General features: G+C 55.8%; 4 protein-coding genes and 1 non-coding gene across 7 annotated transcripts; 1 reads left to right on the forward strand and 4 right to left on the reverse strand.

Moving 5' to 3' along the window:
- Positions 1-13,596: 13,596 nt before the first annotated feature.
- On the reverse strand, positions 13,597-18,472 carry ELF3 (E74 like ETS transcription factor 3). The gene is made up of 9 exons (XM_071578864.1): positions 18,379-18,472; positions 17,483-17,651; positions 16,636-16,857; positions 16,325-16,408; positions 16,114-16,233; positions 15,893-15,982; positions 15,171-15,287; positions 14,797-14,992; positions 13,597-14,683 (listed from the first exon to the last, which is right to left on the reverse strand). Exons 2-9 carry the CDS (start codon positions 17,643-17,645, stop codon positions 14,563-14,565), a joined length of 1,113 nt encoding a protein of 370 aa, XP_071434965.1. The 5' UTR covers positions 17,646-17,651; positions 18,379-18,472; the 3' UTR covers positions 13,597-14,562.
- Positions 18,473-22,859: 4,387 nt separating this feature from the next.
- Positions 22,860-66,798, reverse strand: KIF21B (kinesin family member 21B). Of its 3 annotated transcripts, none has more exons than XM_071578861.1 (35): positions 66,715-66,798; positions 54,373-54,595; positions 53,832-54,014; positions 49,913-50,062; positions 49,565-49,699; positions 49,031-49,198; positions 48,410-48,525; positions 47,463-47,658; positions 46,347-46,536; positions 46,170-46,233; positions 45,139-45,363; positions 44,803-44,884; positions 44,189-44,306; positions 43,762-43,953; positions 42,943-43,142; positions 42,676-42,783; positions 42,215-42,283; positions 41,604-41,833; positions 41,054-41,201; positions 40,761-40,955; positions 39,910-40,011; positions 39,619-39,784; positions 39,278-39,338; positions 38,913-38,970; positions 38,248-38,453; positions 37,705-37,779; positions 37,438-37,551; positions 36,772-36,810; positions 34,515-34,651; positions 34,086-34,266; positions 32,352-32,516; positions 31,674-31,791; positions 30,833-31,003; positions 30,165-30,364; positions 22,860-28,925 (listed from the first exon to the last, which is right to left on the reverse strand). In XM_071578861.1, exons 1-35 carry the CDS (start codon positions 66,750-66,752, stop codon positions 28,871-28,873), a joined length of 4,878 nt encoding a protein of 1,625 aa, XP_071434962.1. In that variant the 5' UTR covers positions 66,753-66,798; the 3' UTR covers positions 22,860-28,870. The 3 variants fall into 3 exon arrangements, with proteins under 3 accessions (XP_071434962.1, XP_071434963.1, XP_071434960.1); XM_071578859.1 differs by lacking the exon at positions 22,860-28,925 and adding an exon at positions 29,359-29,755; XM_071578862.1 differs by lacking the exon at positions 36,772-36,810.
- Positions 53,335-53,407, forward strand: TRNAK-UUU (transfer RNA lysine (anticodon UUU)). Its single transcript has one exon. It is a non-coding gene; the product is annotated as a tRNA-Lys (tRNA).
- Positions 66,799-68,639: 1,841 nt separating the features above from the next.
- CACNA1S (calcium voltage-gated channel subunit alpha1 S) lies at positions 68,640-106,425 on the reverse strand. Its single transcript, XM_071578858.1, has 44 exons — positions 106,246-106,425; positions 102,497-102,602; positions 99,557-99,696; positions 98,955-99,088; positions 97,718-97,870; positions 96,665-96,870; positions 95,993-96,096; positions 94,233-94,381; positions 93,379-93,460; positions 92,743-92,903; positions 90,953-91,178; positions 89,971-90,178; positions 89,562-89,682; positions 89,052-89,166; positions 88,831-88,924; positions 87,999-88,068; positions 87,642-87,774; positions 87,226-87,355; positions 86,371-86,430; positions 85,656-85,762; positions 85,175-85,262; positions 84,843-84,950; positions 84,004-84,056; positions 83,609-83,755; positions 83,199-83,400; positions 81,707-81,865; positions 81,298-81,408; positions 80,720-80,803; positions 79,573-79,629; positions 78,343-78,471; positions 77,451-77,516; positions 76,826-76,917; positions 76,206-76,365; positions 75,636-75,763; positions 75,102-75,198; positions 74,116-74,218; positions 73,256-73,357; positions 73,013-73,137; positions 71,944-72,072; positions 71,082-71,281; positions 70,540-70,604; positions 69,990-70,087; positions 69,314-69,430; positions 68,640-69,093 (listed from the first exon to the last, which is right to left on the reverse strand). The coding sequence occupies exons 1-44, from the start codon at positions 106,404-106,406 to the stop codon at positions 68,833-68,835; spliced, it is 5,541 nt and encodes a 1,846-aa protein (XP_071434959.1). The 5' UTR covers positions 106,407-106,425; the 3' UTR covers positions 68,640-68,832.
- A 3,755-nt stretch (positions 106,426-110,180) lies between these two features.
- LYZ (lysozyme) lies at positions 110,181-112,453 on the reverse strand. Its single transcript, XM_071578901.1, has 4 exons — positions 112,244-112,453; positions 111,745-111,903; positions 111,428-111,506; positions 110,181-111,049 (listed from the first exon to the last, which is right to left on the reverse strand). The coding sequence occupies exons 1-4, from the start codon at positions 112,398-112,400 to the stop codon at positions 110,989-110,991; spliced, it is 456 nt and encodes a 151-aa protein (XP_071435002.1). The 5' UTR covers positions 112,401-112,453; the 3' UTR covers positions 110,181-110,988.
- Positions 112,454-131,722: the final 19,269 nt, after the last annotated feature.

The following is a 131,722-nucleotide window of genomic DNA, read 5'->3' on the forward strand; positions in this document are numbered from 1 at the left end:
GCCCAGGCTTGGCTGTGGGGAGGCACCGCTGCCCGCAGGGCCCCGAGGTGCATGTTTTCTTTTCAAACAAGCTGTTAGCATTCACCTCCATAAACAAATAAATCCCAGGAGCCTGGCACCCGCCTGCTCCCGGCCATGACAAAGAGGCCACTGTTCGCAGCCAGCTCCTCCTCCAGCGCTGTCAGGGCTTGCTCATCCCGGCGTTTTGCAAAGTCAGGACACGGGCTGTGCTCCAGGCACGAGGGAGCGCGGACCGCCCTCGGGAGAGCCCTTGGGCTGCCCGGGCACCGAGGCGGAGCAGGTCCCGCGGGTGGCAGGGAAATGGGGAATTTCCACGACCAGGGAGGTCAGCGACTGAGCAGAGCCCGCTCCTCGGGATGCCCAATGGCACGGGGAGATGTGGTGGGCAGCCCAAGGTCGGGCAGCGAGGCAGCAGCGCAGGCAGCAAAGGTGCAGGGCTGGGGACAAGCCTACACTCTCCATGGCAGCATCAGGCAGTGCTGCAGGGCTCCTGCCCAGGGGTGCCACATGAACTGCCCCATTCCCAGGCAGACAGGAGTGGAGTTCAGAGGGTCCTACAGTTGTTCCCCTTCCTTTCTTGAGGAAGTGGGGGCAAGGTGCTGCCTTCACCTGGGTGGATGTATCATCCAGTCCTGTGTTAAAAGGAGTAAGAGCTCTGCCACACTTGCTAAGCCCCTGGTCTGCTGTCCCGGGGCTGCACAGCTCTGAGCCAAAGCAGAGGTGAGAACCTTCGAGAGTGGGACTTCAAAATGGGCCTTGATTTGGGGTCTCCACTGTCACTCTCAGTGTTGTATTTCTGTGAGCAGCAGATTTGAAGGACCAGCACATGTCTGAAAAGACACAGAGCTCCCCAGAACCCGCAGCCCCAAAGGGTCCCATCCTCTGCACCCTAAATGCCCTCTGCAGCTGAAAGACCCCCTGAGCTGCAGGAGCAGGGCTGTGGCAGTGCCAGGGCAGGCAGAGGCACCTCAGCCAGGACATCCAGCCCTGGCTTTGGCTGCTGCACCAAGGAACAGGTGAGTGGTGCTGAGGTCATTGTAACTAAGCTGTACTAAAAGCCTCGTCAGGATCAGCAGCCCAGGGAGACCCAGCAGGATTGGGAGATTCCCGGCTGCCCTGGAGATGTGGGTGGGTGCTGGGAACCTCCCTGGCTTCCCACGTCTCCACCAGCAGTCTGGCCAGCTGGTCATGAACCTTGGACCCACGTGCCCAGTGCAGGGGCAGGCGTGCAGGAATGCAGCCCCAGCTGTTACAGACCCACCAGGCACTTGGCTGGGGGAATCCTCAGTCCCAAAACATCCTGGGTTGGCATGAATTGACGCTGTGCTTTATTTGTCCCAGGGCAAAGGGCTGCCCTGCGTCCTCCATCCACTCCCTGTGCCCCACTGTGGCTCTGCTTTCCCGGGCTGGCACGGTTCAGCATGGCTGCTGGCACAGTTCAGCATGGCTGCTGGCACAGTTCAGCATGGCTGCTGGCACGGTTCAGCATGGCTGCTGGCACCACCCACACCTGCCCTTTGTGTAGCTCATGACCCCACCGTTTGCAAAATGAATGTATGGGTGGTGCCACAGCTCGGCTGACATGGCACCCTCGCTCAGCTCATGCTGGGGTGCCCTGCCCACACCCACATGCACCTCCCACAGCACAAGCAGTGCTTGGCTTATACCAGAATCAGTGGCAGGAGGGGTGGGGGGGTTGCTGCAAGCAGGTCCCTCCACCCACCAGGTCAGGGTCCTGCTCTGGCACTGCCGTGCCTGGCTGTGCCCTGGGAGGGTGCCAGGTTTGCAGCTCTCCCAAACCCCTATTCTTTGCACTGCTGATATGCCCTCTGCACTGGGCTGGTGCCTGGCAGCTCTGTATGGGGTGCTCCATTCCCATGGCATCCCCCTGCCCCCATCCAGGGCAGGTTCCCTCAGCTCTGCTCCTCCCCACCCATTCCCAAATCTTGGGGTCTGGGAACAGCCTTGCCTTGTGACCTCCCACCAGCTCAGGGAGTGGGGACAGCTCTTCTGGCAATGGACCAAAGGGGCAGAAACAGAAGTGACTGGACAACAATGTCCCCGACCATCCTTCAGCATGAAAAGAGAACATTTCCAACCATCATCAGGGCAGGGAGAAGCTGCAACTGTTCTCCTGGCCAGGTATTTGGATCAAGGATCAGACACAACACTTGACCTGTCCAGAGGCATGTGGGATGAGCACAGAGTACACAGGGGCCGTGACTGTGGCATCTGCCAGCAGGAAAAGCAGCTGTTGGAGAGGAAGAGGAGGAATAATTTCCTATGAAGCATCACCTGATCTCCAAGGTGCCTGAGAGGCTGCTGTGCCTGGTCCCTGTGCCCTGCAGGGTTCTGGTAGCTCCAAAAACAGTTTGCCCAGTTTGGTGATCAGGTGGCAAAGGTGAACCTGGAGAGGGCAAGAGGGTGCTCTGGGGCTGTGGAATTTTTCTGCTCCATCCAGGTACATTGAACCTGCTGGTTCTCAGGCTGGGAAGGTGACAGTGAAGGACACTTGTCCTCCCACGGCAGGAGGATGTCATGCTGCAAAACCCATCCCAGGGGATTTCTGTTGATCCCATCCACGTCAGGTCTCCTGACCTGACCCAAATATGACCCGTCCTGACCCCAACCTGCCCGTTCCGGCTTTGATGATAATTATGCCCTGCAGACTGCTCAGCCTCTCTGCCACACCTTGTGGGCGGGGGCAAAGTCTGCTGCTTCCCCTGCTCGTGCCCCGTGGCTGCTCTGCAGAGCCTGGCACTGGTTCCCGACCCCCCTTCCCAGAGCTCCCGTGGGAAGAGGAGGGGGCTGCACCCTGCCTGCTGGCCCTGCTCGCCCACCCCCAGCCCCTGCCCTCACCTGTGCGTGCCATGGGCCCTGCAGACCTTGAATAACCTGTTCCCCCTCCTCCTGTTGCCTCATGACAAAGCACCTGGCATGCAGTTCGGAGGGTAACCACAGCAGAATGAGCTCATGGCCATTCTGGGGACAGTGTGGGGCAGTCACAGTGTCATTGGAACCGCAGCCTCTGGCCTCTTCCCCATCTTGCTTTCCCCGTGGCACGCCCCATGTTAGGTGCCTGTTTCCTAAGGATAAATGGGATTTGCTCACTGTTTGGGGGTGGGGGGAACCAAACTAGAGACTGTGGTAGGCTCTGCATGGAGATTCCCAAGGTGCTGCTGTAGGTCCAAGGGAAGGAACTGATCTCTCCAGAACCCTGTGCACCAGCAGCTCTGCAAAGGCCAAGTGACCTCTTGCTGTGCTGCACCCTCAGCCCTCCTCACCTCCCAGATGCAGGTGTCTGCTTTGAACCCTGGCCAGAGTGTCTGCCTCATGGAGGCCTGATTGCAGCTCTCACCCCAGTAAGCTCCATCTCCCTTCCCCTGTGCTGAGGGACTCGTGTGTCCTCCACAACCTACAGCCCCGGGGTCTTTTGGTGGTCTTTACCTGGGCAACCAGTCAGTTGGGCTGCTCTGTGAGTGATCCACGGTGGCTGGCTTGCTGGGGCAGAGAGGTGCCCACCTACCTCTGCATGTGGGCTGCTGCAGGGCACTCTTACCCCAGCCTGGCAGGCACCTGGGAACCTGGAACAGCTTTGGCAGCACCTCATGAGCAGGGGAGCTGCAGTGCTGGTATGGCAAGCAGGGCCCCATGGAATCTTTGGGTTACATCTCATAGACAAGAGGACATGGACCCCCCTGCTGCCTGGAGGAGAGAGCCACAGCCCAGACCTCAGCTTGGTTTGGGAGGGGGTTGAGGTGTCTGCAGCCCCTTTGCAAGACCTCGAGATGTTTTTCTTGTTTGGAAGTGGCTGGGCAGGACGCTGTGGCTTGTCACTCAGGGCTGGAATGACCTGGCCAGATGTGGGAGGCTGTTTGTGACCCTCAGTTGATGCCAAAGTGCTGGGAGTGCCGGAGGTCTCTGACGCCAGGCAAGCCTGTCCCTGAAATTCTGAGCTCTGGTCACCAATCCGTGGGGATTGAAACTAGGAAAATAAGCAGCATGAGGTCACATAGCCCTTGGACACTGCCCAGCCATGTCCTGAATGGGCTCTCATGGGACATACTGGGTGGATGGGTGCCAGAGCAGGCAGGGTGCTGGCCAGCACTCCCACAGTTGTCTTTGCCAACTCTGATAAAATACCAGGGATGGGCAAGAGTCCACTTACACCTTCACCAAACAAGGCTGGGAATTTTCTTCTGTCTGTTGGAGGTTCTGCTGCCCCAAAACCAGGAGCACTCACCCTGTGTCATCAGGTGCCCTTCCCTGTTGCCTCCAGCTGGGCTGGAACAGGGCATGACACACCACTGTGATCCCTCAGTCCCATCAGCATCCCACGGGGATTTCTGCACATCCCAAAGGCCTTCTCAACCCAGGGAGATGGGAGCAGGGAGACAGGCTGGGGTGTGGATGGCTGGGGGCCAGGAGGCACCTGGGCACCTTCTGCAGGTGATGGAGGTGGGACCTGAATATGACATGTGCCACTACCATGCTGGGTGCAACCTGCCTGAGGGAGTGTGTGTGCCCATGGGTGAGGAGTTGTGTGGGGACTCGTGTGAGTAACTGCCTGTGAATAACCCTGTGTGTAATTGCCTGTGAATAACCCTGTGTGTAACTGCTCACATGCCTGAGTAATGCAGTGTCTGTGTGTGTCTGTGTGCACACCTACAACTCACCCTCTGTGTGTGTCTGTGTGTGCAGTGCCCTGTGTGTGTCTGTGAGTGTCTCTGTGTGTCTGTGTGTCTGTGTGTGTGTGCACACCTACAACTCACCCCCTGTGTGTACCTGTGTGTGTGCACTGCCCTGTGTGTGTCTGTGTGTGTGTGTGTACACCTACAACTCACCCCCTGTGTGTGCTTGTGTGTGTGCAGTGCCCTCTGTGTCTCTGTGTCTCTGTGTCTCTGTGTGTGTCTCTGTGTGCCTGTGTGTCTGTGTGTGTCTGTGTGTGTGTGTGCACCTACAACTCACCCCCTGCATGTGCCTGTGTGTGCGCAGTGCCCTGTGTGTGTCTGTGTGTGCCTGTGTGTCTGTGTGTGACTGTGTGAGACTGTGTCTCTGTGTGACTGTGTCTGTGTGTGCCTGTGTGTCTGTGTGTGACTGTGTCTGTGTGTGACTGTGTCTGTAACCCTTATGTTGTGTCTGCAACTGTTGTGTGCCTGCCTTTGTGACTGTTTTCAGTGTAACACACTCTGTACGTGCCCATAACTGTGTGTCTGCAAGTGTCTGGCACTCTGTGACCCTCTGCATGTGTGGTCATGGTCACGTGTGTGCAGCTGAGTGTGCTTGTGGGTAACATGGCACAGTGCAGGACCACAGTCACAGTCACAGAGCCACAGAATCACAGGATGGTTTGGGTTGGAAGGGACATCAAAGCTCATCTCGTTCCACCTCCTGCCATGGCAGGGACATCTTCCACCAGACCATGTTGCTCCAAACCCTGTCCAGTCTGGTCTTGGACACTTCCAGGGATGGGGCAGCCACAGCTTCTCTGGACAACCTGTGCCAGGGCCTGAGCACCCTCACAGGGAAGGATTTCTTCCTAACATCTACTCTAAATCTCTCCTCTTTCAATTTAAACTGTTTTAGCTTCCCGTTTAAAAAGTTGCTCTCCTTCTCTTTTATAACCCCCCTTTAGGTGCTGGAAGGACCTCTAAGTTCCCTCCAGAGCTTTCCCTTTTCCGGGCTGAACAGCTCCAACTCCCAGTCTCGGGATGAACCCACCCCGCAGTGCATCACCTCTGAGTTTCACTGTGTGCTGGGGCAGAGCTGTGCTGGGGCACTGCTGGCTGGGGGCACCACTCCCTCTGCTCCTGGCAGGACCCTGGCAGGCTGGGACAGGCAGCGGGTGCCAGGCGCTGCCCCCACCCTTGCTCTACCTGTCAGACAGGTAGGGCTGGCCACCTGCCACCGCCTGCCACCGTCACTTCTGGGAAGGGAGGGTGTGAGAGGGATGGGTCTCTGCACAAAGGCTGAGGACCTGCCCACAGCTAGAGTGACCCTTGGGACCTGCCCCCCAGGATGGCTTGGGAAGGGGTCCCAGTGCCAGAGACCACAGGAAGCCTCCGGGGTTCCCCCCGGTGCATCCAAGGAGAGGGGACAGGCACTCAGCCCCTCCATGTGCCCATCTCCTCTCCTGCTGTGCTTAAATAACCCCTGAGACACATCCCAGGACACCCTCCCTCTTAGTCCCATTGCTGGAGAAGGGTTTTTGACACGTGGATCTCACTAACCTGTTGGGGTGGAGGAGGCAAAGGGCTTCTTCTGCACACCCCAAGGGATTTGGTGCCCATCTGCCCCTCTAGGTCCTACCCAGAACATTCTGGGTCCTGCCAGAAGCTGACCTGGGGCCAGACACTTTCTGTTCATCCTGGTGGATGTGCTGCCTGGCTCCTGGCAAGACCTGCACCTCAGAAGTCACCAGCTGGAGGTCAGTGCCAGGCAGAGGCAGGTCTTGCTGTGCTCAGCTGAGTACACTGTGAATGTGCAAGGAAGAAAAGTGGGACCGGCAGCAGGTCTGGCATCTCCACGCCTGGGAGCCCGTGCACATCTCCCCATGGCACCAACCACACTGTGCCCACTGTGCCAGGTGCTGTTTGAGCTCAGAAAGCATCGAGGCTCTTGTTGTCCTGGTGGGGTGCAGTGGGACAATGCAGTACCATGGGGACAGTATAACTGTCTCAGACCTCAGGACCTGGTCCCAAAGTCCCTGTTTTTGCCCCTACCTACAGCTCAAGAACTGGGCTGCTTCTCAGGTCACCCTGCTGCCCACCCACCTGCCCCAAACAGGACTTATGTAATGGCAGTGGTGCTTGGGGCTCCCACCAAGCACGTTCTTTAACTCTGCTCAGTTTAGAAAGGCCTGGAGCGATGAGATCCTCTCGTTGGACCCACCCTTCGCCCAAGAGCAGGCTCAGGTCTGGACTTGCTCTCCTGCAGTCCTGAAGGCAAAGGCTGGAGGAGAGCCAGCTCTCCAGGGAGCCTGAGGATCACACAGCAGCTGCCACAACCACAATGGCAGCCCCTCAGCCAGCTGGACACACCCCAGCTGAGGCCACCAGAGCTGTCCAGGGTCACCTTGCCCTGGCATGTGCTGTGGCAGCAAGGACCTCACCACGCCAGAGGTCAATACCCTGGATGAGGAAAGCCCAAGCAGGGGGATTTGCCCCCAGCCAGATCAGTGTGAAGGGACATCCTCCAAGGTTTTCTGTTGGGATGACTGGGACTAGATCCTCAGCTCACCTTGGCCAAGCTTTGCATCTCCCTGGCTCAGCCTGTCCTTTGGAGATGGAGGGAGCTCTGCCACCCCAACCCCAGGCAGACTTTTGCCCCGGGGCTCTGGCAGAGAGCTGGTCTGACGCAAGAGCATGTCTCGTGTTCAGCGGGTGTGCCCACAGATCTCAGGGCACAGCCACCCCTGTCCTGCTGAACGGGCACACCAGGCAGCTGGAAACCTCTGGTGGTCATGCCTGGTGACAGGACACATCACTCTGGCTGGGGGTGTCACCCTGTGGTCTCTGGGACTGTGGTTTTCCTGGGGCTTTGGAAGAGTTTGAGCTGGGGGATCTCCTGTGGGGAAAGGCTGAGAGAATTTGGGATTGTTCAGCCTGCGGAGACCTTAAAGCCCCTTCCAGTGTCTAAATGGGCTGCAAGAGAGCTGGAGAGGGACTTTGGACAAGGGCATTGGGCCAAGGGGGAATGACTTCACCTGGACAGAGGGCAGGGTTAGATGGAATACTGGGAAGAAATTCCTCCCTATGAGGGGGGTGAGGCCTTGGCACAGGTTGCCCAAAGAAGCTGTGGCTGCCCCATCCCTGGAAGTGTTCAAGGCCAGATTGGACAGGGCTTGGAGCAACCTGGGCTAGTGGAAGATGTCCCTGCCCATGGCAGGGAGTGGAACAAAGTGGTCTGTAAGTTTCCTTCCAACAAAAACCATTCTGTGGTTCTGTGATTCCCAGGCAGGCAGGGAAATCCAGCACACAGGACAGCACAGCACATGGCACAGCAGGCAGGGAAACCCAGCACACACCACACCACATGGCACAGCAGGCTGGGTATCTCATTATACCTGTCTCCCACCCCTGCTCACCAACCTTTTGAATCCTGCCAGCCAGAGACACAGGAGGGTTGTGATACTCCCACCCATGACCATGGAAGTGCTGCCCTCCCTGGTCTGCCACAGGGTCAGTTGAAGTGTGTGTGATGGGAGTTGGGCTTCAGTAGCTCCACTTTGGCATCTACCAGCCCACCATGGATGTTGTTCATGCCCATTCCTGGACTCTGCCCAGCGACTCCATTTCAAGCTGGTGCAGTGCCAGGCTCCGTGTCATGTTTGGTGAATAACAAAGGGCAGTCCTGGCCAAGAAACAAGAATGAGATAAACTTTTTCTTTCACAATGAAACAGGCCTGAGCTTTTTAGTGGTAGTGGGAGATAGGGGGAATAGAAGAAGCTGGGAGACATCCACCCCAGAAGAGCTTTTTGAGGATGCCAGAGATCAAGGGCTGATCATGTGTCAGTCCAAGACTTGGTATTTTCTGTAGGAAGGGAAACATCTGAGCAGGAACAGGATCTAGGGAGGATGTAGAGATGCAGCTTTGTCAGACCTGGATGGGAATAAAGCTTTGGGCTGGGAGTGGATCATATAATCATAGAGTCATGGAAAGGTTTTTGTTGGAAGGGACCTTAAAGACCATCTAGTTCCAACACTCTTGCCATGGGCAGGGACACCTTCCACCATCCCAAGAGGCTCCAAGCCCTGTCCAACCTGGCCCTGGACACTTCCAGGGATGGGGCAGCCACAGCTTCTCTGGGCAAGCTGTTTGCTAAGTCTGTGCCTGAGAAGCAGGGACGAGGTGCTGTGGTTGGCAGGAGCCAGAGTCAATGCAGAGCTCTGAGCCCAGAGGAGAAGGAAACAGCACAGGAGACATGGGGATAGGACAATCCTCCCCAGGAGTGACAGGGCAGCTTATGCTTTGCTCTCAGGCTACAGAGAAAATGCCTGGTGTCAAATCGCCCAAGGGGGCAACCAGAAACCATCCAACTGGGATCCTGAACCCTCCAGTCCCATCCTGGATGTGCAAGCAGAGGACATCCTAGTACAGCTCCTGGGAGTTCTGGCTGGAGGCAAAGGGGTAGGTGGGCTGCACAAGTAGAATTGCAATGGTTGCCACAGGGAGAGAGGAAGATGGGCATGAACAAGCAGAGGCATGTGGCATGTCCAAGGGTGGCACCCCCATTCCCCAGAGTGGTACCCCCATGCCCTGGGGGTGCTCCCTGGTGTCACTCCCTGCCTGCTGTCTCTGGTTCCAGGCAGCCACTGCAGCAGCTTTCGTGTTCCTCCAGTGGGAACACCCAAACAGTCCAGGGTTACCAGAAGAGCTCCTGTCAACAGGCAGCTGCCCTGGCCAAGCAGGCACCCCTGGCAACTCCTGCTGGAAGTGACTATCAAAGGAACTGTTGGGCTGTAAGGCAGAGGGGAGTGTGTTCTGGCAGCCCAGGTAACTGCAGTCACCCTGGGGAGGAGAGATGCAGCCCCAGGGGGCCTGCCCAGCCCCGGGCATGCCAGCCCAGCCCTGAAACTGGGCAGGGTTGGAGCCTGCCATGGCAGCTCCCTGCTGCAAACCCCTGGCAGTGCTGTCCTGTCCTGTCCTGTGTGACGTGGGTCCCCTGGGCAACAACTCTGCCCTCCACATCCCACCTGAGCAACAGCTCTCCTGCTGCAATTCCACTTCCAGATGGTGATGTATGTTCTGTAGGTCTGGAATACACCCATCCCTCACAGCCTGCCCTCCAAACATTCACCTTCCTGACTCCAGCACAGCCACTAAAGCTCCATCCATGACACCCCTCAGCAGATGATCCACCTGCCCCACACCTTTGCTCCTGTGTGGTGCAGAGGTCCCCTCCATGGTCCCCAAGGTGTGCCTGGTTCCCACAGTGGCTTCTCTGCTTTGCCATCCCTGAGCACTGACCTTGGCTGCTCCCAGGTCAGCACAGGGAGGTGCCGGTGGGGTGTCCCATCAGGAGGAGATTTTTCCAGGCATGTTTTGCCAGCTGATTGTTAATCTGCTGGAAAAACAGTTGGGCAGCATAAACTGCCCAACACTTTTGCTTTCTAACAACTTCCATGTCAGTCTGGGTACTCTGGAGCCTGGATCTGTCCATGCCAAATCCTCCACAACTCTTTCAGGTACAGCCAGTCCTAAAACCTGGGAGATACCAGCCTAGGCGGGATGAAACAAGCCTGAGGCTGCTCAGGCCAGTGCCAGGTGAAATCTAGTGGGGAGGGGGTTTCTTGTCACAGCTGCAGAAACCTCTCCCAAAGGCTTCCAAGGCTTTTTTTCTCTGGATGCTTTTAGAAGGATGAGACCCAACAATTCACACACCTTTCTTTCACTCTGCAAGCTTGTACCCAGAGTTGGAAGGGCTAATTCCCACCTAAGCCAGGTTTCCCAGGAGGGACATACTGAAGGAATGTCCTATCAAGGAGATGTTTCCCCCAGGGAAGGGAGACACTGGATATTTTAAACGAACCTTTGTTTTGGGTGAGGTGCTGCCCTGGCCCCAGACCTGTGCTTGCTCCTCCTGCCCCCTCTGTGGGTCTGGGCTCAGTCTCCATCCTTGCGTTGCTGGGAGCTCCTTTGCACATGGTAATGGGGCACCAGCTGGGAGCCCTCACCCCCAGTCACTCCCAGTAAGGGGTTCAGTCCTGCTCCCTAATCATGCAGAGCCAGAGGCAGGAGGATAAGGAAGGGCAAAAGCCAGCAGGGACTGCAGGGAGCTTGAAGGACTGGCAGTGGGAGCAAGGGGAACAAGGAGATGGTCCCTGCCTCCCCCAGGCTGTCCCCATCCCCACTGCATTCCCATCTCCTCTGATCTGCTCCAGGATGGCCACAGTCCGGCTTGGCTGGAAAATCAGGTCGTTCTGCTGAGCTCAGGGGCAGTTCATGGCCTGGCATGTGGGATACTGAGCACCTTCTGGCTGGCTGGGATGAAACCTCTCCCCTCACCCCATTTCTCTGTTCCCCCCTCAGCACATTTCAGCCACAGCTTTGGGTTCCAGACAAGTGCTGGCCAGGGCAAACTGCCCTCCTCTTCCCTAACTCAGACCAGGGATCAGCAATGGGCCCAACAGTCCCTGTGTCCCTTTGAGGGGCACAAAATACACTTTAATGATCAGACTTGAAGGGTGACCAAGATATTTCCGTGGGAATTGCTTTGCAGAAATATGTTCAACCTGGGACCACCTGATGGGAAAAGTCTCCCAGCAGATCACAGGATAAATATGTGAGGGGAGGTTGTTTTGGAGGAAAATCCACTTTTTCTCCAGCTCTTGTCATGGCTTGCCACAGTCATAAAATCCAGGCATCTCCAAGGAGAATAAAAAACTAAATAACTCATCTATTTTTCATGCCAGTGGGCTGAGAGGCTCTGCTGGAGTGGCTCACTGTAGGTTTGGAGGTCACTGTAGGGGTTACCCTGAGTGTGTGCCAGTGTGGGCACATGTGCTGGTGTGTCTCAGTGTGTATTTGTCTCTGACTCTGCTCTCTCTCCTCCAGTCCTCCCTGGCTCTTTGTCCCTCAGACCAACACAGATTTCATGAGAGGCTGCAGGATCTGATCCCCCTGCCTGTGCCCACACATTCCTGCCTCCTCCTCCTCTGTCACAGGGTACCCACACAGCTGGGGGACCTCAAGGGACAAAGGGGAACAGCTTCACACTGACAGAGGGCAGGGTTAGATTATATTTTAGGAGAAAATTCTTCCCCATGATGGTGGACAGGCCCTGGCACAGGTTGCCCAGAGAAGCTGTGGCTGCTCCATCCTTGGAAGTGTTCAAGGCCAGGTTGGACAGGGCTTGGAGCAACCTGGGCTGGTGGAAGATGACCCTGCCCATGGCAGAGGGGGTGGAACGAGGTGGTCTAAGTTCCCTTCCAAACCATTCTGTGATCCACAGCCTGCCAGTTGCTGTGCCCCCTGCTCAGCCATGGCAGTGGTGGGCAGTGGGGACACTGGGGGCACGGGAGGCGAGGCAGGCAGGCTCCCTGCTGCTGTGGGAGCTGGTTAAACATTGTCCCAGGTAACACAAACTGCAGCGGGAAAGAAATGAAACTGCTTGAGCAAACAAGGCACGCTTGGCAGGGCACCAGGCTGCGTGACAAAGTGCTCCCCTCTCCCTGCCAGCCTGCTGGGGTTATCTATTGACGGAGAATAAACACCTCACCCACAACCCCAAACTTCAGGGACAGCAGCCAGGAGCACAACCAGCTTCTGGGAGACCTGGCCCAGGGCTGGGCTTGTCCTACTCGCCGTGTCTCCTCATGGATGTGCTGATTGTCACCGAGCACCATCCTCACCCCCTCCAGAGTGTGCCAGCTGTGTGGGCAGCATCTCAGCACTGCTCCCCCTGCCACCCCATCCAGCCTGGTCCCTGCAGGAGCTCCAGGAGGTCAGGGATGGGCCTGGAGCACCCTCCACTCGCTGGAGCCAGCAGACACCAGCCGGGCAAACCTGTTCCCTGCGGAGGGTTACGCAAGGAACCTGTCGGAGCTCTGGCGGTGGCCCAGGCCACGGGTTGGCTCCAGGGTCACACCCAGGGACTGGGACCTCTTCTTGCACCACAGGGCAGCCCTGGTGGCCTCATCCCAGTATGTGGATCTGGGAGTAGCACAACTTCAGCCCAACACAGTGGAAGGCAAGGAATGGTGGTCTTCCATGTGAGACCAGGTATCCCAGGTGGACCTGCAGGGCAAATCTTCATGCAAGTAGGAGTTGAATCCACCCAAAAAGAGGTTGGATCTGGCCCATGGGCAGCTCCTGCCACTGCAAAGCAGCTGTGTCAATATTACTGCAGCATCTCCAGGAGGACACTCCAAGCCACCAGCCTCACAATTAAGCTGAGACCAGGCAGAGTGGGACCAGTTCCAGCTGCTGCAACCAGGACAGCTCAGACGGGACAGCCCAAGATGGTCTGAGTGAGACCTTGCTTTGGGGAGCTTGCTGCTTTCTTTTGCATCAGGTCCCACTCCGGTCAGTGTGGGATGGGGAATGTTTAATGGTACCATGTCTCTGGCAGTAATGAAGGGCAGTTGGGGAACATGGGCAGACAGTAACAGGACAAGGGGGAATGGTTTTAAGCTAAAAGAGGAGAGATTTAGACCAGATATTAAGAGGAAATTCTTCCCTGTGAGCGTGGGAAGGCCTTGGCACAGGTTGCCCAGAGAAGCTGTGGCTGCCCCATCCCTGGAAGTGTCCAAGGTCAGGTTGGATGGAGCTTGGAGCAACCTGAGGTGGTGGAAGGGTCCTCAAAAGGGCCAAGGTTTGGGGAGGTGTGTAAGATGTCTCTGCATGGGTGGCTTTGAACCAAGGCTTCCCACTCTCACCCCCATCAGCCTGGGACAAGCCCACCTCAGCCTGAGGAAGACCCTGTGATCCTGTGACAGGGTGACCAGGCAGACTCAGACCACAGCAGGCAGGAGATGGTGGCAGACAAGATTCTTGCCATGGGACAACCTGGGTAATACACGCCTGGCCCCTACCACATCTTTAAGAAAAAAACAAGAAAAATGACAGGTAGGTACAAAAAACCCAACAAACCAAAAAAATTTATTCATCTTATGTTCCCATTTGAAAAGGAGGAAACCACACGCACCTTCTGGGCTTGGCTGGCATCCCCCTCTGTGGCAGGCACAGCACCAGTCTGTGCCCCATGACATCACTTCAGTCCAGCTGAGCATCACCACCTACCCCCACAACACACACTCTCACATGGGAACATCTTACCTATGAAAAAATATATCTGTACATTCACTCTGTGGTTTTTTTAGGGTCTTACATAAATTAGAAGCTACTTCAAGGCCTGTTTCTAGACAGAGGTAGCCAGGCTGGAAATGCAGTGTGGCCCTGCTGTCCCATGTCCTCTCTCCACTGAGGGCTCTCTGGGGCCAGATGAAGCTCCACAATGTTCCCATCTTCTCTCAGCAGGTGCCACACTGAGAAGCTGCTACACAGAGGGGGCTTCACCCAACCCACATGGAGCGAACAGGACGAGGAGAACCTTCGGCATGGCACAAGCAGTGAGAGGGAGGACCCTCCAGCTGGGACAGTCTGTCCAGTCACAGGAGACACTGAGGTGCTGCCCCTCTGCCCAGGCAGGAGGTGATGGGTGACAGCAGGAGATGGATGACAGCAGGAGACTGGCTGGGCTCTCATGGTGGGACCAGCTGCCTCTTGAACTTCTCTTCCCCTTTGCATCTGTTCAGGCTTTGAAACAGCCACAGTCCCTGTGGCTCCAGTCGGAGGTACAAAACCAGCAAAGGGAAATCACGGTTTACAACAACCTACTGGAGCCAAAATATTGGCTCTGAACTCCTGGGTGCTGGAAGTCACCAGCACACATGAGCATGCCCGTGCAAGGGTTGGAGTTCCACACGCTGCACGGGACAGCAGCTCCCAGACACAGTTGCAGGCAAAGTTTCCTGCCAAGGAGCCCAGCCTGGGGCTGGCCCTGAGGGGTTCATCAGACCCTGGCTCATCCAGGACTCCTACAGCTCCGTGTTCCTGTTGAGCACCTCCTCCTCCTTCCAGCCGCTGGAATTCTTCCCAAACTTGTACACCAGCCGCCGCCCATCCACTCTCTCCAGGATCTCTCGTTTGTAGTAATATCTACAGGACATGGAGGTGGAATCAGGGCTGTGGACACGAGCTGGGGAGCTGCTGGGGGGACCAGGCTGAGCCCCAGTGGGGTGGGTCCCCCCAGGACAGGGGAGGGAACTCACCGCATGGCTCTGCTCAGCTTCTCATAGGTCATGCTGCTGTTTTTCTTCTTCTGGCCCCAGAGCTGAGCCACCGCTTCTGAGCGCAGGAATTTGAAGACGCCCTCCCGCCGGTCCTCCCACTTCATCAGCCCCTCGTTGAGCTCGGGGTTGATCAGGATGTCCCGGATGAACTCCCACAGGTGGGTACCTCTTGGAGCTGCAAGAAGAGAGTGAGCTGCAGAGGAGGGAAGATTCTGCGGGTCTCTGCACTTTGTACCTCCTTAAACTCCCCCGCCAAGGACCACGCCGAGCAGACATGGACCTTCTTCCCATCATCCCAAATGGGGCCAAGCAGAGGGAGCAGTCCAAGCTCCCAGGCCAAAGGGTTCACGTACAGTGCTTGCCCTTTCTGTTCTCCAGGCAGTCTCTGTTCTCCTTGCTTAGTTTTCGGGGCCGTCCCCGTTTCCTCTTGCCATGTTTGCTGTCCCCCTTCTTGCTGCCTGTGAAGTGGTCTGTGCACAGAGAGAGGGGCACACATCAGGCTGGGCAGTGCATGCCAGGCTGCAGCCCCTTCCTTTGGCACAGGGATGTCTCCTCAGCAGCCAAAGCACAGGGGAGAGCTAGTTCAGGGTGGGGAGAGAGAGCAGGGGCTGCACTCTCTTTTCAGGCCCAGGTACCAGGGAAATAGTCTCAGAATATTTCCTCATTCCCTCCAGCCTAAGCCCACCCTCATCCATGACACCAGACCTAGGGCAACACTCTCTTCCTTCCCCAAACCCTACTGCTTCCTTACATTCCTGGTATTCCCAGTATGAACACCAGCTGGGATCAATACTGAACAGATTTCCATGACCAGGAACTCTGGCTGAAGCCTTCACTCATTTGCCACCACCCACCCCTTCCCACCAGAATCCCTCCTGCCCAGAGCCTGCACCATCACCCTGATTGATGGAGAGAAACAGAAGCAGAGCACTCAGGGAAACAGGCCCTTCCCTCATTCCCAATGTGAGGGTGGGTGTTCAGGTGTTGTCCCTAAATCATTGCCAGGTGGGATATGCAAAAGTGTCCAGAAGCCAACCCTGCCCTTCCAGCTCCTGTCAGGGAGCAAACAACTCACTGTCAGGGAAGAGCTTTGCTTCTGCAGCATCGAGGTCGAGGTCACTTCCACCGGAGTCCTGAGAGTTGGGGCTGTGGGACATCACTGGCCCTGAGAGGCAAAGGGACAGGGCTCAGATTGTTGCTGCTGGAATCTGGAGGTGCTTCCCCCTAGTTCTCCCCCTGTCTCATCCACCACCAGACTTCTGCAAGACCCAAATCCACCTTTGGCAAAACACTGACCTGAGACATCAGAGCTGCCTGGGGACATGGCACCAGGCAAGCTGGTGAAGTCTGTGGATAGGAAAGGGTTTGTGGGCTTCATGTCCTCCAGGGAGTCCTTGGCACAGGGATTTCCCAGCTCTGGAAGGGGCAGAGAAGGGAAGAAGGGGTTAGTCTTGCTGCCATCAGCACATGGTCCCTGGGGAAAAGGCTTGGCCAGGGCCCCTCTTACCCAGGTGGCTGGAGTCCAGAAAGGTCTGGGAAGTTGCATCCTCTTTTTCCAACAAGTCAATGATCCAGTTCAGCTCATCAGAGGCTGCAGAGGTGGAGGACTGGGATTAGTGATGCCTGTTCTGTATGGAGGGGAATGATGCCTACCGGGAGCTGAGCACAGCCTTGCCTGGACTCTGGTCTGTGTCCCCAAATCCCCCCTCACAACCTCTGCAGTGCCCAGGGAGGTGGGATCCTGGGCTAGTGGGGGGCTCTCAGTGCCATGCTTTGAGCTGCCAGGCCTGGGGGTGAAGGAGCCCTTGGGCCACTCACTGATCTCGTGCAGGCGGTCGTAGAGCTCATCCCCCAGGGGCCCGAAGATGAGGCGCATCTGTTCCCTGGTGCAGTGGCACAGTGCGTGCCCGTCCATGTTGCAGCAGGAGAAGTCAATGGAGCTGGCATCGTACTTGTTCTTCTCCACATGGTAGCTGATCCACTCCAGCACCTGCACCTTGGTCCAGAAGTATGGGAGCTCACTGAACCACTCTGGCTTGTCTGCAAGGGATGGAGAGTAGAGCTCAGGGCAGGGTGGCCATGCCAGTGTCAGGTGTGGGCTGCCAGTGGCCACTGGGCACCAGGTCTGGTCCAGTGACAATCCTGTGGGATGCAGCAGGTCCTGCACTTGAAGGACTATGGGACTAAAGGATTCTTAGCACCCTGCCCTGAAGACAGTGGTAACCTCCCTGTCACCTCTGCGGTGGTTTCGGTGCCATTTGTGCTGTTCATGCTGGAATCTGCCCTGCTCTGCTGGTGTGCTCCCTGTGCCTTCCTTTCCCAGCATCATCCCATGATAGTCTCCCATCAGCAGTCCTGGACTGCCAAACTGCTCCCGGTGAGCTCCAGCAGCCTGTCCCCTCTGCTATGCCAGGGTAGGGGTCAATGATTCCCCCATCCCCTGTATACACCAGCTGTGCTCCCAGCAGCCATGCCCTGTGCTACCCAGGGTCTCCTGCTACAGGCTCTTGGCCTTTCCAGGGGAAAACCGAGGCATGGTGGAAGCTGCTGATCTGCCCCAGTGGGACAAGGACCTCACAGTGTTGTTCCCAGCCAGCAGCACTGCCTCGCTGCTGTCTCGAGTACCAACTCCCTGGTGCTGCCACTGCCACCCCCCTGGTCCTACCTGTGCTCTGTGCTGGGGGTTGGCTGGCAGGGAGGCTCAGCCCCAGGCTGTTGTCCTCCCCAAGGTGTCCCAGCACGTCGAAGTTTGGCTGCACTTCATCCGGCTGGTACATGGCGCTGATGTAGTTAGAGAAGATGTTGCTGATCTCACAAGATCCTGCCATCGAGCCCTGTGCCGAGAGATGACAGTGAGCCCCGGCCCCGTGGAGCGGGGTGGACTCGCAGCACCCCGGGGCCAGGCTGGGTGAAGTCCCTCCCTCCACCCATCGTCACCTCTCAGGTCACTTCTGCAGAAACATCCACCCAGCACCTGCCGGCTGGGGCTGGGACCTGACTCACCACCTCCCCGGGGGCCAGGAGAGAGGGGAAGGCTGAGCCGGAGCAAAGTGGGGACACGGCCTCACCCTGCTCGCAAAGATCCCTGTCCCCGCAGCCTGGCCTCGCCCCGCCGGCTGCCAGCGTGAGTGCACAGCGAGTGGTTGGCAGAGAGCAGCGTGGCACAGCCCCTCCGAGGGGACGGGCACGCTCCCCAGCCCCACTGCACAGCTTGGCTGCCCCGCTGCCCACCGCTGGCGCTCCAGTGCCAGCACCTTCTGTCCTCTCAACCAGTCGCAAGAAGCACATCCCGGTGAGCGCAGCCAGGAGGGGACCAAGCGCCTGTTCGGCCCTCGTAAAAGAGCCAAATCTTGCTGGTTGGTGGCTTTACAACCCCTGGGTGCTGTCGGGGACCCGCTGCCCGCCCCAGAGGCCTCGGAACTGCGGTGGGAGAGCAGGCGTGGAGCGAGGAAAGACCAAGCGCTTCCCCCGGCGACAGCAAAGATGCGCAAGGAGGGCAGCAAAGCGTCTGTCCTGGGCAGGGAGACATCACCAGGCCTCGGCCAAAAAAAGCTTTGGTACCTTCTGCGATGGCAGGAGCGGCGGCTAATCCAGAGAGGAAGAGGGGGAGACGGAGCCCTGGCTGGCCGCTAGCCACTTCTCATGGGCCCCGGGAGGCTGGTGCCGATGGGCAAGCCCTGCCCTCGTCTCCTCTTTTATAGCTTGGGCGGGCGTAACAATCTGGCAGCCCGAGGGGAATTCCAGCCGCAAACGTTCATGCTCCCAGATCCAGGTGATTTGCATAATAGCACAGGGTCCCAGCCCTGTACTGCCTTGCCGGGAAATCTGGGTTGGCCAGTTTAATCATTGTCAGAGCCCGTGCCCCGCCGGTGCCCAGAGTTTCACCCACACTGCCTTCACGGGCTGTTTTCTTTGGTGCCATTTGCCCGGCTCGTGTTTGTTTGCTCACAGTAGGTTCACACAGCCAGAAACAGCCGTGGGGCCGGAGCTGGCCCTGGGGCAGCTCCCACACAGCCAGGTGGGCAGCCCAGCCCTGGCACTCAGCAGGGGGGTGTGTGGCTGCCTTGGCCATGCTTGGGGCACAGCCTTGAGCTGGCACAGGCACAGCTTGTCCCACAGCAGGAGCAGGGACCCAGTGACCCGCTGGGACATATGCTGGGAGTGAGACTCAGGTGGGGACAGATGGTCTGTGTGGGGATGGAACAGAGACCAGGTGGGTGCCTGAGAATTTCTGCTCTGTTAGAATGGGTCGATTTTTGCCTGAGGAAGGTCTGGGACAGGCTGCTGAGCCCTGACAGACCATTGCAAACATGGATGCTCTACCTTGGCACACAGGGCTTATGTCCCGTCCCCCTTGTCACATCCCCCAGCCCTGGGGCAGGCAGGGCCAGTGTGCCAACCAGAAGGCACCAGGTCATGCCAGCTGATCACCTGCCCAGGCTTCATTCCTCCACTGCACAGTCACGAGTGCTGGGTGCTGCCAGGCCCTTTTGTTTCCTGGGCACAGCATCCCACAGGGACATCTCCATGCCTGGGAGCAGCCACTGCCATCACTGCCATGGGGCAAGCCAAGACCACCAGGGACAGCAGAAAGCAGCTGGGCAGGCACAGAGCCTGAACCTGCACCCAGCCAAGGGCTGAGCTCGGGGCTCCCCCATGCCCAGGGACTGGGCTGCCAGTGCCTGTGGTTGGAAACCTGCCCCTGGGGAAGATTTTTTTATCCACTGCTGCAGTGCAGGTGTCCCTGAAACAGGGTGGGACACGTCAACACTGTGCCCTGCCCTGGGCCACAGACTAAGGGGTGATGGGGAGGGCACGTGGCATTTGGGAGTCTCCTGCCCAAGCCGTGCACATCCCACCCATGGCTCTCCCCATCCCAGGGGATCTGATGATGCCTGACAGGACTGTGTGGCATGGACCATACTGAGCATCCCCTTTGCCAGGTCTCCCTTCCTTGCAGACCCACAGCAGGGAAGTATCTCAGTCAGTCCATGTACCAAGGCTATGCCACTGATGGGAGAGGTGCCCTCAGTGGGTGACACCCTCAGCCCCTGGTGTGTCCCTGGTGTGTTGGGAGCCCTCCAGGCCCTGCTGGTGGTCATCTGCCCTCTTCCCTCCCCTTGGGTTTGGGAATCAGGAGGACAGTAGACCTGAGCAGTCCTCCCCAGCCCCCTGAAGGTACCCCCCAGCTTTCCTACCTGGAGAAATGCCCTCCCTCTCTGTCCACTGATGTGCCACAACCTGGGCGCTATAATGGGCCATGGGGAGATCACTGTGGGCAGCACTCCCTGGAGATGCTGAGGCACTGGGCTTGGGCGGGCATCAGCCTCTCCTGAGGTGCCCCATGCCCTCCTCAGAGCCACAGGGCACAACAAGGTGCAGGATGATGCCCAAGGGACCCTCCCCTGCTGAGGAGCACTGGTGGGCTCAGGGCAACTCCTCCTCAAGCCTGAGGATGGGTGGCAGAGGGCTGCCACCACCTCATGGCCAGAGCTGGTAGCTCCCAGGGGTGTGTCTCTGCTGGCACCTAGTCCAAGCTCCCAGGGCACCTTTAGGCATGTGGGGTGCATATCAGAGGGTGTTACCAGCCCAGGCTTGGCATCTTGCTGCAACAAGAAAGCAGTGACCATGGGTGTAGAGTGACATGGTGACATGAGGGCTGGCAAGAAAAGGTGTCTGTGGTGCCATGCATGGCTGAAGCACCAAGTGGGAGGAGGGTGTTATGATGCCACCTGCCCTGCCAGGGGTAATTTGGCCTGTGACACCCCCACGTTTCTTGACCCTGATGCTGTTTGCCCTGGCAGCACCATGATGACTGTGGGCATGGAGGCTCACACTGAGGTGACAGCCATGGCACGGGCTGAGGGTGACACAGGGCCTGGTGCTGAGGGCTGGGATGGCTCTGGGCATTGCCAGCCCCAAGGGACACCTCAGGGCCAGCCCAGTATTGCTCAGGACCAGCACTGTAGGTCCAGGGCTGGAGCCCTGAGTTCTCAGGGTGGGAGGTGCCCCACACAGGGAGCAGGAGTGTGTGTGGGAGGAACTGCATCCGGGGGGTCAGTGTGGGCACAGCCCCGGGGCTGGCGACTGCTGCTCAGCTGCTCTGTCTGACCAGTTCCACCAGTGATAGCTGGCTGGAAAAGAGAAAGTGGAGGCTGCAGGAGCTGAGCCTGGCCCTGCAGGGGTGGGGGTACAGCTTGTAGCCTTCACCTCCCCACCCTGGAGCAGGTTGGCTGTCCAGTGTCTTGAGGTGCAAAAGCTGGTGGCAGCATTGTTCACCTCCGAGGGCTCAGCAGGCACCACACACTGGCACCGTGCCACACATACCTTTTGCATATTCCCCCACCATCGTGCCACACATACCTTTTGCATATTCCCCCACCATCGCCATCTCCCACTGGGCGGGTCTGGGGCGGCCCCACCTCCCAGAATCTCCATCAACAAACCCCTCTGGCAGGATCCTGCATTTTCCATAGCATCCCTCCCCACCCTGACCCTGCATCCCCCCCCCCAGCATCCCTCCCCACTCCTGGCAGGATCCTCCTGCATCCTCCCATCATCCCTCCCCACCCCGGTAGGACCCTGCATCCTCCTAGCATCCCTTCCCACCTCTGACCCTGCATCCCCCCACCAGCTTCCCTTCCCACTCCTGGAAGGACCCTGCCTCTCACCAGCATCCTTCCCACCCCTAACCCTGCATCCTCCTAGCATTCCTCCCCACCCCTGATCTTGCATCTGCGCCACCAGCATCCCTCCCCACCCCCCGTAAGACCCTGCATCCCCCCCACCAGCATCTCTCCCCACCCCTGAAAGGATCCTGCATCCTCCCAGCATCCCTCCCCACCCCTGACCCTGCATCTGCCCCCCCAGCATCCCTCCCCACCCCCGGTAAGACCCTGCATCCTCCCAGCATCCCTCCCCACCCCTGGCAGGACCCTGCATCCTCCCAGCATCCCTCCCCACCCCTGGCAGGACCCTGCATCCTCCCAGCATCCCCCCCACCCCTGGCAGGACCCTGCATCCTCCCAGCATCCCTCCCCACCCCTGGCAGGACCCTGCATCCTCCCAGCATCCCTCCCTACCCCCGGCAGGACCCTGCATCCTCCCAGCACCCGACCCTCATCAACCCCACCGTTCCCTCTGCCCTCCCCGCCGGGCCGTTGTCCCGCGGCCGGCGCTGCCCTCTGCCGGCAGCCCGAGCCACCGCTCGCCCCGGCAGCCCCTGTCCCCCGGGCACCACCCTCCCCTTGGCAGCTCACCACGAGCTCCTACCCCAGGATCACCCTCCCGCAGCCCCAGGGTGCTGCAGGACCTGGGTACCCCTCAGCTGGAGGGGTTGACGCGATGCTGCAGGGTCAGGGATGCTCCGACTTCGGCAGGATTGGGACTGCCTGGTTGGAGCCCTTCTCCTCCTGGCTAGGAGAGGGGTAAAGCCGGGTTGGGGCTGGGCTTCCTCCAGCTCAGTCCCTGAATTCTGCCCCAGCAAGATCAGTTTTGCCCCGACTGACTGAAGATCCTGTAAGGATCCGTGTCACCTTCAAATCACGGAATCCTTCAGACTGGAAAAGCCCTCTAAGATCGTCAAGTCCAGCCCCAGCACTAATCCATGTCCCAAGTGCCACATCCACATGTCTTTTGAACACTTCCAGGGATGGTGACTCCACCACTGCTCTAAGCAGCCTGTTCCAGTGACTGACCACCCTCTGGGTGAAGAAATTTTACTAATACCCAACCTGAACCTCCCCCTGGTACACACTGAGGCTGTTTCCTTTTGTCCAACCTTCTTTCAACACATGGGATTACAGAATCACAGCATGGCTGAGGTTGGAAGGGACATGTAGGGGCAACCAAGTCCAGCCCCCTGTCATGCATGGGTCAGGGACACCTTCCACTCTATCTGGCAAGGGCCAGAAGGGCTGCAGTCAGTCCCCTCCACCTCTCCCCCACCCTCTGGGCCAGGTACATGGGGACAGGAGGAGATGGAGGCTCCCAGCTGTGCTCTTCCCTTCCTCAAAGCAACCTCTCTCCTCCATCCCTTCATTTCAGAACATTTTATTTGCAAAGACAAAAAGGCAAGGAACAAACACAGCCATTGAAAAACATACAGCAGGAGACTGCAATAACTTACACTATTTACAGGAACACACCAAGGTAGAAAACACACGCACACACCTTGTGCTCTGACAGACCCAGACCGGGGCTGGGCTGCACAACCCCACAGAGACACCACCAGCCTTCACAGCAGCTGGCCTCTGGCAACAGCTCTGAGTGAGAAAAGGCATCTGCTATTGTGCTCCTTGTGCAGAGTTGGGGGTGATGGAGCAGGTGATGGTGCTGCAGCTGCCCCAGCCCTGGGTGGGGCTGCTCCAGGGGGTCTCAGGCTGGGTGGAGCAGTTGGCAGGAACCAGGGCAGAGCTGTGATGGAGGAGGGCAAAAACCCTGGGGCAGGAGGAAGGTGGAGGGCTCTACTTTCCTGGGGGGGTTGGGTCTGTGCTGGGCTCCCTCCCAGTGACGGGTGGAGCACCAGGTAGCACCTGGAGGGGCTGAGGGTTCCTCTCCCTCACCAGGAGGGTGAAGGGGGCTCGGGAGGGTGAGGGGGGCTCAGGAGGGTGAGGGGGGCTCAGGAGGGTGAGGGGGGCTCAGGAGGACATGCAGCCTGCAGGACAGAATGAGGCTCAAGTGAGCCTGCTGAAAAGCAAGTTGGAACCCTGTGCTCCACAGGGATCGTACCTGGACTGGGATGGGGCACTGGGAGAGAACCCCAGAAAGCAGGCACTGGTTCTGCAGCACCAAAGCAGGAGGCAGTATCTGAGACCCCAAAGCAGCTGTGCTCAGAGGTGGTGGGGAGAAACATCGTACCTGGGGGGGGACAGGCTGGGACCCCAGAGCTCCCATTCCTTGCAGCTGCACAGCTCATGGGAGCTGCAGGAGCCTGGAAGGAGACAGTGCTCAGGCTCCCAAGGGGGCTCACAGTGGTTTGGGGATCCAGTGCTTTTGGGCTCCTGAGTCTTCTCCACTCCTGTTGTGCAAAGCTCAGCTCTGGGGCAGCCCTGCAGCCCCCACAGGGCCCAGAGCCAGCCCCTGTGTGCTGGGGGGGAGGAGACCCCTGGAGCAAGAGTCAGGCCCTGGGGACAAAACCATAACCCAACAATTCAAGGAAGGACTGCAGGTATGATCTCACCCTTGGCACAAACCAAGGCACCCAGGGGCAAAGCAAAATGAGGTGCGTGGTGCAAAGGCAGCTCCAAAATGTCCCTGCCCTGGAGGGGCTGTCAGAGGCTCAGAGACCACCAGAGGGGACTTCAGTTGTGCACCAGGGCAAGGCCTGAGCTCCAGAGAGCAACCAGCACAGGGCAAAGCAATGGAACAGCTCACCCATGACTCACCCATGGCAGGCAGAGCCCTCATCCCAGCCCACCTCCTCCTCAGCTGTCCCTGCCCATGGCCCCAGGCTGAGCTCTGAAGGGCCAGAGTCCAAGGGACCACCCCTCCTATACCCACCTGCATGTGGGGATCTTGTGCTTTATTGTTTGGGCAGACCTGCCCCCTCCAAAGTGACAGAGTGGCTCAGCTTCCCAAACCTCACTGTGCCAGGGCAGTGAGGTCCAGCCCAGAGCAGGAAACCAGCTGGGGCTCCAGGGCCACTTTTTTATGTTGGCTGGAACTGAATCTAGACATAACCACATTTTGGGAGTGAAAAGTCAAACATCACACACCAGAATCAGCTTCTCACAGACCATCCCCAGCCTGAGCAGGGGCTTTTACAGCACCAGGTTCCTGCTCCCTGCAGCTGCAGCAGGCTCTGGGAAATGGGGGTTAGGACCAGCCCACTCCAGCAATGTGCTTTGCATGGACATTTCTGAGACAAGAACTTCCTTGCATCCACAGGGAATATCTGTGAGAGCAGAGGAAGGAATATGGGCTGAGCTGAGCCTTCCAGAGGTCCCTTTCCATCCTTCCAAGGGACAGGATGGACCACTTCCAGGTTGCCAATCAACCCAATAACCAACGGCAACACTGCCAAGCCTCAGTCCAAACATCCTACCAGCAATGGGAGCAAAATTTGGTGTTGCAGGTGGGCTGGGGAATCCCACTGCACAGGTGGGAGCTGGCAAGACAGGGGGGCAGGACACTGGTCCTGCTGCCCTGCCCAGGAGGAGGACACTGGTCCTGCTGCCCTGCCCAGGAGGAGGAGGACACAGGTCCTGCTGCCCTGCCCAGGAGGAGGCAGGTAGGGGGACACGGGGGGCGGCTCAGACATGCAGCAAAGGTGAGAGGGAGTGAGGCCACGTGTCCCCAGCATGAATTCAAGTGTCAAAACCATAACAATAACAATAATTATGAGAAAAAAACTCCCCACCCCATCCCCAATAGGAAACCCAACGACGACAGCACCCAGCTTGCACCATGAGGTAGCTAAACCAGATCAACACCCAAAAAACACTCTCCTGCATGGGAAATGCCAACCCACACAGGCACTAAGACATACCCACACACACACACACACACATACACAGCTATGGGATCACAGTCACCCCTGTCCTTGGGCTGCTGAAAACAGAGCTCATTTTTGCAGTAGCCAGGAGGGGGCATGGCCAGGACCCTGAGGTTATTCTAAACCACCTCATGTCATTGTGTCTTCCTGGTGGGGTTTGGTAGCATGGCTGGGCTCTGCAGCGAGCATTTTGCTTCTGATTCACACTCTTTTGTACACTTTTGTTATTAATATTGGTGCTGCTACTGTTTGTTTTCCTGTCTCACTGCTGTTTCAAGTAAATTGTGCCTATTTCAACCTGTCTTCTTTACCTTTTGTGCCTCCAATTCTCCTCCCCATCCCAGCAGAGGGGAAGGGGAGGGGTACATGGTTTTAGTGGGAGGATTAAATTGGAGAATACCATCCATAAACCACGACAGATTTATTTGGCACCCAATGTGGGGCTTGAAGGGTTGAGATAACAACAGATCTGCTCAGAAAAGGCTGGAAATAAATTTGGTCTAAGCAGTTGTACTGGAGACAGAGTCATTGGTCACAATGTTGCTTGGTCTGTTCGTGGGGGTGTGGTAACTAACCCTGTAATATTCCTGTATGTGGATCAAAACATGCTCTTTTTCAGAGCAGGGAGAGGGATCAGGATTGATTTGTTGCTGTACTGTGGGGTTTCAGTTTATGACATGGTAACAGCAAGAGCAATGAGGACCATAAATGCCACTCCAGTTTTCAGTGGGCAAGTCCTCAGACAGGGTGGGAGGGTTGATGTTACTTCTGATCCTCTTGAAGGGACCTCCAGTTTGTATTTACAAGAAGTGAGCAACAAGTACCATGACCAGAACTAGAGGGGCCCTCTGCCTTAAACCAGGTGGAAGAAAGGGACAGTTGGATCTACTGGGCTGTGTGGATCCAGAGGCACATCAGACCCACAGGAGTATAAGGTTTTAGTTGACAATAGTGCACAATGTACCCTGATGCCATCAAGATATACTGGGGCAGAATCCATTTCTTCTCTTCCAAAGAGAAGGATTCTCTCCTGGTCAAGGTAGTGTGGCTGCAGGTCGGGTCAAGGTCTCCATGGTGAACATTTTGCATCTGAATCACTCTCTTTTGTACACTTTGTTATTAATATTGTTGCTGTGACTGGTTTTTTATCCCGTTGCTGTTTTGAGTAAATTGTTCTTATCTCAACCCATGATCTTTGCCTTTTGTGCCTCCAGTTCTCCTCTCCAGCCCACTCCAGTGGAGTAAACAGGCACCTGTAGCACACAGGAAGAAACTGGTGGTGGAAAGCAAGGCAGGTCTGACCTTGGCCCCCCAGAGCTCCCCCTCACCAACAGCAGCAGGAGCAGGGTGGGATTTCAGGGCAGGCACTGGCAAACCTCAGTGCAGACATGGATGCACATGGGACAGCTGGATACAGCCAAACACACCCCCCATTCACACACACATCCTCTGGCAAACAAAGGTTAGAACAGCTGAGGAATGAGCAGGGAAATCCTCTCCAAGGCAGGACTGGAGGGGGGGGTGACACCTCCTCCAGACCCCCATGTTTGGGTGGCTGAGGGGCCCTGTACATTTTTGGCTGTGTCCCCAGTTCCACAGGTCACACAGGGTGGATGGGCTGCTCACCTCAACACAGTCAGCAGTCCTGGCTGTGCAGGGCTCAGCCACAACCACAGGGGACCAGTGACTGTCCTGGGCAGGGTCACACACACACATGCCATGTGCCCTCCAACAAGGCAAGCCAGTAGGATGGAACTCTCCCCCCAGAAGGCAACCCCTGGCACACACAGTTCAGTAGGGATGCTCCTGTCTTTCATGGTGCAGAGGAATCCCCATATTCCAGTCAGAATACTTAGAAAAAGGACTGGCAACAAATGACCTGGGGCTGGTCCAGGTGTCACCATGGTTAGAGAGAGCAGAAGGGAAATGGTCTGTGCTTTATGGGGCAGGTCCTGGAGCCCTTGGTCTCCAAGATCCCAGTTCAGTGCTGGTAGGATCAAAGGGAGAAATCCTTAAATTTCAGTTCAAGTACTGCTTCTTCTGTGACAAAGAGGAAAGGAGAGCATGTGAGGCAACACCCATCCTGGAGCCTCCTCGGCCATCCCGTGAGAGTTCCACATAGCCCAGGGCAGGACAGAGCAGGGGATGGTCCAACAGGCCAAAGGAGAGAGATGTAGGGAAGCTCCAGTGTGAGACCAGGGCCTTGTCAGCCCCTTGAACAGGAGAGAGAGAGGAAGGAGCCTGGAGAAGGTGCGTCCTCGGGGAAATGCTCCTGGACGGAGCCTCCAGCCCCTAAAGGAGACAGGATTGTGCAACATCATCTGCTGCAGGATTGTCCTTCTAGCACAGGGAGAATCAGGGGATTTGTGCGAGACCAGTGTGTGCAAACCCCTCCTCACTCTGCTCCTGCCACAGTGGCCTTCCGCTGCTCCCTGCCTTGCTGGGCCCTCTCCATCCCTGGATCCACAGGTGTCAGCACAGCTGGCTCCAAACCAGGCAGAGGCCTGAGGGCAAAGCCCAGGGAAAGGACAGACAGGCCACAGCCGTGGGGGTGACAAACCCAGCCTTGGCTTTTTTGCCCTGTAACCTCCATTCTTGCTTCAGTTCTCCATCTCAAGGGGGTTAACAGGCTGCAGGAGTGCACCAAAAACACGTGCTGAGGGTCATGGTATCCACAGTAGGGCTGAGCACTTCCCTCCCCACTGCAGAGCAGGGTGGGCACGTGAGGAAGAGCCCAGAGCCATGGGGCAGTTGTGTTTACAACTGGGGTTTGAAGAACATCAAAGGGAACTGCAGCAGGTTTGTCTGGAATTTGCCTGAGAGATCTTTCCAGGCTTGCTGTGTCTCCAAGATGGGACATGGCAGAAGAGCTCAGCATTGAACACCTCCAGCTGCTGGGGACAGGGAGATGGAGGACAGGAGTACCTGGAAATCCTTCTGCAGCCCTCACAGCAGAGAGGTGCCCCACGAGTAATGGCTCCAGAGAAGCACCCTCTGTACTGTGGTCCTGGCCAGCAGACACCAGATGTCCTCGTGGTTGTGGAGTGGAGAAAGACTCCTGCAGGAACCAGCCCCAGAGCAGCAAACACAGCAGAGGCCACACAAGCCCACAGTGGCAGGAGGGAACTGGGTGTCCCCAAGAAGGAGCCAAGGAGCTCTGACCCCCAGAAGTCCTTACAGCAGGATGGGTGAGAAGAGAGATGAGACATTTCCTGGTCACTGGAGAACCATTGAGAAACCTCAGCAGGAGGGAAGGTGGAGCTGCCAGTGCCCCACAGAGCTGCCAGTGCCCCGCAGGGCTGCCAGTGCCCCACAGGGCTGCCAGTGCCCCACAGGGCTGCCAGTGCCCGGCAGGGCTGCCAGTGCCCGGCAGGGCTGCCTGCTCAGACGAGCTGGCAGCACTCAAAGTACCAGATGAGGCATCGTCCACCCCGTTGGGTGAGGCACAAAGAAATGCCTGTCCTGGACTGAGTTCCTGGAGATGATCGAGTCCTAACAGCAGGGGGAGGCACTCCGACCTTCACCCTGCTCCCACGACCTCCAGTCTTTCAGCAGTTCCTAGTTTGACCCTGCAGGCAACCTCCTCCCACTCCAGAGCTTCACTGTCAAGTCGCTGAGAACAAAGGTGAGAGGGACAGCATGACCCAGGGGTTGGGGCAGGAGCTCCACAGATGCTGCACAGAAGCACCACGAGGGGACATGCTCCCCACCACCACCCACAGCAGCATGCAGCCCCCCAGAACTCCCAGGCTCTTTTTCCCTTGGCAGGAGGTTGCCCAGTGCACTTTGGGCAGGAGGCAGGCCCAATGGGGCTCAGCCCACTGGCAGGAGTTGGGGACAAAGGGAAATGGTGACCTCCAGGGCTGACCCCACACCAGGACTCCTGTCCCCCTCGAATGAGCTCTGACTATGTCCCAGCACTGATATCCAGGGAGCTGCTCTGCTCAGTTCCCCCGGGGCATGGGCTGATTTGGGGGTGGCTGCTGACTCCCAACCCACTATCCATGCAAAGCTGTGGGCAGGCCACAACTTCCACAGAGTTGCCACAGTAGATGTGGGCACTTGGCAAGGAAAAAAAAACCCAAAAAGCAAATGAAACCAAGGTGGGGATATGGCTGGGACAAGGGGACAAGTCCCTTCTAGCAAAGACTTATCAAGTGGGGAAAAACGCAGAATAGTTTCATACCGTGAAGAAGCAGCTCAGACCAGAGAGAAAGAGGGGAAAAAAGAGAGAGAAGAGCAAAACCAACAGTGAGAGGGACAGAGGGAGGGAGAGATGGAGTAAAAAGGGAAGGAGAGACAGAAGAAGAGCACATGAGCAAGAGAGTCAAAGAGCAGGAGGGTCAAGGCAGACTAGTAGCACGGCCCTTTATGGCAAGGACGCGTCGTGGAAGGCAAGGGGTGAGCCCAGGCACGTAATTCCATAACTTTACCCGGCAGTCGCTGTGGCACAGATGGGAGTGGGGAGGAGGAGAGACAGAGAGAGACAGAGAAAAAGGAAGGGAAAAAAGGGACATGGTCGAAAAGAGGGTATCAGAGTCTTGCTGCCAAAGAGCTCCCCAAGAGCAGAAGAGGATGCCCAGCCCCGGGGAAGAGGGGTCCCTGCATGGGGGGTAACCCAGAGTGTCACCAGAGCGTGGGCAGGGGAAGGTTGGGGACAGCTCTTGGCACTGTGATGGGCAGGCCATGCCATGGGCAGGCTAAAGTGGGCAAGAGGAGATGATGGAGTGGAGGGACTGTAAAGCTGTGAGCCTCTCCCCTTCCCTCCCCCCTTGCTCCCTGTTCACCCAGCACACACCCACCCAGGCCCAGGGGTGACAGCTCAACCCCAGAGTCTCCCCCTGCGGCTCACCTGGAGGCAGTGAAGATGTGCTTTGAGTTGGTGCAGATGGCATTGATGGGGCTGTCATGCCCCTTGATCTCCCCCACTGGGGTGAAGGTGTCCACGTTCCAGACCTTCATGACGCCTCCTCGGCAGGCGCTCAGCACCATGGGGCGGCCGGGGATGAAGGCCAGGGCACACACCCAGTCCTTGTGGGCATTGGGGATTTGCTGTAGATACGGGCACAGAGCAGAGGTCGTGACCAACCTCATCTGCAGCACCACCAGCAGCCTCACACACTCAATCTGGGCAGCTGGGTCCTCACTGACACCCTGGGGCTGACTGGGATTGTGGGACTGGTGATCCCCACTTATGAGCCAAGGGGATGGGCTCAAAATTCAGGGCTTGGTTTCTCCCCTGGGCTGGAGACAACAATCCTGAACTCAGAGCAGAACACAACCCCCCATACTGCAACTGATGCCACAGCCTGTCTGTGGGGCAGCTGGCAATCCTGAGTGCTCTGCAGCACAAACTAGGGGGGCACAGCACCCCCTCCCCCAAACACAGCCTAGGATTGGAAATGCCCTCCCTGCTGAGCTCCATGCAGGACACCAGCAGTATGTCCCTGGACAAGGGTTCCCCCTCCAGACCCCAGGAGCAACATCACCACAGAACCTGTGCCATGCTCCCCTCCAGACCTGGGTAAGTTCTTGCTGCTCCAGATCCCACTTCTTTATGCCGTTGTCCCTGGAGCCACTGAAGAGGACATCTCCCTGGATGGCCAGGCACTCGATGCCATCATAGTGAGGGGGCTCAAAGTTGTGAGTTGGGCCAATATTGCCAACCATGCCCTCCGTGATTTCAAACACCTGGGGAAGAGCAGTGGGGAACAGATCACAGATGGCACTGGGGACAGAGCTGGCCCTCTCCTGGGGAGCTTGGTCCCCACCCTCTGTGTTCAGGGCACCCAGCGTGATGCTGGAAAGCGGAGTGTGTTGGCCACCTGAGGCTTTTTGAGGCTGAGTGTCCTGCCACCAGCAGAGGAGATCTGCCACCAGGGACAGCCCCACTCTGCTGCATTTTACTTTTGGTGAGCCTTCACACTCCCCATAAGCCAAGATGACAGCTGAGTAGGATCTTGCCACACTCACCATCCCACCATCCCTGGTGCCAGCTCTAATTCAACCTGTTAAAACCTGAAAGGAAGGGACAGGCTCTTGCTGAGCTGGAGCTGTGACCAAGCAGGCACAAAGCATTTATATCGTGCACAGGGGCAGAATTGAGCAGAACAGGGTGTTCTGCTCATCTGGATCAGCCATCACATGCAAGTCCAAGCCACAGGGTCCGAGGATGAGAGAAATGAAAATCCTTCTCAGAAGGTGCATTGTGGACCAAGCAGATGGCAAGATTTGGGAAGAGGAGACAAGTGAAAACAAAATCTCAGCTCAGCTTTCAGAAGGAGAGGAGAGACCTCAGGGGTTGTCAACATCTGGGTTTCCCTACAGGACACAGGGTGCTGAACCCCAAGGAAGGAAGTACCTTGACGTAGTGATCTTTGGAACCTGTGACCACCAGGTCGTGGTTACTCGCCGTCTGGTTCACTGTGAGACACATCACAGGCCCAATGTGGCCACTCAGCTTCCCCACAGGCTGCAACCTGGGTTCAAGGGCACAAGTCAGCCCCCTCCTGGGTGCTGGAACTCCTCCAAAGGGCCCTCCCATGCAGAGACACCTCCACTCCATCCCCCCCAGCACTGAAGCCCCCCAGTAGGGATTGTTTTCTTTGCAGGACAGTGGGCAGGGAGATCTCATTCCCAGTGATGTCAGGGAAGGAAAGCAGTCTTGGGGTGTGCCAACATCTGGCTACACAGCCTGACAGTGGGCCAACATCTGGCTGCAGAGCCCAGGCTGCAGCACAGGGTTTGCAGCCCACTGCCCAACAGGCAGGTAGGAGGACAAGGGCAAAACCAGGGGGTACTGCTGCTCATTCCACTTGCCTTCCTCCTTCTCCAAAGCTCTGCCCAGACAAAGCCCCCACCCCAAGTAGCTCCAATGTTGCTCATCAATCCTTGGGTCCCACAGGAAAGGGTCCTCATTTCAGGCAACTTCCATTATTAAAAAAGCTTCTACTTTTCCCAGGGGGATCATTTCAGACCCCTGTGAGCAGCCAGTGTCCCCTGCACCCCCAGAAAGTGTCCTGCCCCCCTCAGCACTCACCTGCTCAGCTCCCAGATGCGGACAGAGTTCCCAGCAGCAGCGTAGAGGGTGGTGCCCGTGGGGTTGAGCGCGATCTGGTTGATCTGGTGCTCCCCCTGCACGCTGGTGACAGTGCGGGTGGTGGTCCCAGCACAGGCATCCCCAGAGATCACCTGTCCAGAAGATCTAAAGCAGAGAGAGGGCCAGGGGAGAGGAGGATGAGTGGAGAACAGAGCCACTGAGGAACTGCAGGGGGCTGTTGGTTCCAGGCTGGCACAGGTGGGTCCCACGCTGGGAAGAGGCCCTGGAAGTACCAGTCTCTCTGGCCACAAGGGCTCTGTCCCCCAGACCAGTGTCCAGCCTGCAGAGGCAGCCAGGGATGCCAGGTGTGTGCATGACACAGAGCATCCTGCCCTGGTTTCCATCTGAGGGCCATTTTGCTCTCTTCCAATTCCTCTCTGCTTCCCACAGGAAGAGCTGGTGAGTGCTGGCATGCAGCACAGACCAGCAGAGGTCTTGGCCTCTGCACCAAGGGAAAAGCACCTTCAGGCCAAGGCAGATGGGGCTGGACAGAGAAAGGAGCTCTGTGCCAGAGTAGGTAACTCTGGGCCACCATACTCTCCTAACATTTGAGCCCTACTCCAGGCCTACAGGCACGGCTCCAACCTGTTCCATGCTCATTTCTGGTCCTCAAACTCCTCACAGAGATGTGAGTTTCCCACTGTAGAGCTTGTGATTTACCCAGCCATGATGCTGGTGGGGCTGTCTCCCCCCTCTGGAGCTGCTAGCTCTCCTGGCCCCTCCCAGAGTAGCTGCAAAACCTCTTCAAAGCTTTTTAACAAGGGAAAGTGCACCTGGGATGGGGCAACCCTGGCTGTGTGTACAGACTGGGGAACAAGAGGCTGGAGAACAGCTGCAGGAAGAGACCTGGGGGTGTTGAATGTGAGTCAGCAGTGCCCTGGCAACCAGGAGGGCCAACTGTGTCCTGGGGGCATCAGGCACAGCATCACTGGCTGGCAAGGGAGGGGACTGTCCCACTCTGTTCTGCACTGGGGTGGCCTCACTTTGAGTCCCGGGGGCAGCTTTGGGCACCACAATACAAAAAGACTAAGCCACTAGAGAGAGTCCAAAGGAGACCAGGAGGAGGGAACCTGGGACATCACTTGGTTTGTTCAGATGGACAAGAGGAGACTAAGGGGAGACCTTACTGTGATCTTCAACATCCCCACAAGGGGCAACAGAAGGGCAGGTACTGATCTCATCACTCTCATGACCACTGGCAGGACTTGAGGAACCGGCTGGAGTGAAGGTTTAGATTGGATATCAGGAAAAGGTTTTTCACCCAGAGGGTGGCTGAGCACTGGAACAGGCTCCCCAAGGAAGTGGGCACAGCACCAGGCCTGTCTGAGTTCAAGAAGTTTGGGCAATGAGTGTGGACAATGTTCTCAAGCACATGGTGTTACCACTGAAGTGTCCTGTGCAGGGCCAGGGGTTGGACTCAATGACACCCTGATGGGTCCCTTTGAACTCAGCAAATTCTGTGATTCTACAATCCTGAGTCTTCTCTGCAGAAGGTCCACATGGCTCCCCTCACCCCAAATTCTCCCACAACCTCCCTGTTCCCTAAGGAAGCAGCACTGCAAACTGGCACTAAGGGAGCTGGCACTTGGCCCACCCCTGTAGGTCCTGGGCCTGGTTTCTGCAAACCCAGAGATGCCCAGAGTGTCCAGGGTCTCCCAAGCTGAGGGTACGTACGTGAGGGTGCGGATGCAGCGGGCTGAGTCGCGGATGTCCCACACCTTGATGTACGAGGTGGACACGGTGAACACCAGCCCCGTGTGGCTGCAGTACTTGATGGAAACTACATTGTTTGGGTGACCCTTGAGGGAAGCAATTTCTTGGCCAGTCACCAGGTTCCACATTTTGCAGCTCCGGTCTGCAGGAAGAACATGCCCAAGAGTGTCAGAGGGGAGTCTCCTCCAAGGGCATGGTGGCTTGGGGACAATATCTCTTCTGAGCATCTTCCCCCACCAACAAGGCCAGAGGAAAGCAGCCAGCCAGCCCTGGGGCAGAGCAGGGCTCAACACTGAAGACGGGGACTATCCCCACAGTGCCCAGCACTTCCCACATTCCCAGTGCCAACCTGCTCTCACATCTTCCCAGTCACCTCTGCCCAACACGCACCTTTGGACCCCGTGAAGAGCAGCTCGTCGGTGGCATCCAGGCAGAGCACAGGCTTGGTGTGTCCCTCTGCCACTGAGACACACTGCAGCGGGGCTGTCCGGGCATTCTTGGTGCCACCCACTGGGTTAATGATGCCCCTTCGTGGGAGAGAGAGAACAGGTACAGTGCAGGGGTGGAGAGACACTGTGCCCACAGCCCCAGGGCATGGGAGACCTGGTCACACCAAGCCCAGCAGTGAGATGGGCCTCTCCACCTGGACGTGGCACATCTGAGACAAGGTCTTCATAGAAACCCCAGGAGTCTCCCCAGGGGCAGCCCCTGCCTACCTCTGTCCCAGTAATACAGATTGGGAAAGGGGGAGGCTGCCCAGTGGTCTCTGCTCTCCCCCTAAACCTCTTGTGCCTGGCCAGCAGAGACCCAGGGCAAGTCAGGAGACCCAGCTCATTGGCCCTGAGGTCCTTTTGGGGACAAACCCTGTCCAGTCACAAGCTCTGCTGGGATAAATGTTTCAGGGTACCAGTATCAGCACCCCAGTCCCTTGGAGGCTGTCAGCCTGTGGCTGGGGATATTTGGAGACAGGGCCCTGCTCCTTTACACAGACCATGAGGGTGACAAAGGGCAGCACCAGCTTCCACACCCTCTCACAGTGGCTCTGTTCCTGGACCCACGACTAGCTTAGGGCAGGAGAGGACCTACCCCTGCCAAACCTGCCTCCAAGGGACACTGCTGCCTGTTCCAGGGGACAGAACATCTGCCAATCCCCTCTACTTCAGACATGCTGAGGGTGCTGAGGACCACCAGCCCAACCCTTCTGTGTGTGACCCTTGGGACACTGGTGTGCCTGGGCATCAAGCACAGCCACCCACAGCCAAGGGACCACAGGCTGGGCTGGCTTCTTACAGGCAGGGGAACTGTGGCATGGGGGCTGGAGAAGGGCAAGGTTTGAGTTAGTAACGAGGACAAGCATAGGCTCATTAATTTGGGTTTGGAAATTGCATGCATGTGATCGTCCTTCCTCAGCTCTGCACTTACCAGTGCCAACCCAACAGCCCTCCCCTCTTTCCACCAGCCTGGATTGCCCTGGCCAGTGTTTCCACCAGCCTCAAAGCAACACTGAGTCCAAGGGGAAATCCTGACTCCCCAGAGTAAGACGTTTCCCATTGACTCTGTGTATCTGCCTAACTGAAAACTGCCCAAGGTGACACAGCCCAGACTGATCTGGTGTCACCTCCCCAGTGACTGGGGGACTGCAGGAGCTCAGGGGCAGAGTCAGGGGATGCCCAGGTGATGGAGGGCTGATCACAGAATCATGGAATGGTTTGGGCTGAAAGGACATCACACACCATCTCATTCCACCCCCCTGCCATAGGCAGGGACACCTTCCACTAGCCCAGATTGCTCCAAGCCCTGTCCAACCTGGCCTTGGACACTTCCAGGGATGGGGCAGCCACAACTCCTCTGGGCAACCTGTGCCAAGGCCTCACTACCCTCATAGGGAAGAATTTCTTCCTGATACATAATTTAAATCTCTCCTCTTTCAGTTTAAAACCATTCCCACTTATTCTGTAACTATCTGCCCCTGTAAAGTCACTCTCTCTCTTTTTAGTAAGCCACTTTAGGCACTGAAAGGCTCCAATGAGGCCGATGTTCCTTAAGGATGGGGAAAAGTTGGCCCTTGTGTTGGGAAACTTCCACAGGGAAGTGGGTGCAGTGGGAGAAGCCCAAGAGCACCTTAAGCCCAAGGCTGAGCTCTGTACCACGATCTGACTTGATTTCTTTGGGAAAGAGATCAACTTTCCCCAACTCAGCACCAGAGAAGCACAGCCAGGCATGGGGAGAACCTGAGACGTTTGCCTGGAAGGAGCTTTCATGAAGGACACACTGGAAGCACCCAGGGTCACTTGCCCCCTTCCCCACCATCCCACCAGACTGCTGGAGAGCTGGGGAAAGGGTGGAACACAGTGGCCTCAAGCTGACAATAACCCATCAGAGATGGAGGAGAACATGCTGCCACCCCAAACCAGCCAGTGCTGTGTCTCCAAGGGCTAATAATCCAAGCAGGAACATTCTAACTTGCAACTGAGGGGACAACATCAGGCACCAGAGGTGGCATGCCAGGAGGGGACAGACACACGAGCAGGGAGCTGGGGAGAGCAGCAAGGTGCAGGCAGAGCATGTGGGGACAGGGAGAGCAGGCACCTGAGACAGAGAAAAGGAGGAGCAGAGGAAGGGATAATAAATAGAAAGTTGTCTATACCTCAGCACCTCCGAGACAGAGGAATCGCTGTCATCAGACCTAGGGGCAGAAAATTAGCAGGATTATGGGAGAGAAAACCCAGACTAGAGGAGGCAGCAGTGGAGTCAGAGGTGGAGGATTGTTATTGCATCCAAGCCAGTGTAGGACAGAGAGGAGGAGGGGAGAGAAGGAGAAGCACACATGGAGAACCAGGGGACAGCAGAGGAGCAGGAAGGCGTGTGATGATCAGACAGCAGGTCTCCATCAGGGAACTCCAGCGCTGCTAACAATGTCTGAGCCAAGGGGAACACCCAACCTTTGCCAGGGGAGGCTGGAGCAGCATTTGTGGGTGAATGCCAGTCCATCAGCTTCCTGTGAGCCCTCATCCCCTCACCCCATCCTGCTCCATCACCTTTCCAGAGGTCCAAGTCTGGCACTGTGCTGTCTCCAGCCAGAGGCCATGAGTGTGAACTCAGAGAGGGGCACAGCGGGCAGGAGCACAGCACGGGCACAGCAGCAGTGCCCTCACAGGCACAAGCAGGGAGGCAGAGCCGTGACAGGACCCTGGCTGGAGCTAACCCAAGTCCTGGTGCTCCTATATACCCCCACAGGACTTGGTACGTGTGTGCTGTCATGGTCTGGGTCCCCCTCACTCAAACACTCCCACCCCACCCCACCAGGACTTACTTATCCAAGGCAGATCCCTGGCTCTGGGTGCTCGTGAGACGGGAGAAGACATTGCGGTCGTTGCGTGGACGGGTGGGAGGGGATGAGGGTGGTGTGAAGCCAATGTCTGTGGGCCTGAGTTGGGAAGGATCAGAGGGACACGTGACTCAAGAGCTGCTCCCTTGGCACCAGCAGAGCCCAGCAGAGCTGCCCAGACAGCATCCTTCCCCACTCATCTGGGCCACCCAGCCTCCCCCCCACCCATGTCACCATTTCTCCCAAGCTCACCTGGCAGGTTGCCCACGGTCATAGGATTTCCGCCTTGTCAGAGGTGAAGTGTCTGAGCCCCGGGACTGCCTGGGACTGAAGGAAGTGAACAGAGGAGAGTGGGTGCCTGCCCTGCACTGGGATCCCTCCACACTGAACACCTGTGTCCTCCCCCAGAAGAGCAAAGAGAAGCTGGGCTGCCCTGGAGTCACAATCATATGGTCAGAAGATGCCTCAAGGTAGCCCTGAGTGCAGAGGCTTTTGGCAACCCAAGAAGGCTGATGACCAAGAGCAGGGAGTTGGGGACCCTCACACACCCCCTTTCTTTTCTTCCTCTTGAAGGACCCTCCTCTCTATCTGCAGAGGATACCAACATATTCCTAGACACTCTTCAAGTCCCACTGGAGAAATCATCACTGCTTGCTGCAGCCAAGCCTGGACAGATGCTGGATTGGGCTCACCTTCACCCCTCTGCACCTCCACAGGCCAGGCACAGCTTCCCATGGGCTGGCCCATGGCTCCATGAGCCTCCCAGTGCCCAGAGACCCACCACTCCATGCTCACAAGGTGCTTCCTCGCGTGGGCAGGCTGACAGTGCGTGACACCTTCTCCTTGTAATAGGGGTCTCGGATGGAGAAGCCAATCCCGTCCTCTTTGATCTCCATGAGGGATGCCAAGGACTTGGTGATGTTCTTGGTGGAGACGTCCAGTGTGGGTCCAAGACACTCAGCTGACACCGCCTTCATCTGCCCCGAGAGCTTGGGCTCTCCCTAGGGCAGGGCAGAGGGTCAGGGGTGGGCAGCAGGAGCAGCCAGTGCTGTGGGATGGAGAGCTCATGCTCTCTGGCCCCAGGAGGTTGAGTTCCCCTGTGCCACACTGGGATGCCCATCACAGCCAGCTCTCCATGCTCAGAGCAAATGTGAGAGCCTGTACAGAACAATGGCTGCTTCCCTCCACCTCTGTGCCCTGCACAGGGACCTCCCTGGTGCCACTCAGAGCTGGAGGGTACTGGCTTATGTGGGTGTTTCCCAAGTTTTCTGGTGCTTCAGGGCCACAGTACCAGGAGACCTTAGTTCCTCCCATCCAGAGACCAGCCATACTGCTTTGTGCCAAGCCTGGTTCCCCAAGGTGCAGACCAGGTTCAGCAGAGGCCTGGAGCATCACTGAACATCCCTCCTACCCTCCTCCTGGACCCTGTCACAAGGTCGTACATAAAAAAGTCAACTAACCTTAAACTTGAAGTCATCCTGGCTTGCTGAGCCCTTCATGGTGAAAGACTGGGAGATGCTGCAAGGAGAAGAGAGCAGAGATGGGTCTTTGTTGCCAAACTCCACTCAGAAAGCTGGTGCCACTGGTCCATCAGACTCCTTGGTTCACTCCCTGCTCCCTAACACTCTTTCCCCCAAGGAATGACCAAGTCTTCACTCCCTACTGGTATCCAAGAGACAACTCTGCTCCCCCCACCAATAGCTGGGCACCACAAACCTCAAGTGGGGCTTTGTTCATCTGTGTCCATCTAAAAGGTCCCATAAATGACACCAGGCATCCTGTCCCAGCCACTACCAGTTCAGGCAGCACCAGGCTGGGTGCTTACCTTCCATCTGAAGCCAGGCTGAACTCTGAGACCTCCTCATCCGTGCTGATGTAGCCGTTCTCTGTGTGAGAGGAAGACAGAGCATCAGTGGTGCAGAGAGCACCCCACCACCCCAGCCCCATCTGGACCACACAGCGGAGGGGACACCCCAGGCAGTTGTGGGGGGTGACCCTCTCCTTGTTCCCATTGTCTGGTGGCCAGAGCACATGTCCCTACCCAGAAACACCTCTGAGGTAGAGCCCCAGCCACAGCCCCCAGGTGCTTCCTGGGGGGGACAGCATGGGTGGGCACCCCACCCCACAGGCAGCAGACCTGTCCCACATGCCCACCCCAGGTCCCACCTTGCTGGACGTTGTGGATCAGCGCCTGCAGCTCGGGGTGTGACTCAGCCTTCTCGCGCAGGGCATCCAGGAGGGCATGGTTCTGTGAGGAGCTGGCCACGTCCGTCTGCCGCAGCCGCCCCTCCAGCAGCCGGATCTGGGCGTCCTTCTGGGCCACCTGCAGCCCCTGGGGAAGGAAGGATGGCCATGCCGGGACTCAGGGGGGTGCCACGGATCCCTGCCACCAGGTCACCATCCTGGCATGCCGTGAGAAACCCTGGCACACATCCGCACCACACCATGGCCCTGCACCTTGTCAATGGAGGCCTTCAGGAAGTTGTCCAGCAGCAGCCGGGCTTCGGCCAGGGAGCAGGAGCTGATCACCACCGAGGTGTCCGTGGAGTCCAGCTCCTCCTGAAACATGGAGAAGCAAGTGTCAGATACAGCAGGACATGGGACGGGCAGAAAGGGCTCCATGGCCAGCACAGCACCTCCATCATCCTGCAAGCACTGCCTGGTCCAACACGCCCTCCCCAGTCTGCCCAGTGGCTGCTGGGGCAATCTGGCCATGGGGCTGTCCAATGCAACCTGAAGGGCTTCTGCACTGCTACAGAAATTCTGGTGCCAACACTTAATTAGACACTGAGCAGACACCAGGCTCACCTAAGTACACAATCCAAAGCCTAATGTGAATTAATGCCCTGCAAGTGGGGTGACAGCTGGGGACAAGCCAGGGACAGCACACAGCCTCCGTTTTGGGCTTCAGGCATTGAGGGGAATCGGGAGCTGCACAGTGGTGTGCCCCATGTCACAGCTGAACACAAAACCTGGATGGCTTCTGCTGGGAAAAAATCCAGTCGTCCTAGGATGTTTCCAGCACATGAAGCTCCCATGGGGGCAAGTGACCACCACTACCATGGGCAGGATGGGAGCTGCAGCTTCCCTACAATTCCAGGGCAGTGGGATGCCAGCAGCCTGTCCACGGACATGTAAGGAGCTGCCAAGCACTCCTCTCCACAATTAACCACCTAACAAGAAGTGACTGTGCAGGTGCAGCTCCAGCAACTGTGATACAGCCCAGCTGACTGTGCCCAAGGATGCTCTTCCCACAGAGAGACACTTTCACTCTCCCCCTGACAGCTGGTCCCAGTCCCACTGCCCACCTTGGTCTCCTCAATCTGCATGATGGTGGCCTGGCAGTCTGAAATGCTGTCGTTGATGTAGTCAATGTTGGCCCCCAGCACCTCGATCTCCTCATTCAGCTCCTGCAGCCCTTTCTGCTCCATGGGGCTCTCTGCCTGCAGCTTCGCCCGCTTGCCCAGCAATGCCTCCTGCAGCAGTGACAGCTCCTCGCGTTTCTGGGGGGAAAAGGAAGGGGGATTGGCACTGTCTGCATGGCCATCCCCCTGTCCTACACCCACCACCCAGGCCTCTCCATCCCCAGCACCACAGCCACCTTGATGAGTCTCTCCATGTCTGCCTCTAGGTTGACAATGGTCATCCTCTGCATGACAATGTCAAAGATGCGCCGCTCCAGCGACTGCCACTTGAGACGAGCAGCTTTGCTGAAGGTCTGGCTTGTCCCCTTCTTAGGGAACTTCTTCCTACAGCCAGAAGGGAGAAGAGCCACATAGGCAGCCAGCCACACCATGCTTGAGAGCTAGACTTTCCCCAGGAGGATGCCTGGGCTCTGGCTGGCCAGAAGCAGAGGAGGCATCTGCATTGTTTCTGGACAGCCCAGCTTTTCCATTGGCCCGTGGCAAAGAGGGACAAGAGATGAGCTCAGCAGGGTTTGTGCCATGGCATTCAATCCTCATGGAAGGCCAGCTCTGGGCTCAAGCCCAGGTGACAGTCACACTGCCAGCACAGCCTGTCACCGGGTCACTGGTTTAATACGGGTCAAGTGCACACTAAAGAAGCCACCCTTCAATCTGCCACCAGCCAAAAGGCAGGCATGGAGATGGCTGAGACGTCTCACCCACCACCCATCCAGCCCCTGCCCTGACCTGGCAGGCCGAGCCCCATTCATGGGGGCCGAGGTGTCTCCCAGGAAGTTGTTGATTTTCCGGTTCCACTGGCGCACAATGCTGGAGACGGAGCGAGCGCCAGACTCGGGCTCGGAGGAGGTGGTGCTGGCCGAGACCTCTGCGCCCGAGTCCAGCATAGCCGGCTTCTGGCTGGCCCTGCCTGCCACCCGGTCTGACATGGGCTTGGCCAGACGGCGCAGTGCTGACACCTGCCCAGGAGGAAGAGCATGTCAGCTGGGCACCCCCACCCAGCCCAAACCTCTTGATGTCACTTCCAGGTCCCCACAGGACCAAGAGCAGTAGCTTTACAGACCCAAAGCTCAGGTTGTGCCTTATGGGTTTCCTGCTCCTCCCTCATAGCCCAACCCTGCCACCAGGCTCTGCTGTCTGGAATGAGGAATTCTGATGCTGTCTGCAACCAGGATGCCTCTCCCACATGGATCCTGAACCATGAAACCCCTCCCATCCCTTTGGGAACCCCACTCCCAGAGATGGCCCTGTCTGAAGGACGGGGTTTGTCTAGGCCAAGCACTGGGAGCCCAGGCCTCCATGGGGCTGGGGCCTGTGTGGAGGCAACACCCTCCCCTCACCTCCTGGGTTTTCCTCCGCAGCACTATTTCCTGCTGCCGCTTCTGAGACTCCAGAGCCCTGATCTGGAACTGCACGAGAGAGAAAGAAAAAGACACTCCTGGGGTCCTGCCCATTCAACCCAGTGACAGTTGCAGACCCAAGGCTTTCTTTGGCACAAACAGTCTCACTCCTGATCCTCAGAGTGAGCAGGTTCCAGCCTCAGCTGGCTCTGATTGAACATTGCCTCCTGCACTCAGCAGAGAGCCCACATCCCTTGCAACCACAACAGAAGCTGCAAGAAGCCTTTGGGAACCACTCAGCCAGGAGTGAGCCCAGCGAGGCCACGGGTGCAGCAGGGCCCCAAGCTTCACCAACTGGAGGCATTTATGGAGCAACTGGAGTGCCAGAGCAGGACAAACACCACCCCCCCAGCCAGGCCAGCCTGGGGACACTGGTGGCATGTGGCGAGCTGGGCTCTCACCTCCTGTCGGCGTTGCTCCTTCTTGAGTTGTGCGATCTCCCGGTTCCTCTTGGTCTCCACCAGCCGCCTCCGTTGTTGCTCCTCCCGCATCTGCTTCATCAGCGCAACCTGCAACGGAGGTTCTGTGTGTCTGACTGTCCTGGGACACCCGCCCACCCCCACAGCATACAGACACTCTGCACTTGCCACCAGAGTGGAAAACATTGCTCTGAGCAGGTAGCCAAGCTCATTCAGGGGATCCCTCCCTGCCCTGGCACATCCAGGTACCTTTGCCTTCTTCATCTCGGCCACCTCTGCCTGCAGCTTCCGCAGCTCCCGCTCGTAGCGGGACTGGTTCTTCAGCAGGCGGGCGTGCTCCTTCTGGGCTGCCTGCAGCTTCTGCAGGTCCCTGTTCATCTCCTTCAGCCGCTTCTCATAGTCTGCTTTGATCTTGTTGGCTTTCTCCTCCGTGTAGCACTCCATGGTGCCTGGTGGGTTGAGGGGAGGGTTTGCAATGGCCACACACCTTCAGATCCTCCTGCACCCACACAACCTGCCTGGAGGCACCAGGCACTGCTTCCTCCCATCCCATCAGGGCCACCCCTCACCCTATTGCACACTGGGGTCTGTCTGGGGATACCTCATGGAAGGGCTCAGTGCAGGGTGGAGGCACTGCTGGGCTGAGCTGGGTCTCCTGGCAGAGCTGCAGACTGAGACCCACAACCACAGTGTGGGTAACCCTGCCCTGTTTAGTCTGGAGATCAGCCACACCACTGGGTCTTTTGCCCCTCAGTTTCCCCAGGTCTCCCCAGTGAAGTGGTGGGGGCTTATGAAGTGGTGCTCAAGGCTAGAAAGGGCTTTGTCTTGACATCCTTCTCCAGCATGAGCAGAGTCTGGAGCTCTGCAGCTGACTGGTCCTGCTCCCATGCCAAGACAAGAGTCCTGGGGGTCCCAGGGACTTGAGTAGAGGCAAAGGGTGACAAAGCACTGCTAGAGCCAGCACTGCATGCCAGGGGTGGATGCTTTGACTCTGAGTCAGCTGGGCAGGAGTGGGAATTGGGGCTCAACACTACAGGGGTGGGATCTCATGGGTGAGGAGGTTCTCACTGAGGTTTTGCAGGACCCGGTCCCGCTCCAGCTGCGTGTCCCGAATCTTGTTCTGCAATAGGATGAGCTTCTCCTCATACTGATGCTTGAGGGTCTGCAAGCGCCGCTGGCTGTTCTCCAGCTCATCAATCAGCTTCTGCTTGATCTCAATCTCACAGGTCAAATCTGCCAGATCAGCCTGGAAATTCACAGCTGGAGGCAGAGGGGGACAGTCAGGCTGGGAGAGATGAGGGAGCACTGCCCCCTTGGCAGAGGACAGAGGAACTCATGGGTACATTGCTGGGCAGCTGCAGCAACCCTGGGGCTCTTCCAAGTCCTCCAGAGCAGGCATGGCCAGGGCTCTGCCTTCCCAGGAGCAGAGCTCATTGCCAGAGACACCAACAAATGCCCCACCATGCCCAGGGTTGCACAGGGATCTCCACTTTACCCTTCTCCTCTGCATCCGAGTCTGAGTCCACTAGGCTCTCTTCACTGCCTGAATCCTCATCTTCATCCTCGCGTCCATCCTCTTCCTCACAGCCACTCTCATCCTGTTCCTCCTCTTCCTAACAGACAAGTGCCTGACCTCAGCCTGCAGTATGGCCTGCTCTTCTCTCTGCAGGCTCTTCCCTCCTCCAGACCTGTGCCCACCCTACAGCAAAGGGCTGCAGGCTCCACAGTGGGACTCAGCCTCCCACACATGGATTCCCAGAGGCTGCAGCACCATTTCTGGACCTCTACCACACGCTGTTGAGAGGAGCAGCTCTGTGGTCCATCCATCCTTGCATCCATCCCCTCCCAGCTGAGCAGCCCTTTATTGTCTAACCCCCCCCTTCACCTATGCTGATGGAAATCACACCTCCCAAAAGGTGGACTCCTTGTTCCACAGCAGGGCTGGCTGGGGAGAATCCAACTCCTCCCTGCTCCAGCATGGAGTCCTCAGCAAAACAACCTTTCCAACCTCCTTCAGGGCCAGGCTGGGCTGTGTCGCTGTCCCATGTGGGGTGATTACAATGCTACACACCCAGACAATCCCTCGCTATGAGCATGATGCCTGCTCACCTCTTCCACCTCGTTCTCATCCGTCTCCTCCCCGTTGTCCTGCTGCAGTTTCTGCCGCTTCTTAAACGCCTCCTTCTCTGGGCTAAGGGGAGAGCAGAGCAGGGCTGGTAAGTCCCAGTGTGAGGGAGCCCTGAAACAGGTTCTGCTGGGCCCACCCTCAGCATCCTGCTTGTGGACCCTTTGGAGAAAATGGCCTCTGGAATTGTGTGGTGAGCAACAAAGAGACCAAGAGCAAGTGTAGCATGGATGGGGGGAAGCAGGATACCCAACACCATGAGGACAGACAGATTGACACGCAGCCTCTCTGCTCCCACACCACACAGCAGGTGCCTTCACCTCTTCCTCTGCTGCCTCCGCTCCTTCTTCTTCAGGCGCTCCAGGTCCTGCTTGGCCCGTCGGAGCACGTCGGAGGCCTCTGTGTCCACGGGCGCTGCAGGGCTGCACAGCCCACCCAGTCCAGTCCCTGGAGAGGAGCCCAGGGAGTAGGGGGGCCGTGGAGAGACCCGCGACAGGCTGCGGCGCAGTGACTCGTTCATGGACTCGCTCTCCAGAAGCTTCGTTCTAGGGAATGGAGAAAGGATGTAGTCAAAGAGCGGCCATCCCACTCACACCACATAAAGGGATCTTGGCTGGGTTTAGAATCACAAAATGGGTTGGGTTAGGAGGGACTTTAAAGCTCACCTCATTCCATACTCCTGCCATGGGCAGGGATACCTCCCACTAGACCTGGCTGCTGCAAGCCCTATCCACTTACAAGGATGGGACTGGCACAGCATCTCTGAGCAACCTGTGCCAGCACCTCACCCGCTCTCACAGGGAAGAACTTCCTAAATTCTAACACAAATCTCTCCACCTTTAGTTTAAAGCCATTCCCCCTTGTCATATTATGATCTGCCCATGTTAAAAAAATTGATCTCCCCCTTTTTTGTAAGCCCTGCTTAGTCACTGGAAGGGGCTCTAAGGTCTCCCTGGAGCCTTCTACAGACTCAACATGATGTGTTCAGATGGGGTAAGCCAGCGACAGAGTCACTACTAAGCCATTCAGAAAGTCACAGTGCTGCCAGACAGGGTCTCAGGACTGTGCAAAAGACTGGGTGGACCCAACTTTGGAGGGCCAGCAGTACCTGGAGATCCCAGCAGGATCTCTCCCCTCCTTTAATGCTTACACAAAGGACAATGATGGCCAAAGCAATGCCCAGCACTGAGGCTGGGCCTCCTACAACCCTGTGTAGCAGCAATGCCATCAGCTGCTCATCCACAGGGCTTACAGCTCATCCCAGCAACACTGGAGGCACTGAGCTGTGAGCCACCCAGGCTCAGACCCCGACACGAGGACCCAGTGACTCACCAGGCCTGTGCCCACTCACCTCAGCTCTTCAATCTCCCGGATGTAGTTCTGGATGAGGGCTCCAATGGCTTCGTTACCATCACCTGGAGGGGCAGAGGCACAGGTGGGTCGAGGCAGACATGGGCTGTACCACAGACCCCATCCCAGCTGCGCTGCCTGGGCTGACCCACCATGCTGTGCACCAGCCAAGCCTCACCTGCCTTGGCCAACATCAGGTTGGCCTCCTGGCTCATGAGGTAGGTGACCCTGCTGTTGATGGCATCGATGGCCTCCTGCATGGCCTTCACCCTCATGCGCAGGGCGCTGTTCTCCTTCTGCAGCATGGCGTTCTCACGGAACAGGTCACTGTATCCCTCGGCACCGTCCTCCCCGATGACCCGCTTGCCCTGTGGGCACAGGGGGGAAGACCCTGAGTGCAGGGTGAGCTGGGACAGGGGACCCACCACTGCATCCCTCAGAGCAACTCCAGACACCAAAGCAGGGGCAAATCTAAGCACCAGAAGGGTCTGAGCTGAACAGGCTTCAGGGCTTCTCCCTGCCTTAGCACCCCCAAAACTTGACCAAGGTCCTGCTTGTCACAGGGAGTCACTGTCTCTTAAGCCTCCTGACTCCTCCTAGAAGTTGCTCCTATCCATAAGGGCCAGGGATGGGAGGCAGGAGGCTCTGTCCCACTAAACCTGCCCCAATTCAAACCTGAGGAGTGAGCTTTATGCTCCTGCCTCCACCTCCTCACCAGGCTCATTCAATCAGCTGGGTTTGCCTGGGGTGGAGTTAATTTTCCTCACAGCATCTAGTGAGGTTGTGTTTGGGATCTGTGCTGAAAACACCACTGGTTCCACAGGGATGATTTAGCTCCTGCTGAGCAGGGCTTGCACAGCACTAGGGGCTGTTCTGCCCCTCACCCTGCCCCACCAGCATCAGGCCAAGGGCATACAAGGAGCTGGGGGAACACAGCTGGGACAGTTGCCCCCACTGACCACAGGGATATCCCAGACCACATGATGTGCTCAGTACATAAAGCTGGGGGAAGGAGAAAGAAGGTTGGGATGTTTGGAGTGTCATCCATCCCAAGTCACCATTACACCCGACAGAGCCCTGCTGTGCTGGGGATGGCTGAACATCTCCCTATGACTGGACACAGCGAACAAGTTCCTTGGTTTGCTTTACTTATTAAACTGTCTGTATCTCAACCCATGAGTTTTTCTGTTACTCTACTAATTCTCTCCCCCATCCCACTGGTGGGGCAGCAAGTGAGCAGCTGTGTGGGGCTCTACTGCTGGCCAGGGTTGCACCAGGGCACAGGACCACTCACTGCCTTGTACTCCATGAGTTCCATCTGCAGTCGGGCGATCTCAGCCCGCAGGGCACTGATCTGCTGGCTCGTCTTGTCCTGGTTCACCACCACTTTGTTCTTGATGTTCCGCGCGCGGTTCGCGTACTTGAGCGTGTTCAGCGTCTCCATGAAGTCCCGGTCGGAGGGGCTCACGCAGGCAATCATGATGGTTTGGCTTGGGGATGGAAAGGCAGGGTGATACCCTGAGATTAGCTCAGCTGGTTTAAATTTGGTTGTAATAATGCCAAGGTCATGGGTTCAATCCCCTGTGTGGGCCATTGAATTAAGAGCTGGACTCGATGATCCTTGTGGGTTCCTTCCAACTCAGAATAGTCTGTGATTCTGTGAAAGACAGTTCCTCCCACCCTGCAGCAACTCAGTAGATAAAAACCCAGGACCCAGCACAGGCCACATGCCCCCAGACAGCCAGCCTGGATGGGGAACCATCCTGAGCCCTTCTGTTTTACAACCAAGGTATAAAATGGGTTCTTCCCTCCCAGAGCCAGAGCACCCACAAGACCACTGAAGCACCACATCACACAGCACTGAGCAAGGGCAGTTCCCTCTGGTCAGCCCACCCGTTCTGGGATTGCCAGAGAAGAACTGGCTCTTTGGAGAAGAGGTAGGAAATTCAATCCATCCCATGCAGGGCATCACCACCTGCCAAGTCCCAGATCTGCAAGGGCTCAAGAGGGTTTTGCACCAGCTGATTGTGCCAAAGCTGCTCACTGTGCCTTGGGCTGATGACAAGCCAAGGTCTTTACATCTGCAAAGTCTTTCTGTGCCTGGAAGAAGGCATGCCCTTCCCACTGGGCAGTCATGGGAGTCCTGAAATAGCACCCACATGGCTCCAGAGCCCCTCAACCCCATCTGCAGAGGGACAGCCCCATGCCCCAGGCTCAGCTCCCCAACTAGGGCCCCCTTACCTGTTGCCCCCAAGGGAATCCTGCAGCAGGCGGGTGAGCTTGGAGTCGCGGTAGGGCACGTGCACAACCTTCTTGCTCTGGTCTCCGAGGGCACTAATGACGTTCCCCAAGGCCAGCTACCAACACAAAGGGAAGGCCCCAGCAAATTCAGCCCTAGCTGAGCATGCAGCTGCCACACAGCCAGCATGTCAGGCCTGGGGCAGGTGCTGTGGCACAGGTTTGGGTTGCACAAGGGGGAGGTGTGGGGCTTCCCTTGCCAGTCCTCCTTCCACCCTCTTCCCTGGCCTGTGCCTTTCTCCCATGCTGTGCTGAGAAGCAGCACAGAGCCATGGAGTGGTCTGTTTAGCTCAAATTAGCAGACCTCAGACTTTTGGGACCTGCAGTCTGTGTCCAGCTGCACTCCTTCCCACACCCCTGCCCTTGGTCACAGAGTTGTGCTCTCAGCACTGGCACTGTGCATGTCCCTGCCCTCAGGGATGGGCAGCACAAACCCCAGATGAGACAGCAGCACTCCAGAAGTCCAGAGCAGCTCCAAGCAGGACCCAGAAGAGCCACAGGTTCCCTCAGGCAGGCTCTGCCCCCTGCTCCCCCTGCCCACCAGTGTCAGCCTCAGAGCCATACCAGTCCGCAGTTGATGGAGATCCCTTCCTTGGCCCTCTCGCCAGTCGCCCCCGTCCGCTTCAGCCTCTCCGAGCCAGCCAGATCCACGAAGTGAAATTTGGCTGTCAAGGTCTCGTACTCAGTGGCAGGCTGGGATCCATCCAGGAGGCTGGTCACCTCCCCATTCACCTGCAGCCAGGGACACAGGAAGGGTCACCACTGCAGACCTGCAGCTGGCAGAAGCTCCCTTGGCTGCACTCAGATGTCAACAAGAGCCTGAGCATTCTCCCTCCACATCCAGCCCCTAGGGAATGGTGACAAGATCTCAACAGCAGCTTGCTCCAAGCCAGCCCTGGGCCAGATCATCACTGCCTTGGATCAGCTCACCCTCAGCTCCCATTAAATCCTAATATTGGCTATGACTGGAAAGAACAGATAAATCTCTGCTTCTCTTTCCCAGACTTCAAGCCCTCTCCCCTTCCCAAGTGTCCTCCATGCATTGTCTGGGTATAGGACCCAGGAACAGCCTGGCCACGAGGCAGGAGCACGTCTCACCAGCTCTGGCCGGGCACACACTCTCGTCTGGCACAGGTGAATGGTGAAGATGGCGTGGGACCTGGAGCTCTGTACGTTCATCTGGGTGCTGGCGGTGGTACGGGAAAGAGCTCCCTGTTTCAGGCACTGGATCAGCTACAACGACACCAGGCAGGGAAGGAAACCTTGAAACACCCTTCTGAGGGAGTGGAGACAAACCCTGTGCAGCCCAGTGGGCACACCAACCTCATCCCAGAACACCCTTGGGACTGCACCATCCCATCCTGGGAGAGATCTCCCCTCACCACATACACAGCACATCCCTGGCCAGTGGTACAAGCTGCCAGCCCTGCTCCACCTCACACCCACCTCGTCCTGCGAGCTGATGAGGCGTGATGTGACCCCCGTGGTGTAGATGCTCCCGTTGGCATCCTCGTGGATTTTGATGTTGGATTTGCGGTGACGCGCGTCGGGGTCGCGGGCGCTGTCGAACAGGTCCAGGATCTCCTCATTGTAGAGCTGAGCGGGGCAGCAGCAGGCATGGGGTGAGCAGGAGGGGAAGCAGGAGGCTGCTCAAGCTTGGCACAGCAGGACTGGTGGGAGCTGCCCTCTGGCACCCCCCTGTCACGCCCTCCACAGCTGGAAGTGCATGTCTGCTCACACACGTGTGCAAGCTGAGCAGCAGAGCTGGTGTGTGTGAGTACAGGAGAGGAGGCACAAGTGTGTGTGTGCAGAGAGGGCAGGATGCACAGAAACATGGAATCCTTCAGACTGGAAAAGCCCTCTAAGATCACTGAGTCCAACTGTTCCCCCAGCACTGCCATGGTCACCCCTAAACTATGTCCTCAAGTGCCACGTCCACACATCTGTTGACTCCACCACTGCCATGGGCAGACTCTCCCAGTGCCTTTCAGGGAAGAAATTTTCCCTGATATCCAGTCTAATCCTCCTCTGGTACAACTTGGGGCCTTTTCTTCTTGTCCTGTTACTTCTTACTTGGGAGAAGAGCCCAACTCCCACCTGGCTCCACTCTCCTGTCAGGGAGTTGTAGGGGGCAAGAGGGTCCCCACTGAGCTTTCCTTGCTCCAGGCTGAGCCCCCCCATCTCCCTCAGCCACTCCTGGTGCTCCAGACCCTTCTCCAGGTCTGTTGCCCTTCTCTGGACACACTCCAGTCCCTCAGTGTCTTTCTTGTAATGAGGGGCCCAAAGCTTAACCCAGGATTTGAGGTGGGGCCCCACAAGTGCCCAGCACAGGGGGATGGTCACTACCCTGCTCCTGCTGGTCACACTATGGCTGGCAGGATGCCATTGGCCTTCTTGCCCATCTGGACACACCTGGGCATGCTGCTGGCTCATGTTCAAGCACCCCAGGTCCTTGCCCACCCAGCAGCTTTCCAGTTGCTCTGTCCCCAGCCTGCAGCACTGCACAGGGTTACAAGATGCACAGGCAAGCTCTGAACTGCCTGTGCAGGTACCAGCTGGGATGGGATGCCTGAGGAATGGTGTGTGTGAGCACACCTGTGTGCAGGTGTGCATCCATGTGCCTGTCTGCCCCACAAAGCTCTGAGCTGCAGTCTGGGCTGGTTCCTGCTTCCTGTCCCCAGCCCACACCATCAGTTCTGTGGGGACAGGACATTTTCAGAGCCCTGTCCTTAGAGCCTGAGCAGACACCTGGGAGCTTCAGATCCCTCTGACTTTCCTGGCTCACCTGAGGAGCTCTGGCCACGTGAGCCAGCGGAACCTCCCTCCCATCACAGCTCCCTGAGGTCATCTGTGCCAGGTGGAAGGGGGATAAGGGGGACCAGGGAGTGCTGCACAAGCAGGGAAAACCCTGAGGCCCCAGAGCTGACAGAGGATGTCCCCAGTCATATCGTGACCCTGCAGTATCCTCTCTCACCCTGGAATGGAGGGTGTCCCCTCGCCACTGTCACTGACTATCACCCCCCTGCACCCATGTCCCAGTGCAGAGTGCAGGGTCACCCAAGGACTGCAGGTTCCTGGCCAGCAGAACGGATCAGGCTAATCCAGCCCTGGCTGCTCCAGGTGCAACTCGGCTCCCTAAGCATTTAAACCTCCTCCCAGAGCCTGTTCCCAGGAGCAGAGTCACAGGACAGGGATCAGCCGGGACAATTTCTGTGCCCTGCTGGAACAATGGGCTTGGTGACCAGTGCCTGCTGATCTGGCCACATGCCCAGGCTGGCACAGCAGAGCCATTATCACCATAAAACCCGCTCTGCGTCACCTGGATGAGGGTGGCTGCAGAACAGGGCTTAGCACGGGGGCCCAAGAGCTTCTGGTTCAGTGACTTTGCTGTCAGGGTGGACCAGTGAGCAAAGCCTTCAACAGCCTTGATCACTTGGCCACCAAGCAGTAGGTTTTTACTCTCTCCACTTTTAACAGAGCCCTTGAAAGGCCTTCAAGATGCCCCAGCTGGAAGATGCCCCCCAGCCCCAGGGACTGCCAGTTTCTCCAGTCAGCAGCATTGAAACAAAGCAGAGGAATCCTTGTTCCCACCCTGCACTGCAGCCACTGCACAAACATCTGAGTCTGACAGCCAAACTGAGCAGGGTCAGAGGTGATGGAGAGTAAGAAAGGCTACAGGAAATGCCCATGGCAGTTGTGTGACCCCAAGCAGGGCCACTGCTCTGTCACCCTCAGATCCATCTCTTGGTCTGCAGAGATGTTTCCTAGGATGGCCAGGGACAGAGGTAGCTCAGGCATCTACCCCTCCAGTGTCCCAACCCCAGCAAACAGGTCACCCAGCTCCTGGGGCAGTGTGGAGTCACCCAAAACCGAGGCAAGGGAGACTTTAATACGCAGCAGAGGATCTCAAGACAGCACATACAGGGAATAGAAAGTGTGTCATATGGGGTAAGGACACATACTGGAACAAAGGCCTGTATGAGACCCTACAGCCCAGGGAGGGCAGGACTATGCCCCAGCCCCAGCAGGGAGAAAAAGCCTGACAAGGTTCATCCCCCAGGGACTTCAGGACAGGCAGGAAATTGTTCCCATTTCCATCCCAGCCCACAGAATCCCCAAAGAGGAGCCTCAGGAGCTGAGCACAATTGGGAAGGCAGCCAGGAGCTTGGATAGGCCAAGTGATGGGAAGGGAAGGACACAACAGCACTGTGGGACCTAACAAGAGCTCTGCAGATGGAGACCTAAGTGGGAAGGATTTCTCCAGCAAGAAGGTCACTTTGGGCACTGCTTTCCCTCTCCAGTCCATCAGCATCTGGAGACATCCAGATGTGATGGCCAAGAAAGCCACCTGGAAGCAAGATCACAGCATGGGGTCCCTCCCTCCCCACCTTCCCTCATGTACCCCAATTCAGGACCCCAGATGAAGCTTGCTCAGCTCAGCTTTGCTCAGCACCACCCTGTGCTTTCTTGCCAGGGCCTTAAACAGTTCCCACTCACACCTCTTTGGTCCCTCACCCCAAGAGCAGCCCCCAGGGAAACTGCTGCCAACACACAATGTCCATGGGCTTCCCAGGACCAACTTCTCCTGGGAATGAAGCAGCTAATAGAAGAGGTTTTTGAATTGGAGAAGGTAGAAGAGGGGTGGGAGAGGATGCACTGAAACATTCTCAAGGTCAAAGGTGCAATAAAGGACATGGGAAATAGCACAGCCCTTCCTCAAACTCTCCCCAGAGTGGCACTTTCTTTTCTCCCTGTTTCACTGGGAACACTGGTTCAGACATAAGGCAGCAGGTACCACTCTATCCTTGATTCCAAACAGGGTTAAGACAGTCCAGAGTGCCTGAATCCCCAGGAACCAAACCATCAGAGCCCGGATAGCTCAGTCGGTAGAGCATCAGACTTTTAATCTGAGGGTCCAGGGTTCAAGTCCCTGTTCGGGCGAATCTCCTTTTTGACCTGAGATCAGCTCAGTTGGTTAAAACTGGGCTGTAATAATGCCAAGGTCAAGGGTTCAAACTTGGCTGTAATAATGCCAAGGTCACGGGTTCAATCCTGTACGTGGGTTATTGACTTAAGAGTCGGCCTCAATGATTGATCCTTGTGGGTCCTTTCCAACTCAGAATAGTCTGTGTGTCTGTGTGTGATAAGTCCCCTCCACCCAGTGTGTTGCCATCATGAAGTCAACAACATGCAGGTGCTTTGAGTCTCCACTGCACCAGCACATGCCCCCATTCCCACACCTGCTGCAGGGCCCAGCTCAGTCACGGGCAGTCAGGACATGGCCCCAAGGATCCCAAGGCATGGGAGCAGAGCAAGGACAGGACAGGGCAGGGCCACAGTGTGCCCCGGACCTGTTGTGACCCACCTCCAGGAACTGGGCGCTGACTTTGAACTCGGGTGCCGCCACGCCCTGGCTCTGCGCCGCGCGCTTGCGCTCCTCGATGCCGCTGAAGAGGTGGCCGATGGCGCGCGGGATGATGCCCTGCTCCTCCTCGGAGATGCTCACGTCGAAGCCGGTGCCCATGGTGTACGTCTTCCCCGCCCCAGTCTGTGCAGAGACAGTGAGGGGAGAGCTGGCTGGGCCCCCCAAAGCTCAGCTCTGCCTAATGCACCCCACACCCTCCCCCTGCCACTCCAGGCTTCCCAAACACCCTTGCTGAGCCACTCTGATCCCACCACCACACTGACTCCCATGTTCCTGCCCCAGCCCTGCTGCCCTCTCCTCCCACCCAAGGCCACCCTCTGCCCCAGCTCTCCCCAGCCAGGGGTAACTCTGTCCCCCCCACACCCAGAAACTCACACACACCCCACCTTCCCTAACTCTGAAAGTGTTCTCTCAGTATCCCCAGTGCTGGTGGAGGGCATGACATTGAGGCCAGAGCCCCCAGAGTGGGCAGGGCCCATACCTGCCCGTATGCCAACACAGTGGCATTGTAGCCCTCAAAGCAACCCTCGATGAGCTTCCCCATGCACGTCGTGTAGATCCGCTCCTGCCATGTGTCCAGGTCAAAGACAAAGTCGTAGGTGAAGGCCTTGTCCTTCCCCAGCAGCACCTGGGGCTCGCCAGGTGTCACCGAGGTACAGATGTGACATCCCTCTATCTTCTCTTTGGGCAGCTGGGGACGGATCCTGCGGGAAGAGGAGTGGGCTGAGGGGAACCTCACGGCTCACCCCAGTCTTGGGGGACACCAGCCTGGTCCTGAAGATGTGAGCACAGCCTGTGCTGTGCACCAATGTGCCCTGGGGTGTGCCCAGTCCAGCACAGCCAGCTGGTCAAGGGAGTGGACTGTCCCACCTTGCTCTGTGCTGGTGCAGCCTCACCTTGAGCAGTGGATGCAGCTTTGGGCACCATAATAGAAGAAGGACATAAAGGTATTAGAGAGTGTCCAAAGTGAGAGTGTTCAGATGGTGAAAGAGGAGCCTGAGCACAGACCTCATTGAGGTCTGCAGCTTCCTTACAGGGGCAGTACTGACCTCTGCTCTCTATGACAGGACCCGAGGGAAAGGCATGAAACTGTGTCAGGGTGGTTCAAGCTGGATATTAGGAGCAAGTTCTTCCCCCAAAGGGTGGCTGGGCACTGGGAGAGGCTCCCCAGGGAGGGGATCCCAGTGCTCAGTGGCCATGGCCCCAAGGCTGCCAAAGCTCAAGAAGCATTTGGACAATGCTCTCAGGCACATGGTGGGATTGTTGGGGTGTCCTGTGCAGGGCCAGGAGTTGGAGTCAGTGGTCCTTGTGGATCCCTTCCAGCTCAGGACATTCTACAATCCACACTGGAACCATGGCTGCTGCAGGCAGGGGTTGGGCAGCACCCCTGCCTGTGACCTGGAGCCAACAGGGCAGGGGACGCTTCAGCTCCTGCACCCAGCCACAACCCTGACCTGTTTGTAGCTGAAAACAGAGGCTGGCACATCCCAGAGAAGCCACATCCCAGAGATGCCACCAGCCCACTCCTCAGCTGAAGTGACAGGTCGGGCTGGGCAGCACAGCACAGAGCCCGTAGCAACACTCAGCCTGCTCCTAAAACTGCCCTCAGACCACCAGCCTGGGCCAGGAAGTCCCCCACGCCTGCACTGGCTCATTCAGGCAGGTGACCAGCTGTGGGCTGTGCACAGACACAGACCATGGCATGGAAGCAGCCCCTGGGGCAGGGGTGGGTGGGCAGCCAGGCTGCAGCACAGCCCCGCTCGCTCCCGACACAGACAGATCAAACGGGAGCTACAAAGGCTTGAAATGCAAAATGCAAAAACACGACGAGACAGTGTCAGCGCCAAACCCACCCAGTCTGAACAAAACCACCACCCAACCCAAAGGGTGTCCCTAGCCATGGACTTGCTGATGGGACCAGGACAGGCCAGGCTGTGCTGGGCTCCTGGCTCAGGCAGAGAGCACGACCCACCTGCCTGATCCCACTGAGAAATGTGGGAGCAGAGCGGCTGGACCAGCACAGACATCACTCTGCTTCAGGGCTGCACAGCTCTGGCTGTCATGCATTCACCAGCTGCAGGAAGCTGGGGACTCCCATGGGACTCATAGAGAAAGAGGGAGTTTGGAACCCAGGGCTATGCAAATAGCTCTCCTCAGTGCTTGTGACTGCACAGCTTCCCTCCCCGGGTGCTCCATAAACTCAGCTATTAATTCCTCCAAACCGCATCCCTGGCAAGCCACACCACGACCTGAGCAGCCGCTCTGTGCACTGGGACTCAGAATCATGGAATCACCAGGATCATCGAGTCCAGCTCCTGGCCCTGCAGAGGACACCCCCAACAAGCCCACCATGTGCCTGAGAGCATTGCTCAAATGCTCCTTGAACTCCTCGGCAGCCTTGGGGCCATGACCTCTGCCCTGCGGAGCCTTTTTCAGTGCCCAACCACCCTGAGGGGGGAAGGACCTTTTCCTAATACGCAGCTTAAACCTCCCCAGCACAGCTTCATGTAGGAGCCACTGATCCTCACCAGTCTGATTGGTGGCAAGCAAAGCCCAGGGGGGCCAAAGCCCTGTGTTTGGGGGCACAGGGTGTCCCTGGTGGGGCAGGCAGGAGCATCCCTCCACCCCCTCCACCCCCTCACAGCAGACGCGTGGGAAGAGCTCTGCGCCTCCCTGGATATATTTAGCTCAGCAGTCACAATAAAAAGCAGCTTCTGATGTGCTCTGTCCCAGACTCACTCCTGTCGCCTTCCCAGGTCCCACCCTCCTCCAGGAAAATTATCCTCGACTTTTAATTACTTTTGGACCAAGATGATGTGCTTCTGCCATCCCCACCCCAGACATGCAGAGCAACTGCAGCCCCAAGGAATGGGCAGAGGAACAAACTCGTACCACAACACGTTTGGGAATTCTTTTTCCTTTCAGGAAAAGTGAGAGCAGGTTTTCAGCAAAAGATTTCTTTCTCTCTCCACTCCCCCTCCATTTCCCCCACGGGATTAAATACCTTCAAGGGGAGTTTGCAGGAGGATGAGCAGCAGCATTGGAAGGGTGTGTGCACATGAATTTTCCACTGGGTATTTAGGAACCCACCTCGAGCCTGGCCATGTCAGACTGTTCCAGTGTCCACACACCAACATCTAAAACCCAAAGCCAGCTGTCCTGGGGTCAGCACGATGCTCAGCATCAACCCCATCTCCCCCCAGCCCACAGGGATAAACTGCCCTCAGCACAGGAAACACCCCAGAGAGGAGACAGCCAGCATGACCCCAGTAGCACCAGCCAACACCTCCTGCCACCCCATCCTCAGCTCCCTGTGAAGGGACAGTGACAAGGGACACAGAGCACCAGGACAGAGCTGAATGGTCCCAGCCAAGTGCTCCTGCCAGAAAAGCCTTCCCAGGCACCTGACACACCGGGCAGGAGGCAGACGGATTAACAGACAGGCAGAGGAGCCTGCAGGGGTGGAAAACATCCCTCCCAACCAGCAGCTATCACTGGAGTGATGACGGGAGGCACAGCAGGAGCTGATCCAGCAGCACGAGCCTGATCTAGCAGCAGGAGCTGATCCAGCAGCAGCACAAGTGGCATCCGTGCCAGGAGAGCTGCAGCCACACAGGGACACAAAGGGGACCTCGGCTGGAGCCTCTCCATGGCTGCCCTTCCCGTCCCTGCCAGGCTGGCAGGCTCTGAAAGCCCGTCTCCACGGCTGGGCTGCCAGGGACTCCGAGCATCTGGGAGGAAGGAGCGAGTGGGTCCTGCACCCCGAGGGGCAGGAGCTTCAGCAGGCACAAAGGGTGAGTTGTTCCAAGGCACTGCCCTATGCCAGGCTTGGCTGGCAGGGAGCGGAGAGGAGCTGGGAGCCAAGCACGGGCTGGGCACTGTGAGGCAGCTCCACAGGCAGGGGCAGCTCAGGGGTCCCCAAGTGACCCCAGCAAGAGAAGCCTCCCAGGGAGGCACCTGCCCATTCCAGCATCTCGAGCCCTGCAAGAGGCAATGGGATGGGATTGACCACATGAGGCACAGTCAGTGTCCCCACTTCAGGGCTGCACACACCACAGACACCACCAGCCTCCTGTACTCTCAAAGGAGGCTCTCCTTGCACAAGAAGGCACAGTTTGACTGACAGGGACTGCTGGGTTCATGTCCTCCTCAACCAAATGTCTCAGCTTGCACCCTCCCAGCCCACCACTATGGCCGTCCCAAGGGGCTTGGAGCATCCTTTGGCCTCCAGCACTTTGCCAAAGCTGCCTGCAGACCCTCCAAGGAGCCTTTCCTCTCCTCTCCCAAGGAGGCTGCCCAGCCAGGCAGGGCTGGTTTCCCACGGAGCAGAGCCAGGGAGCGGCAGATGGAAGATTTCCATGAGATTTCCCCTCTCTGTGCCAGGCCCTGGAGGCTTGGAGCCACTACCTCTTGTCCACCTTTTCTGCAGAGGGGCAAGGCTGCCCACTGCAATGCTGCTGAGGGTCTGGGCACTGCACCTTGCCCAACCACGGGCATCACCCACTGTGGGGTGGCAGAGGCTGGAGCTGGCAGACCCCACCAGCAGCACAGTCCAACTCTGGGGAAGAGCCTGGCAGGACAAGTGGCTGTGCAAGCCCAGACAGCACCTGGCTCCTCTCCCCACATTGCCTGCATTCATTCTGTTCCCATCACCTGTGTTCACCCTGCTCTTGGCCCCACAACACCCCACTGCCCACATCACCTGCATTTGCTCCATTCCCCTCCATTCATCCCACTCCCATCCCCACATCATCAGTGCCTGCCCCGCTCCCATCCCCACTCCCCCCATGGCCCCACACCTGCTCCCCATGTTACCAGCCCCTCCAGCCCCCCAAAATCAGAACTGCAGGAGCACCTGCCCACCAGCCCAGTCTCACACACAGCCCCTCTGCCAGCCTGGCTGTCACCTCTGCTCCCTGTCCCAAACCTGTCTGCCATGCTTTGCTGCTGCCCTGTAATCCCACCAAGCAGCCCAGGGCAGCCAGAAGGAGCAGCTCATCTATCTTCCTGTGCTCCCCCAGGACATCTCACGGGTCAAGGCCACCCCAGGTATCACAGAGCCAACAGGCAAGTCGGTGTGTGGGGCGCTCAGCTTGGCCATGCAGCTCCCCAGGATAGGATCAGAGCAAAGTTCTCCAGGTTTTCCCACATCTCCAGGCCAACACTGCAAGCTGCCCACCCCCACCAGGAGCCAGCAGCTCTCCAGGCTCAAATTCCATGGGGGGATTTGCCCCCTTGCCTGCAAAGGGATCTCCCAGCTCATTCCCCCTGAGCACAGGGTCCCAGGAGAGGGCTGGCTGCCAAGGGCTGGCTCTTTGCACACAGGTTACGTTGGACCCAAACCAAGACAAAGTTCAGCATTTAATTATTGTAGCAGGGAAGTGGCTCAGCAATCAGAGAAAATTGAATCAGGCTCCCTGGGGACTGCCAGTCTGGTCAGCAAACGCTCCAATCAAGAGATACAGCCGGGTACCTCCCAGCAGGAGCGAGCACAGCACAGACCCACCTGTGCCACTGTGCCCCAGTCAAACCCTGCCAAGGCACAGGGGGCCACAGCCACCACATCTGGACCAGCACAGGGGGGAAGACAGCTCCTGGGCAGCCTGGGGCCACCCCACAGGGCTGGGGTGCACCTGGAGGCCCACTGGGCACAGCTCTTGGGGGGGATATGCCTTCACCCCACATCCATCCTCCAAGGAAGTCATCCCAGTGCCACCCAGCCTGCTCCCCCGCAGGGCAAACTCCACTGCCTTGGACCCAAGAACCCCACGGGCTCCTCCTAATCCTCTCACTCCAGATTTTCCCAGGCTTAGAGAAACCTTTAAATCAGGCCCTGGCAGGCGCCATGTGCTGCTCATTAGCTCTGGCAGGAGCACGTGGCGCTGAGTTGCACCATCTGCTCTGCGCTGAGACCCATCTAGGGCAGGGATGAGGGATGTGCTGCCTGCACAGGGCCAGCACTGGGGACATCCAGCCCATGGCAGTGGGCAGAGACCAGCAGGGGCCAGAAGATGCATGGGATCACATTCTGCCCAGACTACAGGGGAGCAGGAGCCAACCAAGTTCAGGGTCTCCCCAGACTCCGCCTTCACCCCCATAAGAACTGGCAATGCCATTGGGTCCACGCAGGACCTGCCCAAGGGGAACAACAGACCCAGAACAATCACCTGTAAAGAGGTGCAGTGTCCCAAAGCCCCAGGCAGTGTCCCTCCCAGGCAGGGTGGGAAACACATGAGTGGCAGCACACAAAAGGTGATGTGTGCCTCCCATCCCTCCAGCCACACGGGAACAGCCCACCAGCTCAGCAATTAATGGAGAGAGAAAGGAAATCATCCTTCACCAGGACACCCTGAGCCTGATGGGCCATCAGCCTGACCCTTCAGGGCACAGGAATGTCACAGGTCTGATGGGGACAAGATAGACCGATAGACAGACTCCCCCACCCAACTCTGCACCCCCAGCACTGGAGGCTCCCATTTCCTCCCAAGCCAGTAAATGACATCCACGGGCTCTCTCCCTTTCCCAGGTGTCCCTGTGAGGTCCCCATGTCCCAGTTCCACCCCAGGACTGGTGCACCCATACTGGAGATAAGGCTTCCCTAGAGCTGGCATGCTGGCAGCCTCCTGGCACGCTCCAATTGCCACCGGGAAAACAACCACCCAATCCTGGCAGAAGACACTGCAGGCCCAGAGCCTACAGGGATCAGAGCAACCTGCCCACAAGACAGGGGAGCAGGTGGCACAAAAGAGGTGCCTCTCCAGCCCATCCCAAAAAAGATAAATAAATGCCAAGCCCTGGGCCAGCAGGATAGGGCATGCTGCAAAGCACCCAGGAGCAAGCCTGGTCCTCTGGCAGGGCAGGGAACAGGGAATGCTTTTTTCCCTAATGTCTCCCTCAGGCAAGTGCAGCATGAAATAATGGATGAGCAGAGAGCACAGCACCATGGACCGAGGGACCAGGTTGTACCTTCCAGCCCTGCTGTTGGGCCAGGGAACTCAGTGCTTGGAGGGCAAAGGAAGACAGGAAGGAGGAGCTCAGCTCCAGCCTTTCCCCTCCCAGACTAGAGCAGACATGGAGACATCTCACTTTGCCAAACAAAGCCAGGCATGGGTGGTTGGCAGAGAGGTGCCCCAGCCCTGCATGGTTACATGGGGTGGAGGGACAGGGGAGCTCTGGGCCAGGCCCCACCATGGCAAAGTGTGCCAAGAAATCTTCCCTGCCAGGTCAGGCTCCAGAGAGCTGCAGAGACAGGGAAAGGATTCCACTGGTAATCCCAAGACCTCAGGGTGTCCTGAACCCTCACTTGGGAATGGGGGTGATGACAGTGTGGCATCCACATGGAGAGCACAGAGGGGCAGATTCCAAGCAAGACAAGGCAGCCCCCAAGCACAAAGCAAGGCAGAGTCAGCGGGGACATGGTGACATGGACCAGCTCCTGCTCTGCCCAGAGGGGAAGGGGTGGCAGGCATGTGGCCAGTCACCTTCCCTCCCACCAAGCCAAAGTCAAACCCATCAGCAACTGCCCGGGCTGCAGAGTCACTCCCTGCACAATGATCTCCTGCAGCAGATTCCAGCAGCAGCTGCCCTCACAATCCAGCACATCCCAAACCTGCCGGCTGTTTAACCAGCAGCATGGAGTGTTTTGACAGCCTCCAGCACAAACAACCCCCTGGGACCACCGGGGCCAACCCCCCACCAGCAGGAACAGCAGGATGGCCACTGGCCAGGGCTGGCTCTGTGATTCCCATCAGGCTCATGGGGGTATCACCTTCCCTCTCCTGGGGCCAGGAGCCATGTTCCTGACAGCTTTGTTTGGGGCTCCATCTCCTGCATTTCTCCTGCCTCCAATTTCACTGCTGAGGTCGCAGCTGGTTCTGTCCTCTGGCTAATCTAGCCCCAAGGCTCCATGGCATTCAGTTAAACCCCTTGCCAATGGGTGATGTGTGCAGGCACCAAAACCCTCCTCAAGCTGCTTTGCTGAGAACGATGGCACATCTGGTGGGACCACGGGGTGCAGCTCCACTCCCCTCCCTGCCAGGCTCTGTCCCCTTTCTAACATTTCCGCTGTAAAAGCTGTCAAGTGCCTGATGGAAACCAGGCACAGAATGCCCTGTGCCCACACACCTGGGCTCAGCACTGCCCTCCCAGAGCCCATGGGGCCCCCACTTGCCCTACAGACCGGAGAGGCCACTGTCCTGTTGCTCCCCAGAACACGCACCACCCTGAGCTGCAGCAGGCGCAGACGCCCCAAAGTGAAAGCAAAAAGCAGCACGGGATGGGCTCAGCCCTGCAGCAAAAACAGTCACAGAACGGCGGGGTGGGGACAGGGGCTGGTGCTGCTGCCAGGGCTGAGCTGCCCTCAGTAGGGACAAGGGATGGAGTAAGGGGTGGGGATGCTCTGCCTGCCCAGCACCCTCAGAATAAAGCAGCCTCCTGAGACCTTTCCTTCCTGGGTCACTCCCAGCCCCTGCAGATGAGAAATGGGGCACCCCTAGGGCTGTGCCCCACACCAGGATGGGCTGTTCACCTCACCCCACAGGAGCTGGGCACGTCCTATGCCTTGGAGTGGGATTGTCTTATTTCTCCCTGCATGACCCTGTGACATCTGAGCAAAACCAGCCCAACATCAGCCAGACCTGGCAGTAGACAGTGTCCCATACCCCTCTCCACAGTGTCCCCCTGGGACCACATGAAAGGGGCTCCAAGCTGCAGCAGCAGCAGGTGATGGTGGGTAGCAGGTACCAGGCTGTACCCCCAACCTCTCCCCACTGGAGCCCTTGGGCAGCATGGACACTGTCCTGGCACAAGTTGGGCTGACACCACCTCTCCAGCTGAGCCCAAATCAGTCACAAAGAGATGGTTTGAAAGGGCTACAACATATCCTGCTCCTCAGGGACTGACCCCAGCTGATGCTGGAGACTTTTGATTTGCAGAAAGCATCCCAGTAGGCAGAGATGCCAGGACTCTAACAGGCCTAGAACCCAGCTGATCCCACCCCCTGGCCTTTCCCAGCTCAGTCACACAGCCAAGGCCCCCCCAGGGTACACGGTGATGGGCACACGAGTCTGTCGAGTCCTTCTTCCCGAGGAGGAGTTGGGATTACTCCCCAGGGCAGGAGAAGGCACTGGACTGCCCACATGGAGCACAACATATCACAGCAGGAGCGTCTGCGAGAGCAGCAGAGCACTGGAGGTTGCAGGGTTTAAATAAACTTGAAATCCGACTCAACTTCCTTCCCCAATTTCACAAGCTGCGTTTCCTGCGTCTCCGCAGCCCGCCACGCGTGCTCAGTGCCATGGGCAGCTCCAGCACAGGGCACGCCACTCTCTCTCCAACGAGCTGGTCAGTTTGGAGGTGCCCTCAGGGGAGCAGCTCTGCAGCCAGACAGGCAGCTCGGGCCTCCAGCCATGCAGTTTAATGGCCTCTGGGGTCAATACATGCCATCAGCCCTTCCTGACACTGCAAAACTGCTCGTGCCCAATGGGGCTGAGCTCTGCTTCCTGCAACCAGCACGGGGCATCCTGCTCTCCAGCTCACTGCAGGGCCCGGAGCGTGTAGGGGGCTGTGGGGAGGGCACTGCTGAGCCTTAAGGCACAAGCCTTAAATCCCTGGCACAAACCTCAAATCAAGGCTGTGCTTCTGCACAGAGGGCAGGAATGAGGAGCAGCAGCACCGGCTGCATCGCAGCCACCCTTTTGAAGGTCACCTACAGAAGGAAGCGGTGGCTGCTGCCGAAGGAGTGTGGGTCCCCAGGCCCCCCCACTCAGCACCATCAGCTTCCTGATGAGACTGTTACGCTGGCACAGGGCACGTGGGCACCAGCCTGGCTGCTGCCAGCAGCTCAGCCCCACCAGTTCTGCCCCACGGCATTCACCGGAGCCAGCAAGCTCAGACGTGCTCACGGAGCCACAAGTCATACTCGAGGCTAAGGGGCAAGTGAAGGCAGACCCTGCTGGCAGGGAGGGCAGGGCAGGGGCCAGGGCAGGATCCAGCCCTGCCCTTGCAGACAGTGCAGGGCTGAGCTGCAGGTACAAGGTACAGAGACAAATCAGCCCCTGGGTCAGGAGTAGCTGCTGGGCCTGCATTTCCCTCTGCTGACAGCAGCACTGCTGCAGGTACTGCCCATTTCCCTCCTGGCATGCAGAAAGCCTAAATAATGCCCCCACACTCCAATGAGTGTCTCAGAAACTGGATTCCTTGGACTCCCACTGCAAAGAGAGCAGATGGGGGTCTTGAGGGGAAGATGGGAACCTGTGAGGTCGACAGTGAAGCACCACAGCATTGTTCCTGCCTTCTCCTGCCAGGCCAAGGGAATCAGCAAGAACTGGGGTGCACAGCTCCAGCATCCCTGTTCCACTGTCCCCATTCCTGCCACCCTGAGGGCTCCATGGGACCACAGAGATGTGTCCTGGTGGCCTGTGTCACCTCTTGATATCAGCTGGACCATCCCAGTCTTTTGATCCCAGCAGCCCACAGTGCCTTCCTCCAATACCTCCATCCCTGGCCCTTCCCCATGTCCCACCTCACTCCCACCAGCAGCACGGACACACAGACCCTAAAGAAACGGCACAGCTGGTCCATTCATGTTATTATGAAGGCACAAAAGGGGAGCTTTGATCCGTGTCCTGCCGCACCCCAGAGGCATTCAACCTCCTCCATGCTCCAGTGGCCGAGGGAGGCGGGATCTGGGGCAGGTTTGCTCCAAGGGTGGGGGGTCTTGGAGATTCCCGCAGCCCGGCTGCTCCACCGGCAGGGTGTCACCAGCGCTCACAAAGGAAAAGCTCACTCCGCTCCCAGCGCAGGGCAGGAGGGGATGCAACCCCAGCCCCCAGCGATGGTGTGACAGAAAAGGTGGGCGGTCCACAAGGAGAGCGACTCAGCCCTTGCACACTCAGCCCTTGCACACTCAGCACAGCCTCCGAGCCACCTTCCTGCATGGCGCTGCGACCTGCCGGCTTTGTCTCGCAGCCTCCTTGCTCTCAGCTCTCCTCCTTTGTCCTCCCGACTCACCTCCACCACCACACCGCCCCAGATGCCTGGCTCCCACCAGCTGCACCGAGGGGGATGTTGGCTCACTCCCTCAAGGAAGGGGTGGGAGAGGGCTGAACCTCTCCCCTCTCCCTGGTTCCTCACCATGGACACTCCAGCCCCACTGCAATGCTGCAGATCCCAATCACGCCCCAGTTGTGAACCTTTCCCTGAGCACCAGCCAGCCCAGGACCCCACTGCTGGCAGAACCTGAGGGATTAGGGATTTGGAGAGCCCTGCAGAAATGACCCCACAGCCTCCAAGCCGTGTGGCACACATCCCATCCCCCGGATGATGTTAAAAGGCACCATCCCGAGAGAAATGCAGGATGAATAAGGGAAGAGACTGGCCAGGAGGAAGTCTCCACCCCCAGCGCCGGCATCACTGGGTTCCCGGGTCAATGTCCTGGCACGGACACTCTGCCTTGGCACAGCCCACCCTGCCCCTGTGCAAGGCAACCCAGCAGCACCAGCAGCAGGGGCTGCCGTCACTCCTCCTGCAGCTCCCCCATCCTTCACAGGCACAGCCCGGTCTCAAACCCCGGCCTCTGGAGAGGAGCAGGGCAGAAAATGCCCTCCGGCTGCTCCCTGAGCGGGCAGGCTGGAGGGGCAGGGGCAGCCGGGGGTGTCCTGGTGCGCACACACCCGCGTGTACACGCACACAGCCCTGCACACCCGCATGCACACGCACACCCAGCCCCACACCCACCCGCTCTCTCTCCATCACTGCCGCTGCACCAGCAGCATCTTTTGTGCTCTCGCTCTGCCCAAGCAGGGAGGCAAGGCAGTGCCCCCCGAGCCCCGGCGCAGTCCCCGCAGCCCCCAGCTCCCATCCTGCCCGTGCCGGTGGGGGTACGGGGGACACGGCTTGCCCAGGCGGCCCCGCGGGGGGAGGCACGGCGTGCCCGGCCGGGCGGGAGGGGCATTGGGGCCGGGCTCCCACGGGGCCCGAGATGCTCCCACATCGCGGGCCGGGCAGATACGGCTGTCTTCGCATGGAGCCAGCGGGGGGCGGCCGGTCCCTTCCCCACCCGCGACGGAGGCTCCGGCCGCGACGGCGGGGGAGGGTCCCGCCCTGCCGCTTCGGAGGGCTCGGACCCCCCGTCCTCCCCAGGGCTCCCTCCTGGCGGGGCACGGAGCGGCAGAGCTCCGCCGCACCGTACCGGCCGGGTACCGCGCTCACAAAGACGACGGGGGCACAGGGGGGTGTCACCCGTCCCTGCGGGGCTTTGCCCGGCCCGCGCCCCCCGACCCCGGTGGGCTCAGAGGCCGCCGGCAGCTCCCCTGCGAGGTGCGGGTCTGGAGGCGCATTGTTCCCAGCACAAAGGACACCGAAATGCCGCATCGCTCCCCACCACCCAGGGACCACCCTCCCACTCCCCCGGCATCCTGCTGACACCTCGGGGGGACAAACCCACCCGCGCCGCAGCCGGGAGCTGCCCAGGCGGGTACCAGCCGGCTCTGCAGGTGGAGGGGCCGGGGCCGCCGCTCACGGGGGATGGCGGCGCGGGGGGAAGGCAGTGCGGGGCTGCACGACGCGGGAGCCGGTGCGGAGAGGGGGGGAGACAGCCCGAAACGGTGCGGAGCGGGGTGCGGGGTGCGGGGTGCGGCAGCACCCAGCTCGGGGGCCGCAGGGTGGGGCGTCTCACTGCCCCGAGCGGACACTCGCCGAGCGGGGACCCGCAGCTGTAGCGCCCGCCCCGCTGGTCGATATCGGTGGCGGGCGCACCGAGCTCCTCTGCCCGCGCCGGGATGCACAGCCCTCCCGCACCCGGAGCGCCGAACCCCGCACTCACCTCACAGCCACCTTGACGCAGCTGTCCGGGGTCGCCATGGCCCCGCGCCGACACCGCGGCCGCCGCTACTCCGGAGCATCCGCGGGGCGGGAGCGGCGGGGGCAGCGGGGCGGGACCGGCCCAGGTGCGGGGCGGGGCCGTGCGGGGCCGCGCCCCCAAAACCGAGCCGCGGGCACGCGGTGGGGGGTGTGCGCGCGCAGACACGCGGGAGGGCTCGCGGTCACTCACACACTCACACACTCACACACTCACACTTACTCGCACTCTCACACGCATCCCTTGGTCATTGCTGACCCCCTGCAGGGCCAGCGGCCCCACTGCCGCCCGCACCCGTGCTGTTCCGGGCGTACCGGGGCAGTACCGGAGATGCTCCGGGTGCACCGGGGCTGGACTGGGGATACTCCGGGTGTATCAGAGATGCTCCAGGCTGTACTGGGGCTGTACCGGGGCAGTACCGAGGCTGCTCTGGGTTGTACTGGGGCTGTACTGGGGCTGCTCCGAGTTGTACTGGGGCTGTACCGGGGCTGCTCTGGGCTGTACCGGGGCTGATCCGGGTGTACTGGAGTTGTACCACGACAGCACCGGGGCCGCTCTGGGTTGTACCGGGGTTGTACCGGGGACGCGCCGCGTTGTACTGGGGCTGTACCGGGGCAGCACCGGCGCTGTTCCGGGTGTACTGGGGCTGGTACTGGCGATGCTTCCGGCTGTAACGGTGCTGCTCCAGGCTGTACTGGGGCTATACCAGGGTTGTACCAGGGCTGCTCTGGTTGTACCGGGTCTGCTCCGGCCTTCCTCAGCAAGGTGTGTGTGTAGGGAGGAAGGGGGGTGAGGGCATGTAGGTCCTGCCCCAAGGGCAAGGAAGCAAGAGGAAGGGATGCAGCCGCTGCCCCCATGCCATCCATCCCTGCTGGCTGCACGCCACGGGGGAAGCTGCTCTGCCATGGCCCAGCACCAGACTGGTGCTCAGGCTGCAGCTGGAGCTCAGAGACAGCAGGTTCCCTTGATTGAGTTAACAAATAAAAGCCGTGCTGGGGAGCAGGCTGGCTCATTGATCCACTCCTCCCCTGGGACCCATCGGCTCACTGTGTTTTAATATCTATTAGGTGAGGAAGAACCCCCTGGTTCCCAGTTCGGCTGGGCTGGGGCCCTTGGGAGTCACATCCCAGCAAAGAGCTGGGCTGGGAGATGGGGCTGCCCCACTGCTCAGCTCCCAGAGCCCATGGGGAGCACTGCAGTCTATAATGCAAACCCCTGGGTAGCCCCAGAGAGGAGTAACCTCAGCTGCCCCTCGGCAGCAGTGCAGGCAGTGGGAGCACGGGCAGGAACAGGCAGCAACCTCTGTGCTCCCACACTCTCCTGGCCTGTGCCCTGCTGGGCTGTGGGGATGTCATGGGCCAGATGAGACATTCCCACAGACTGGGCTGAGAGATGGATGCCCAACCCCAAGAGCAGTGCATGGAGATAGTGGGAGAGGCAGAAACGGCAGCGGAATGTCCAGCTCTCCTCTTGGCCAGCTCCAGGGCTGGTGCCCCAGCTTGGACATGCCCTCGTGCCTCTGCCCCATCCTATTTTGTGCTCAGCTGAGATAGGGAGCCAAAATGCCAGGCCCCATTTTGCTGCCCAGTCCCTGGCACATCTCCTCCTTCTCACAGGCCAGGGTTCAGCAGAAACATGAGGATGCTGGGCCCAGCTGCTGGGATACCAGGAGACCTCCACAGTGTGGCAACCTCAAAATGACTGGTCTGGGTGCTGCCACATGAATCATTGCCAGCTCTGGTTAAACATGGTCATGCACTTGTAGCCCCTTCCCCTGGCTGGGCAGCACACAGCTATGGGCACAGGCTGTGTGGGCAAGGGGGTAGAGGAAGGAGGGGACAGGGGATCCACAGAGTCACACTGCAGGAACACTTTAATGACCTGTCCAGCTCTAGCAAGAGCCACCGGCTGGCATTGTCTTGTCCTACACCAGCATCCCAGAGATCAGTCCCAGAAATACTCCTGCAGCTGGCCAGAGCCCCCAGGGCTGCAGGCAGAGGCAGGGAGCAGTGCAGCTTTGCTCCAGCACCCCCTGCAAGCCCCTGACAGGACCGTGCCTGCTGAGCTCCTTTGGCAGGCAGTTCACAGAAACGTGGCAGTGATGTTCTTTTGGGAGGGGGCTGCACTGAGCCCTGGGGAGCTAGCTGGTGATGTGGCTGAGGTATCCAGGGGGGCAGAGCAAGCTTTTGTGCCCAGCAGTGTTTGTCTTCCCTTTAGCAGCTCCACAGCTGCTTTCTCCACTTCGTCCATCTCCAGCTGGCTGCTGGCTGCCATCTCGTCCCTGGTCACTGCTACAAATGATGAGTCGTGGGCCAGGGCAGCAAGGCCCCCAGAGATCAGAGCCTGTGCAGAGGACAAGGTCACAGCCTGTGGGTGCTCAGCCTGGGGAGGTGCCCTGGCTGCAGGCACCTGCCCTCCCCTCGTCCCTGCTGGCACATACCTGCTCGCTCACCCTTGTAGCTAAGCTTTGCCCCCCAACCTCCCATCATGGCATGAGCATGGTATCCCTGGAATTTCGTGCCACCCCTGCCCTTCCCTCGATCAGACTGTGCCCTTGTCTTACCTCCTGAATGAGGAAGGTGATGGCTGGGGTGGAGGATGTGCTTGGCTCACCACTTTCTCCCTGATGGAACCCTGAGCTGGCTGCTGTTGCTGTCACAGTGCCATCCTCTCTGGGAAGCTGAGAGAGAGGAGCACAGAGTTACAGCCTGGGCTGGGACACTGCCCAGGCAAGATCTCTCCCATGTTAGTGTGACCATTGCAGGTCCTGTCTCTGTCCAGTGCCTGGACAGACACTGCCAGCCTGCTGGAGCTTCCAGGTCCAGGGCACCCCCACAATGGGACCAGTAGGGCCATGTGGGCAAAATGCTGGGAACCAGCCCTGATCTGCCCTGGCAGAGCCAGGCATGAGGCACTGTGACCAGCAAAGGGCGGCCAGGGGAATGTGGGAGCAAACCTGATGCACCCCTTCTGCCTGCCCTGGCTCTGAAGGCAGCCAGAGAGCCAGAGGGATGCTGCTTCAAGCTGTCCCAGCTTGGAGGAGCCCCTCGTGACTGCTGCAGCAGTGGGGTGGGGGCCCAGCTCCATCCCCAGACTGAGCCAAAAGAAAAGCTCTGGCAAGGCTGGATTCACATGAGGAGCCCTTCCCAGTACAGCTGTGACAGCCATTCCCAGCAAGGGAGAGAGGCTCACCCACAGCCCCCATATTGCTGCTTCTGGGCACACATTGCCCCTTTTACCTGCTGGGGGAGAAGGAGTGGCCCCAGCGATGAGGGACCCCCAGGAGTGGCCCTTCGCCTCCTGCTCAGCCTCTCCATGGGGATGGGCGGGTTGCGCTCTGCGGAAGGGAGAGGTGGGGCCATCAGATGGGTACAAGAGCAAGGACACCACCACCAGGCAGAGCTGGGAACGGGCTCACTGGAGTTCAGCACCACCCAAAGGCCCAGTGCCTGCCCGCTGCCTGTGCTGGCTCCTCACCCACAGCTGGCAAGGAGAAGTCCCTGTTTGAGGAAATCAACAGTCTTGTGGCTCTGTTGCCTGAGGGTGGCCAGTGCTCCCCTAACCCGAGGCACTGTCTCCATGCTTCATCACCCCAAAGGGTGGAAGGAAGGAAGAAGGGTCTCCTGGAGCTCTCCATACAAATCCTGCTGTACTCAGGTCTCTCAGCAAACCTCCAACTTATTGGGGTCTGCATCTTCTCCTCCCACCTGCCAAATATCAGACCCTTGCCCGGCTCCAGTCCCTGGGCTGGTGCAAATCCCCCAGAAGAGAAACAAAGCTGATACTCACCCCGTGCCCGACGCCTGGGTGCTGCTGGGACCGTCTTCCTCTGCACCTCATCCTCATACTCCACCCTGGCAAGGGCAGGCAGGTGGGTCAGCCTGAGCAGGGACCACACACTAAGCCCAGTTCGACCCAGGGACGCAGCCCTCCCCACCTTCTCCACCCTGGAGGGACAGACCTGCTGTCCCTCTCCATCCTCATAGCACTGAGATGGAGGAGTGATGGGAAGGACAAGAAAGGCACATAAGGAATGTTGGAGCCACCCTGCATGTATAGGGGACACATCTGGGAGTGCCAGCCTGGGGTGTCTGCTCTCCCTGTCCCCTTGTCTTGTCCCTGTCTCACATCCCAAGGGCTGCCCAGAGCTCCTGTGTCCCCTTGCACAGCCAGCACTCAACTCCTCCCCTACTTCTCCAGGCCTTACCTGTCCATGAGGAGCCCCTGGGCAGGACAGGGTGCAGCCAGCTGGCACAGCAGCCCCAGGGGAGCCACTGCCATGGCCAGTGCTGGCCCTCCACACCTGCCCACCAAAGCTGACCAGTCCTTACCCCTCCAGCCAGTCACTGCTGTTGGCATTGTTGATGTTGGTGTTGCCTTCCTGGGGGAAGTCATCAAGGAACACAGGGGAGTCGAGGTCCTCACTGCCCACCTCGGTGAACTGCAGGGGCCTCTGGCTGGCCACCTGAGGCTGCAGTGGGCTGCTGGGCTCCATGAAGCTGTCAACCTGGCCAAACAAGCCACCTGTCCTCTGCAACCAACAGGGAGGGCATCAGGGGAGGCCTGGAACTCCAGGCTGCTCTGGGGCCATTCCCATGGGAGCAGCCATGTGGAGGTGCCTGTCAGAACAGCAGTCACTCTGCTCAGTCCTTGCAGTCCCAAAACCCTCATTGCCCACCTGGGAAAATTGAGGAGCTGAGGGTTGATGCCACACAGCAGCACTGGCATCAGCCAGCCCCAAGCATGACAAATCCTGTCATCTCTGTGGGACAGCCTGAGCTGGTGGCACCTTTAGACACAGCAAGAGGGGCAACCTTGCAACCCTACAGCTGCCCAGGCTGTCTCTGAAACTCCCACAATGTGGGAAGTCAATGTGCTCCTGTGACACCTGAGCTGTCTTGCCTTAACCTGGCACAGGATGTGAGTGGGAACCTCCAAACCAGCTGGGAAAACATCCAGCAGATCCGTGCCAGGCATGTGAGCAGGGTCCTTTCACAGAGGTGAGACAGGCAGAAAGCAGCTTGCCCAGGATGACACAACCAAGATGTCTCGATGCTCACAGGAAGGAAATAAATGCTGATCCAATCTTGTGGTCCCCCCTCTGTGGACTGTCCCCCAGTGTCAGCAGCCATGCTGACCCACCACCACCACTTCAGAATCAGAGCTGCGTGGGACCACAAGAGGCATACTCACCCTGTATATGCCTTCCTCCAGGGCAGCCTCCACCATGGCTCTTTCCAGCTCCTCCTCTGCAGTCAGGTCCCCAGAAATGGCCCGATGGATTTCAGGAGCAGCTTCTTCTTCAATACTCCTCAGCCCAGCCTGGAGAGGACAGAAAGGCAGGGCTGATGTGGCCTGGCCCCACCACCGCTCTCCCCTTGGACCTTGGAGAGGGAAACATGATGAGGGACGCTCACCTTGCCAGCTGTCCCACCAGGGACACCAGGGTCCCCCTCTGTGCTTGGTGAAACAGCTTCTGGGCTCACATGGTCCCACAAAAGGCAATGCCAAAGGCAGACTGATGGAGGGTTGGGCTGGTGATGCCCAAGGGGTGGCTGTGCCTCTTTCCCTTGTCTGGGACCTGGCCCTTTTCCCTGCCTTGCACCTTTCAGATCTGGTCTTTTATATCTACAGATTTCCTACCTATAAAATCAGGAGAGGCTGAGGACATCCCAGCTGCTCCAGCCAGGCACATAAATCCTCCTCCAGCACCCCTCAGGGCTGCTGTGCAGTAGTCCTGCTCTAAGTCATCCACATCGACTTTGCATCACCGGATGCTCCACAAGGCAATGAGATGACACAGGGAACATCAGGTACATGGAGCTATCTGGACACTGCTGGGGGAGAGCCAGGAGAAGGCCCTGAGACTGGAGCAGAGAGGTGGATAAAGGCCTTGAGGAGCAGCATTTGGCATGGACATTAGCCTGTGGTGGGAGTTCACAGATCTTAAAACTACTTGGTGAGGCACCAGACCCTGCCAAGCCCTCTCTGCAACTGGGATCAGTGAGGCAGAGAATCAAAACTCTGCTTTGCTTCTGGAGTCACGTGCACTCTGGACACTAAGGTCACCCTCAGCAGTGGAGACTCATGACTTGGAGTCACCTCACTTCCAGAGCCTGAGGCACAGGGGTCCCTGTGTGTCACTGCAGCTCTCTGAGTCTCCTTGGGCTTCTCCAGGCTGGGGGGAGCCTCTTCTTGACCTGCTGAACTTCCTGCCCATCTCCAGGAAGGGTCACCCCTCCAGCACCACCAACACACCAACCTGGATCTCCACAGGGTTCTTCTTGGGCCGGTATCCATAATACTCCTCCTGACGCTTCATGAACTTCCTGAAATGCTCTTGGATCAAGAAAGTAGCATAGAATTTGCCCACTGTCACCTCATCATCTGGAGGGAGAAAACCATCATGATGATACCACCTGTCACAAGGTCCCAAGTGGTTAGACAGTGAGACCCTGACCAGGAGTTGCTCTGCCCCTCTGGGAAGTGCCACCTGATGACATACCTCCAATAGGTGGGATGACCTGGTCCAACAGTTTCATACTCGTTCGCTTCCAGATTTTTTTGATAATAGCTCTGAGCTCCTCATTGGCCTGTTCAAAGTTACCTGAGAGGTAAGTGAGCAGAACAGAGTAGTTTATTCCCAGGGAAGTGAACAGCAGTGAAGACAAAGCATGTGAACACCTGGCCAGTCTCCTCCTCCAGACCTCCCCTTTGGTGGTCCCACAGCTTCACCATTCCTGCAGTCCCAGTTTGTCCCCATGTGTGCTCCAACATCTCCTCTGCTCCTCCCAAACTGCCATGTTCCCACCCCAGCCAGAGGGATGCACCATGTCACACTGTGGAAGGCACTGACCCCAGCAGCTCACCACTGCCTGACCTTTCCTGCTGTCACATCTGGCTTCTCAGCCCAGCACAGAGCCACTCCTGCTCCAGGCACAACCCACAGGCATGGAAACAAGCTGGTGGGACACCTTCCCACAGCAGGGCTCAGAAAACCATCCTTCTGGCAAGGAAGGGGTGAAAGCAACTCCTCCCCAGCACAGCTGAATTCAAAGGATGGGAGCTGGGCCAGCCCCACTCCTGAGCTGTTCAGGGTGGCACTGGTTGCCTCCTCAGGGCTGCAACATGTTCCTACAGCTAATAATGTCCTCCAGGTCTGTTCTACAGCTAATAACACCCTCCTCATGCTGCAGTCTGAGCCCAGACCATGGGCTCTGGTCCAAAGACATAATTATTAGCATGGAGTCAAGGGTTTGTCCCACAGTCAAGTGCCCTGAGGTCCCTGGACAGTGGAGACCTGCACCCAGAAGCACAAGGAGGGTTCCCTGTCAGGCTATAGAGGCAGGCAGGACCACCACTTACCTTCTGTCTTGATCTTGAGGGCTGTCCTCACCAGCGCAAAGAGGGTCGCGTTGAAGGTGACGGTGCCATCGCTGTTCAGGGGCATGTTCATGCACACCAGACGCTGCACAGCAAACCAGCCCCTGTGACCCTGGGCAGCAGGGCAGGCTGGCAGCCCCCCAGACACACCACCTGGCCTGGCCAGAGCCTCTGCTCAGGGCATGGAGCCCTCTCAGCCCTACCTGCTCTGCCCAGGTCCAGGGGCTCTGCAGCACCCCTGGCAGCACATGGGCCAGAGGCAGTGACATCCCTTGTCCAAGCCAGCTGAACCAGAGGGGCTGGACAAGTGTCAGGGAGAGCCATAGGGGAAATAACTCAAACCATAGGGCATGGGAGGCATGGGAGAAAATCATGGAATCATGGAATTGTTTAGACTGGAAAAGACCTTTAAGATCAAGTCCAACCATTCTGCCAGCACTGCCAAGACCACCATTAAATCATGTCCCCGAGTGCCACATTCATATGTCTTTTAAATCCCTCCAGAGAGCTGACTCACCACTCCCCTGGGCAGCCTGTGCCAGGGCCCAACCTGGTGAAAAAGTTTTCCCTAATATCCAACCTAAACCTCTCATGGTGCAGCTTGAGGCAGTTTCCTCTTGTCTTGTTACTTGAGAGAAGAGAACTACTCCCACCTGCCTTCAAACTTCTGTCAGGGAGTTGTAGAGAGCAAGAAGGTCTACTCTGAGCCCCTTCTTCTCCAGGCTGAGCCCCCCCAGCAGCTCTGAGGGAGACAGGAATCATTCTAAATTGTACTCCCTCCTCCAAAATGTGCACCAATCCTTGTCCCTTCAAACAACCCCCTCCACTGAACGGGAGAGGTCATAGCAGGGTATGAGCCATGGCACTGGGAAGCTGGTTGGACTGTCATTCAGCCTCCTGGGGAGGACACAGGGACAGCTTGGAGGTGTTCCTGTGCCCACACACCCTGTCACTCCTTTGGCTCTTACCTTACAAGCTACACGGTGTGGGCAGAACTTCCCAAAGCCCAGGGGAGGTTGGATACGCCTCAGCAGAGTCACCACATCCAAGTGTTTGATCCTCCCCCTGCAGAGCAAATATTCCACATCAGCAGTGAGGTGAAAGACCTGCTTTGATGGTGGCTTGGGGAGGGGCTATAGGGGTTCATCCCTGGGGTCTGCCCTGTGCTCCTGCAGTGGGCAAATCCCTACACTTCCTTATGTTCCTCCTGGGGAAAGCAGCTGCCCCCCATGGCACCTGGCAGCAGGTAAAGGTGTGCAGTGGCATGGGAAGCGCTGACAGCATCACCAGAGCTGGATGAAGCAGGAACTGAAAGTCTCATATTCCCAAATACACAGATGGCTTTTATGAGCCCTGGAATATTCTGGCAAGTCCACAGCCACCTCTGAGATGCTGGAATCCAACTCCTAGGCAGTGCCACAGCTTGCCCTGCCACACAGACCTCAGGTGAGCCCACTCCAGGGAACACCCTCTCTGTGCCACTCCCCCCCCCCAACACTCACTTGGCCTCAGGGTCGTACTCAGCCCAGATCCGTTTGAACTCATCCAGGTGATGGGGCCCAAGGATGGACCAGTCCCGGGTCAGGTAGTCAAAGTTGTCCATGATGACAGCCACGAAGAGGTTAATGATCTGAGGGCAGAGGAGTGGGTGGAAAGGACCCGGTTAGGGCAGAGAGACCTGCCAGCCAGTATCATGAAGACACGGGCAGGTGTGTTCAGGAGCAGAAGGGGCTTGGGATCCTCTGGGGATGCTGAGTGAGGGTGTCCCGGTACAGTGAGAGACCTCCTGCTCAAGCAGGTCATGTGAAAGAACAGGCACAAGGCATCTCATCCCTCTCCACCCTCACAAAGGTCAACATAGACACATCTAGATGGCAGCACATGGGGCTGTGGGAAGGAATTAAGGTGGGATTCAGAAGTGCAGTGCCAGTTTAAGCATGGCTGGGTAGGTGGGCAGGGAGATAATGCCCCCAGGTGCTGTGGGCTCACCCCATGAGACCTATGGCTAACAACACCAGGGCTGCCCTGCCAGGACAGGAGTGCCAAAGGAAGCCCCTTGGGAGCTGGCATACCAGGAAGGCACAGAGCATGTAGAAGCTGATGAAGTAGAAGTAGGCAAAGCCGGTGCCACAGGTGTACTCCTCGCCCTCGGCATAGTCCGACTCGGGGTCACAGCGCCTGCCGTAGCTGCAGTCCAGCAGGATCTCCTGCCACGCCTCTCCAGTTGCACACCTGGGGACAAGGGACACCTGCTGGTCCCTGCCTGCCCTGGGCAGGAGCTGGGCATGCAGGGTGGCCTGGGGAACAGGGAGCTGCTGGGAAAGCAGTGATCAGGATTCTGGGCTTGCTGCTGTGGGCCCACTGAAACTTCAGAGTGAAGTGTCTGGAGTCAGGGAAAGCCTTGGGCTGAGCTCCCACTTCCCTGTGAATTTCCCCACAGTACACAAATTAAAATCTGGTCTGGGAAGGAAATATTCAGAATAGCAACCCCAAAATGCCACTCTGTTCTGCAGCTCAGCCACACCAGGCAAACCCACAGCTTCTCCTGAAGTGCTCCCACTGTGGGAGGAGATCTTTCTGTGGGACAAAAACATCAGCTACAGAAATTCTGGTCTCCCTCACTCCAGGCTGGGGGTTCCTGCAGGCTCAGAGCCCAGCTTGCTTCTGGACCTGCTCACAGAAAAAGACTGACCTGAAGAGCAGTAGAACAGCTTGTGGAAAGGTCTGAAAGTTGTTGTTTCGGTTGATCTGTGTCCCATCCACCATGGCAATCTTCCCAAACATCTGTAAATCACAGTTGTGAGGTCTCCAGCACACTTTCTCAGGCACTGACAACCCTCCAGAGCTCCTCTGATCCCTGAGCATCTTTTCTTCTTCTTTGCTTTGGGCATCCACAAAAGAGACTGAGACCAGGGTGTGGGTGCCCTGGGGCTCAGGAGCTGCTTGGACATTCCTGTCTGTGCTGAAAAAACCACTGACTACAACTGCACTTTAGCTGGGCCAAGGAGATGAGGCCTCATGAACCAGCACAAGCACTGGTGCCTGTGCATCCAGGTTGTAGCATTGACTGCCAAAGTGCTCTTTGCTGTGTGCCTTACCTGCCATGGCTGCACCCCAGGGATGGGATGCTGCTGGGGTGGCAAACATCATTGCAGACCAGGGTAAAAGGGTTCCATCACGTGCAAAGTCCCAGAGAGGGCCTGGCAGAGGACCCAGTCTCTCCCTATCCCACCTGCCCAGGTACCATCAGGCTCAGGGCATCTGCTTGAGACCAATTCCCCTCTTCCCGCCACTCCCCCACACCGCTGTGCTCTCACCTGCATCCCGATCACAGCGTAGATGAAGAAAAGCATCACAATCAGCAGCGCCACGTATGGCAGAGCCTGTCAGAAGGACCATGGCTTGTGTGAGACACCAGCCCAGGACCAGGGCAACCCAGAGACAGGGGCTGAGCTCTGGGGCTGCTGCATAAGGTCAGCATCTAGGTCCTCCTGTGGGGAGGGGACAGCATAGCTGCTCCTCTACCCACCCTCCCACTGGCCATTCTCTGTGGTTCTCACAGAGGTTCTAATGCCACCTTACCTGCTCCTCTACCCACCCTCCTGCTGGCTGCTCTCTGTGCTTCTCACAGAGGTTCTAATGCCACCTTACCTGCTCCTCTACCCACCCTCCCACTGGCCGCACTCTGTGGTTCTCACAGAGGTTCTAATGCCACCTTACCTGCTCCTCTACCCACCCTCCCACTGGCCGCTCTCTGTGGTTCTCACAGAGGTTCTAATGCCACCTCCCATGGGAGGACCCATCTCTGTGGCTGGAACAGAGGCTGAGCACACCCCAGGGCTGCCCAGGGCTGAGGGAGCTGTCCAGGTCAGGGCTGTGAGCTGATGCTGCAGCATGCCCTGAGGTACCCAGCTGGTGCAGAGCCCAGCCTTGCTGGGACCAGGGCAGATGGGTCCAGGGAGGTGCTGCCAGCACCCAGCCCAGCTCTGACACATAGTGCTGTCAGCCAGGGAGTCCCCTCCACCTTCCCACCCACATGGGCAATGCTCTCCTACAAACCACAAGCCCCCAGCCCAGCCTGCCAACACTGGAGCCTTCCTCCTGTGCCTGGCGAGGATGGGCTCCTCACCTCACCAGCCTGAGGGTCAGCCATTGCTGCCAGCCCTGGGCACATGTGTGCCTGGGAGGGGAGCACTGCTCCTCACAGACCTGGAAGGACTTGATGAATGTCCACAGGAGGGTCCTGACACCTTCACCACGGCTCAGCAGCTTCACCAGCCGCATGACCCGGAACAGCCGGAAGAAAGTGATGGAGACACGGGAGTTGTCGTCAGGGTCCTACAGGCAGAGCACAACAGCTGGAGGCAGCATGGGCTGAACCCCCAGGCTTTCAAAGGGAGGTTCAGGTCTTGGGGGGAGGAAGGGTAATGAGATCCCACTCCAGGCACCAGTCATGGCCCCCACAGTCTTTGTCTGCACAGGGGATCACACTGCAAAGGGGATGTGCTGGCACTTTTCCTCCCAGCCTTCCCAAGGATCTCATTTTCCCCAGCCCTAGTGACACACCTCTGACTCTGGGACACTGCAGGGATGAGGACATGCTGCCACAAGGGCTGTGAGAGCTGTGAGGGTCACAGGGCCACCAGGGATGGGCTCAGTCCCATCAGACTCTCACCCAGCATGTCCTGTATTTGTAGGGTGGGCACCAGGCACAGGGAGGGTTAATGACAGCTGTATAAACACAGAAGGGCTGTATTGAGAATGTCTCAACAGGATGTTGATGTACCTAAGGAGGGACTGAAGGCAGGTGGCTCTGGGGGGTGCTGCCCAGTGCCACCAGCACATGGGAGCCCACAGACAACCCCATTCCACATTTTCAGAGCTCCTACAGGAGCTCCTACGGGCTAACCCAGGACACCTCCACTGTGGTGGTCTCAGCCACCAGCGCAGGGCTTGGCCCACTCAGCCCCCCAGAACATTGGGCTGCAGTCACAGGACACAGCCAGCTCCAGGGAAAGCATGGCACAGGGGTTGCCCCTCCAGCCATTTCTCTGGCTAACAGTGCCAGAGGCTGCATCCCTTCAGGCCTTATGGACACAGGGTGATGGGCAGAAGAACCAAGGCCAGCTTTCCTGCCCTTCAGCTGGGGACACCTCTGCTGGGTGCTCTGATATGGCAGTCCCAGGGGGTGGGATGGTGAAGGGCAGGGTTGGGCCATCAGAAGGGCCCAGGAGGACTGGGGAACAGCCCAGCACCTTTCAGGGTTGGAAGGGCTGTCTGTGGATCTGGTGTGCTGCCCCAATTCCCTCCCAGCAAGGGTAGAGCTATTCCCCAGAGGGAACAGCTGGGTCTGGGGTGCCTCAGTGACATGCAGGACACATGCAAACACTGACAGCAAGGGCACGGGGTGCACAGCAGGCACATGCAGCTGGTATTTACAGTGCCATCACAGCCTCCACCAAGGCAGTACAGTCCACCACTGGGGGCAAGAATAGTCTGTCAAGAGAACAAGAGAGTCAGCAGAAATGAGCCAGGAAGGAAAAGGAGAAGGCAGGGAGAGACAGAGGGAGGGAGAGACAGAGGGAGGGAGGGACAGAGGGAGGGAGGGACAGAGGGAGGGAGGGACAGAGGCAGGGAGAGACAGAGGGAGGGAGAGACAGAGGGAGGGAGAGACAGGGAGGGAGAGACAGAGGGAGGGAAAGACAGAAGGAGGGAGAGACAGAGGGAGGGATGGGTAGTTGCACAAGAAGACACAGACACAGAAGAAAGTAAGATGGAAACTGGGGAGAAGAGGAAGGGTGTGCAGGAGAAGGGCAGGCAGAGCCCCACCATCCCTTGGGCTCAAGGACAAGGCGATAACCAGTTGATAATTGGTTGATAACCAGTCTGCCTGGCTTTCTGCACAATCAGTGGTGCTGTGACACACAGCACAGTTCCTGGGCCAGTCCCTGCCACCCCAATCAGGGCCTCAGGCTCTGCCTGAGGCACCAGCCCCACAGGTTATATATGCAGAGCTCCTGCAGTGGTGTCCAGAGTACACACAGGCACACAGATACACCATCAGTGTGTGTATGGACCTCTATGTAAGTGCCCAAAGAGTACACAAAGCAAATGCCTTGAAATCTGAAGCATCTGATCCTCCCCATGGGCCAGCGTGTCCTGTGGAGACAGGGAGCTGTAGGAACCCTTTTCCTCCCACCTGTGCTGATCTGAGGCTGGATGTGGGGTTGTCTGGCCAGGCATGGGCAGTGTGAGCAGGGCAGGGGCTGGCATGCAGCCCACTGCTCATGGTTTAGTCCTGAGTGACTGTGTTCCATAATATCCCAGTGCCTACAGATTCGAGGCCAGAGGGGATGGGGCAATGTGACATGGTGGCCAGCTGGGGACGTTTGAACAGTGCACATGCTCATGGCATGGGCTGATCCTGGCTTGTCCCTCCTCAGAACCAAGCAGAGCAGGGAGAGAAGATGACAGCAGCACCCTCAGAGCTGGACACCACCCCAGCACCCACACCCTGCCCCAAGGCAGGCGCTGCAGGGCAGTCTTGGGTGGGGACACCCTTGCCCCTGAGCCCCCTGACACTCACATCAATCTCACTGAGGATGACGTCGATGATGCTGCCAATCACTATGAGGAAGTCAAAGACATTCCAGGGGTCTCCAAAGTAGCCCTGTCAGGAAAGAGCCAGAGAAAAGGAATGAATATCCAAAGGTTTAAGCCAAGGAGGAGACAGATGCTGGAGCTCAGAGGAAGGGGTACCAGAAGGATCTTCAGTGACTCTGCCCCTCATGACAAGGGATGGTAGTCAGACCTTGCACCCTCTGCTCAGTTGTTTGGTCCTATCTTGCAATGGAGTGCAATGAGGAAGGTGGATCAGGCTGATTAGAGCTATGACCCCACCAGTGACATGACCCTGAAGATGGAAACAATGGCCAGCTGGACTGGGTCAGATTAGGTCAGCAAGAGTAGTTCTGACAAACAGCAGTCCTAGAAACTCCCAGGGCCTGCACATGGCGGGCCCTGAGGATCTCACAGGGAGAAGCTCTCTGGAGCTTCAAGGCTGGTGGTGTTCATACTTGAGAGATGCCAAAGGCAAGAAAAATGGACCCCCTGGCCCGCCTGAGACCCCTCCTGCCTTCCATGCTGACTGTGCCCTTCTCTCACCTTTGCTTTAAAGGCCATGAGCTTGAGGACCATCTCCAGGGTGAAGAGGATGGTGAAGGCCACATTGAGGATGTCTGAGACGTGGTTCATTTCTGCAGACTGGTTGTAATGCTGAGGATAAGGCAGAAGGAGCCATGTTAGCAAGTCCATCCTCCACTGTGAGCTCAGAGCTGTGTGCTGGATGCAGAGCCCTTTCCCACAGACAGGCCTATGGCTCAGCAAACAGGAAACTTTCCCCGTGCAGACCCTTCTCTGGGATCACATCCCACCAGTCCCACTTTGCCCCTGTCCCACCATGAGCAAATACCCCCTAACCAGAAGCTCTCTTGGGGGTTGCAGGGCTAAGCCAGCCCATCCACTGCCACACAAACCCTCCACCACCCCCTGTGGTGGGCACTGTGCCCTTTACCTGCATGCCCAGGCAGATGGTGTTCAGCAGGATCAGGAAGAACATGAGGTACTCAAAGTAGGAGGAGGTGACCACGTACCAGATCTGGTACTGGTAGGGGTTCTTGGGGATGTAGCGGCGCAGCGGGCGAGCCTTCAGCGCGTACTGCACACACTGGCGCTGGGGAGGGGAGGGAGGGCAGGGGTGAGCCCACCACAGGGCACATGGCAGTGTCCTTGGCATGGGCACAGCCTCAGCACCATCAGCAGCACTGCACAACCCCACAGGTCCAAGCTGGATGCCCCCTTCTCTTTCACCCCAGCCTCCTGGGTCAGGGACAGCAGAAGGTCATGTATCTACTGTGCTTCCTGCAAACACACCCCAGAGCACCCACCCACATGGGACAAGTTTCCGAAGTCACTTGTTGCCTCCAAAGATGGCCATGCTGCCCTTGGCCCAACCCCTTCAGTGTGCCTGCTTATCCCAGCACTTCCTCAAGGTCTCTCAGGACTGACCAAGAGCATCCTGAAGAGTCCACATGAACGAGGAGTGAGGTGGGTACAGAGCTGGGTGAGCAGCCTGTCCCTCCCCAACAGCCCAGGGCCATCTCTGCTGGGTTCCTGTGTGGATCACATCACCCCAGCACTCTAAGCTCAAACTGCCATGACAGCACTCCTGGGCCAGCAGCCACTCCTGTCCAGTGTCCCCCCAGCATGTCCCACATCCTTTGCTGGTGCCTCTGCTGCTTTCAGCCTTGCTGAAACAGCACAACAGCATCACAGAAGGGCTGGCAGCAGAAGGTGCCTCTGGAGATCGTCTAGTCACAGATCCCTGGAGCGTGCTGCCCAACACAGTTGGCTTTTGAATATCTTCAAAGATGGAGACCTCACAGCCTCTCTGGGCAACCTATTCCAGTGCCTGACCACCCCCACCATAAAAAAAGACCTTTTTTAACATTTAAATGGAATTTCTCATTTTCTTCACTTTGTGCCTTTTGTCCTGTCACTCACTGGGCACAGCTGCAAAGAGCCTGGCTCCATCTCCTCTACACCTTCCCATAAGGTATTTATATCCACAGGTAAGACCCCCATCAGCCTTCTCTTCTCAACACCAGGCTTGCCTCACAGCCTCTCCTTATATGACAGATGCTCCAGACCTTCAGTCACCTCAGTGGCCTTTTGCTGGACTCATTCCAGCACACCCACATTGCTTCTGTACTGGGGAACCCAGAACTGGGCACCACCCTCTGTATCAGCAGCTCACTCTGGGCACCCTCCCTGCCCAAGGAGCCTCACTGCCTGTTCTGGGCCCCTCTGCCCTTCCTTCAGAAAGCTTGTTTTGTGCCAGTCATGGGTCCAGCTGGCCCTGCCCCAGCAGCAAACAGACGTGGGGCAGGTTCCACACATCTGTGTCAGCAGTGCCACCACAAAGAAGGGCTGATTCAAACCAGCCAGCCCCAGCAGTGCCAGGTCCAGGGCTGGTCCTCCTTGTCCCGTCCCAGCTGTCCCATTACCTGGTTCTTGTCCAGTTCACAGTTCTTGTACTCATTCTCCCCCTGCTCCTGGAAGGTGACAATGACAAAGCCCACAAAGATGTTCATCATGAAGAAAGCAATGAGGATGATGTAGATGATGAAGAACATGGCAATCTGCACCCGGTAGTTGTAGATAGGCCCTGCATCCTCAGCATTGGTGTCAATGGCCATGTACAGCAGCCTGTGGGAGGGAAAGGGAGGCAACAGAGATCCTAATCAGGTGGGAAAGACCTCTTGAAGGTTATGGAGAGGTCTGGGGGCATCCTAAACCCAACAATGGTGGGACAGGGCTGCTGGAATAACCTGGGCAGCCCTTCTTTCTTTACCCTGGCCAAGGCCTGTGGCCATGCCCTGCTCCCAGCATGGACCTTCCCTTGGCACACACTCACTCTGGCCAGCCCTCGAAGGTGGAGACTGTGAAAAGTGACATCATGGCTGAGAAGACGTTGTTGAAGTGGAAACTGTTGTGCATCCAGAGACGGTCCTGGACCTCAATCTGCGTAGGGTCTGCATCCACATAGTTGATGAACTGTCCCCTGCAGCAGAAGGGACACAGTGCTCAACTGGCATGGCCCACCTCGGTGCACACACTGCACTGCTGGCCTGGGCCTCCTTAGCCCCTCACAGGGGAGCATGGCCTTGTGCCTGTTCCTGGTTTACCCCAGGGTGAGGGAGGACAGCATGAGACCTCAGCCCCACATTTTGGATGCAACATCAGGAACACAGGCAGCTTCCACTGCATCCCACCCAGCTCCCATCCCTGGCTGCTGCAGAGAACTCTCACCTGCATTCCTGCTCTGTCAGCTTGGATGGGTCTGTGCACCTGTAGAACTTGCCCTGCATTTAACAGAGACCAGAAGTCTCTTGTTACCAGAAGACCAGAAATGAGGTCTCACCAGAAGTCTGGTGTTGCTGTGACTTCAGGAGCCCTGGGGAGTTTTCACATTTTCCCAGCCCATGGTCAGTCCCTCCCGCACCTCCATGCACACTCTGGCCCTGGCCTCCCACCACCACTGGCCTCCCCACCCTGTCTGCCAACACAGCCCAGCTCACAGGGAGTTTCAGGGGCCAGGTCTGGGTGCCTGGCTCATCCCATCTGGGAGTCAACTATTTGGAAAATAGAGAAGGCAGCAGTAACCAGAGAAATAACTAAATGCAAAGGTATGCTGAGTGTGTTCAGCCTGCAGAGTGTCCTGAAAGCTCTCCCCATGTCAGCTGGGAATTTCAGCTCAGTTATTAGAACAAAGCTGAGCTCAGCCAGGGCCAGCTCTTCCTCTGAGTCACCGAGGCCCAGACAGCAGGACAAGTGCTGTGAAAAAGGAAACTGTTTGCATCCAAAGCATAGAGGAATCAGTCAGAAGCACTTGCTGCCTTAGAAAAAGCAAACTGAGGCATTAAATGAGGTGAGGCAGCTGCCCCCTTTACAGGTGCTGTCTGGATCTGACAGTACCCTGAGTGCTTTCTGCCCTCCCCTCACTGCAGACTCTTGTGGTGTAGTTGGGTCCCCTTACTGGTGGAAACCCAGCACTGGCAAGACACCATCCCCAAGGTGATGACAGGGACAACCTGTCCAGGATGTGCTCAAGCAGAAGGTGCCTCCTGCCCACCTGAGACACCACTCACCTTGAAGAGCTGGACCCCGATGCAGGCAAACATGAACTGCAGCAATGTCATGACCACCACGATGTTACCAATAGTCTTGATGGCCACAAACACACACTGGACCACGTGCTGCAAAGGTGGAGGAGATGTCTGGGGCAAGCCCCTGGGTCCCACACCCTCCCACTACAGGGATGGGCCCCACGAAGAGTGGGAGCCTGCCAAGAGCAGAGGGATTGGGCAAACCCCTTCCACAGATGGGGAGTGGGAATTGGGAACAGGGATGGTGCCAGCCACAAAGCCTCCCAGGAGCACTGCCCCAGGCTGAGGTCCCCCAGTCCCAGCCTCCTGCTTACCTTCAGCCCCTTGGCCCTGTTAATGGCTCGCAGAGGCCTCAGCACCCTCAGCACCCGGAGGATCTTCACCACAGAGATGGTACTGGACCTGGGGAGGAAGGCACAGCTGAGATGGGACCATTTCCCCACCCAGGCCAAGCTGACACAGTCCCACCATGGAGCCAAAGAGGCCAAGATGGGGCCAGGGGTGAGGGGAAAGGGGCAGCAGAGTAAAGCAGATGTCACTATACCATCACCCCACATAAGGCCAAGGGACAGCAGCAGCTGGAGAAAGCAGCTCCAAACTGAATTTGTACCCAGATCTTTACCTTTGCCACTGGAGGAGTTTGCCTGCCTCCCAGCTGTCCATGCCCTGTCTCCCTAAGCATGATGTCATGAACACAACCCTTGGGCCAACTGTCCCTTCTCCACCCACCACCCCCAGGTGCCCTGCCAGTCTGAACAGACCAGTGCCCATTCCATGGCACATGGAGGTGCTTACTCGAATCTCATGGAGATAAGGGAGACAGCAACCACCAGTAAGTCAAGGATATTGAAGGAATTCCTGCAGAAGGAGCCTTTGTGCAGGAAAGCACCGTAGGTTGTCATCTGGGGAGCAGAAGCAGTTAGGAGAGAGGCTGGGCAGGGCTCAGGGGTATGGTCCCTCCTCAGCCCTGGGATGGACAAGGCACAAGGGGCTCCTCACAGCCCCATGGCTGGGGGACCCTGTCCTGATCAGACCTCTGCAGCCTGGCAGGAACTTGACTGTAGCTGGAAATCCTCTGTGTTGCACTGGCTGGAGACAAAACTCTGCCAGTCAGCCAGCAAGTTAAAGAGGAGAATGGCAAAGAGCCTTGGGTGGGGGCAACATGCAACAAGTAGCTTGGATCTGTTTTTCTCTGCAGATTCCTGCTGCTTTCTCTTTCTCAGAGTTTTTCCTAACAGCATGTCAGAATGAAAATGGTGGTGCCATGGCTGATCTGTCCCCATGTCACAGCACAGCTGACTTGGCTGCCTGACCTCACTGAGGGCACACATGGTCTCTGGGACAGGCCACACAGCACCCAGACTCCATGAATGAACTCTGGGGACACAAGGGTCAGCCAGCAATTTCTCCTCACTGGGACCTTCAGCTTGTGCCCAAAGTGCATGAGTGTCCATGGTCAGGACAGTCCAGACCCATTTTCTAGACTGTGCTCGTGGGGCAAAGGACTCACCTTCAAGATGATTTCAACTGTAAAGACAGAGGTGAAACCAATGTCAAAGTATCCAAGAATCTGGGGACAGAAGCACCAGAACTGGGTGAGATTTGGGTGACATGGAAATGCTCCAGTGTGTTCAAACACCTGGGAACTGTGGTTTTTCTTCCACATTGTGGACCAGGGACCCCATCTAGCTCAATAGAGTCTGCAAACCCAGTGCCAAGAACACTCCTGAACTTCCCCCAGCTTTACTGATTTTCTCCAGTGCATGATCCAACCTGCAGCTGGGACAAAGTTCTCCCTTTCCAGGTGAGTTAGGCTTGACCTGATTCACCTGAAAGCATGTGATACCCAAAAGCACTGCATGCCCTGGGAAGCTGTTGGATGTGAGATCCCCCAGACCCTGCCGGATGCATCTGTGCCTCATGGGGCTGGAGCTGTGGCTCCCACCACTGCATGCCAGCAGCATTCCAAGGTGCTGCTCACACCAGAGGTCGTTTGACACCTCACAGGACAACCCTATACCAACTAAGTCACCACAGTCTCAAAACAAGGTAATCTTACACACTCTCTCAGGTGGACCTCTTCACCCAGAAGTAAACTGAGACAGAGAGCAGTAAAAACTTGTCCCAGCTGCACCCTGGATGGAAAACACATCCAGCCTCTCCTGCCAGAGTGCACTGCCCTCCCAGAGGCAGGGTTGGAATCACGGCCACCTGCCCAGGGATGGCATCTGCAAAGTAAGTCCCTGCTTACTGGGCATCTGGGGGACTCCAGGAGGTCTTCCCCATCCATCCCAACCCTCTACATCCCCACAGGCACCATGAGGTCTTCCCCACCCATCCCAACCCTCCACATCCCCACAGGCACCTTGTTGCGGAATGACTCGGCCCGGATGGGATCCTCAGCTGCCAACGAGATGCTGCTGAGCAGGATGAAGAGCAGGATGAAATTGGTGAACCAGGTGGCATTGACAGTTCTGTGGCACAGCACCCGAAACCTGCCAAGGACAGAAATGCCATGAGATGCTGCAAGGGGCCAGATGGAGATCAGACAGGGCCATGGAAGCCTTGCAGAGGGATATAGTTAAACCCTGAGGACAGGAAGGTCCTCGGCATGGAGGGGTGTCTGTGCCAGTCCATGCACACAGAAGGCTTTTCCCCATCAGGTGGTCCCTTTAAGAGCTGGCAGTCACACACAGACAGGACCCCATGGGGAAGAGCTGGTGCCAGAGGCACCTGGACCAGGTCTGGTTCCACCAGGCAGGGAGAAGGGGCAGTGCCTACTTGTTGGTTGGGCTGAAGATGAAGAAGGAGCTGGCTTCAGGCATAGGCACAGCCTTCTCTTTCAGCTGTAGCTCTGCGAGGGGACGTGGCCGAGGACTCAGGGGGATTTCAGGCTCATCCTCCTCATCATCACCTGCAGGGTGGCCACGAGGAGGGAAAAAGAATCATCCAGAGAGGGAAGGGGAATATAACCTTATGGACAATCTTCAAATCTCATGATCTGATTTGGCATCTGTGCCAGAAGGAGCTCAGTACCCCAAGGCTGGCAAAGAGTCACCACACCCTTTGCCCCTCACATGCCATCCCTCTCCAGTGCCTCCTCAGGTTTCCTGCTGCCCTGCCAGGGACAAGCCTTACCTGGGAAGTCTGCAGAAGGGTAGGGGTCTTTGATCTCATTGACATTGGATTCAAATTCGTCCACTTTCAACTGAAACAAGGGAGAGACAGAGAAGAGGACATGCAGCTGCATGTGCAGTTGGCCAGACCCTCTCATCTTGGAAACCATGTGGGACAAGCAGAATCTTTGCCTTTGGCCCATACTGCAAAAATCATGTGGAGTGCTGGCCCAGGTTGGAGCCAAGTGAGGGCAAAAACCTCAGGGATGCTGCAATCAAAACAAACACCAAGAGGATGGGAAATGGGAACTTGTGCTGAGCAAGAGTGTGGGGCCGTTCAAATATACCAGGGGTGGGATAAGACATGGAGCAAATCCTGTGTGAGCTTCTATGGGGCATCTCTGGAAAGTGGATAGGGAAGTAGCTGCTGGTGAGATGCTTCTCAGAGGCAGCTCAGCCACAGTCAGCACAGCTGGACAGAGGTGTTTGCATATGGGGGGGGCTCGTGTGGACATAAGGGGGATCTGGGAGGCTTCTGAATTGTTCTGCTCCTCTCCACACTGGTGTGCACCAGCCCACCTCAGCCACTGACAGCTGGCTGTGGAAAGGAAATGAACAGGAGGAAAAGGACCCCCAGCAATGGAGCTGTTTCACCAGGCAACCTGTCCTGCCTGGGCCCAGAGAGCCCCAGTCTCCAAGAGCTCCCATTACCAGTGGATGTTAAGGAGAGGAGTGATCCTGGACAAAAGCTCAGACCCAGGCTGGCTCCAAGCCTTTGTCCAACCTGGCTAGCAGGAGGAAGAGCCTGGTCCCTCCCCAGGAGCTCTGCACAGCTCAGCCCTACCAGCACTGACCTTGGCTGTTGTGGGAATCCCTTCTCCCTTTGCTTTCTGCTCCAGCTTCTTTGCCAGCATCTGTTTCTCTTCTTCAGTCTTCTCTGGGTAACCTCTAAGGAGACAGGAGGGGAAGACCAGGAAGTGGACTCTGGGCAGGGTCCATGGGCATTGCCATTCTGCCCCCTCACCCCAAAGCACCAGGTTTGGGAGCTCCCATGGCCAGGGACAGCAGAGCTCACCTGGACATCTTCCGCCGTTTGCGTTCCTCTGCTTTGGCCTTCTGGGCTAAAGTCAGGCTCTCAGCCTCAGCCAGGTTATCAACTGCAATGGCCAGGAAGACATTGAGGAGGATATCTGGAGGAACAGTGCTAAGGACATGGACTTGGTTCCTGTCTGGAGGATGCGGCCAGAACTCTCCATGGTGCTCTGAGAAACCTTCCTGGAGCTGAGCCCTTGCAATAACCCTGGCTGGTGATCCCTAACCTGACCCATCCCTGTGAGCACTGAGCTGCCCTCACTCTGACTGAATCTCTGCCTGATGGGCATCTAGACCTCCTCCAGGTGTGCTTACCTCCACATCCCAGCCTTCAGTCACCACTAGTGCAAGCCCTGAAGCCCATGGTTTGTTCCACTGCTATTCAGAATCAAAAAGCTGAAGGCAAGCACTGAGATGCTGCCAGAAGCCTCTGCTTCTCCCCTTCCCAGTCCTGTGCAGCTGCTGCCATGGGCTGGGTGTAGGCATAGGATACAGTTCCCACAAACGAAGAGGATGATGAAGTAGATGCAGACCAGCATGCCAGGAAAGGATGGGCCTCCATAGGCCATGATCCCATCATACATGATTGAATTCCAGTCCTCTCCGGTCAAGATCTGGGAGCAGAGAAGTAATAGAGACTCAAGAGCCCCCACAGCAGAGCATGCAGTAGCTCACAGACCAATCCTGCCCTCCTGGCTGCAGTCCCAAACCCTCACACAGCCCCTCCAGTCCCACAGTCAAACCATTTTCCTCAGCCCCGAACCTGAACTACTGTTTGTCACCCCAGTTACATTTCCCTGCTCCTGCCTCAAAGCCACATCCCCCCCAGCTCCTGCCTGGAGATCCACACTCAGGTGAGACTCCCAACCCGCTGCCCTCCAGCCCTTCCCAAAGCCCCAAACCTGGAAGACACTGATGAGGGCCTGGGGGAAATTGTCGAAGGTGCTGCGCCGCACTTCCATGTCCTCGAAATCAAACTTGCCCCCAAAGAGCTGCATGCCCAGCAGGGCAAAAACAATGATGAAGAGGAAGAGGAGGAGGAGCAGAGAGGCAATGGAGCGGACAGAGTTGAGCAGGGAGGCCACCAGGTTGCTCAGTGATGTCCAGTACCTGGGGAGAGGAGAGACAGGAGTGTGTGGGAGGTGAAAGTGGAGAAGGCAGGACCAGGCAGGTACATGGAACAGACCACCTGGCTCAAGGTGATGTGCCAGCAGCCCAGCAAGGAGGACTCTGGACCGAGGCTGGGCCCTGGGACTGCTTCAGCCAGGTCTCAGGAGGGAGAAATAAGCTGCAGGCATGGTGTGACAGGCAAGATATAGATACACTGCTGCCTGGACAGGGCACCAGCAGGCAGGATGGGGAAAACGGGTGAACACACAGTGGGTTGGGGCCAGAAGGAGGAGCCAGGAGTCCTGGCCTGCAGCACCTCCATTTACAGCATCCCAGAACCCAGAGTGGGACCTCAGCTCTGTTCTCCTCGCCACTCCCAGACAAACCATGTCCCAGAGACAGAAATCCCCAGCTTGGCCTTGTCATAGAATCATAGAATGGATTGGGTTGGAAAAGACCTCCAAGATCATCAAGTCCAACCCTTGGGCCGACTCCAGTCCCTTTACTAGATCATGGCACTCAGTGCCACGGCCAAGCTCAGTTGAAAAACCTCCAGGGATGGGGAATCCACCCCATCTCTAGCAAGGCCATTCCAATGCCCAATTACTCTCTCTGTAAAGAATTTTTTTCTGAGATCTTGTTGCTCTACCCAGGAGCTACCAGCTCTGCTCAGTGCCACAGCCTTCCCTGGGGACAAGGCCAGTGATAACCGGGGACGGTGAGTGACACTTTGGGACCTTGAGCTGCCAGAACCCACAGAGCTCCCTCGCCAACCTGGTGATCTTGAAGATGCGGAGGAGCCGGATGCAGCGCAGCACGGAGATGCCAAGGGGGCACAGGGTGCCCAGCTCCACCAGGATGATCTCCAGGATCCCCGAGCACACCACGAAACAGTCGAAGCGGTTGAAGAGCGACATGAAGTACTGGCGCAGCCCCAGCGCGTACATCTTCAGCAGCATCTCGGCCACAAACAGGGCGAGCAGCAGCCGGTTGGAGTAGTCTGGGGGAGGAAAATCCAACCATCAGAGCTGGCACCTCAATCCCAGCACGGCAGGGCAGGCAGGGAAGGAGGATGGTGCTGCTGCTAATCACTGTCTGCCCACAGTGAGCTGCTGTTTTTGGGGAGCACATGGAGATGAGGAGAGGGGTGATGTGCAACTCCGTGCCTGTGTGTGTGAACAGGCAGCTGTGAGCCCATGCAGGGCAGGCAGGTGTGCTGGGTCTGAGCAGGTGTGGCTGAGCTCTGTGTGTGTGTGTGTGTGCACACCTGTACTCCACGTGCCTCTGTGTGTGGAGCTGCTGCCAGTCTGGCTGCAGGCAGAAATGTGTGTGGCTGCATAAAGTAAACAAAAAATAACATGAAGGGACACCACACACAGCCCAGTATGATCAAGTGAATGTCATTTATTACACACTGCACACGGTCTATATAGGGTTAAAGCTACATTCTATTGGCTAAACTGAACCTCACACCATCTAACTGCAACTCCTAATTGGTTATAGTCCATATCTCACAAGTCCAGAGTTTAGATGAGCTCACCCTGACTGTTTTCAGCAGGGTCTGGTGTGCTGTGAGAAACCTGAGGAATTCTCATGAGAAACCTCTGGGGAGTTGCTAAGAACTCCTAGGGAGTGATTTCTCCTCCAATGGTCTGCAGCAGCTGCAGCCTTGATTATTCTCAGCTGCTTTCAGTCTCATGGGGTCTCATAGAGATCTGAATTGCTCACCTTTGATTTTTCTGTACCTACAGCTACACTGCACGAGTGTGTGCCACGTGTGTTCATGTGCAGAGGTGTCACTGCACACACTCTGTGTGTGTTCACCAGGCAAGCTCATGTCCCCAGGAGCACACACACTGTGCATGTTCAGTGTGATCTGTGTGACAGGGCAGTGAGGGTGGTGTGACAGGACAGTGAGGGTGGTGTGACAGGGCAGTGAGGGTGGTGTGACAGGGCAGTGAGGGTGGTGTGACAGGGCAGTGAGGGTGGTGTGACAGGACAGTGAGGGTGGTGTGACAGGGCAGTGAGGGTGGTGTGACAGGGCAGTGAGGTGGTGTGACAGGGCAGTGAGGGTGGTGTGACAGGGCAGTGAGGGTGGTGTGACAGGGCAGTGAGGGTGGTGTGACAGGACAGTGAGGTGGTGTGACAGGGCAGTGAGGGTGGTGTGACAGGGCAGTGAGGGTGGTGTGACAGGGCAGTGAGGTGGTGTGACAGGGCAGTGAGGATGGTGTGACAGGGCAGTGAGGGTGGTGTGACAGGACAGTGAGGGTGGTGTGACAGGACAGTGAGGGTGGTGTGACAGGGCAGTGAGGGTGGTGTGACAGGGCAGTGAGGATGGTGTGACAGGACAGTGAGGGTGGTGTGACAGGACAGTGAGGATGGTGTGACAGGGCAGTGAGGATGCTGCACACACACTGTGGGCACGTTTTGTATTGTGGGGATGGTGTGTCTAACAGCCTCTGTGCCATGCCAGTGTGGCTGTGCACGCTCAGTAAAGAGTTCACACACGTCTCTGGGCAGCAGGGTATCCCAGGCACTCCCTCTGTCTCAGCCTTTTTGCTTACCTTGCACACGTGTCAACCATTCTGGCTGGAAGTGGTGCTCAGAGGCAATGGAGAGGGTGTTCAGTGCCACCATCAGGATGACGAGCCAGTAGAAGAACTTGGACTTCACCACATCCCTGCACTTCCTACGAAACATTCGGTTCCAACGCCTCCACTGACGGCTGGAGAAATAGCAAAGGATCAGCAAGGCCAGTGGGCCAGCCCCACATCCTTGGGCTGTATCTCTAGGGCAAATCCACCCCTGCTCCCTCCTCCAGGGGTCTTCTCTGAGAAGGGATGAGAACCATAACCTGCCCCTGGAACTCAGTGCGTTCACTCAGCAACTGCAGTTCATTCACACAAACACCTCCTGGCTTCCTTTTGGCCTTCAGCACCTCTGGTTGGGGGCTACAGGAACAGCTCCTAAACCACACATGATGCTGCACAGGCCATGAGAGGATGCTTGGAGCCTGGTCCCACAGCAGGTGTTCATTGTTACCAATACCACAGCAAAATTCCCCGTTTGCTGCCCTGATATTTGTATCTTCCTTCACCTGAGCACCATCCCCTGAATCTCTCCCAGAAACCAGTGGCTGACCAGGAAAGCCTGGCCCAGTCAGGCCACCAAGTGAGAGACAGCAGATGGTTCATACTTACAAGAAGAGAATCCACTTGTTCATGCCCTCAATTTCATACAAACTCTCTGTCTCTGACCCTCCTTCATCCGATGGCATCATACCTAGGAGAGAATGACATTCCAGGCTTTTCTAGGAGCCCTTGGGAGGAATATGTGGCAGGGAAGCTCTTGCAGGAGCACACCAGGAAAAGCTTCCCCATCAGAAATGAACTCAAGCAATGCCATTCCAGCAAGCCAGCAATTAAATTTCGGGCAGAAGGCTTTGAGGGTCAGGTGGAAGAGGTGTTTTGTCTGTCCCTCTGTTTCCCAAGGATCCTTTCATACATGGATTGCTCAGCCTGAAGCAGCAGAAGTACTTTCAGCAGGCAGGGTGGCATGGCAGACAATGCAGCTCTGTGGTGGAGCTCCCCAGGCCTTGCTGAGCCTTCAGTAGATGTCTGTATATCCACCTCCTTTCCTGAGCCACTTCTAATCCCTTGAAATCATCAAGTGATGCAAGAAATTCATGCAATTGTTAGTGTGTGAGCTCATGACCCTGCACACCAAGGGCACACACTCCTCATGCTCCTCATGGCCATTTCAAGTGCCCCTTGCCAAGGGAGACTCAGGCCTTGCTCATAGTCTGCAAATATTAATACAGCAGTTGAGGTGGACTTTTATCATCAGGGCCAAGTTATTGCCAGTTCAGTTCAGATTCAACAAAATTATTCAGGAAATAAAAAAAAAGAAAGATGAAGGCAACTGTTCTGCAGAAGTCAAAGCTTTTTGTTTCATGGGGTTTCAAGCAAAACAAGTCTTTGTGACTTCTCCAAAAGTTTCCACCTTGCCTCCCAAGGATGTCAGTGTTAGGAACTTGACCAAGCAGAGCTGGTACCTTGTCCCCTGGCCCGATCACTGTCCATGACCTCTGCGTGGGTGATCCAGTCCATGTAGCCCTTCAGATCCTCCTCCAGCTGCTGCTTCTCCCGCAGCTTCTGGAACGTGCCCCGTGACTTGGCCTTCTCACGCTCCTTGGTGAACTCTCTGGGACAAGGGAAGCAGCAGAGTGAGGCTCAGGAACCCCATGAAGGTCAGGTACCCCAGCTCTGTGCCAGGCCAGGCCTTGGAGAAAGCTGAAATCCTGACATGCCCTGCCAGCAGCGCTGCCACGAGACTGCTCCAGGGACTTGGCTCTTTCCTGGCTCTGCTCTACAAGGCAAGATCATGGGAATCCATCATCCAATGCCTGATGGCAGGCACAGTTCCTTCCCCACCTCGCTGAAGGTGCTGCAGTTGGACAGACTGCCTGACACCAGATGTTGGAGGCTGGGACAGTTCCCAAGCCATGACAACGATCAGAATGGGGTCTCACCCATGTGGGAGGCAGAAACCTGCCCCAGGCTCTCCATGTGGGGAAGGTGAGCTCATCACATGGCAGGTAAACAGGACACTCTTTTCACAGTAACATGGAAAGGGCAGGTCTGCCAGTGTCCTTGCCCACTCTTCTCATTCTGCTTCAATTAATTTCTTTTCTCTCCTGCCATCTGGCAGGACTGTAGAGCTGCTGCCCAGCCATGCTGGTGTTGCCATGTTTTAGTAATAGATCTCAGACCTATTACAACAATTGTCCTGATCTGAAGCATAATTTAGCTATATTTGAAAAAATATTTCACAACCTTTGCTGTGCCTACAACTTAGTCCAGGAGCAGATGACTCTAGTCCAGCTCGTCCTGCTGTTACAGCTATCACCACTCAGGAGTCAGGTTCTTGTGGTCTTTCTTGTGCTTTTAAACTTGTTTTATTTAAATTAATATCCAATTTGTTTTAACATTGCAGTTGTATGGTGCTTGCCATAGAAGAGGACTAACAAATTCAAGTAATTAGGGTATAACTAACCCTGTGAACTAATAGAGAAAATGAGTGTGATCCACTTGCACATGCAGGATTGAAACACATAGAACAGACCTTAACACTACCAGACTTGAGGAGAAAAGCCCCCCTTACTCTCAAGGACAACACACACTTCCCAGAAACAAAAGTGGGATGGTGGCAGTCACACAGCAAGGCATGGTAGGCTGAGTATCAGATCTCAGGTATTTAATTGTACTACTGAGGGTATTAGCACTAATTCAATTTGGTCTACAATCATTATAACAGACTGATGACAGCTCATTGGTGTACTTGGAAGACAGCTGAAGCATTAATTAGACTAACAATCATTCTCTTGGATCCCTTGCACTCATAGAAAAGATGCTCCTCTTAGGCTGGCCATGAGAAAATCATGTGTGTTCCCAGCAGGATGGCAGCTGGGGATACAGACCCACAGCCATGGGGTGGTGGCTCCTCCCTGCTCAGCTTCCTCTTTGCTGTGTGTGCTGGCAGAACACACCACAACCCCCAAACCATGTGCTGGGCTTGCTGACAGCTGCTTGTGTGACAGGGAAAAGATTCCTGTGTTGAGAGCTGAGCTAAAACCTCAGTCATGGACACCAACAGAAAAAGTAACTCATGGCTCAGGTTTTCTAAGCATGCAAAAATAAACAAGGGCGAGGAATGAGGGTGGAAAAGGAACAGAATTTTTCCAGGCTTTTTCTTGTATCGTTCAAACCAGTTAAAACTCCTCTGCTGGAAGAGAAAATATAGGATGGGACTTACCCACTGAGGACCCCCAGCACCAAGTTGAGCACAAAGAAGGAGCCAAGCAAGATAAGGCTGACAAAGTAGATCCAGGGCCATTCATTCCCCATGGCATCATTTACCTGGCAACAAGGAGAGATGCAGGTGAAGCATTCTGAAGGCACTTTCTGCTGTCTCCCCTTAGGGCCCCTCAACAGCCTCTGTGAACTTTGTTCCCTCCAAAGGGAGTGCTTGGGATGGGTGGCACATAAACCTGGGTCTGAGCCCTGGCTGCTTACAACTCTGAATCTGGGTTTAGCAGAGGTAGAGCCAGACTCAAACATTAGGGGAGCAGATTTAAACATCATCCCCAAGCCCAAGACTCAGCACAGCACTTTCCCAAGGAAAGCAAAACATGGGGCTTTGCTGGAGGGGCACCCACCAGTCTTTGCTGTGCCTGGCCCACCCTCTGCACAAAGGTGGCACCTGCAGCACTGTCAAGTCTACCTGAAGAGCAAGGAGAGTTTAGGCAGTGCCTACAGGGATGCAGAGACATGCCTGGTGTGTTTTGGGATGTGCATCACAGTAAGAAGGTTGGTGGGGCAGGTTGTCTTTCACTGGTCCTGTGTCCAGCAGAGCGTTCCCTGCCCTGAGGCAAGACCAGCGTCACTTCGGCCAAGCTGGGCACCAAGCCCAAGTGCTGGAGCCTACCCAGTAGAGGACTTCAGTCCAGCCCTCCATGGTGATGCACTGGTAGACAGTCAGCATGGCAAAGCCGAAGTTGTCGAAGTGGGTGATGCCGTTGTTGGGCCCGGGCCAGCCGCCGCGGCACTCGGTGCCGTTCAGGGTGCAGTGTCGCCCGTGGCCGGAGGTGGTGCAGGGGGCTGGCTTCTCTGAGCCCACCGTGGCAATCACATCTGAGGGGCAAAGCCACGGTGTCAGCAGCAGGTCAGCCCAAACTGAGCAGCCCACACCCCCCTGCCTTCAGCAGAAGCCTCCCAAAAGGGGCCCCTTCCACCAGCCCCTCACACCAGCTGTGTGCTGTATCACAGATTCATAGAATGGATTGGGTTGGAAAAGACCTCCGAGATCATCAAGTCCAACCCTTGGGCCAACTCCACTCCCTTTGCCAGATCATGGCACTCAGTGCCACGGCCAAGCTCAGCTGAAAAACCTCCAGGGATGGGGAATCTACCCCCTCTCTGGGCAGCCCATTCCAATCCCTGAGCACTCTCTCTGCAAAGAATTTCTACCTGATCTCCAACTTCAATTTCCCCTGGCAGAGCTTGAGCCCATCGTGCCCCCTTGTCCTATTGCTGAGTGCCTGGGAGAAGAGACCAACTCCCACCTGGCCAGAACTTCCCTTCAGGGAGTTCCATACAGTGCTGAGGTCACCTCTGAGCCTCCTCTTCTCCAGGCTAAACACCCCCAGCTCCCTCAGCCTCTCCCCACAGCACTTGTGCTTCAGTCCCTTCTCCAGCCTCGTTGCTCTTCTCTGGCCCCGCTCCAGCCCCTCAATCTCTTTCCTGAACTGAGGGGCCCAGAACTGAACACAACACTCAAGGTGTGGCCTCCCCAAGGCAGAGTCCAGGGGAAGGGTCACTGCCCTGGGCCTGCTGGCCACGCAGGCACCCCCTCAGTGCCACCCCTCTGCCAGGGCTGATGCTGGCAGGACCCTCTTTCTGCTCAGCACAGAACCACTGTGGTCTCACAGCAGCCACAGGGAGACATCCCTGCCCCATTCCCGTGCTGACTCAGCTCCACCTGTTCCGAGGTAGTAGCAGGTCTTGTGCATCCTGCCCTTGAAGAGCTCCTGCCCGACGATGGCATAGATGATGATCATGAAGAGGACCAGCAAGGCGATGTGGAGCAGGGGCACCATAGCCTTGATGATGGAGTTCAGGACCACCTGAAGGCCTGCACCAAGCAGAAGGGAGAGGAGGTCAACCACTTCCTAAACAGCTTTGGGTGCACCTTGCATTCCTGCCAGTCCCACTGACAAGCAGCCTTTGAAATGTGCCATGCCAAGGGAAGAACAGCATTGGAGGGGGGGGGACTGAAACCTCTGAAGGAAGAAATCCTTTCTCTACCCACCATACAAGCGTGTGGAAGAGCTCAGCAGAGCCAGGCAGTGCCAGAGGCTGCTTCATGCCCCTCCATTTGTTCTGCTGCTCTCATCCAGGCTGTATTCACATGAGTTATGGGAGAAGGAGATCCCTGTTCTGACAAACTAGAGGGAGGTCCTGGCCCCTTTCACACTGGCCATCCAGAGGTGCTGAGCCAGCTGGATGTGTGCCAACCTGCAGATCCCCAGGGTTGGCAACTGCCAGCTGTAGGGATGTGGTAGTTTTAGATTAGAGGGGACAAGCATCACCTGATTTAACCAAAAAGAAATATTTCACACCAGATGATGCAAAACTGAGATATAAATACAGCAGAGTAAGAGGAGTTTCTCAGTTCCTTAACTGCTTCTCATCTGTGAAGGACACACTGTGCCATCCCAGGAGTACCAGGCCCAGCACCAGCTTACCACCTAATCTTAGGGAAGTAAAATGTTTAGTCTTTCTCTCTGCTTGAGCCTGTCCCTCAGGGGATTGAGTTCTCTGGAGCGATTTGCAGCTAAAATGGTGAGATTTGTGTTCAATGGGGAGTGGGGAGTTATTTTTTGTTATTTCTAACTTTTGTAATTGTGTGTTATATTGTAGTATTCTTTTAATTTTCTTCTTTCTGTATAAATATATAAACCTATTTTGAGTTTCCAGGGGTTTTTTCCCTCCCTTTTCTTGGCAGGGGGAGAGAAGCTCTGACACTATATTGGTCAGTTGGCATTTTGCCAGCTCAACCAAAGACAAGGGACGAGCAAAAAATCCTTTGGCTCTTCTACAACTGCTTTGTGGCTTGATCCAGCAACAAGAAGAAGCCTATTCCATGGCTCCCCACCCTGGGCAGGGGTTCCATCCACCCACCAGCCCTTGCTGGTGGCAGGGCAGCCAGCACCCACTTGGCACTCCAGACACCAGGCGCAGGGGTCTCAGCACACGAAACGCTCGCAGGGCCTTCACATCAAAGCCGCCTTTTCCCCCTGAGGTCCCTCCCTGCTTCGCATTGACCTGCTCCAGGGTCATGGTGATGAGCCTGAAAGAGCCAGGGCACGGGGAGGGAAGGAGGAGAAGCAGAAGAAAGGGCAGGGAAAAAGAGTATGAGAATAGAAACTAAGAAGTCTGAGCTAAGGATTTAGAGTTCTGCAGGCAGAAAAGCAAGGGCAGGACTGCTCAGCCTCACCCAGGGAGCAGCACTTGGCCCAATCCAGCTCCCGGGCACAGCTCCACTGCTGAGGGGTGCAACAAACCCTGGAGGACTCCACACCACCCCCATTCTCCAGAGCAAGGAGACCAAAGAGGCATGAAGGAGTCAGGTGAAGAAACAGGAGTTAGGGAGGATTCCAGTGGATGTCAGGGGAGGAAAAGAGGATCCATGGGAGAAGGCCATGAACTGAGTCAAGGAGTTGCCCTCTGCTGTCACTCGGAAACCTGATGACCCTGCTGGGCTGTGGAACAGGCCTGGCACAAGCACAAGAGCAGCAGTTTTCCATCCTTCCCTTACCCTAGAGTAATGATGGAGAAGTCAAGCACGTTCCAGCCATTCCGGAGATAGGCATCCGTGTGGAAGAGGAAGCCATAGGCAATGATCTTGAGCATGGCCTCAATGGCAAAGAAGATCAGGAAGGCATATTCAATCTTCTCCTGGGGGTGCAGAGGCAAGCAGGAGAGGATGCTCTGTTAGAGCAGACTGGCACCTCCCCTGGTATCCCCACCATGCATGGCCACCCCCAGCATGACTCTGGATCAGTCCCTCTGCCAACCCATCTGTGATCCCCCATGCACACCAAGCAGCACTGTGGCTGCCCTGGACAGGAGGGGCACCATGCTGCCTCACCACATGCCACTGTCTGGCCTGCAGCATGACCCCCTCACCCACTTCAATGGCCCCCTGCCAGGACCCTGCCCCGCAGCGATGGGTACCCATTCTTACAAACTGCTCCAGCAAAGCCACCGTTTCCCAACCCAGCACCCAAAGGTGCCTGGCCCAGGGCACTGCTCCTCTCTGGCTCTCCTCCCTGCTGCCCACCCTCCCATTCCACCACAACCTTCCTCCTGCAGGCAGCACTGACACCTTCTCTTCATCCTCTCCAGATGAGGGCTTGCTGGGTCTGTCCTGGAGGACCTCACAGAGTCACCATGAGACAAGCCAGCCCGTGTGCCTGGGATGCTAAGGAAGCTCCAAGGAAACTGAGGCCTTGGGTTTAAGACCTCCTGCCTAATGCCAGACATTTGCCTGGCAGAGTGAGCTGGGTCTGGGAACTCACTGGGCAGAGGTGCTGCATCCCCTCCCAGGCAGGACCTGGCACCAAGGGCTCAGCATGGCCCTGCAGACACAGAGCCAGGGCAGCTCATCTGTCCCTGGAGTGCAGCCAAGAGCTGCCTGCACCCATCTGGCTCTGCCCATCACTGCCATCACTGCCCTTGCTGCCAGTGGCCCTTCCAGACTGGGATTAAAAGCCCTCCAAAGCAGCCAGGTGGATAAAGTTATTTATATTTCTGATGTTCGCTGCTCTCTCTCTTCAGCCTACACCCCTCTGAAGGGCAAGGAGCACCCCTGCTTGGGCTCTCCAGGGAATTGTCCAGAGAAACTGTGGCTGCCCCATCCCTGGGAGTGTCCAAGGCCAGGTTGGACAGGGCTTGGAGCAACCTGGGCTGGTGGAAGGTGTCCCTGCCCATGGCAGGGGGTGGGATGAGGTGATCTTTAAAGTCCCTTCCAACTGAAACCATCCCATAATTTTATGATTATGTGAAAACCAGGTATTTCAGTGTTTGCAGCCTGTCAAACACCAATTGGAACTGCAGCAGGGGACCAACTGCCCTAAATTTGCCTTTTTTTTTCTCCACTGTCCATAAACAGAGGACAGGCAGCCAGTTCCCATGTAGACATCTGCATTTTCTGGGGTGAATCTCCCTGAAGAACCCACCTTGCTAAACACACTGGGAACCTGCTTGCTCCTGGAGCAAGTGAAAAACAGTGGAATTTGGAACTCATTGCTCATTCTAGAAACTCAAGTAAAAGCAAAAATAAATGCTGTGAATTATTGAGGAAGTCAAAAAATCAAAATAATTTCAGGTGATGGGAGCCTGGCTCAGCTCTCAGCTGGGTTTGCTCATACAAAGCCACCAGAACATGGTGACAAAGGGACACACACAAACAGGAATGAAAGAACAGCCTGGGGCTGCCAGGCTCTGGATACCAAGGGGTGTTGGCATGGCAACAGGCTGAAAAATCCCCCAATAGGGTACAGCATAAGTAATCTAATATACAATAAATAGAAATAGAAATAATTTAATTTATTCACAACATTTCTCAATCCTTTCCCACCTGCCTCACACTCATGGAAAAGGCTGTTGGTCCTTGGGCAGCATCAGCCCCCCTCTCATGCCACAGTGCCACACACTGCTGGGCTTCCCCCAGCTCTATCCTCAGTCACATTCCAAACCCTCTCCAAGCAGGAAACCCCCATCCCCATTGTCTTCATCTCTTGCTTCCCACTGTGAACCTGCCACAGCTTTTCTTTGCCTCTCCACCCCCTCACCTGAAGTTACTGCACCTTCCAAACCATGTTATGCCCCCTTGGCCAAGGAAGAAACCAAAACCAGTGTCCCTCAGTCCCCAGAGGTCAGGGAAGATGGTCAGACAGGCCAGGAGAATGAAGGAACACCCCAGGAATTAACCCTCCATGGGGATTCACCCTGAGGAGCCCCAAAACCAGCAGGAGAGAACATTTCATTAAAGAGGGGCATTTAGATGTTTTGGTTCAGTCACCAAACTCAGTCTCTCAATGGAAATCAATGTGGATTGAACCACAGTGGGGATCTGAAGAGTGGAAGGGGGTGGAAGACTAAAAATAGTGCAAACAATTGATTTGGATCCCATCAAAACAACATATTACAGGCAAACTGGAGTGACTAAGGAAAAAACAGAATAATGATTGGAAAGGAGTGACCTTACTGCTTAACAGAAATGGGTTTTTCCCCTTATAAATAAAAAGTAACAAAACTAAAACAGAATTTTGAAAGGCAAGGTCAGAAAATTTATTCCAAAAACGCTGAAACAAAACCATTTGAGCCTTTCTGTAACAGGATGTTTCCTCTTGGAAGTGTCACAACAAAAACAGAGGGAATTTTTTTCTTTTTATTGCCATCAGTTCCTTCCTCTACTTCACACCCCAATCTGCTGCCTCTGATCTCGACCCAGTAGTGGTTTCAGCCCCTCTGAAAGCCCATTTTGTGGTCACTTCTCACCCCCACTGCCTCCCTCTGACTCTGCAGCAGCTCTGGCTGGACCGGCACTGCCCACCTGCACCCCTGGGCAGCAGCAGGTGCCCTCAGGACAGGAATTGCCACCTTGCACCCACGTCACACCCAGCAACCAGCTCTGCAGAGCTGCAAAGAAGGGCCCTCGGCTGCCAGGGCAGCAGAAAGGGCTGTCCCTTACCAGGCTGGAGTTGGCAACGTTGGTGTCATCCTCAGGCATGGGCAGGTAAATGGCCAGAGCAACACAGTTGGCAAAGATGGTGAGGAGGATGATGATCTCGAAGGGTCTGAGAGGGAAGTGTTAAGGAGTGGAGACAGAAAAGCGAAAGCAGGTGCAGCCCTGCCTGGTCCTGCCCTGCCTGGGGGTGTGTGAAGAACCCACCTCCTGCTGGGGCAGAGCAGGCAGAGTAGGCAGAGCTCAGGCTCAGCACCCCCTCAGGTGCTGCAGGACTTGGGCACTCAGCACATGCAGGGCCACAGGACACATGGGGAGGGAGCACAAACAACAAGGCTGCAGTGGAGGAATAGCAAAGGGATGGGAGAGCTGGCAGCTTCCCCCTGCTCATCCTTCAGTAAATCATCCTGAAGGCTCAGGACCCTTTTGCATAATGACTGAGCCAAAGCAGCCCCCTCTGGAGCACCCTGGCCCTGGCTCCTTCTGCATTCAGCACCCAGGAGGGACACACTGCTGAGCAGCACCTGCTGCCCAGGTCCCACCTGGGCTGTGTGGTCCTGACTGGAAGGTATCTGAGGCCAGACAACTCAGCCAGGGTCTCCTCAGCAGAACATCCCCAGGTGTCCTTGCAGCCTCTCTGTGCCAGTGCAGGCAGCGCTCCTGTGACTGTGCCCAGGAGTGCCAGGGCCTGGCAGTGAACAGTGCTCAGCCTGAAGACTGTGCCACTCCCTTCAAGATAGAACTGTGCTGTTTGGGCCCTGTGACATCTCAGAACAAATGTGGTGACTTCCTTTTTTCCTAGAAAGACCCCAAGGATGGGCACTTGATCACTCCCAGGCTCCTGCTGCTGTCACTGCTCTGCTTGGACCACAGAAATCTCATGGTTTTGCCTTTCTGAAGCTCCCAAAGAGCTCAAACTCTGGCTCCAGGACCATATTCCCAGCCAGACTCTCACTCCAGGGACACCCACTCTGTTTTTGCCCCCACAGCATCCTTCCCTGAGGCCTGCCCTGGGCTCTGGTGACCACACCACTGTCCCATCCAGCATCACAGGGCAAGGGACCCAGGGACCATTCTATCCATACCAGCCTGCTGAGCTGCCTGAGTGCTCTCAGGTGTGCCCTGGGCTCACTGCAGGCTTTTTTTCCTTTTCTGAGGCTTTCTATCCATCAACCTGTTGACACTCTAAAATCTAAAGTCAGATGGAAAAGCTGTTTCCCTTCATGTTCCAGGTAATGGGGCAGAGCCCAGGGGTTGGAAGGTTCCCCTCCTGCTTGGACAGGGTGAGATGAGCCCTCCTTGAAGGGGACCTCGATTGTAACTGGAGCTGGAATCTGCTTGCTGCTTATGACTCTGTGAGTCTGGCACTGTTATCAGGCAGAAATGCAGTGGGACAGATTTAACCAGAAAAGAGGCATACAGTGTCCCCAGGCACAGTGTCCCTGCCTCCTGCCACTGAGCCAGAGCCTCAGCATCCTCCTCATCGACTTGTCCTGCAATCTCATCTCTTTCTCTCCAGCAGTCTCCCATCACAAAGCATCCAAGAGACCCCATATGTGCCTTGCTGCAGGAATTAGGCCTTCCTGCCTTGCAGCTCTGAGTTCCTCCAGACTCCTCACTCAGCTGCCTTGAAGTCCTCCTGGCTGCAAAATGACCTGAAATACCAGTGTGACACCACAGAGCCAGACCGTCCCAACAACTATCAGATTGCTGGACTAGCTGCTGTGCAGACAGTACCCATTAAGCTGCAGAACACCCAGATTCCCTTGTTCTAACAAACATATTTTTGAGATGTGAGCAAATTTCAGCATCAAAACCCCCTCTGCTTCAAGCCAGTCTGTCACCCACCCTTGTCTGAGTGCAGTGATATTCCCCATCCTACAACTGCCTGAAGAAGACCCTGTCCCACTGCTGTGGCTCAGCTTTGTGCCCCTGCCAGCAGCAGCTACACAGCAGCCATGGGAACAGGAACAGGAATGCACACTGCCACACTGCACCCAGAGGCCAGGTATGCCCAGAGAAGATGGTCACAGCTAATCTCCCCTTGGCAGCCTGCCTGGCCCTGCAGACCATGACAACCCCCAGGAACTGGAACGACCCTGGCACACCCTGAGCCCTGAGCGAGGGCAGCCAGGTGCATCTGGGTATAAATACAGCCAGGCTCTGCAGAAACCTGACTCCATGGATCACTTGTCCTGCACAGGTCAGAACCACCTGCACATGTCACCTTTCTGGTGGGGCACCCACCTCTACCCTCCCCATCCCCTTCCAGAGCACTGATAGGGGAGAGACCCCCACTGTGCTACACACTGGCTGTGGCATGTGCTGGCCCAGGGGGAGGAATGTGTTTGAACATGCTGGAAGATGTAAGTCCTATTTCCAGCTCTTCCCCTGCCCCTTGGGAGGACACATAAGTTTCTTCCCTACTCAATGCCTATTTAAGACACAGGCACAGTTCCCTTCCATGTGCTTGTAGAAAAACCCAGTTCTTTTCCTAGAGAAACAGAAAATGAGAATTCCCCAATTTTGGCTCTGCTCCCACTCCTTTGAAGGACAGAGAGTCCCTTGGCAGCAGAGGAATGAGGGCTCAAACCCCAGCACCACCAGAGCTGTGGGCATGTCCTCATGCCCGCCAACCACTCCCTGAGCATGTTTTTGGTGTGCCCATGGCACTGTGTGCACAGCAAAACAGCCAACCTAAGATGACCAAGCCACCTCCAAGAGAAGTAAAGCCTGGCCAGGGCTGGGATCACCCCACCAAGGCCAGGAACACACAGATAAAGCTCAGCAACTGAAATGAGAAAATTGTAGTGGAAGAACTTGATTCCATTCTCCAGAGTCCATCATTTTTCTTGAGTCCAAATGTATTGCTGGAACCAAAGTGAAATGTTCCATCTCCCATTCTCTTCCCTTACATAAAATATAGGTGAACAAAGCACAAGTTCCTGGATGCATGGCAGAACTAGGACATTTTGGTATTTCTGAGCCACAGCGCTCCAGTGAAAAGATCAAAAAGCAACACCCAAACCTCATCCCTGTATTAAGTCAAAGGCACATAGACAGACTATTCCTCTGAGCAGTATCACCCACAAAAGCCTTCACTTTGACAGGAGTGCCAAGGAGGGGTGGAAAAGGAAGCTGAGAGGGCAACAGTGTCAAGCAAGGATTCAGGGATGTAGCCAGCCCCCCCTACCAGTGCAGGACACAGCTGTGGGGCCAGGCAAGCAGTGACACACACACAGAGCCATCACAAGCAACCCACCCCAGACCTCTCTCCCTGAGTGACCTGTTGTTCCCAGCTCCATCCTCAGCTCCAGAGCCCTGACCCCATTCCCACCCCAGGACGGGCACTGTGCCCCCTCCTCACACACCAAACCCCCTCCCCTTCTCAGTGAGCTGACCCGTTTCTCCCCAGCCCACAGCATGTTCACTGCCACAAGTCCCTTCTCCCCAGGCTGTCCCTGCCTGTCCCTGTACCACCCTACCAAAGGTCCCCATGGCCTTACCTGCTCCTCAGCCCCAGCTTTCCCCATCAGCCTATTCATGCTCCAGCTTGCACTTCCATGATGTTGCCTTTGCCAAAGCAACCCACCAGGGCTCCCTGAATACCTCACTGCCTTTTACACACCTGATGAGACACCCAGCACAGGTTTGAAGCAGGCTGACAGCCCTCCTTGCCCCCCAGCACACATGCCCAGCACCCTTCTCACAGGCACAGCCACACATGCTCCCAAGTGCCTGCAGCCAGAGGATACTTCCACTCCACGATGCTGATGCAAGCCTTCCTCAGAGGGTTCTCCAGGGTCAAGCAAAACAGAGCCCTGGGTGGCCGAGGGGCTACTGGTGGCACTGGCTTCTTGGACTTCTCCTTCTGTTGCCTCTTCTTCACGTCATCCTGGGGAGAAGCAGGCTCCATGGTGTTGCTCCCCCGGCTGCTTCTCTCCCTCCTGCCCTGTGGCCAAGCTCCTCTTCCTCAGGTCCCAGTCAGCTGGAGCTCCTCTGGGCCTCCTCTGTCTCCTCAGGGGAGGTGGTGGGGGAGTGGGGGCTGGAGCTGCACTCGCATGTACAAACACACAAAGCAGGAGTTTAAATTTAGCTGCTGGCCTGGCTCTGGGTGCTGTCCCAGCTCCTGAGGCAGCAGAAGGGCCCCTGCAGCTGTTGCACATGGGGAGCTGGGCGAGTGCTTGGCGTGCCACTGCCTGGGCTGGGGGTGGGCCAGACTGCCCAGTGCTGGGCATGCTGTCTCCCAAAGAGAGGAGCCTGTGAACCAGGTCAGCTCTCTGCCCACTCCCCCTGGCCCTCCTGGCCTGCACTGGGAAGCTGGGCTGCCTGGGGCAACATACATTTACTGAATGGCATTATATTATTCAGGGTGAGATGGAGTTCTGGCCAGTTTGCCCCCCAGTCTGATCAGGGTTTCACCTTCACTTGGTGCACGCTGCTCACCTGAGCTCCCAACCATGTGATCACAGGGCTGCAGGGACTTTGGGGCTGGGTCCATTTCACTGGCCAGAGACCCCAGTTTCAGAGCTCTGTGGAACCATGGTAAGACCAAAAAGTGCTCTGGCTTGTATTTCTGGAGGTGCAGAGGAAACCCTGGGCTGACACCAGTCACTCAAACAACCCCTTGCTCAGCCTTACAGAGGCAAGTCCTGCATGCAGGGTATGGAGGATGCCTGGGGATACAGAAACCCAACAAGTCTGGGCTGGATTGTGTCCTGGCAAGTCCAGCTGGGCTTGGGAAAGGCCAACTGACTAAATGCTAATGAATAGGTACAGTAACTTCTGAGCTGAGGCAAGGAGAGAGGTGAGTTACCAGCACCTTTCACAGCAGAGGGCTGAGGCACCAGGAAGTGTTCCTGGGGGTTTTCCTGGGGTTTCCTAAACTGCCAGGAAAATAACTGCAGTGATTTGATTACTCACAGTAATGTCCCACAGTAAATGGTATCCCTGCCCTACAGATGTTACAGCTGCTGTGACAGACCAGCTGTGCCCCACCCGACCCTGTGCATCCCAAGGTGCTGCTCACCCATGGCATGATCCTGCCTTGCTCACAGCTTGCTCTCCCTTGCTTTGCCATTCCACTGGGGAGGGAAATGCCCTGGCAGGTGTGCCGAGGGCCAGGAGGGAGTGACCAGAGAGCAAACCAATTGGTGCCCACAGTATGGGAGATGTCACGGGAGAGCAGCCCCTGGGGCAGCTGCTCCAGCCAGTGTTGATGCACTTTGGAGGAGGGTGTCCTCGGTTGTAAAGGGGTTCATAGAATCACTGAATGGTTTGGGTTGGAAGGAATCCTTAAGACCTTCTCGTCCCAAACCCCCTGCCACGGGTAGGGGTACCTTTCACTAGGGTTGATTAGCAACCTGCCCCCTCCGTTTGTGCAAAGTCAAATCATTTCTGCTGCGGGCTCCAGCCTCGTCTCCTTGTGAGGCAGGTCCAACGTGTTCCCACTTCTCACTTAGCCCTCGTTTCCTTCCCTAAACCCTGAGTGAGTTGGTTAAAACTTGGTTGTAATAACGCCAAGGTCATGGGTTCAGTCCCCTGTGTGGGCCATTGACTTAAGAGTTGGACTCGATGATCCTTGTGGGTCCCTTCCAACTCAGAACAGTCCGTGATTCTGTGAAAGGCAGGAGTCGAATTCCCGCTGCTGCCTGCGCAGGGACCGCCAGGGCGCGGGACCCACCTAGTGGGGATCTCCAGGAGGAACATCTGCCCTGGGATGCGCTGGGAAGTCGAGGAGGAGGAGGGGGCTGCGGGCAGGGACTGTGGAAGGGACCCCCGGGCTCTCTGATCTCGACTCCCCGAGCGGAGCCGCCCACAGGGCTGTGCTGGCACCCACCGACCCGGCACAGCTTCACAGCCCCGCGGCAGCCTCTGCCCGACGGAGCCCATCCTACCTGCCCGGCAGGGAGAGGCTCCTTCCTCGTGAAGCCTCTTCACAGCCATCCATCCTCCTCTTCCTCGCACGCTTCCTGAGCCTTCTTGTCCCCGCTCCATCACGGCACGCGCATGGCCTTGAGAAGGGTCCCAAAGGCAGCGGGGCTGTGATGGGGGGGTCTGACTCCCCCGGGGTCATCTCCGGCTGCCGAGCCGAGACAAGCCAAAAACTGCGTTCGTCTCTCCCCGTTCCGCTCCGCCGCTCGTCCCGCCCCGCTGCCGGCCACACTCCCGCCCCTCTCCTCGCTCCGCGGCGGCTCCTTCCCCACCCTCGCTCATGGCCCGCTCATGCTCCTCTCCCTGCCCCGCTCCCGGCTCCCTCCTCCCCCGACGTCTGCCTACTGCCCCTCCCGCCCGTTCCCATCCCTCTCTCCGCCCCACTCCCGGCTCCATCCCTGCCCCTCTCCCGCCTCCTCTCCCGCCTCTTCTCCCTCTTCCTCTCCCTCCTCTCTCCACTCCCGCCCCTCTCCCTCCTCCTCTCCCTCCCCTCTCCCCTCTCCACTCCCGCCCCTCTCCCTCCTCCTCTCCCTCCTCTCTCCCTCCCCTCTCCACTCTCCACTCCCGCCCCTCTCCCGCCTCCTCTCCCTCCTCTCCGTCCTCTCTCCCACCCCATTCCCGTTATCCTGAGCCCAGAGAGGCATCCCGCACTGAGGGCGATGCTGGTACAGGCACTGCAGTCCAGAAGAACTCCAAGGGCTTCCCTCCTCCCTCAGGACCCTTCTTGATAGGGTTGAAAAATGATTGGCTTTAGTCACCTGTCAGTTGGATATGACAGAAGGAAACTGGCACAGGTTGCCCAGAGAAGCTGTGATTGCCCCATCCCTGGAAGTGTCCAAGGCCAGGTTGGACAGGGCTTGGAGCAACCTGGTCTACTGAAAGGTATCCCTGCCCATGGCAGAGGGTTGGGCCTTTTAAGGTCCCTTCCTATCCAAAATATTCTGTGATTTTAAGTTTCCATCCTGGCCATAACCCAAATTGGGAACAATGGTACAGTTCCACCTGGACTGCAACTCAGGTGAATAATTTACCAGGGCTAACATGGGTAACTGCTTATTCTTTGTTCCCCACTTTGGTCAGGCACCTGAAACTCCTGTTATGATGAGTGTCATTCTCACCTTTACCATCCCTGGTACAGTCAGGGAAGCTTCACCACCCAACTGGTACAGTCAGGGCTCATGATGAGCTCCTGAGATGAAGAGAAGGAGGGCATGGGGGGCTGCACCACCACACCTGGGCACCTGTGCTCAGCCTTGCTCCTGCTGGGACCTGAGGCTGTAGGGCTGCAGCAGGAGTCAGGAGATCTTCATTTGCTGTGTGTTACTTCCACAATCCCTGCTCTGTTCTGGTTGAGTATGGCCCTTGGAGATGCTTGCATGGACTTAATATTTAGGTAGACAGAAAACACCCCTTTACCAGGGTTGAGCCCACAGGCCAAAATCCCATATAAGAAGGTTGGCTCAAATCCCACAATAGATGAAACACCTGCACAGGAGACAGTGACAAGGTGAGGCTCTGACTCAAGGATTTTTTGAGTTTTCTCAAACCTTTCATGGACATCAGTATGTAAAATATCTCTGTCCTCAGCTACTTGATGAAAGAAGGAAGTTTTCTGAGTTATGGGGAGGGAAAGAGCCACTGCCTGCCCTATACCTGGGACAAGGATCTTCTGGCAAGGCTACTTTGAGAATTTTTTTTTTTAAGATTCAGCCATCTAAACAAACTTTCATAATTGGTTTACACATTCACACAAGACAAGAGTTTAAGCATCCCTTTATTGCATAAACATCAAAGCAGTCACTGCTCCCCAAGCAGCAGCAGAAAGCACATGAAGGCAAACATGGTTTCAGTGTTGAAACCTTCCATTTGTGTACAATTTCTAGATTCAACCTTCATCTGGAACAAAGACTCATGAACTAAATGGCAAAACATTTCTTTCCCAACAGGCTTTCCAACCCATAGGGTCCTCACAGAGACGCTGCCTGCACTCTGGGCTGTGCTTGATCAGCTTCCTCAAAGGATAAGAAAAGCCACATTCCCCCAGACCAGATGTCCACAGGTTTCAGTTCCCTATCCCTCACACCAGCCAGGAGCAGATGCTCAGATAAATGTAAGGAACAAGGTCATGTTTCAGCATTAATTTTTGTATTTTCTCACTTCAGGCACTCCAATAAGAAAGGGCAAAAACATGAAGGAAGGGGAGGGAGGATGGAAGGAAGGGAGGGATGAAGGAGAATAGAGAAAGATACAAAAAGAAACACTAAATGTTGCTAAGCCCTGTTAGGGCAACGGAATCTAGAGATGGGTTATGCAAGTAAGTGGCTGAAAGTGCACTTGTAGTGCCCTGCTGATAAACCTTGTTTGTATAAAGCCACCAGCTCTAAGTTCTCTATTTGCATTGCAGCAGTTCAAAGACTTCCCAGGGTTAGCATAGCCAGAACCTTCTGTACCTTAATAATGCTTTTAAGTCCCCACACCCACCCATTTCCCCAGATTCCTTTCCAAACACTCTCACTCTTCACCTCTGGCGATGCTGAGAAAACAATCGACGCTTGTGGAGCGATTTAGCAGCCCCTGACATAGGAACTCAGGTTTCTGCCCCTGCAGTTGTTTTTCCAGCCGTACCTGGAGAACAAATACAGCATGTGATTGGAGAATTGAATTGGTTTTAAGAACAGACTTGGTTAGTCTTTGGGAGTCTTGGGTAAAGAAAGCTGGGTATGAAAGACATGGATCAATGAAAATTCTGACAAGCTCAGTCTAAGGGAGCTGGGGGAAGAGAACAAAAAAGGAGATCTCTGGGAGAGGAGGAAAATTCAGGGAGTTAGGGCAGGTGCTCAGAGCCAGAACTCCTCACTTCTTTCAGCTCTAGAAGATCTGTGCTAGCCTTTACCCAAAAGAGCTTCTCACCCATTATCCCCCTCTCTGTACCACCCTCCTCCCCAGCCAGCAGTAGGATTTTCTTTTGTCTCCTCTGCCCACACTCCCACAGTGTGTCCTTACCAGGGAGTGAGGCCACGAGCCTCTTGGGCAATCTTCTTGGCACAGCGAATATCATCATCAAGGTTATCATCTTGAAGTTCTGTAGAGCAAGAAGAGAAGGTCAAAATGGAGGAAAGAGGGCCAGATAAAGAGCAGGAACAGATTGGCAGAATGAAAGGTGTTCATTGGGAAGGGAAGGTGGGACACTGAGAAGATGAGGAATAGAAGGACACATGGATAGAAACACCCAGAGTGGCTGCTGGGCAGGTGTCATGGACAGATCAGGTGCTTTCATGGAGTGGACAAAGAAAGGCTCTTTGTTCTGCCCCACCACTTACTTGAGCAGCTGATGTGACAAGCGTTCTTGGATCCAGAGGTCCTGCCATCGTTGCACCAGTACTTGCTGTTGATCTGAAAGATGCCGTAGTCCCTGCTCGGGCCATTGTTATTATAGGCTTTGGTGTTGTAGTCACTCTCATGTTTTATCAGGCACATCCCTACAGGAGGAAGAAACATCTTGGAGCAGAACATCAAGGTATGCTCAGGGTAAGCAAAAGGAAAGAAGGGAAAGGATTGAGGATGGATGAAGTGCTACAGAAGTAATTATACTGATGATATTGCAAGCTCGAGAATTGGGTGGGTAAATGCTTGGAAGGATAAAGCTCTGGATGGGTATTTGTTATGTAAACTATACAAGGAGGCAAAGGAAGGGAATGAGGAAGAGAGATGATGAAGTCAAAGGAATGGAGAGACAGAATAGTACTGCTGGAAGATCACAAAGTTGAGGGGGAGAAAGGTGGTACAGGCAGAGGTCCAATGGCAGCTCATTATACTCACAGTCAGCAACAGTTCTGCCCTGGAAGCCCTCAAAGCCATTCCTACGTAGGATCCTCACCATCTCACATCGGGGGATGATTCTTCCCTGGGTGCCTGGCAGAGCCAGAGCAAGGAAGGCAAGGAGAAAGCCGAGGGACAGCACTGAGTTCCTCATCATGCTGCCCAGACCAAGAGGTGCCAAAGCAACTTGAGCTCTCTGTCTGCCAGGACTGCCTTTTATTCCTGCTCCCAGGAGGAGGACCAGCTGGCTAAGCAAGCGTGACAGGGAAGTCTGGGAGGTGTCCTGACGGTAAAAAGCCAATAAGGAAGTGGGCCAAACTCCAAAACAAATTCCTGGAGGGTGACAGCACCTATTTCACTGGTCCTGCACAGCTGTGGCATTCCATGGACAATCCAGCAATCCTCAGTTTGGTATTATTCCAAGTATCCTGGATCAGAAGTTGTAGTTGCCTTGCGTGGGTGTCATGGTTTAACCCCAGTAGTCTGCTAAGTCACTCAATCTCTCCTGCCTGGTAGGATGGAGGACAGAATCAGAAGTGTAAAAGTGAGAAAACTCATGGGTTCATTGATGGGGAAAGCAAAAGCCATGCATGGAAGCAAAGCAGAATAAAGTTTTAACACCCTTCTTCCCATCAACAGGAAGATGTTCAGCCACCTCCAGGAAAGCAGTGGCTTGGGAAGACAAACACCACCACTCCAAATGTCCCCCTCCTTCATCCTTCCTCCCTCAGCTTTATACAGTGCCCATGAGGCCACGTGGTCTGGGCCAGTGGGGTCAGCAGTCCTGGCTGTGTCCTCCCTGTCCTGGTTTAGGATTGGATCCCCCAGTTTAGTATTCCTACTAAAAAGATCATGAGCTGCTCCCCTCCTTGCCCCCATAGGAGGCCCAAAAGGCAAAGATCATGAGTTGACATAAGAACAATTTACTGGAAACAGCAACAAGATCAGAAAACAAACAGTAGCACCAACAGTTTCATTCCTGAATTTTGGTGTGTTATGGTTTGAAACTTTTCAGCGACTTTTTTTTCCACACCAACACAGCCAAAGGGGCTGTGCAAGCTTTTATCAGGTAGATTTAAACATCAATATTCAATTGTTTTCTAGCTAGGATCTTACTGCTGTTAATGGCTTTCCCACTGAAGGGCTGGTGGCTTTTCCTACAGAAGTGGAACTCTTTTGTCTCTCCCACCTATGCCCTTGTCAGGAAGGGAAACCCCATTCCCTGTGCGACCTTAGCTGGGGCACCAGTCCCTAAAGGAGGGCTCTGAGAGAGGAGCAGAGGCAAATAAAGGGCTGGCAGTCTGGCTTGAGGTGGCTTTTGTCACTCTGGGGCCGGGGCTGCTGAGCTGCCACGCGGTGCCACCGGCAGCAGTTCTGTCTCGCCTTGGATTGCCATGCCCAGCTCAGCAATCCAATGGAATTGCCGCCTGCCCCCTCCTGTGCCTACTGCTCACAGTGCCACCGTAAAGCAGCAGAAACAAACTTAAGACCAGTTTGTAGGTGTTAAAAAGCAGGCGCTCTTCTTTCACCAGCGCTGGACATTTGGAGGATAGCTCCTCTAATCGAAGGTGCCAAGTGATGGGTGGACAGGGCTTTTTATACACATACTGTTTCATATTCATTAGTACTCCCACTTAATACATATTCATTAGTTGCTTTGGAAGTCCTTCTTTAGTCCTGCTGGGTCTTCTTCACGGTCTTGACCTCCATTTTTGAGCAGGCACAGCGTCATTTTGTTCCACCACCAAAACCTGTAACGTTTGTTCTTTATTTCCTGGGGGTACACAGAGTTTACCTTCCATCCTGTTTGACTGAGTGACATCCATATCTAATTCTCCAGGACTTCTCTAAGATTACATCGTTCCTTACTTTGCCATTCTGGGATGCTGGGAGTAAAGTTGCTGTTTCTCCTGCGTGGGGTGATAGCCCTGATAACCTCTTGATGGGTTAAGGAAAACCCCTGGTGAGGTGCTCTCAGATTACCATTGTCAGACCATAATGGGTTACACAAGAAAGGACAAAGAGACGACAGCGGCTTCCCGAAATTGCCTAAGACAGGCTGATAGGATTACTGAAGAATAGAGTGTTAAGGAAATAGCATGGCCTTTCTTGGAAACATCCTGGGAACACAAGGAGCCAGCCCTTAAGCCTGTGTTATCTGTCTACCATCCCAAAACTTATTAATGACTGGAGTCACTCAAACTACCTAAGAAAAAAAGGTGTAAAAAGAGATCAGACATGACCCAAAACAGGGGAGAGAAATCTGATGGACTATGCCTTATAACTTATACCTTACACCTTATACTCTCATAATGCCTATTACCTTATACTTCACCTTGTACCCTTATAATACCTTATACCTTCTGGATTATTGTCTTTCCCTTTTACCCTATAAAATATGGGTCACTTCAGTGCCTGTGGAAAAATAGGGAATTGAGAGCATGTCCTTCCATAGACCCTTCCAGCTGCTGAGTTCCAGCCATCCCACCCATTGTAGGAATTCCACAGCTCCCACCTGGACTATGGTAAGACTTATGCAGAGGCCACTGCAGCAGGGCTTGGTCCTAAATTGTGCTTTTTAATGAAAAGAATCAAAGAGAGTTCTTTCTTCCACTGTGCTTAATATGCAAAAGGAGTTACAACTTGTGTTCGGTGCCTCCAAACAGGGCCCTGCTTGTTGACTGTTAAAGGATTTCATGGTCTCTATAGATCTGTTGATTTCCTGATGGGACTTCTGCTCATTCAACCCTGTCTGCCACGTCTGGGCTCTTCTGATTCACTCCAGCAGCCTCATGTCCCTCTTTTTGTCTGCTTCTGGAGATATTTCCTTACCTTTTGTTACAGGATATCCTGTAGTTAAAGTTTTACTTATGCTTTCTTATCTACTCCTTCCAGTTCTACAGATCAAACAAGGGATTAGGTGCAGTTCCTGGGGCCTAAGACTTTCTTTATCTTGGTCAATAGTGTTAGGCTGTGGCACAAATTAGACTCTCCCTACACATTCCTGTAGTACAGGTTTGCCTGCCATCATCTTAAGCCCTGGATTTGTGGCTTCTACTCTCCTCATTCTGGGATAGAACACATATATCAATGTGGCAGGTGCTTAGAAGGGATGGGTTGGAAAGAACCAATCATAGAATCATGGAATCTCCTGCCTTGGAAGGGACCCACAAGGATCATCAAGTCCAACTCCTGTGACTCCTCACCCTGCACAGGACCACCACAAGAACCACAGCATGTGTCTGCCAGCTGGCTTGGTGCCGTGGCCACTTCACTGGGGAACCAGTTTCAGTGCCTGGTTCCTCTTCCAGAAGGTTCTTCGCCCAGAAGATTCTTCACCTGGTTCTTCTGGACAGTCACAGGCTCTTCAGGAGGGACAGGCAGGGCAGAAGAGGCGAAGGGGTGACATTTGGTGTTGTATTTAGTAGAAGGGTTAGAATGTATAGAGCTCAGAGTTGGCAATGGCACAGTTGGGGACCTCTGGGTAAGAACCAAGGGTCAAACAAATAATGCAGATGTCTTTATAGGAGTCTACCATAGACCTTCCAGCCAGGATGATGACACTGAAGACAGTTCCAAGGCAAATGCCCTTGTCCCTGTGGGGGAAAACTTCCCAGAAATTAGCTGGGGGCATCACACAGCTAGTACAACTTGGAAAGATGCTCTCCTTGAAGTGCTGCTTGTCAACAGAGTGGATCTTGTGAGCGAAGAGGAGTCTGGTGGATCTGAACTCATATGGGGCTGAATTGGGGTCTTTGGGGGTGTGGTGTGGGATTTAACGTGTGCCAATGGCTTATAACCATTCTGGGCTGGATTAAAGCTCCAGGGATGGGGTCTGGGGGTGGTAGGGTGGGAATGGGGGGATGGAATGGGGCAGTGCACTGTCCCACCTTGGCAGAGCTTGCCCCTCCCTCTCCTACACCCCACCCAGGGCTGTCTGAAGCCATTGAGAACTTTTTAATAACTTTTTTACAGTCCCTCACAGCCCTGCCCTTTCTTCTTTCCCATTCTCCTCATTATTATCTTGGATCTTGGTTGAGGCTGTCTCATTTTCCATCCTTCCATGAACCTGCACTCGGTAAATGCAGGTATACCATGGGTTTCCCCAGTTGCTCTTCACAAGAAGTTTGACATATGAAAAGGCTCTGGAAAGAGGCTCATTCTGTGAAGAGCAAAAATGGGAGCATTAAAAGCAGCAGTGAAATCAATATGTCTCTCCCCGCCACCCCTGTTCCTGCTCAGGAACAAGCTCCCAAAAGCAGGTGGGAGCAGCAGTGGCCATCTGAGGCTTGCTGGTGGTACAGGGCTGCTGGGGAGGCTGGGAACAAGGAAGGCACTTGGCATCATCCTCTGCACCCTGGCCTGGCTGGGGCTGCATCTCTCTTCCCTCTGCCCTTCCCTGTGCCCCTCGTTCTGTGCTGTCAGAGGGGTTGGGGAGGTGCTCCAGTGCGTGGGGCATCTGGTGTGCCACCCCACCGAGCTCCTGCCACCCTCCACCTGCCTTCCTCCTGTGAGAAGGGGCCTGCTGTGCTGGAAGGAAACTTTCCAGCTTGTCAGCAAGTCACAGGGTGGAGCAAAAAGTGATGCCTGGCAGATTTTGCCACCACTTGTCCCCATTTCTCCATGGCACAAGGTCATCGCTTGGGTGGAGTTGCTGCATGTGCATCTGGCATTGCTGGAGGCAGTGGCTGCAGCCAGGGATCTCTCAGGACTTGTGCTGCCACAAGACCCTGTTCTTGCTATCCTTTGTCTACCACCACCATGTGCAACTCAGCCCCCCAAGCCCCACCAGGTCTCTTTCAGTGGTGGTCCATGACCCTCTGCCCAGGGTGGAAACACTCACAGCCTCCCTGCCATGGACCTGCAGGCAAACCTGTCTGGCAGCCTGACATCTGGCCCCTGTGCATGGCGTGTACCTTCAGAAGGAAAGTCTGCATGGGCTCTTTTTCCACATGGTAGGTGAATGTTCCCAGGAGAGATTCCTCTTCTCCATCTGCATCCACTCCCTCGGGGCAAAGCATGGGGAGAGCAGCTCAGGCTTTTCCTGACTAAAGGAAACATCCCTAACCAGCTTTTTCCAGGGCTCCAGCAGAAAGCTGGCACTGGTCAGGGAAGAGCTCAGTCTCTGCCTTGAGTTTTGGTCAAGAACCCTCAGGTGCTTAGCCAGAACAAGTCTTAAGAAGGATGACCCTCTGGAGCCCTTGAAGTGTCGTGCTTGGGCACTGCAGTGCTCAGGAGACAGCAGGACACAAAACTCAGAGGATGCACAAAAGCAAGACCTGTCCTGGTTCCCCCCAGCCCAGATCCCCACCAGAAGTGCCCAGCAGACTTACAAAGACAGCGATGTCTCTGGGGGCACTGATGACTGTCCCACTCGGAGAGACATCTTTGGTGATGTGCTGCACTGTGATGGCAGCAAGGTGGACTCGTGCTGGCAACCTGATGACCACCTGGCCCTGATGCCCTTTGAAAGACCAGCATCTTCCTGGGGAAACATTTGGCTGCAACCAGAATGCAAGAGCAATGAAGTGTGAGGGGCTGGGGCCAACACAACCGCCCAGGGAGTTTGAAGTGTTGGGGCTGCCATGTCTGTGGGCTCTATTTCTGCTCAAAAATAAGGCATGTGTGAGGAAATGGGCAGAAGTAAAAGGCCTTCCATGCCAGCCAAAGGGGGCTTAGAGTGACAGAACAGATAATCCTGGTCATGAAACCATCCTAGTCAGGCCAAGCAGAAACACCTCTGCCCAGGGTCTCTGTGGGGCATTCCCCTGTTCCCACCACCCACCCATGAACAGCAGCTCTAAGGGATGACTGTGGAAACAGTGTCTTGTTTTACTGACAGTGTGTCCCAGGAGGAGATGGAACAGAAACCTCTCCCCCTGAATTACGAAATATTTTGAAATTATGAGGTGTTCCAGTGGAGTATGAAGATGAATAACAATTTTACTAAAAACAGAGAAGAACATAGAACAAAACAGAACAAAACAACAACCAAACAGTAACAGAGAAAATATCACCTAAGACCACTCCTTTAGTTCTGTGCCACCGAGTCCTTAACTGGTAAGTTCTCAATTCTTAAGTTCTCACAGTGTTTTTCCCGGCAGGACCCCTCCTCCCTCCGAAAAAAACCACATGATGGTATGAAGAAATTTAGCTAAACCATAACACAGGGTGACCAGGCAGAGAGAAAGCTTCTCACCCAGCTGTGGCTGAGGACTGTGAGCAGCACACAGCAGTGCAGCTCAGTTCAGCTCCACTCCCCTCCAGAGGAGAACCACTGCCTCTCCCCAAGCCCAGCCCTGTGCTCCAGCTTTGCTTTGAGGGATCTGATCTACACTGTGGGCTTGAGGGGAGAGCCCCCAACTTCCCAGGAAGGAAGGAAACTGGCACTGCTGGTTTCTGCTCAGATACCTGCAGAATGGTGTCAGGAGGGTTGGCAGTCCAGAAGAAGCGCAAAATCCTGCAGACCCAACTCTCTTTGCAGTCGTAGGTCTGGGAAGTTCTCTGTGTGTCAATGGTGGCTCCTGCAAGGAAGGGAGAGCAGATGGCTGCAAGAGGCAACAGACTGAGAGCTCTTGGTACTCAGACATCATTTCTGATGCCACTGGGCAGCTCCATGTCCTCATTTCCCCACTCGTGGGGGTGCCCATCTGCACAGGGCAGTGGCAGCAGTCACATCCCTGGTGACTGCTTCTCCCACAGGGCTGAGGGTATTGGGAGGCAGCAGAGAACAACCCAGTCATTCCCACTGCAAATGCAGCAGAGAGGAAGAGAACCCCTCCCTCAAGCACAGGAACATCTGTCATCCCTGTGCCATCAGCACAGGAATGTGTTGGGGGCAACCCCAGAGTCACCCATGTGGAGAACAAGAACAGGACACAGACAAGCACAGGGCACGGAGACAGGGCTCCTTCTGTCCCTACCAGAGCTCTTCAGGGCCCAGTCTGTCTTGACATAGGATTCCAAAGTTTTCTTGGTCCATTCTTGGGAATGCTGTGAGCAAACACAGACAAGAACCACATCACTGGACAGTTTGGCACGGCCACCAGTGCCCACAGAGGCAGAGCTGGGTGTCAGACATGCACAGCCACCAGTGCCCACAGAGGCAGAGCTGGGTGTCAGACATGCAGAGCCACCAGTGCCCACAGAGGCAGAGCTGGGTGTCAGACATGCACAACAAGCTGTGCCCACAGAGGCAGAGCTGGGTGTCAGACATGCAGAGCCACCAGTGCCCACAGAGGCAGAGCTGGGGTCAGACATGCACAACAAGCTGTGCCCACAGAGGCAGAGCTGGGGGTCAGACATGCACAGCAAGCTGTGCCCACAGAGGCAGAGCTGGGGTCAGACATGCACAACAAGCTGTGCCCACAGAGGCAGAGCTGGGGTCAGACATGCACAACAAGCTGTGCCCACAGAGGCAGAGCTGGGTGTCAGACATGCACAACAAGCTGTGCCCACAGAGGCAGAGCTGGGGGTCAGACATGCACAGCAAGCTGTGCCCACAGAGCTGACAGACTCTGCTGTCGTGAGCCATGAGGACTGAGGAACAGCATCTGTAGCCACAAGGCTGACCTCACCAACAACCCCAAGCAGTGCTTCCTTGGGGGTTATGCCCAGCCAAGCCTCTTTCCCCAAAATGCAGGGTCACCTCCTTCCCCCCACTGATCTCTACCCTCAGTTCCACGACCTCCTCCAGCAGAAGCTGCAACTTTTGGGTTTCAGTCAATGTGTATGAATTCCTGCAGGAACAGAAAAGCAGATCTTGTCAGAGGAGCCCACCCTCTTGGTGTAGCACCTGAGGTCAGTGAGGAGACACACGTGTGCTTTCCCTGCTGTTCCAGTGCTTCCCTCCATCCCCAAGCTGAGCGAAAGGCAAAGGCAGGAAGGAAGCACAGGAGCCTTTGCTGTTTGGAAAATGAGCACAGTTAGCACAAGGTCAGCCAACACTTCTGCACTGACCCAGCTCCAATTCAGGAAATACCTCTTACCAGAGAGTCTTCAGGCCTGCTGGAGATACCCTTGTCAGCTTCTACAAGGGAAAACTCTCCTTAGACCATCCACTGCCAGACCCACCTGGCTTCCCAGGAAGAATTTCCTAGGAACACAGCACAATTGGCTGTTTCTTTGGGTCAGGCTAGGTGGAAGCAGAAGACCCCAAGATCCATCCAGCCACCATCAGTGACATCTTCTTGAAGGAGTTGCCCATCCCACAAGAGTCACCAACCTCCAGGGGTGTCCATGCTGTGAGGAAGGTCCCGCAGAAAACACCAACTGCAATTCACATCACCAAGGGACAGTTACTGGATGGGAGGTGGCAGCGAACCCCGGGGTCCCCTTGTCTGCTCCCTGCTGCCTTGGGAGTCAGGCAGCAGGTTAGTGTGGAGTGTGGGTGCAGAGAGAGGATGTACCCATGGCTGGGACTATCAGCCCAGGCCTCAGCAGACACCACAGCTTGGTCTTCAGGTGTGCTCGGTGCCCCAGAGCTACTCTCTGCTTCCCCTCACTTCAGTGAGCACCAAGCCCAGGCTGTGTGGACTAGGAGAGGTACCTCCTCACCTGTCCCCCTGCACCACCCCTCTCCTCTGGGCATCCCCAATTCAGCCTTGGAATACCTATGCCCTTCTCTTGGAGCCTTGCAAGCCATTCAGTCCCAGGGCCAGAGCAGTAGCACTGCTGTGAGACCACTGGGAAGCCTTACTGGTGATCTGAAAGTCAGTCCCAGTCAAAGACATGCTCAGGAAGCACTTGGGCCACAGGAGTTTCCCCACACAATGCCCCAAAGGCAAGCTGGCATTCAGCACAGCCAAGCTGTGACCCTCAGGTGTTTGTTCATGAAAACTCACCAAGAGCCACTGAGAACAACAAGACAAAGACTTTAGTGCTCTTCTTCTGCTGAACTATCCTTTTCCTGTAAGAGAGGGAGTCCTGGGGCTGTCAGTGAGCCAAGTCTTGGGCAAACCCCTTCACAGGGGGAAATGCAGGAGTCTCCCCTGGCTTTGCTCTCAGAGCTTTCCCAGACCTGCACAGTCTCTTGCCAAAGCTGGGAAAAACCCTTCCCCTGGAGGCACTTGGCTCTCTCTGCCCCAAGTGCCTGGTTGTGTGGCAGTTTGTCCTCCCCCCAAAGCTGGGGACTCTGCCTCTGGTGTGCCAGTGACACTGCCAAGGGGCTTTGCTCTTGGCTCTTCCTGGCAGTGGCTGCCCAGCAGCAGCCAAGCCTCAGTGCTCAGCTCAGAGCCTCGGGCTGCTGGCTGAGGAACACTGTCTGCTCTCCCCTTTGTTTGAACTGGCGCTCAGACATCCCCCCGGCCCTCATGCACAGGAGAAACACGCAGTACATACACCTTGAGGATGCCTTGGCTCAGATAGTTTCTCCCCAGGAAGACAAGGTCAACTGCCAGGTGCCAAATGAACTTGAAGAACACCCCTGGGCAAAGAAACCATAGAAAAGTTATGTCTGTCCTCTGTGGTATTTTTTGCAGGATGCCAAGCCATCCCCTGTGGGGACATGGGCATTGGGCCCCACACGTTCCTCCATGGGGCAGAAAGCACAGCATCCTGCACCTCTCCTGCCACAAGTGACACTGGGCCAGAGCTCTGGCATAGCACAGCTCTCCTAGTTCACCCCAGAGGATGGCACAGCAAGTGGTGGTGCAGTTTACTTGCAGTTTCTTTGACCCTTGCCAGCTGAAGTTTCCTCAGAGCCTCAGAGAGTGGAGCAGCTGCACTGCTGCCAGGAGAAAAGAAACAAGCTGTTATCAACAATCCCTTCCAGCAGCACAGCCCAGTTCTTACTCTGTGTCTTCCTTCTCCATGGCCCTTGACCCAAACCTTGCCCTTGGCAGGCACCTCTCAGTGGCTGTTCAGAGAGGGGGCACAGGCTGTTCTCCCCCAGCGTGGCACTCCCACCTCTTCCCTGGGGGCTGGTGGTCTCCAACCCCCTCCCTTCCCTGCACAGAGTGAGCCAGGCTTTCAGCCTAGACCTGTCCCCACAGAAGGCAGACTTTGCATGCCACAGGGCTCATCTGGCAACCTCCCCATGCTGCTCCAACCCCACTGACCTTGTTGTGCCCCATCCATCCTGGCACCCTGGGCAGGAGCAGCCAACTTCATACCTGCTTGAGAACGCCACAGTCACCTCTTCCTCATACTCCAAGCGGCTTCTGGGAGGTTCCTGACGTCTCCTCGGGGGACCCCTTCTCTTCCTCATCTCTGGGCAGATTCAGGCTCTGTGCTCAGCTCTCTCTCCTCAGCCCCACCAGTGTGGTGTGCTCGGTGCCACAGCCACTCAACAGCTGTGGGTTCTGTCCCCGTGCCACGGGGCACACAGCTCTGACCTCACAGTGCTGGTAGCTCCGGTGTCACCACAGGGGTGTCCAGGGTGACAGCCACAAGGAGACTGTAAGTTCCATCAACACTTGGCTTTGCAAAATGCAGTGTTAGTAGGACTGCCTTAATGTCAGGTGGTTGAACCCACCATGGAAGAAGCAAGTTGTACATGAACAAGCAAATGGTGCTTGCAGAGGGACAGGAATCATGGAGTGATGGTGGTTTGGGTTGGAAGGGTCACACAGCTGAACTCTGGGGGTTGTTGTGTCTCAGCCTCAGCACCACCTCAGGCACTCAAGTGTTCCCAGGTGGGCACAGGGAGGGAGGATGAGCCTTCCTGCTGCCCCTGAGGCCACAGGCTGGGGACCGTTCACCTCATGGGAAAGGAACCACAAGCCCTGGAAGGTGTGAAGCCCAGTTTCTCACAGTTCTGTGTGCAAGACAGATTTTTGGTGCCCAGTGAGTTAACCCAGAGGTGATTTTGTGGTTGGACCAACCATACCCTCTCTATCCATTTCTGTTACCTGTGAAAGGTTAATACTGTTGCCTTTGCTGGACAGAAATATTAACCTGAGCTTGTTTCCTCTGCCCAGTTGGTCCCATTGCACTCCCAAATTTTTGGAAATTTATTGCCTCCAGGACTTCTAACTCCTGCCAGACTGGGTCTGATCATGGCATCAAATAATTACCAGAGAGAGTGGATACACAGATAGTGCCATTGCATGTGTGTCTCATTGTTCCTGCCATAGTAAAACACCCTCAACATCTCAGTTCTTCTCCTTTTCCTCATCTCACCTTGCCCTCAGCTGCACTGAGAGGCTTTTCACTTCTGATTTACAGCCTGGGCAATATCACCTTATGCGGACGTGGCATCTCATACAAGATCCCTTTTGTTCTCCAGGAGAAGGAAACCACAAGGACATAACCTGTGTTGCATTCCTTTCCCTTGCAGGTTCCTGTAACCTGCTCTCAAAGGGGTTGTGCTGACTGAGGGTGAAGCACAGCCCCTGGGACCCTCCACACTGACTGACACGAGGCTCTGATCCCACCCTGACCTGCAGAGCAGCAGAAAACTGGCAGAGAAGCAGAGAAGGTCCAACACAACAAATCCTGGGATTTCTGAGCAGAAACCCACAGACAGCCCACGTGGTGCTGCTCTAAGGGACCCTGAGCTTAGCTCAGTTGGTTAAAACTTGGCTGTAATAACACCAAGGTCATGGGTTCAATCCCCTGTGTGGGCCATTGACTTAAGAGTTGGACTCGATGATCCTTGTGGGTCCCTCCCAACCCAGAATAGTCTGTGATTCTGTGAAGCCAAAGGCCTGAGGGGCAAGCCAGGAGATGGGCAGGAAGGTGAGCTGGCCAGGAGTGCTCCTCACCCAACTTCAGGCCTTCTAATAAGGTGGTGAGCAAATAAAGAGGACCAGGCTTTGCTGAGTGCAACCACCACAGCTGGAACAGACCCACCTGCCACTTCTGCCAGTGGATCTGACAAAATACATGCACCAGAGTCTTGTATAACTGAAGAAAGGACACAAAAACTTGGGTGGAAACCCAAGTCCTACACCTGGTGCCAGGAAAGGCTGTCACTTCTCCTCCTGTCTACCTGCTTAGTAAATCCAGCCACAGCCTGGAAACTGCTCGTGCCAACACTGCATTTTGTAATCAGAATAAAACCCTCTTGCCAATGGAAAAAAAAAATTGCAGAGATAGGAACAAAACCAGTGACATACAGAGATAGCAACTGAGGCCCCAAGGCAGTTTTGAAAATGCCACTGTTGTGGCTCTTTCAGACACACTTGGTCCTCAGCCACCCCTTGGCTCAGGAGCCCTGAGGAGCAGCAGGTCCCCTGCCCTGTGGTGGCCCTGCCAGCTGCAAAGCTCCTGGTTCAGGTACAAGGAAATGAAGGTGCCTTAGAAAAATATTTTCAAAGGCGGTTTCAAAGCTTAAAAGTTCAAGATAACCAAAGTACAAAAGAAAAAAGAGCTAAAAAAAAGCCATTTGTCTTCTCTGTGCTACTGCCCAGCAGGCAACTGCTTCATTCTGCAAATAATGCCATCTGGGAAAGCTCAGTTTGAGCTGCCCCTGGATTGCAGCTGGACTGCACAGCACTGACTGTCCCTTTGAAATGGGGCACCACCATCAGCAAATCTGAGGATAAGATTAGGCCTGGCTGAACCTGGGCTTTGTGAGGAGTTTAGAAAACAAAGGGGTCCACTCTGAAGCTCATTGTGGATCTCCCTCACCCTCTCTTATCTTGTTTATGCAGCAGCTCTTCTGTGCTTCCCTTCCTTCCTTCTTCCCCTTCTTGTGCCACTCTCCCAGGGAAGAATTTCTTCCTAATATCCACTCTAACTCTACCCCTCTTTCAGCTTAAAGCTCTTCCTCCTGTCACTCCAGGCCCTTGTCCAAGGTCCCTCTCCAGCTCTCTCGTAAGGCCTCCTCCTTCTAAACGTTTTCTTGGGCATCTCAACTTACTGCCTTTCTTAAAGTAGTTTATCTTAACAGGACAGGGATAGATAGCACTGGTTTAACCTCAAATAAGCAAATATTTAAACTGTTTATTTAAAGATAAGAATTAGGAGAAAGGGAGAAAAATGACAGCTAAATGGAAAGTGAAAATTTAATTTAGTGCTTAAATAACTTGACTCCTTAATCTGCAGCTGTAGCAGAGGGCTGGCACTGAGCATGATAAAACCAGAATTCCTTCCACTGAGCTTTCAAATGACAACTTCATCTAAGGGAGAAAAAAAATCTGTCTATGGAAGCATTGCCATAGGACTGTAGAGCCTTCTCAGCACAAAGTCTCTCTCATGGCACCAAAGACTTTCTGGTGTGAAAAATTACAAATTTTAAGAGCTATTTGAAAGTAATTTGCAGTTCTATCAGCACTACTGAGAAAATAATTGAGAATTTGACTTGCAGAATGGGAGGTGATTCATGACTTTCTCAACAACTTTTACTGCAGATGAAGTTGACACCCATATCTTTGGGAAGGACACACACATAATGTTGGGCTGGTCACACACTCAGCTGGGCTAACTTGGTTGGACTTGCAGCTTTTCAGTCAGAGAAGAGGAAGAACTGAGAAAGAACTAATCAGATAAAGGCCAGAAGGTATCAGTTCCAGCTAAATGTCACCTGGGTGCAGAATGAAGCTCAGAATCAATAGAATTGTGAATCATAGAATAGAATCATGAATCACAGAATCAGCTGGGTTGGAAATGACCTCTGAGATTTTCAAGTCCAACTCTTGATCCACTCCCACTACAGTTACTGAACTTCTGGTCCAGAGAAGGGGAACGAGGCTGGAGAAGGGACTGGAGCACAAGTGCTGTGGGGAGAGGCTGAGGGAGCTGGGGGTGTTCAGCCTGGAGAAGAGGAGGCTCAGAGGTGACCTCAGCACTGTCTGGAACTGCCTGAAGGGAAGTTCTGGCCAGGTGGGGGTTGGTCTCTTCTCCCAGGCACTCAGCAATAGGACAAGGGGGCACGATGGGCTCAAGCTCTGCCAGGGGAAATTGAAGTTGGAGATCAGGAAAAATTCTTTGCAGAGAGAGTGCTCAGGCATTGGAATGGGCTGCCCAGAGAGGGGGTGGATTCCCCATCCCTGGAGGTTTTTCAGCTGAGCTTGGCCGTGGCACTGAGTGCCATGATCTGGTAAAGGGACTGGAGTTGGCCCAAGGGTTGGACTTGATGCTCTCAGAGGTCTTTTCCAACCCAATCCATTCTGTGATTCTGTGATTCTATGGATGTGGCACTGAGTGAGAATCCACCACGTCTTGATCCAACCCCACTGTGATCACCAGCCCAGGGCACGGAGTCTGGTGATCACAGTGGGGTTGGATCAAGGGTTGGACGTGATGATCTCTGAGGTCTTTTCCAACCCAATCCATTCTATGATTCTGTGATTCTTTCTGAAAAATAATAAAAATAAATTGCATCTCTATTGTCTGTTCTAGGATGTGTCTTTTTTCCACCCTTTGCTTCACTAAAAAGCTCTTTGGCCCAGACAGGTTTCTCCTCATGCAGGAGCAGGAAATCTTGGCCAATCTTGCACAATTGCATGGGGAGGTTGTTGCTCTGCAGCTGTTTTGGGGAGATGCTGCAATGCCACGTGGAGCTGCACCTGACTGGTCTCAGGTGAGCCACAGCGGGAGGAAAAGCTCCAGCAAAACTCCTCCCCTGCCTCATAACCATGGAGCATGAAAACCTGAATAAAGGGTCACACTTCACTGTTCCTTCAGAACAATCAGGTGTGTCAGTACAGGAACATTCACACCACTAAAGAGCCAAAAAGGTGTTTTAAGTCCTTTTATTCCCGTTCATCCTTTCACATTTGTCCCATAAAACCTTTTTGCTCACCACCTCTCTAGGCATAAAAGTTTTATCACACACTTGTCATAAACTAGGGAGTTTCAAATATATCTGTATTTATGCAATTAGACACTTTAAAATGCAAAACCAAAAGGAAAAAAAACCCGAAAAATGTGTGTTGGTAAATACAATTATGCCTTATCTTGATTGTTAAGTTCTTAAGCTGCCAGCATTTAATATTAATGTGTCTGTATTTCTAGGTCTTGATTGCATCAGTTCTGCTAATTGTGGATATCAGTGAAAGATTACCTGCCTTTCACCAGGTCAGGTGCTCCACCTACACTTAGTCACAGATTTGTTCTGCTTTTTTAAAAAAAAAGTGTTTAAAAGGTTAAAATCTGTACCTCCAAGGCATAACAGTCAAGAGAGTACATTTTAAGTGAAACTAAATTATGCTTCTCCTGATTTAAATGCTAAAAGTTGTCTCCAATGGTTTGTTCCTTCACAAGAACATTGAAACTGCAGCTTCAGAGACATCCACAAAATAAACATTGTACAGATTACTAAAGATTGTACAACACCCTGTGAAAGAGAATGCAATCAGTCAACATCTTCCCTTTTTACTACAAAATTTAAATCTCAGAAGCCTGAACTGAAAAATCAGTCAAATGTCAGCCCAGGTTGTGGTGCTGGGGCAGGTCATGGCCTGGCAGAGCTCAAGGAGCATTTGGACAGTGCTCTCAGACACATGGTGGGATTTGGGGATTGTTCTGGGCAGAGCCAGGAGTTGCACCTGATTCCTGTTGGTCCCTTCCAGCTGAGGAAATTCCTGGGTTTCATCATTTCCATCCCAAGCTATAGGCTGGTCCCTGCTGCCTCCAGACTGTAGCAAGGACAAACCCAATTCCCTTTACAAGCAGCAGAGCACTGAGTGAGCCTCCTGTGTGGAGTCCTGTCCTCATGGAAATAGCTGCAGATATTAAAACCTACAGGGCCCTCTGCCCTGAAGACACTTTGCATTTTCTGTCCTGGTTTTCTTGCAGGTGGAGCCTGGAGCCACCTGGGCATGGCTAAGGAGCTGCTCCTCATCCCCCACCCCATCACTGAGAGGTGGTTGTGAAAGGAAGATATTAAGGAACCTACCCCAGAGATGCATCATTTTGTTTCCTCTCTTCCTCAGGGAAGTTGCCAGCTGGGGTTGTTTCTTACTCCATTGCTGTTTCTTTTCAATAAATTGTTGTCTCAACCTTCGTCCCTCTCACACCAGAGGGGAGCAGGGGGAAAGGGGAGCAACTCCTTCAGAGTTCAATGCCCAACTAGTGTTAAATCACTCCACTTGTGTCTGAAAGCTGCAAACTAAGGATTGCAACATCTCTCTTGCCCCTGTTCCCTTTCATAGAATCACAGAATCACAGAATGGATTGGGTTGGAAAAGACCTCCCAGATCATCAAGTCCAACCTTTGGGCCAACTCCAGTCCCTTTACCAGATCATGGCACTCAGTGCCACGGCCAAGCTCAGCTGAAAAACCTCCAGGGATGGGGAATCCACCCCCTCTCTGGGCAGCCCATTCCAATCCCTGAGCACTCTCTCTGCAAAGAATTTCTACCTGATCTCCAACTTCAATTTCCCCTGGCAGAGCCTGAGCCCATCGTGCCCCCTTGTCCTATTGCTGAGTGCCTGGGAGAAGAGACCAACCCCCACCTGGCCAGAACTTCCCTTCAGGCAGTTCCAGACAGTGCTGAGGTCACCTCTGAGCCTCCTCTTCTCCAGGCTGAACACCCCCAGCTCCCTCAGCCTCTCCCCACAGCACTTGTGCTCCAGTCCCTTCTCCAGCCTTAAACCCTCCTCGTGCCAACTGCAGTGCCAGCACTCTTCATCCTGACTGACGAGCAATGAACTTCACCACACCAAGGTGGCTTTGGATCTGCTTTTCTCCACGGCTCGTACAGCGCTGCAGCCATTCAGACTTGCTCTTGTTGCTTCCTCCTGCAGATCCTCACCAGCAGAGGACACCGTGAGGCTCCAAATCCACCCACCGCTCTGGCAGTTTGAGGGACACAGGAGAGTGGAGATAGACTGACCTCTCCTGGTTGTTTTTGCACTCACAGAGCAGCATTTCTTCTTCTTCTACCTTGGCAGCGGAAATTTTACATGTGCCCAAGTTTTTCCATGGGCAGCAGCTGAAACGAGCTTTGACATAACCATTGAAGAGGGGGGAAAAAATGAAAACCCAACCAAAATCTGAGAGAAAAACAACAGGGGAGAGTGATTGTTTTGAATTAAATTCCTTTTTTTTTTTAGTTTTGCTTCACCCCCAGACAGAAAACTCCATTCGTGGCCGAGGTCTCCAGATGTGAGAGATGTGCCTGGGAAAGCAGATTCCAAGATTTTCAAACCAAAAGCAAAAACTGTAGCAAGACAATTCAAACAAACCAACTTGAGCTTCCCAAGAGGAAAAGGACACTCACTGATCATGAAAAGTGTCCTCAAACTGAACCTCCTGTGAAAGAGGTGAAGAAGGAGTAGCCAACCTTATGTTCTTAATCCATCTTCTTACTATCCCTTGTAAAACATTTCTGAGCAATAAAAAACATAGACTGGAAAGAAACCTGATTTAGTGTGTTTTTATTCACATGGGCTTTATATGACAAGCCATGGCAGGTCAAAGGACATTAACTGGATTGGCTGCCTTTAACTTTGGGTTTCTTTCTCATACTGTAGGCACCAAAAAGCCCAATGAAATAAGGATAAGCACAAAATGTTGAAAGTTAAAAATAAAAAGAGGGAGTAGTTACCAAAGACACAAACCTGAGTGTCACAGGAGTCTGTCACACTGGCACGTCTGAGGAAACAGCCAAAGGTGGCTGTGCTGGGCATGGCTATGGGCATGGCTGGGGTAGAGGTCATTTCCTTCCCACTGCCTGGCATGGAGTTGTGGTTTGGATTTGTGCTGAACACAGGGATGATAATAAAGATGGTTTTTGTACTGCTGAGCAGTGATCCCAGAGAGCCAAGGCTTTTTGTGCTTCTGGTGCTGCCAGGCTGGTGAGGGGGCAGGGGGTGCATGGGAGGCTGGGAGGAGACACAGCCAGAACAGGTGACCCAAACTGACCAAAGGGACATCCCAGGCCACATCACATCATGCTCAGTTATATAAAGTGGGGGGAAGAGAACAGGAGGATGTTTGGAGTCATGGCATGCCCCCAAAATCGTGGAGGATTTATAGAACCCCAGACTAGTTTGGGTTGGGAGGGACCTTAAAGTTCAGTTTGTTCCAACCCCTGCCATGGGCAGGGACACCTTCCACCAGCCCAGGTTGTTCAGAGCTCCTTCTGAGACTCTATGATCTACTGCTAAGGTGTCTTACTGGTATAACAGGCTGATCTTAAGGCTCTGGTAAGATTAAAGAATCTCTTCCAGCCTGAAATGAAGCAGTGCCTGCCCCAACTCCTTCAGACTGGAGAGGGAGATCTGCCCAAATTCTCCTCCTCACAACCCAGACTGTCCAATAGCAGCAGGAAAGTCCCTTCAACAGAGAGACCTGGTCTTGTCTGCAAACACCACCTTCTCCCTCCCTCCCTCCCTCCCAGGCCAGCGATGAGGTCACTGTTTTGTCACCTTTGGGGCACCAACGTGGCTGTTGGGCAGTGACATCATGTCATGTGCCTGGCTCAGATCTGTGTCATGTGAACAGGAAAAAGGTTTCTCTAATTAATGCTCAGAATGGTGTAAACTGAAGATTTGTGTGCCACGTTCCTGTTGGAATGAAAAACAGATATATTTGGGCACTGGGAGCTGCCAAATTTGGAGAAATACCAACTGAAAGGGAGAGGTCTGGGGTGGAACGTTAATACTTTTTTGTTTCCTACTTCAAATAAAGGTTGTCAGTGAAATCAGCAGCAAAAATGTTGTTTGTGTTGTCAGCCCTTAAAATCAGGGCTCTGGGAGGAGGGCAGGGAGGTGGGAATGTGCTCTCTGGGCCAGTGGCAGAAAGTCCAGGGCACTGCCAGAGCCACTCCCTCCTTCTGCCCCTGTCTCAGTGCACTAAACTGGGGAGGTGCCTTGGAAACTCCTTCATTAATCCCTTCACAGACTGTTCAGACATCAGTAAGAGGTGAGAGAGAAACACAAACTGATTTTTGCTAATCTTAGACTCTAACATGAGAAGATTTCAACCCAAATCTGTGGATGAGTGAAAAATAAAAAATTAAAAATGTGGGTTTTCCTTTTTTTCTCAGTTGCAGGAGTTGATATTTCTGGTCTGTGTGAGCAGAAATGCCCCTCCAGCTCCTGCCAGCACAGCAGAACAAGCTCACCCAAGTGTTCCTGTGCCAGTGCTTGAGGTCTGAGAGCTGCAGGTCTGATTCTGGGGTGATTCACTGCCCCACAGAAATGAATTCCTCAAAGTCTTTCTCTTGAAAGGACTTGCATGTCAGAATCTGTCTGTGGGTGGGAACAAGGCAGCCCTGGGGTCACATCTGTGAAAGGAAAGTCTGGGCTGGTGTCAGCTCAAAGCTGAAATATTCCACCCTGGGGAGGTGAGAGAACCTCTTGGCACCTGCCAGGCTGTTCCTCTCTGTCCTGGCTGTGCAGCTGGGGCAGCTCCTGCATCATTTTAATGGCAGAGGAGGAAAATCCTGCTGAGGGTATTGCCCTGTATTCTCAGGCACAGAATCACAGAATGGATTGGGTTGGAAAAGCGGTCCGGGATCATCAAGTCCAACCCTTGATCCAACCCCACTGTGATCACCAGCCCAGGGCACGGTGTGCCCTGGGCTGGTGATCACAGTAGGGTTGGATCAAGACATGGTGGATTCTCACAGTGGGGTTGGATCA

The sequence above is a fragment of the Pithys albifrons genome, chromosome 28 (assembly GCF_047495875.1).
Source record: "Pithys albifrons albifrons isolate INPA30051 chromosome 28, PitAlb_v1, whole genome shotgun sequence".
Lineage (NCBI taxonomy): Eukaryota > Metazoa > Chordata > Aves > Passeriformes > Thamnophilidae > Pithys > Pithys albifrons.

What these genes read in the sequence shown, in the direction of transcription:
- KIF21B (XM_071578859.1), bottom strand. Translation starts at nt 66,752, where the DNA reads ATGGCGACCCCGGACAGCTGCGTCAAGGTGGCTGTGAG. An exon ending in CCGAGATGAAGAAGGCAAAG is followed by an intron (nt 42,784 to 42,942) that starts GTACCTGGATGT and finishes CCTCCGTTGCAG; the next exon opens with GTTGCGCTGATGAAGCAGAT. An exon ending in CGCATCTGGGAGCTGAGCAG is followed by an intron (nt 31,792 to 32,351) that starts GTGAGTGCTGAG and finishes CCTTGAACCCAG; the next exon opens with GTTGCAGCCTGTGGGGAAGC.
- LYZ (XM_071578901.1), bottom strand. Translation starts at nt 112,400, where the DNA reads ATGATGAGGAACTCAGTGCTGTCCCTCGGCTTTCTCCTTGCCTTCCTT. An exon ending in GGGCAGAACTGTTGCTGACT is followed by an intron (nt 111,904 to 112,243) that starts GTGAGTATAATG and finishes TTCCTCCTGTAG; the next exon opens with GGATGTGCCTGATAAAACAT. An exon ending in TTGTCACATCAGCTGCTCAA is followed by an intron (nt 111,507 to 111,744) that starts GTAAGTGGTGGG and finishes CTTGCTCTACAG; the next exon opens with AACTTCAAGATGATAACCTT.
- CACNA1S (XM_071578858.1), bottom strand. Translation starts at nt 106,406, where the DNA reads ATGGAGCCTGCTTCTCCCCAGGATGACGTGAAGAAGAGGCAACAGAAG. An exon ending in ACGTTGCCAACTCCAGCCTG is followed by an intron (nt 99,697 to 102,496) that starts GTAAGGGACAGC and finishes CTGCACCCCCAG; the next exon opens with GAGAAGATTGAATATGCCTT. An exon ending in CCGAGTCATTCCGCAACAAG is followed by an intron (nt 86,431 to 87,225) that starts GTGCCTGTGGGG and finishes TTCTGTCCCCAG; the next exon opens with ATTCTTGGATACTTTGACAT.
- ELF3 (XM_071578864.1), bottom strand. Translation starts at nt 17,645, where the DNA reads ATGGCAGGATCTTGTGAGATCAGCAACATCTTCTCTAACTACATCAGC. An exon ending in TCTGGACTCCAGCCACCTGG is followed by an intron (nt 16,234 to 16,324) that starts GTAAGAGGGGCC and finishes TGCCCCTTCCAG; the next exon opens with AGCTGGGAAATCCCTGTGCC. An exon ending in AGCAAAGCTCTTCCCTGACA is followed by an intron (nt 15,288 to 15,892) that starts GTGAGTTGTTTG and finishes CTCTGTGCACAG; the next exon opens with ACCACTTCACAGGCAGCAAG.